Source organism: Pteronotus mesoamericanus, unplaced genomic scaffold, assembly GCF_021234165.1.
Source record: "Pteronotus mesoamericanus isolate MK-2021 breed Mesoamerican mustached bat unplaced genomic scaffold, CSHL_Meso_final contig_134, whole genome shotgun sequence".
Taxonomy (NCBI): Eukaryota; Metazoa; Chordata; class Mammalia; order Chiroptera; family Mormoopidae; genus Pteronotus; species Pteronotus mesoamericanus.
Genome location: NW_026555061.1, coordinates 1,310,361 through 1,448,067, shown reverse-complemented (window position 1 = coordinate 1,448,067; position 137,707 = coordinate 1,310,361). Strand labels below are relative to the sequence as shown.

General features: G+C 62.3%; 3 protein-coding genes across 3 annotated transcripts in view; all 3 read right to left on the bottom strand.

Moving 5' to 3' along the window:
- Positions 1-11,215, bottom strand: part of SFT2D1 (SFT2 domain containing 1) — a 13,564-nt gene extending 2,349 nt beyond the window's left edge. The window contains exons 1-6 of the mRNA XM_054595077.1: positions 11,071-11,215; positions 4,835-4,921; positions 4,076-4,158; positions 3,140-3,221; positions 1,675-1,710; positions 422-480 (exon numbers count right to left, since the gene is read on the bottom strand). Coding sequence (XP_054451052.1) covers positions 422-480; positions 1,675-1,710; positions 3,140-3,221; positions 4,076-4,158; positions 4,835-4,921; positions 11,071-11,133 — 410 coding nt within the window. The 5' untranslated portion in view covers positions 11,134-11,215. The remainder of the gene's footprint in view (positions 1-421; positions 481-1,674; positions 1,711-3,139; positions 3,222-4,075; positions 4,159-4,834; positions 4,922-11,070) is intronic.
- Positions 11,216-18,682: 7,467 nt separating this feature from the next.
- On the bottom strand, positions 18,683-26,735 carry MPC1 (mitochondrial pyruvate carrier 1). The gene is made up of 5 exons (XM_054595312.1): positions 26,551-26,735; positions 22,077-22,080; positions 20,209-20,305; positions 19,507-19,639; positions 18,683-19,195 (listed from the first exon to the last, which is right to left on the bottom strand). Exons 1-5 carry the CDS (start codon positions 26,619-26,621, stop codon positions 19,171-19,173), a joined length of 330 nt encoding a protein of 109 aa, XP_054451287.1. The 5' UTR covers positions 26,622-26,735; the 3' UTR covers positions 18,683-19,170.
- Positions 26,736-36,419: 9,684 nt separating this feature from the next.
- Positions 36,420-112,443, bottom strand: RPS6KA2 (ribosomal protein S6 kinase A2). Its single transcript, XM_054595299.1, has 21 exons — positions 112,227-112,443; positions 80,447-80,563; positions 77,469-77,550; positions 68,066-68,146; positions 65,824-65,903; positions 64,290-64,396; positions 62,802-62,839; positions 61,459-61,601; positions 60,179-60,249; positions 58,904-58,992; positions 58,369-58,433; positions 56,179-56,281; positions 53,928-54,058; positions 52,970-53,095; positions 47,179-47,268; positions 45,405-45,563; positions 43,644-43,805; positions 42,600-42,676; positions 41,132-41,249; positions 38,535-38,672; positions 36,420-37,068 (listed from the first exon to the last, which is right to left on the bottom strand). The coding sequence occupies exons 1-21, from the start codon at positions 112,323-112,325 to the stop codon at positions 36,943-36,945; spliced, it is 2,202 nt and encodes a 733-aa protein (XP_054451274.1). The 5' UTR covers positions 112,326-112,443; the 3' UTR covers positions 36,420-36,942.
- Between the last annotated feature and the right edge of the window lie 25,264 nt (positions 112,444-137,707).

The window sequence follows — 137,707 nt, the reverse complement described above, 5'->3', positions numbered from 1 at the left end:
GAGCGGCCCCGGCCCGGGTCAACCTGGCAGGGAGGGTTCTCACTACAGGAGGGGACACAAGGCTCAGCTCTGAGGACGAGGGGACACGGACGTGTTCCCGTGCGGGGCCAGGCTCCGGTGCGACCGGGCAGCGTGTGCGGAGGGCACGCGCGGGCCGGCTGGGGCAGCTGGACCGCACGGGGCCCACGGCGCGTGAACGGTGCGGGCGGGCGGGCGGGCTGCCCCACGACAGGAGCCCGCGTGGCGCCAGCTGGGCACTCGGGGCCTCGCTCTGCGGACCCATACGGCGTCGCCCGCCCGCCGGCACCCGGGGTCCTGGTTACGTCCCACGGGACCCGCCGCCCCACGAGTGCCGACGGCTCGCCCGGGCCCACAGGCTCAGGCCGAGGTACCCGTCGCCGCGCCATCGCACAGGACTTACCAGGTCATCGACAGGAACTGCAATATGCAGAACAGCAAGGCCAGCCCCTTCTTGTGCCACTGGCAGCAGTGAGAGACAGAAAGGGTGAGTGGCAGGGTTTCCAAACACTTGGCACAACCGCGTCTAACTCTCCCCTTTAAAAGGCGAGGTGGCCGCTCCACTCCATTAAAATTTAGCAGATAGGAAACTTAACTAGCCACAGAGTACAATCCTTCCTAAAATTCTGTCCCCACTACGTGAAATACTGCCCAACAGGCGGCATTACGTGAATGTTACTGACTAGCTGGGCTCGGCTGAACGTGTTAAAATTCTGTCATGCCAGGGCCTTTCGGTCGATGATAACGTTTCTAAAATCGACATGGAAACCTCAGTTGTTAAATCTACGTTCTATGTAGAATGCACAGATTTTACTCATTTTCACTTGCTCCTTTTATTTTTTGAAAGAAACTATTTTATTGTGATCTTATGGAATAATGTAAAACAAACAGTTTCTAAGACTTTCTAAGGGACCTATTTTTAGAATTCCTCGCCCGTTTCAAATTTTCACTTTTTTATTTAATCTACTGCTTCCAGATAAACAGGCTGCCAGCCCATTCCAAAATCAGAAACCTATTTTCCACAAGGATATGCAAAAATTCTTGAGACCATTCCTTTAACTTATCACTGGGAACGAGTGGAAGTCGATTCTCATAGAACCGAAGTTCAGTCCTCACACTTTCCACGTGAAGAGGAAAATCAGAGGCTTCTGGACAGAGCACTCCTGCCACACGACATACCACGCTCGCTCTACAACGCGCGGCCCGCCGGGCGGCTCGCGGAGCAGGCGGGGCGGCGCCGCCCAGGAAGCAGCGCCGGGGAAGCCGTCGCCCGGTCCCGGGGCCAGGCCGACCCAAGTGCTCCCCTCGGTTTTGCCCGCTGGCGGGGGCGGGGCTTCTGGCCCTGTCCACGAGCTGGCTCTGGGGACGGCCCCCCACCCCGGGCCTCCCCAGCGGCTGCCCCGCACCCCAGTCGGAGCCCCGCACAGCGCAGCCCAGCCCAGCCCGGGAGCGACACAGGCGCCGCCTGACCCAGGGGGAGGACACCTCACTCCGCCCGCGTCAGACACGCCATCGACAGCAAGTCTGGCCCCCGACGAGGTGTCCGCATACGCAACTCTAGGGACGCCAGTTCAGGGGGGGCTTGAAGAAGCCAGGCCCTGAGCGCCTCTGAAGTTGACGCACAGTCAGGGGCGCGGGCCCGGCCAGCGTACTCACCCAGAGCGCCGCACACAGGGTGAACACGAAGCACAGCTGCAGGAGGAGAGAGGCCGGTGAGTGGCCGTGCTGGCGGCGCTCGGCACCCGCACAGACAGCCCCGCACCCCGCACGGCCAGTCGCTGCGCCTGCCGAGGGTGTCATTTCAAATCTACGGGCGTCCCGGGCTCAGCCAGCCAGTTCTGTGGCCCCGTCCCCTCGCTCTGGAAAGAGGGCTGCGGCCTCCTACCAGCCCGAGAGGGCCACGCCGGGCGAATCCGCGGGAATCCGCACACACCCACCTGGCGCTGGCCCCGGGCGGGGCCGACCCTCCCGTCCTTCGCCCTCAGGCAGAACCCTCCGTCCGCAGCCACGGAGACGCCGCACGACATGTCACCGCCAAAGTGCTGTCGCGTGAACGAGAGCAGCCTCCTTGGGGAACGAGCGTGTGTTCCTGCGTCGGCCCCGGGGCCGCGGGAGGCGGAGGGCGTGGCTGCGGTACCGAGGCGGGTCGGGGCGTGCTGATGGGAACGCCGCCACATGGCAGCTCCGTGAAACCTAAGCTTGCCCAGCCTAAGTGTCAGACAGCCCCTCAGTAACGGGGACAGTTAAAAGTTGACACAGATGTTGCTATACAGGCTAATATGGAAAATTCAAAATAACTGGAAATAGCTGTAAATGGCAATAAACATGAAGTTGAATAATGACATAAGTGAAAAATCAGGCTAACAAGTTTTTTCCTCAGTTGCGGAGGAGAGAGAAGACACACGTTACAGTTGAAACATTTCCAAGGTAAACCTACCCAGATCAGTTGTGCTTAGAAAGCGAATAAACAGTTAAAAAGGACAAACTAGCGAGGCTAACATTTCAATTCAAACACATGCTTTCAGGCAAAAGAACTCTGCAAGGGAGGCCGAAGCAGCCCGCCGGGACGAGAGGCTGGCTGGCTGCAGGCGGCGGGGCCCCGTGCCCCACAGCCCTGCTCAGCGAGAGCGGGAAGCCCGCGTGTGGGAGACGCGGCCTGGCGGCCAGGGCTGAGCCGCCGAGGGACAGAGGGCACGGGCGGCTCTGGTAGGAGGCCCTGCTGGGCGCCGTGTCTGCCCGCGGGTCGTGCGCGAGAGGCGGAGCCGGGAACAGGCTGCTTAAACTGAAGCCAACCCTCTTCTAGCGCCACCCCCAGACAGGGCGCACAGCGGTCCCTTAAACACCCCCGCGGGGGGCTCGACCGTGAGCCCCAGCCAGCTCCGCCTGCCACCATACACACACGGATCTGTAGCGTTAGACACGCAATGCAAGGGAGGACCCCCGCCCGTCACGGAAGTGCCATGTGTAACGCAAGGCGTTAGCCCACAGCCCGAAGGCCGCTGTTATCACATGCAGCTCGAGGAACCGTGACAAAGTGCTTACAGAAAACGGGCATTTATTCCTAACATAAAAATGCAAAACACACCCCAGAAGAGCTGTTTCAGATTCCCCATTTACTTACGATCATAACAACTGTTGCCAGCCACCGTGTGGTTTCAAACATTTTCTTCAGCTGCTTCATGGGCCCCATCAGGAAGCACGTGCTGTGGGGACAAATGCGGAGCTGAGGGCGGGCGGCGGCCCTGCCTGGTCAGGGCGCTTCCCGGAGCAGAAGCCCCGTCAGTCTGCCCAACGGCCGCCACTCCCCTCGCCCCTCAGCGGTTCCCTACCGCTGACACCAGCGCCACCTCTCGAGCGACCCGGCACCATCACACAGCTCCCAGCTGACGGAAGCGCCGCAGCGCCCCCAACGGGCCAGTGCGACCGCCGCTGCCTCCTCCGAGCACAGCCCGCGGCCTCCGCCGGCCTTGGCTCACGCACGCTCACCGGACACGGTCTCCGATCCAGCGAACGCCTCAGGAGACAGGCGGCCGCCTCCGAACGCTGGGTGTGCGCAGGGTCTGCGCGCACCCACCTGGCGACCAGTCCACAGCACCATCGCACCCAGAAATGCACCCGCTGCCCTCAAAGAGGGGCCCCAAGGCCCGGCCCCTGCATGTCCACGTCGCTGCCCTGACCTCCCGCGCAGCCCCGTGGCCACCGCACCCTCTGACCGGCTCCCGCCTTGGGACGCAGGCCCCACAGAGCGGGGCCGGGGCTCCGGAGGCCTGGCTGGTGGGAAGCCCGCCCCTCGCCCCCCGTCGGACGGGGAGGGCGGTGCCCACCGCCCAGGCTGGGCCGAGGGCCCTTGCAGGGAGTGCGCGCCCCGTGCTGGCTGCCCCACCCCGAAGCCGCACTGCGGGGTCCACGCCTGCGGACCCGACGAACAGGGGTTTGGGGGCTGAACTCACCACGTGTCGGAGCTACAGAAACACGTCCTATTGGGAGAGCGCTGACGAGGAGGGGCAGTTTGGTAGCGACGGCAGATCGACCGTTTTGAGGGGCCGCCTGCACGTACCTGGCCAGCGCAGCGATGTTTCCAAAGGTGTAGAACACGGCGAAGAGCTTTATGCCCCCTGGAAGCCACAGCAGCCCGGTCCCCTGGGGGAAGACACGCGTGTGACGCACTCTGCCCCGTGACGGCTTCCGGTGGGACGGGCGGCGCGGCCGCGCGGGCTTTGCGGGGGAGCGCGCTCCTGCAGGGGCCGGCCGGCCTGAGGGTCGTTGGTTGGTAGCGCGGTAACATGGGTACAACGATTTATACTTGTGATCTGAACGTTTCACCTAAAACGCCGTATGTGTGCTTGAGTGTGATGTTGTTATGTTACAGAACGACATGCCTGTGATTTTGGGATAAAGCGGAGGCCTTATCTGTGCCAGACCCCTGCATACAACCTCTAATTACATCATTTTGAAAAGATAATTTTCAAGGTTATTGGAGAACGTGAATCTTGTGTCTACTTGCACCTAAGTGTGTATGAAGGAGCCATAACACAGCTTCCTTTATACGTGCGAGCAAATCGCACTCGACTTAAACGTTCTTTCTCAGTGGCAAGTTAAGAAAGGTGGTTCCCGTCTCAATTCCCGGCTCCGCAGCTCTTTTCATTTCTCTGGAGTAGCACTGTCCTAACGACCTAGCGTCACTCTCGTCGGCACTGCCTGGCACTGACCTCCCGCCCTCGGTCCCGGCGGCTCCCTGGGTCCCGATGGGGCGGGCTGCTCGCTGGCCGGGACCAGGGCACCAGACATGGCCACACGGCACAAAGGCGGGACTCACCAGGATGGAGAAGAAAATGCCGCTCACGAAGCAGATGGCGAACCACTTCAGCCTGGTGTTGAAGCTCAGGGAGGCGCCGTCCAGCACCTGGAGGGGGGACGCGCGTCCTTATAGGGAGGCCGGGCCGGACTCCCCGGCCCCACACCGGTGCACCGTGTTCCCCACGCCCAGTGGCGCCCTCTGAGGACGCCACGCCCCCGCCTGCGCAGGAGGCAGGAACATGGTCTGGGTACCAGGCGCCCTGAGGAAACACCGCTGCTGTCCGCAGGCGGGGCCACAGGACTGTGTTTAAAAGCCCTTACCTGCTGGGGCAGTGCAGACGCTCTCACGTGCACGGAAAGACACGATATGTGAGCCGTATTATAAAGTGACGGATGAGTAAAACGTGGAGAAAAGAGGCAAGACGACGGGAAATGCCGCCCGACACTGCGGCCAGCCGCCCCGCGGGGGCCGGGGGGCACCCTGTGCGGTTCGCAGGGCAGCGCGGCCCGGCACGCACAGCCGGCAGACGCGCTCAGGCGGCCGGGCGCACCGCTGGCTCCCGGGTTCCCCGCAGGGCGGCGACAGTGTCAGGGCGAGGGCGAGGGGGAGGAGGGACGCGCAGGAAGGACTCCCGCCCCGGAACGTGCGTTGCTGACTTACACTGCCACACACTTACAAATAAGGCTGCATGCTTATCGTGGGCTTTCAAGAATAATGAAATAAAAACAGAGTTTTATATGCAAAAGCTCAAAATATCTTTGGCTGCATCCTTACCTGAGTCGATCAATCTGTGAATCCTTATGTAGCATGAAAAGTAGGTAGAAATAAATACACTGTCAAAGTAACATACATCACTCTTTAACAGACTTTAAGTGTTTTTACCATTTTTGTTTAATTCCGACATTCTTATTTCCAGCAGTGCCATCTGTTTACAGCACAACTGACCACCGCATTTTACACTAAGAACGAGCATGCCAACAGACACACCTGAACGCCGCTCCCTTGGACAAGGAACACCACCGTCTGGCGGCTTTAACTGCGGGGACAAAACACGCCCCCAGACCCGCACGGCACACGGGAGCTACTGCCTGCGCCCCGAGCAACGGGCGCGCCCCGGGAGTGATCTCTCAGTGGCCGGTGCCGGTCCAAGGCGGCGTGAGGAGGGCGGGACAAGAGAGGACAAAGCGCCCATCTGTGCCTCCCCCCAAGGGTACGCCGCCCCGCTGTGAGCGAGTGCGATGGCCGGCCTGCAGCGGCCAGCCTGTGCTCGCCTCCGCACAACCCTGTCTCAGAGCAGGCGTTCCTCCCTCATCCGTCTTCCCCAGGCCGACCTTTGAAACGAAACTGATACCGCAGGCCTTAGACGTGAGCAGAGGGAAGGACAGGCAGGGACAGAAGGTCATGGGCAGAAAGCCCCAGATGCCCAGCAAAACTGGGAAAATGAGTATTGTCGGGAAGGCCCCAGGGTGACCTCCCTCCCAGCGCGCCCCAGGCACGGGCCGGCCCCGCCCCGCCCTCCCTCCCCAGGCCCTCGCCCCGCGGGCCTGTGGGCCCCTGGAGGCGGGACAAGGAGGCCGGAGATCAGGCTCTCCTGGCCCCGCAGCAGCCCTGCCCGGCCGCTGCCTCGGGCACCGGGCCCTCAGCGCCACGGGGCCCTGGCCCACATCCTGTGCCTCAGCTCTGCTGGCCACACAGACGGCGTCCTGGGCGCAGGATTCTGACGACATCAGGGCCTCGGTGGTGCTTCGGCGCCAGGCCCAGGAAAGCAGCAAAACCAGGCTAAATGCCAGGCCAACCTCAGCACCAGCTGCGCCGACTGGTGACCCCCAGCTAGGGCACCGACCGTCGGCAGAGACGCTGGAAGGACACTCCTGAAAAGCTGCTAACTAGGCACTGAGACTCTCCCCGAGACTGCCCCTAAAACCCCCACCTGTGAAAAACAGACAGAACCCCTAAGACAAAGGACCCAGCCCGCCCCCCGCCCCTTCCCCCTCTTCCTTCGAGGCCAGCGCCTTTGCTTCCTCTCTCCCGAGCTCCGAGGGCCCTCCTGCCTCCGCCCCGGGTTCCTGAGCCCCCGTGGCCCGGCTGGCTGGCCCCCCTGCCTCTGTGAGTCTAAATAAACCTCCGCTTGTATCTGCGCTCTTGACTCTCAATGCCTTCTTAGCTGAGCTCAAGGACCAGGCCCAGCTTCGCAGGCAACGTCTGGTGGCGGTCGTTGCCAACAAAACACGTGACAAATTATTTCCATTCGTGAATGTGGAAATCAATCTACAAACAAATGACTTGTCTCAAGCCTCAATGCAGAAACAAAGCACAGGCTTCCCAGCTCCAAACTGGGAAAATCACACAAAGCCTCGCGGTGAGACAACAGGCACGGCCTGCTCCGGGAGGGACCAGCAGGGACGCGGAGGCCCCCGCCTTCCCCGCCGCATGTGCCTCTGGGTGCCACCTTCCTGCCCAGCCAGCCGGGATCAGCAACGGCCCCATCAGAACTAGCAAATGTGCTGATTTCTTAAATGCAGCCCCAGAAAATACACACGACACTGCCACCGCCCGCTTTGTCATGGAAAAAGGAGGAAGCAAAGAGAAACCCCGGGAGCGGAAGGCGCTGCTGTCCTCCGGGCCCTTCCCAGGGCAGTGAGCAGCAGCAGCACCGCATGCCTGGGGCGGACACGCACCCGGGGCCCGGCGGACACGGCCGCCCCCCTGCAGGGTCCCCTGCGAGGACAGAGGAGCCTGGAGGCGGCACTGCCAGCACAGAGGGCGCAGCTGCGGAGGCCCGGCCTGCGCCCGGCTCCTGCCACTCGAACCCCGGGAGCGCGGGCGGCCTTCGGCTAATGACGGCGCTGGCCCGCCTTTGCCGCGCTTCCCCTCTGACAAGGACAGCGCGGCACCACAGGTACCGGCGAGCACGCGCAGGCCCTCGCAGGGGGTCCTCGCCGCCCCGAGGCGCCCTGCTCCGTGCTGGGTGCCCTCCCCTCACGCCAAGGCTCGCACGGGACGGCCACCCCGCTGCCCCATGGCCGTCGCCTGCTGCCCTCCCTGCCATTCTCTCCCGCTCAGCACCTCTGATCGCGGGTCCCTACCCAAGATCCCAGAGTCCTGGCTGATGTCAACATCGACGTGGACAGCTTGTCCCCTTTGACCACCACTTCAGGTGGCGACCCTGGGCACTCTTAGTGCCCAAATTACTCCCTCTCCAAACTTCGAGCCACTGCTCTCCAGCGCGCACGCCCACGCGGGGCGCGCCGCTCCGGCCTCGGCCGCCCTGCCGCCTCTGGGCCCTCACCCAGCCCACCAACCCCCAGCCCCAGGAGAAGTTACAGGGCACCCAGTGTCATTGAGACATTCAAAATGGCCTTTCTGCTGCACCATCCGAAAGCCCCAGCAGGACTCAAGCTGCCTTTCCGCCCACCCCCCCGCCAGTGGGGTCACACGTAAGGACAGGGGCCGCACAAGCCCCCCCCCGCCCCCAGTTCCTGAAGGGCAGCTTCCTCTCTCCCATCGCAGACCCTCCCCCAGCCTCAGCCCCCAGCTCAGCCCGGCTGCCGCCGCGCTCACTGACAGCTCCCGGACCCGCGACGAAGACAGGTCCCCCGGCGGGGCTGCGGGCTGTCCCCACACCAGCAAGGCCCTCAGGAAGACGCTCTCTTCCCGTCCCGGTCCCTGCCCAGGAGCTGAGGCCCGCGGTCCCCCTGCCTGAGATCCCAACCCCTCTGCCGCCCGCAGGGAACTTACAGGAGCCCCTCCGGCTCGCCCCGCCCCAAGAGCGAACCCCACTCTCCCAAGCCCGGCCCCGCTGCCCTGCAGGCATGCTTCAGCGTCTCCCGCCCTAAACCAGAAGACCCCCTCCTCGATGGCACCTCAGCCCCTGCTGGGGGCCCGCTCACCCCACGCGCATCCACCCCTCCGTCCGGCTGCGCCTCGGGGCCTGCTCCAAGGGCTGGGGGGTCCGGCCCCCGGGTAAAAGGGGCTCGGGCCGCCTGCCCACCGCGTGCCCGCATCCCAGCCCCACGCCCCGTTCCTGGCCTCTCCGTCTGAGGCCCTGGGCAGGCGGAGCCCCTGTTCCCCTGTGGCCTCCTCCCGGAAGACACTCGCTCCTCCTGCAGGTGCACTCACAGTCCTCCCCTCCCTCCCCTGACCTCGGGGTTCCCAGCACCGCCTGAGACTCTGTGTCACTCGGGGCTCCCTCCCTCAGCAGTGGGGGGACCCCAGGTCTGCACAGACCTCCCTCGACCCTGACCAGGGCCCGCTGCGTGGGAGAAACGGAAGCAGGGGAGTGGGCGCTCCTCCAGGGCCGGCCTCTTGCCGTCACTGTCGCCGACCAAACTCCAGGCCGCGTCAGTCCTCCCGTTTCTGGCTTGTTGCTTCCACTGGCTCCTCACACACCTGAGGGCCCAGGTTTGCCTCCCAACTCCACTGCGCTCCTGACACTGGGAAACATGACAGGGGACACGACAAAGCCGCCGGCCTCGAACACGCCAACGCCCGAGTGCTGAGCACCAGAAGCAGCGGCACAGTCAAGAGCAGCTCAGCGGGAGAAAGGGTGGAGGGCGAGGGACGGCGGCGTCACTCAGAGGGGACAGGGGACACTCTTGCCGGAGGCCTTTCTGGGAAGTGACAGGAAGGAGATACGGGACGCACGTCGGAGGGAGAGCCTCCTCCCAGGCCCAGGCCCAGGCCCAGGCCCTCCGCTCAGGCTCCAGGAGCGGGCGCTGGTCACCGGCGCCACGTCCTGGCTTCCCCAGAGTCGCCCCGGGCAGGGCCGCGGGCACACCTGGTGGCTCGGGCCAGGGCGCCCTCCTTGCCCGGCCAGGCTCCACCCCTCGCCCCTCCCGGGCTAGAGCCCTCCAGGAACGAACGCAGCGGCCCGTCCTTCATCCCAAAGAGGATGAGGACCCCACCTCCCCTCCCCACCCGCCCTCACTGACACCCCATCACCCCACCCTCCACCGCTGCCCCCCTGTCGCCCAGGGGCTCCCCCCGCGTCTCCCCCGCGTCCGCCTGCACGTCTCCCCCAGCCGGCTCCCCGTCCCCCAGGGAGCAGAGGACGCGGGGGAGGTGCCTGCGTCCCCTTCTCCCCCGGAGACCGTGGCCTCCGCCACAGTGGCACCACCACCTCCCCATCCCCGGGGCTCCGAGCACGAGGGCCCCACAGCACTTAACACGACACAAGGTCCCACTCGCGTCCTGTCCTGGCAGCAGCCACCACACGCGTGCCTACAGAGCCCGGGAGGCATGGCCGGTCTAACCAGGAGGGAACTGTAAGATGCATTTCACTGTATTAAGACAAGTGTATTAAGACAAGCAGCCTCGTGCGGCTGCGGCTAGCGCTGCGGAGCAGAGGCCCAGCACGCGAGCCCGGGCACAAAGCGGCGGCCAAAGGACGAGGAGCGGGCGGACCCGTCCAGGCCCTGCAGACGACACTCGTCACCTGACTGTTCACGGTTCTGGTATCACCGTCACGCTGTGCAAACCGCTCAGAGCTCCCTGCGCGCAGGCGCGCGTCCTCCAGTCCGACCCTCCCCGGCTCGTCCGGGGCCCTGCCCACGAGGGGCGCTGAACGGGCGCGAGGAGCAGCGGAGTGAGGACACGGAAGGAGGCAGATAAACCACCCCGACACCGCCCTGTCCGATTTTAAACGGCTGCCAGTTCTGTGACAGGCCAGCAAGAATTTGTCAGCGTGCAAGTGACAAAAATGCTCACCAAGCGGTTTCAGTCACGCCTCCGAATGCTCTCAAAAGAGGAAGTAACCGATCATCAGGGCTCGGCACCTCAACAGGCAACTTTACTTCAGTTTTAGTTCACTTCTCGATTACTTGGGGCTTTACCCCCGGCCCCTGCCCCCTTCTTCCAAAAGGCACGCTCCACCCCGCACCGCACCGCGTTTATCTCGAGGGGCAAAGGGAGGCACGGTACCTGGGGACCCGCGCTCCCCGCAGCTCGCAGGGCGAGGGCGGCGCCCACCGGGCCGCACGGCCCCGCGCCGCGCGCCGGGAACCAGGCGGAGGCTGCGGCAGGCAGCGCGGGGCAGACGGGGTCCCTCAGTCCGAGAGCCCAGCGGAGCGCCGGGGGGCAGTTCCCTCGGCGAGGATCCGCGGACTCTGCGGAAACCTGGGACGACCCCAAATTGCTCCCGGGAGCAGGTGGAGCCCCCGCATCGACAGTGCAGGCAGAGCCAGCCCCACCCCAGCCCCCGGCCGCCCCTCGGCCCCTCGCCGCCGTGGTCCCAGGGACGGACGCGGGGACCCTACCTGCGAGGTCAGGCCCTGCTCCTCGTCGTCCTGGCCGCTCAGGACCCGCCGCAGCTTCTCCATGGTCCCGCTCCCCGGCAGCCGCGGCGGACGCTCCCGGGTCACCGGCTCACGCCCACCGAGGAACCCGGAACGCGAAAGCTCCCCCGCCGCCCGGAAATCCGGCTCCCCCGCATCCGGAGCGTCGGCGCGGCTGTGCGGCTGCCGTCGCAGCGCGCGCATGCGTCCCGCAGCCCCGCCGCCGGCTACTAGCTCTCCTGCCAACTGTCGGAGGGGGCGCAAAGGTCGCGTCCGGCGGGCGGGCTGGGGGGCCGTGGTCGCGCGGGAACGCGGACGAGGGCGAGTCGCCGTGCTCGGGTTCCCGCAGTCGCTGCGGCGGGCCCCGGCGCGCGCGGCCAGGGCTCGAGGGAACGAACGCATTCGGGACGCTGGGTCCTCGGACCGTGGTCCAGGCCGCGCGCTGGGACGTGGAGGTTGTATCCAACCTTAGCCAGGTGGAAACAGGTGCCAGGAGGCCCCTGGAAAAGCAGGTCCTACACGTCCTCCCACAAAAATGCAATACTAAGCATTTGCTCGCAGAAAACACTTGTATTTGGCCTGTTTATACTGCAGTGTGAGAACTTACGCTTTTGTTCTCAACTGGAAAGATCAGAAAATAGATGATAAACATCTGCTGTATAACAATGAATCTCTATGTTTCTGTGTAATAGAACAGGGTACACCTGAAAGCTCTTTAAGGATTTTCCTTTCCAAGTATAGTAACTTAAGTGTTCCATGTGCAAGGAGATGAGGTAAATCGATAACTCTAAAAATGGAGAGAATTTCCAAGGACATACGAGGCTGAACCACGTGAAATTGCCCATGTCCAGCTGGTTCATCCTGTACTTGGGTATAAGAACTCTTGTTATTTCCCAAGGTTTAAGAATTGTTGGGGGTGCGGGGGATGACTTCTCTTGAAAAAGAAAATGAACTGAGCCCAGTTTCCTGAAAAAACGCTGCATGGAGCTCACTGAAGGCAGAGTCCTTGTGGAGACAGTGCCGTGATCCGTGTCTCAGCTCCAGTCTTCCTGCTGACAGTGGGGTCCTGGCTCCCCACTCTGTAGCTGTGGAGGCCGGGTAAGGCAACACAGACTTCTCTTCTACGTTCTCAAACGTGAAACGAAGGTGGTAAAAGTCCCTACCTTGAGTTCTTATGGGGATCAAGTAAGATAATAAATACTACATGGACCTCCATTATTCACGGGTTCTGTATTTCTAAATTCACTGACTTGCCCACATTTATTTGTAGCCCCAAAAGCAATACTTGCAGGCCCTTCTGCCATCGCTTGACACTCCCTCCCACGCACAGAACAGTGAAAAATGTGACTTGTCCGAGGCACGCGGTCCCGGCTGCGGTGACCAAGGGGGGGGGCTCCGCCTCCCTGGCCTCACTCCAGCGGTAAACAAGGACCCTTTACTTGGTCTGTCGAGTGCCGTGTTCTGCATTTTTGTGCTTTTTCTTGTTTTTGGTGACTTCACTGTTAAAACGACCCCCGAGCCTACTGCTGAGGTTCTGCCCAGTGTTCCTAAGAGCAAGGAGGCCATGGAGAAAATGTGTGTTAAGGAAACTTCTTCCGGGCCTGAATTATGTGCTGTTGGCCAGGAATTCAATGCTAACGAATCAACAACAATCTCTAAACAGGGCGTTTTTAGACACAGGAAACAAGCTTCAGGGCTGATGGGTGGCAGACCCTACCCGGCATTCCCCCAGGAGCTGTGCTTCAGCAACTAAGGCAGCGTCTGCCCGACCTGATGGGACAGAACTACCGTGAGGGACGAGGAGTGACTGTGCAGGCAGACACGTGAGGCTGGGCCTGCCATCGGCCGAGTGCTGAGTGAGGCTGGTTTTCTGACACAATATTGACTCTTGTTTCATTGTGCATTTCTGCTCTGGATCCCTGTCCTCCTTCCCAACAGTTGGTACCTCTGGCCCATAAACCTAGAAAAACACCTAGTAGCTCCCTTCTTCCTCTTCCTGCTTCTCAGCTCTGGAGCTTTCCAGAGCCGATGGCCTCGCAGACACAAAGTGGGAGGCCGTGCCCAGTGGCGGGAGGCAGGCCGCCCGGGACGCTGTCTCGCGGAGCCCTGCGCTGGGCGCCGAGCTGCCATGCCGCTCCCCTCAGGCCCGCCACGGGGAGTCCGCCGCGCGTCGCCTGTACCGCTGAGGCCAGCCCTCCTGCACCCACCTGCCTGCGGGAAGGCAGGGCGAGCCCAGGACAAGTTCAGAGCCAGGAGCCGGTCAGCAAGGCGGAGGCGGCCCTGCCGGGGCAGTGGGCTACGGGAGCTGGCAGCGTGGTCCTCTCTGCAGCCAAGCCCACCCCCGGGAGTGGCCAACACTCCCTCCCGCGCCAGGGGCTCTGCCCCCAGGGACCTCACGCCCCTAACCCAGCCCCCACACCAGCTGACTTGGGGGCCAGGGGCTCGGTCCCAGCGGGTTTCTTAGGAAACGACCATCACAAAGGTGCTGGGGACCTCTCCCCAAGGGCAACATTTTAAGCATTTTGAAAGAAGACGATAGAGAACCTTTTAAATTTCCCATCTCTAAGATGGAAATGTTGAATGTGGCAAACTCTCTCAAGTGACAATGACGCTAAAATTGAGCTCCTGTGTGATTAGCAGTACCCCAGCGGGTAGAACCCACGAGGGCGGGGTTGATGTAGGAATATTCAATCATTGGTGGTTTATTGTCTCATCAGCTAGTCTCAATCACTTCTCTGGACAGGATAGCAAATCTTGGTACAAAAAGTAACACAATGGCTGTTCTTTCTTAAGGACTGAGGCCCCAGAATGCTTTGTGAATGAACAAGCCGGTTGCCTATGAGCGGCCTGTCACCATAGTAACCGAAGTCTACACCGGTGAAGGAGCGGAGGAAGCAGGTGCACCCGGCAGGACTGGTTGTCAAGTGTGGGCGGGGAAAGAAGAAATTAGGGGTCGTTGCTTGGCGGGAATACGACATGAAAAGAGAGAGACAGGCCTTTAGAAAGACACTGCCTTAGGTCTAACTACGCTTCTCATTTTCCAAAGGGACCCTCACTCCTGTCTGTGGCGTCCAGGGTTTCCGCGCCAGCCGTCTCCCGGAGAAACACGCGCGTGGCTCTGACGGCCGTGATGGCCACGGGAGGGTGCTCCTCTCTCGCGCTCCCCCCCGCACCAGCCCACCCGGCGGCGGCCGCCGTGTGGTAGCGGCCAGCGTGTGCTCCGGCTGAGCCGGCCGGTCGGGCCCCACTCACGGCCACCCTGCACTCGCGGCTGTGGCGGTCGCTTTAACTCTGTTCCTCTCCTCGCTCGACCACCCTCCCAGACGCCCCGGTTTACTCAAAAGAACGGCGCGGTTGCCCACGACCCGGCCCGGCCCTCGCCTCCAGCCTCGTGTACCACCTGCTCGCTTTCCGCATCAGCTGCGCACGTGCAGGCGCCTGTTAGCAGATGGTGGGTGTGCCGCCGCGGAGACTGTGCTTTGAGAAGCGCTGTTACGTTCCGGGCAACAACATTGGTGAACGCGGATGGCAACCTGCCACTCCCGACCGCGGCGTCGGAACGCGGGGGCCGCCAGGTGGCGCGGTTCAGCCTCTGGTGGCCTCGGTCCCGGGCGGGGCCTGAGGGAGCCGGCAGCGGGGGGGCGGGGCCTGCGGACCCCGTGAGTCGCTGGAGGGCCGCTTGCTCAGGGAGGCCCTGGGACCTGCCCGGCCCGGTGCCCGCGTCCCCAGGAGACCGCTGTTACCCCTGCTCACTGAACACAGGCAGCTGAAGTCATCCCTACACTGGACACGTGCTTACGTAACGGAGAGTAAAAGATTAAGTGAACTTGGAACTACTACAGGGAACTTTTGACACTGAAGTGGGCAAGAGGCGGCGTCGCTGTAGCAGCAAGAGTGGCCAAAAGCCCGCAGGTTGGTGCCAGGGACTCCCCAGCAAGTGGCCGCAGCTGGGGGCACGGCAGGCAGGGTGGGCTGGAGGCCACTTGCGGGTGCCAGGACACACGGATGCCCCTCAACGGTTGGTGGGGTCCTGCCAAAAGGGCACCTGCCAGGGGCTCCCAGCAGCCAAAGCAATGACGCGCGGGCCAAAAGAACTATAATCGTAGCTGATAAAAACACACTGAGTCTATACAAATTCTAGTCTGTTATCCTGCTCAGAAGAGGAAAAGCCAGAAAGAAATTCAGAACAGTTACAACTGAAATGCAAATGGAACCCATTCCTTACTTTCAAAATTGGGCAGAAAAGGAAAGAACTGAGCGTGTATGCCGCCTTCTCAGCAGGGCCCGGGGCCGGTGTGCGTGGACAATCTTAGTTAACACAGGAGGCTCCACCCCAGAAGGCTCCCTGGGGACAGGCCTCCTCGCTGAGTGTCCAGGTCAGGTGTGGCTGAAACATCGGCTCACCTGGCTCCCAAGGGCCTCGCAGGCACCTGAGGGCAGAGCTGGCTCGTGAGGAAAGGGACGCAGCGCGCGTTTTCGAACGCTTGGCTCAGCACCTGGTAGGCGGGCCAGGTCTGTGCCCTGAGACCAGCTTCCGTGAGAAAGTCGGGGGGCAGCCAACCTCATGGGCTTTTCTGTGGTTCCCGTTCCATCGTCGGTCAACAGCACCGCCCTGGCGCCTGCGGCCGGCATGGCTCAGGCCTGCCTGGGGCTGCCCATCGGGGCACCGCGCACCACGACGGCGACTCCACGCAGGGCTCTGGGGGCGGGGCTTCAGTGCCAGGTCACTCCAGTTTTGCTTTTCAAGATGCGGGTTTGATGGTCGCTTCCCTCCTAGACCTTAAAAAGGCAATTCTGAGACCACAGATGACTTCGGAGGAGCCTGACACCGTGTCAGGGAGGCAGGGCTTCCCATGTTACGCTGACGGCTGCCTCCTTTCTCACCGCAGGCTGCAACCCTCCATGCCCACGAGTCTGAGAAAACAGCTGAGAAACCTGAAGCGCAAATGCAGAAAAGACAAGAGCAACTGAACGCAGCCGGAGGTGCGAACACAGAGCTGGGTTCCTGCCAGGGCTGAGCGGGAAGAGGACAGGGAGGGACCAGGGCCAACTCCCCTGCGGCCAAAGCAAAGGGGAATTGTGAGACAAAAGGCCCCCGACTTTGCCAGGATTTCCTGCCATTGGCACTCCTGGCCCGCAGCCCGGGGCTCCGCTCTGCGCCAGGACTCCCGCGCGGCCGGCCAGCTCCAGCTGTGCGGGAAGTGCTTTGCCATTGTCACCTCTGCCCGGGACTCTATGGTAACAAAGACACCAGCATGGCACTGGAGTGCTGACATTTGGCGTCATCTACATCTTGGAAATTAGTCGCGGCTCGCTTGTATCTTTGAGTTCTTGCTCCCTTTTATTATTTGAAATGAAAACTGTGTTGAGCCTCTGAGTATTTTTGGAGGCATGTCCCATGGGACAGTTTAAAAACATGAGTGTGTACAACAGCTTTGAAAGGGACCAGAGTTTGCTTCCGCCCAGCCAGCGTTCACGTGTTCCTCCCGCAGCCGTTCCTCTACACGCCGACCGCCCCGACAGCGCCGCTGACTTCCGCTGCCAGCTGTGGCTGCGCTCACCGGCCCCGCATCCCACGGTCGGCCGCCCTGACTCAGCGGAGGACCGGGCTGGCCCGCGTGCGCCGCCATCGGGGCGGCCCTAACACTCATGCGTTCGGTGCTGGATACTGCCTGAGTCTCTACAAGGCCGAGCTCTGCAAACCGCAGACGAAGGGAGGAGGAGGAGCCCACTGGCGCCTCCCACCGCCCCTGCCAGAGCCGGTCGGTCCTCTGTGCACCAGGCCACCGCCGACCCGCTGGACGCCCAGCTGTCCTCAGCACCCTTTCGTTAGTGACACAGCGGATGTGGTCATTTTACAGCAACCGAGCTTCAGAAAGAAGAAGAAAAGAAAACCAGCGCTGCTCTGGGAGAGCTGCTCTCGGTGCCGTGGGCAACGCAGAACCAGGCTGGCCGTTCCAGCCCCTCCGCCGCTCCTGACCTCTGCGGTCTCCGTGCCTGCGTCCTTGCTGGCACCGGGGCTCAGCTGGAAGGCCCCAGACCCCGTCCCGGAGCAGGAACAAGCTCAGTCCATTTGTCTTGGCTCCTTCCTCTTCTTCACGTGGGAAGGTCAATGTTAGGACCTCCCAGGGCCCTGCACACGACCCCTGCGTGGGACACTTACATCACAAGCGTCTCTGCTCGCTCGCAGGCTCTGTCCCACGGCAAGAGGCAGGAGTGACCTTGCTGGGCTTGCTCACCAGGCGCGTGCGGGAAGCTCGTCAGCAGGCGCGTGCGGGAAGCTCATCATCAGCCGTGTGCAGGAAGCGTGTCAGCAGCCATGAGGGAGGCTAATCAGCAGGCTCTTGAGGAAAGCTCATCACCCGGCGTGAGGGAAGCTTGCAGGATTTTGTCAGGGCCTGTCCTGGTCCTGGGGCGCCTGGCTTCCAGTGGGGTGACAGCGACAGGCTGGCCCTTTGGGGATCGAGGTACCCTCTCTGGTGGAGATGGGAGAACCCCTGGCTGCTCATACAGCCCCAAAGACAGGCAGGACGAGACTTTCCCACGGCGATAAAAGGAGAAAGATCCCAACCCACAGAACGAGCGGAGGCTGGAGCCACAGGGAGGGAAGGGCACAGGTTCCAGCCGCTGCTTTAGGAGCCCATGGGCAGGGTGGCGCTTCCGTGGGCAGTGTCACTTTCGCGGTACGGAAAGCAGGGCGTGGCTTTACCTTCACTAACACGCCCTAGGCTCCTATCTGCTGCCCCAGCGCCAGTGCAACCAGAGGGCTGAGCCCAAGCGAGCCCTGGACGGTGCAGCCCGGGCGGCGAGGGCCCAGGGACCAGCAGGAGAGAGACTGGAGGGGCGGGGAGAGGAGGGGGACCCTGGTCCCGTCACCAGGTGTCTCGCAGCTTCTTGCCCTGTTCCCTGCCTGACAAGATGGAAGAGAGCCCGGCCTGCTTGCCTCCCGGGGCTGTGGCACTGGAAGGAACGTAGGGGACAGCTTTGTCAACTGTCTAGCAGGCCAAGAGAGAAACAGACATTAGAGGAGCTGTGCAGAGGGCGCCCCGAGCGGGGAGGCTCAGGTGCCGGTTTGTCTGGGCCCCTCGTCCCCCGCCACCACGGGGGGGAGAGGCTGCTGCTGGTACCCCCGGGGAAGTTCCACACCCTGACGTGACGACACGCCGTGACAGTCCTAACCCAGCGCAGCCTGTGTCCTCAGGACACAGAGTTGCTCCGCTCAACTCCAGGAGGAGCTCCAGCCCGTCCCCCGAGGTTGCGTCCTCACGTGGTGCCTCGCGCAGTGCCCGCGCCGCACCCTGTGGGGTCGGGGACGGTGACGCCGGCGGCCCGCGGCCAGCTCTGACCAGCGCTTCGAGGCACGGAGGCCAGCGCGCCTCCAGGGCCGGCCGGTGACTGCGGGGCATCGTCGGGGGCGGCATTTGGGCGCGTTTCCTCCCGTCTGCCCACGAGAACGGCGGGGACGAGGGCTGCCCCCAGGACGGCCCCGCAGCCCCCGCCCCCCGCCGTCTCCCGGGAGTTCCGTCTCACACCCCTGACTGTCTTGCAGGAATAGGTTTGCGGTTCCTCAAGAACATGGCAAGATACTCTGTCATTCGCATTTGACAAATATTTAAATTGTTTATTGCCATTAAGTTACAGCATTTCAGAATACACACTGCATGGAAACGGACACTCTTCAAACCCTGGATAAGAGATTTTTTGTTTTTGGCCAGTGGTCAGCGGTCTCATGGTCATTAAAGAAAAAGTCAAGAATTCTGAATATGCAGTTACAAATTTTGTTCTCTTCAGTTTTCCGCTAATAAACCTGATAGATAAGGCGCACGTTCCTGTGATAAAACCATCACCAGGAAGCACTATAGCGATCGCATGCCAGGGCTGCGCTTTTGGAGGGGGCGAGTGCGCAGTCCTCGGAGGGCGGCGGGTGCTGGCGCGGGGCTCCGCTGCCTCTGGGGGGTCCTCGGGTTAGTACAAAGAGCTTTCTGCGCGCGTCCCTCGCAGGGGCACTCCTGGCAGGGGACTCTGTGACTCAGCAGCGGGCGATGCTGCCCCGTCAGAGCGCCAGCTGCTGCCTTTCCGTCGTCACGCAGTTGCCTTTTTAGTCATCCTGCGAAGAGACCCAAGGGAAAAGCTGAGGAGACGCAGCTTCGCCGCCCGCTGCAAAGGCCTGGAAGGCCTTTGGGAAGAGACTTTACCTGACATTTGTCTCAACTCACAATTGTATGAGAACACAAACATCCAAGTCACGCCACAGTGAGTCGGCACCGCACTGTGTACAGCGCCCGACCGCTGCTTCCGGCTCAGCAGCACTTTGCTCAGGATCAGGCCGCACACACCCCGCCCCCGCCAACGCCTCTCACCGCGAGGCCGGCCTGCCCTCCCCCGGCCCCCACAGGCACGGCCGCCCTCGCCGCTTACTTGTGTTTGATGAGCCGCGTCCCCTGCACGAGCTGGGCCACCTCGTTTGTGGCGTGGCAGGCGAACAGGAGCCAGTTGCGCGGCTGCACCTTGTAGGCGAATCTCATGAACGTCAGGGAGTAACAGCAGAGAGCTGCAAGGACAGCGCGGCGGAGGGGAGTGAGCGCCCAGCCTAGGAGACTCGGGGTGGGAGAGACCCCAAGCCCGCAGCTCGGCCGCCTCAATCCAAAGAGGAGGCTCTTCCGCGAACGCCTGCCCAATAGAGGGCAGGCTGCTGCCTACAGGCACCACACATGGGAAGCTCGCCAGGCACCCGAGAAGGCAGGCGTCCCGGGGACATCAGTTCCAGCCCGTCCCTGTCCCCTACAGTTGTTTATATCCCTCACCCGAGGGAACTGCTGCAGAAGCCCCGCAACAGTTTTACGGTCACATGTCAGGGGTCCAAGCAAACTTAAGAATGCGCTTCCCAAATGCTGTGCAGTTCAAGAGAACGCACGCTTCGGTGGGCGCGGTGAGGGAATCTGACGGCCACCAGGGCCTAAATTCCCCGGGGAAGTACTTCAGGATCCCCGTGTTCTCCTCACTGTGGAGGGCGGACCCTCCGGCATGTCGTGTTGTCACTGTCTAACCGTGACTGTCCTGTCTGGAGCTGCTACACCCATGCGGGTGAGAGTCCTCCCGGTGCTCCAAGCTGCAGCTTACCAAACGTCATCCGCCCACTGATAATCTCTGGAGACTTTTGCATGTCATTGATGGCGGCGATGGGGAGACCCCAGTTGGCTACTGGGCCCCAGAAGTGCTATAAAAAGGAGAAGGAAAGGGAGAGGGGACAGGTTAGGGCGGAGCTGTGAACGGCTGCGATTTCTGACTTCCCGCGGGCTCCCGGGTTAGCTGTCCCCATGCCTGCTCGTGACTCAGCAGTTCCTGCGAGGTGAGCCCCACGCCACCGCGGATGTGGCAGCGTTCCAAGGTGCCAGCCCTCTCTCAGCTTACAATTGAGTAACCTCTGACTGTCCCATGTAGAGAATTTTGAAATGAGATTACCTTCTCACACAACTCCCTCTTGCCGTAACTTAAAGCTTGTGATAACTGTTCTCCATAATTTAATGCTTGAATATATCAAAACTTCTTTTTTCAAATTTTCCTTAAGATATTTGACAACATCTCTTTAAACGCAGAGCCTAAACGGGACACTTTTTCTGAAGAAGGGAACCTGATTTAACAAGGGAAAAGCTGCTTTCAGGTCACAGGAGCTGTTTTCAGATCTGAGAACCTGGAAATCTATGCTCAGAACCCCTGCTGTCAGGCAATGCAGGGTGGAAAAGACTTTCCAAGTAACAGCCACAACTTGTATTTCAGAAATGGACCGACAGTTTCTCACTGCACAGCTGCACAGCCGTCCCAGGAGCCAGAGTTGAGTTGTCCATGTTTAACAGCAACATCCCACTTTAGTGAGTTTCTGAGGCTAGAATAAACACAGTAGCTTTTTCTATTAAATTAAAAATTGTTTTATTAATGCAAAATTTGCCAATACTTTAAAATGGGAAAGAAACCATCTGCTTTTGGCTGAACACCCTTTTTAGGTAGCAGACCATTCCACAGCACTCGGCATCTGCCTGGCAGCAGCCGAGATAAATTCAGACTGCAGCATACATTTTTAGACCTTGTGTTTTTTAACACTAACCAGTAATAGCGTCCAAAACTTCCACAAGGAGTGGGAAGCCAAGGGAAACAAGAAAAACCCACCACGAGGCAGGACCGCCGGAGCCCCGCCAAGGCCGGCCCGGGGTCCGGGGCTCCCGAGCCCCCTGACCTCAGGCTGGAAGGACCAGCCTGGGGCCCTGCTGCTGTGGGGACAGCTCCCGCAGCGCCCCCACTGCCCCGCCCCCTGCTCTGGGTCTCTGGGGGCACCGTGGCGCCCGCCCCGCCCACACCCTTCCCTCCTCCCCGTCCTTCCCGGGGCTCACTCCGTTTTCACTCTTGTTGCTTGGGAGAGAGCTTCCTCTCCTCCTCTTTGACCGGCCCTTTCTCCACTAGGGTCTATTTTCACTTTTCCCCTGTAACCGCCTCCCCCTGTTCGGCCTGCACGCTGCGCCTGGGGCCGACTTTACAGGCACAAATCCAGGGCTGCCGCAGGCCTGAGGAGCCGCTCCAAGAGGGGCTCAAGGCGCCTCCTCTCACAGTGGGACCAAGTGGCAGAGGCCACGCATCATGTGAGGGGAGTGGCGCGCACCGTGACCACGACAGGGAGCCGTGCGCAGCAAGGACTGGATGGGCGCTGTGACCGTGAGCGACGGTTCACGCAGGTTTCTCTAACGGCACATAAAGGGGGAAAACCATGTGAACACTAGTTTACTAAGATACTCATTTACTCGGACAGTCAGAGGCACCCTCCACACCTCATACAAGGTTCTCGGCCCCTCACTCCTTCTCCAAAGTGCGTGTGGTCTGCGCTCCCCCGGCCGCAGGGCGCCCGGCCCGGGGTCTCAGGCCGGGGGCCAGGCCTGCGCCTGTCACTGTGTTAAAGCCGAGAGCCGCAAAGGCCCGGAATGGAGGAGAAACAGTCTTACCGTGCTGTTTTGTGAGAAATCGCCAAGGTCCAGGCAGGGGAAACATGAAAAAGAAAAGGAAGAAAAGATGAGCCGTTTTCAAAGGGTTGGGCTCTCTCAGGTCACTTCAGTGCCACGCGCGCGAGTCTCGGCGCCAGAACTGCGATGTGAGCAGCACGGGCTCTTCCCGCCCCAAGAAGGTCCAGCGACCTTTCCAGTAACAACTTGGACCTGATGATATTAAGCCTTAGTTCTATTTAAAAAAATAAGCTTAATCCTTAGAGTGCTCCAATAGAAATATAACCCAAACTGGAGCCCCATTTATAATTTTAAAATTTCTAAAAGAAAAACCAGAAGTTAATTTTATTAATTTATTCCAACATATCAAAAGCATTTTAATTTGAGCACATGACCAGTGAAAGCTGGTTAACGAGGCATCTTACAGTCCCCGCTGTCCCCGGCCTCAGGGGCCGCTGTGCGCTGGCACTCCCGGTGCCTCTCCATCGGACCATTTCCAGCGCTCGGCCGCGTCGGCGGCTTCTGTCTCAGACTACAGAACGGGCTTAAAGGGGCCACTTCCTTGAAAATGCCAAGCTGGTGAGGAGCACAACGATGCGGAATTCTGTAACAATAAGCTTTCCATTTTCCTTTACAGCCACTGTAGTTGCTCTCCTCAAAACACCTTGGTTCCAGATCTGAACACAGGCTATTCCTGAACTATATATTAGCAACAGTCCTTTTTTCCCCTACAAAAATATTTTAAGGATGCAGTAGGTTAAATCTAAGACGTTACCTTGGAGATCATTTAGTTTCAATTCAGTCCTTTCTCCTCGAATTATATAACAGTTCAAATTATATAAAGGGATGTGAAAAAAGAAAATTTCTGCCTTCTTCTGCTGCTCGATCCAAAAGTCCTATGTGCAAATGATCACAAAAATGTTGATCACTTCACTAATAGTGATTTAGTGACTGTAAAACAGTCCGACAATCAAGTCATTTTCTAAGCATCCCTGGATTGCTCGACAGCCCTAAATTCTCCATCAGAGACGTCCAACACGTAGATCGGGTACTCAGGCAAAAAATCTAAAAATTGTGGAGAGTCAGCGTAGGAGGAAAGAAAGCTTAAGCTTCTTGGTCTGTATGAACAGCTGTCCCAAAGAAAGCGAAGGTCACAAGCAACACGCAAACGCAACGTGCGGGCAGTCATGTGAAGCTGAGTAAAGAAGGCCTTGACTCTCTGGTATGCTGCTTTTATTTTATTTCAGTGAAGGTTAAAAACCAAAGTAAAACCCCAAAATGTATAGGTAAAGGTTTTCCCGGGTTCACCCGTGACCCTGACCTTTCATGAAGCAGAAACTCTCTCTGGGTGCGAAGGCAGGATGGCGGTGAGAAGGGAGGCGGCTGCCACTGAATAGGCTTTATCTTGTTTTCCCCTCAATTTGGAATCGCGATCAGCTGGTTTTTTCTGAGCTCAGTTTTATTTTCCGAAGCCTCCTGGCCACGCTCAGGTTCCTATCTCCCTGCGATCACAGCCAGTAACTGCTGGCTTCCTCCAAAAGGGCTGTGAGTGACCTGCGGAACGACGGGCGGCGCGTGCCTGCAGCACCAAAACGCTCCCCTGGCCCCTGGCTCTGCCTGTTCCCAGCAGGACGCCCCATGGGGCTGGGCTTTGCCACAGCAGACGCCACCGCAGGCTGAGGGTGTTCACCTGAACGTCCTTTGTTCTCATCAGCTGTTACTTGATGTTCTAGTTCAAGAGCGAGCGTTCTAACCATTGGAATGCGTGATACTCAGCTGTACTTACAAGGCCGAACTAAACTGGATGACAGGAAAGAGGCGCTCATGGCAACTTCTGCTTCACCGCTCGCAGCTCTGCCTGTGAAGCTCAGACCCACCGCCCGGAGAAGGGAGACGCAGGTGGGGACAGACACGCACAGAGAGCACCTAACACCTGCTTCTCGCAAAGCCACCCTTGCAGCTGCTCTTCCCCTTAAGTTCTTTAGCTTCATGAGGGCGGGGCCTGGAGGCCTGAGCTTCCTGCGTGGCGTGGACACCAGTCTTCTCATGTGGCAAGTGGAGGGTTGAACTACCTACTTTTGAAGGTCTGTTCCAACTCTAACATTTTTAACTTGAGAAAGATTCCCTGTTATTCCACTGGTACGTCTCACCTGGTTCATAAGTATAAGTCCTTAAAGCTCCCCTGGAAACGTGTAAGTTAAAATTAGCAGAATAAAATATCTTGTTAACCAGAGAATATTCATTGCAAACACCCTACTAACTTCGGATTTATAAGCATGCTAATAATTAACTGACTTCCGTGTACTCTATGACCTAAGTTCTCCTTAGGTAACAGTCTTTGCACATGTATCCAAACACACACATGCAAACACATGCCCCTCCCCATCTCAGGAAGGGCGCTCAGCTTCTAGCGTCTGTCCACCTGCACAGCAGGGACGGACCCAGCCACTGACAGGGCGTCCTTCCCAAAACTGGCCGCCCATTCCCACTTCTTCTTGCCCAAAATTCGGGAGGGAGATGATGGGAGAGGAACAGACATCTCCTTTTACTCCATCGTAAGATACCCGAGGAAATCGTTTCTCTAAAACTATGAACTGAGAACCAGGAAGTTCTTGACCCAAGATCTCCAATAAGACAAGGAAGGAGGAACTGGTGAGAAGGGGCAGAAGGCACCAGAAATGGTGGTGCCAGAAACCCAGGGGGTTAAACCCGCATCAATAGCAACAAAAGTAAATTGTTGAGCACGACGCTGTGCGGTGAAACAGCCATCGAAGCGCACAGCTCAGCGACGAGTCCAGGACGACGCGGCTGGTCGGCGAAGGGCCGGGACCCCGCAAACCCACCCCGGGGCTGGCGGTGCCAGTGCGGGGAGCAGGGCCGCCTCTCTCCCCTGGACGCACCCTGACAAACCCTCCCCCTGCAGCGGACCTCAGGTGTCGTCAGCACAGTCCTCCCTGGACGTGGCGCAAAAGCTTTGTGCTCAAGGACACCTGCCCACGTTCTCCTCAGCCGACCTGATCACCGGGGCACGTCACACAAGGGGAATGCAGGCGGGACCCCCCGGGACGTCCACAGCCAGGGGACACAGCACCGCGGCGTGAGGCAGGGCCTGCCCCCACCTCTGCGCTCGGATCTCCGGAAGGTTCACCCGACCCGCGGCTCGCGCCACGGCCTAGCCACGTCCTCGTCCTGGTCTCGTTTAACACAAACTTCTTTCTCTGGAAAGTCAGGAATGGAGCTCTCCTTCCCAACTCACTCTACCACCAGGCAGACTGAGTTGTTTTTCTTGCCCTACTGCCCTGTGCAATTAGAAGTAAACAGCATTTGCAATGAAATTCAGGATTAAAAACTATTCCTCCCTCCATTGGTAGAAGCCGGTTGCCTCAGGCTGTGCCCTTGGCCGGTCCCGCCAGGCCGGCTCCTCCTTGGCTGCGATCCCTTCGCGGCGCGGCGCCCCATGGAAAAACCACGCGGCCCTACACTTACTAGGTGTTGCAATCCCACGCAGAAAACTAACCATCCCACTCCCAAACAAACGATTAAAACTGCTTCAAAGCTATATTCAATATTTTGAAATTAAAGCAAACATCTGGGCCCGCGCCAGGCGCTCAGCGGGTTGGGGCAGCGACCCAGAGCCAAGGTCAAGGTCCGACCCCGGTCAGGGCTCAGGCAGGCGTCAACCACGGATGCTTCGACAAGGGCAACAACAAATTCTCTCTGTTTCTCTCTCTCTCCCAAATCTGTAAATTAAGAAAACTTTTTTTAAAGCCAGCATCTGAAGATCAGAGGTGACATAAAATACAGAGAGTATGTCTTTAAGCCGTGAGCGCCCTTTGTTTCGAACTGGAAGGGCAGGGTGAGTGGCACACACGGAAACGACGTCCTTGCGACACGTTCGTTTCCATCGGTTGGCAGAATACCCGCACTGGAGCACACTCCGGGTCGGACGCCCTCCTCCGCGCAGACTCGGCGTTCGTAAAGTGAGAACGTCGGCGGGCGGCCTCGGCGCGGCGCGGCCGCTACCGCAGCCGCCGCAGCCCCGGGGCAGCGGGGGTTCACCTTCAGGAGCGCGGGCTGCTCGGCGCAGGGGACGCGCGCGCTCGCCCCGCACCTCCCGGGGCCATTCCCCCGCACAGCCGGCGCACACCCGGCCGCTCGGGCAGCGCGGCCAAACTCCCGCCCCCTGCCCACGAACTGTCCCCGCGGCGCCCGGGCCCCCAGTCTCGCTGCCCCGGAGCCAGTCCACCGCGCTACCCGGGACCCCGCCCCAGATCCCACCCAGCTGCCCCGGGCACCCGTCCGGCTCCTTCTCTGCCCCCCATGCTGTCCGGAGCCCCCGTCGCCCTGCCCCGCAGCCCCCCTCGCCGCTGTCCGGGGCCCACTGCGCCGCCGGCCCTCGCCCCGTGCCCCTCATCTCGGGAGGGTGGGCCCCGGCCTCCAGGATCCCTCAGGGGTTCCAGACCGAGGAACTCGTCACCTCATGAGGTAGTCCCGGAAGTCCTTGCTCCGGACATAGTCCGCCGCCTTCCGCACCAGTGCGCCCGCCATGGCCGCGCCGGACCCCAGGCCGTTCTTGGTGCCCTCGCAGCCGCTCCTCCGGGCCCAACTACAGCCCGCAGAGCGCACAGTGCAGTCACTGCACCCGCCAGCGGGCCCGCGTCACGGCAGCTCGGCCCCGCCTTACGGCCGCGGCTCTTGGCCTATGGGAGGGCTCGGGGCAGGAGGCAACCAGCGGATTGGCTCGCGCGCGCCGCACACCTTTTCCCCGCCCCACGGCGGCGCGCGGGGCGGGGCCTTGCCGTCACGGGGCCGGGCCCGGCGATTGGCTGGCGGTTGCTAGGCGGTGGCACTCCCGGGCTTGGCGTCCCCGCAAGGGCAGCGCGGCCCGGCTCTCCGCTTCCGCCCAAACCAGCAGCTTCTGGTCTGAGAAGTGGTCGGAGGGCGGGGCGCAGGAGGGCGATCCGGCCCGCGGTCCAGGGAGAAAGGTCACCTAAACCCTCCGGCGCGTGTGGGTGCACCGAGTCACAGAGAGAACAGCGAGGTTTCCGTTGTCCGGGGTTTGTTTTTGTTTTTAGTTTTTTTATGCTGGCCCCACACGTGGATGATTTCAGTCATTTAAGATGCCTTCGGTGAAGGTATCGGGACAGGGACTCGCGGACATTGCAAACGTAAATTAGAACATGACCATCTTTAGCGGGCGATGGCGGAGAACTTGTTTACATTAGTGATGCACCCCCCCACCCCCCGTCCCCGCCTGCGGCCCAGCAAGTCCCTTTCTAGAGATCCATCCCAAGATAGACTAGCAGGTTCGTGCAGTTTCGCAAGCGCAGCGATGTCTTTAATATGGGAGGTTCAGAAACCATTTGCGTCCAACCCTAGGGAGCGTGAAGGAGATCACGCACCATCCCTTCCGATGAATGCCATATCGCAGTTAGAAAGAATAAGGAGCCTCTGTGCTGATGCAGAAAGATCTTTAACATTCACAAGGAAAACACCAAGGTGCAGAATTGTGTGTAAAGCTACTCACTTGTGCCTAGGGACAACGGAAATAAAACTTCATGTTTCCAGGACGCCGCAGAAATGTTATCAGGGACAGCCTCTAAGGCTGGTTAAGGCAGCCAGGGATGGAGGGGGACATTTCACTGTATTCCCTTGCTCCTTTTGAAGTGTGTAGAACGAATATAGGCTATCTATTCAAGATATGTGACATTAAAGAAGAGGAAGTGCTTTGAGAATTAAAATAGGAAGGCTCTGATTAAATCAGATTCCTTTGCTGCTGAAATCCCATGGGGTCATACAGGCCTTGACCTTCTGTGAGTGGATCTCAGTGCACAATACTGCAGTCTCACAGCAGCGCTGGGAAGGCTGGTGTATGCCTGCGGCACTTCGGGCCCGAGGAGGGAATGTATGACCCAAAGAGAAGCAAAGACGTTTCGATGATTAATAACGGTAATAGCTGCCTTTTTTGACTGCTGGGCACTGGTACATTATTTCTCCTCGTATCAACCAAGAAGGTGAGTGTAAGGAAACCGAATGGCCTCTTGAATGAAAACCAAGTTGTTCCTGCAGGATGAGAGAGGAGATGTGTCCCTCCTGGCCTGGCCCCCTCCCCGCCCCCGAAGTAGGTGTGAGAGCAGACTTCTGCATCTCGCCGCGTTGTCTGATGCTCTAGTCTTTTCTTTCTCTCGTGAACAGTGGTTCCGAAATGTCAGCTGTCAGAAGAATCACCTGCAGATTCTTAAGCGCCTCCCGCCCCCCGCCCCACTCCGCCCCTCATGCACAACCTCAGAGTCACAAGGCTGGAGGGGCCCCTGGGAAGAGGTCCTGAGCTGGCTAGGCACCCGCAACTCCTGGAGACGCGCTGACGAGGGCACCTGCCCCAGTCACTGCCGTCACCGTGAGGTCCACCTCCAAAGAGCCTGCTTCCACCTCTGCCTCTCTTGGACCTTTGAGCCTTGTGCTTCGGTTTCCCCTGCCGAGCTGCAGTATTTAAGCAAAGGGATGTGCGCACGCAGAGGGAATAAAGCCTTGCCGAGTGCCTAACCCGGGATCCGAGTCCGGTGCCCTTGCAGCCTCACAGCCGTGGCCCCCACTGTCTCACGCTGCCGCGAAGGGGAGGGCTTCTTTCCTGTGACCCTGCACCTTTGCTCCTGGAAATGTGGAGCAGGCGATCTGGTCGAATGGGTAAGAGAACATCAGAGGAGACACGGAACCTAGCTACGTTATTTCATACAAATTTTGGGAGGCCCAACCCTGTGCTGCTCCATGAGGCGTTTCCCAGGCTTCCGTAAACACGAGCCCTGCAGAGGAGTGTTCCGTGGAGCTGGCCATCCAGGCTCCCAGTGGCCGAGTGCCCATCCCGGACGCCAGCACCCTCTGAGCCACGGTGTGCGGCAGGAGACTTCGGCCCTCCCAGGCCGCCCTTCCGGGGCTGGCCACACGGCACGCCTCTAAGCCTCCCTAGGCCTCAGCTTCTTAATCTGGAAAACTGAAACTGTAAAAAATAATATAGAAGCCATGTTCTGTCCCACATAAGAGGGAAGGGAAGTGGTTTTCTTAGGTGCCTAAGGTCCCAGCTGACCCACAAAGAGCCCCAGGGCAGAGAAAGATTTGATATCTTGCTCCTTTGAGGACACTCGTCTTCCCAGGGTCTTGAGGATTCCCATGTGGGGTCCACAGGCCTCGGCGACCATCCAGGTGTTGAGCAACCATTTGCTGAGGGGTTTGTGAAGAGCAAAACTTTCAATAATAACAAAAATATGACCCATGATGTAGGTTTAAGTATGATGTTTCATGTCGAGTTACATTTCCAGGCAGCAATTAAGTGAAAGGCCCACACAGTGTGCGATCCCACGCGGGTGGAGCGTCCACACACACAGTAATTGGCTATACACCTGAAGGGGCGAATTGTGCACTATGTGAATTATATCCCAATAAAGTTACTTTTAGAAAGAGCAGTAAAAAAGAAAAGCCCAAAGTGATGCATAGAAAAGCCAATGAAACAAATCCCCCGAGACTCTCTGCCACAGCAGCGCCCTGACTCCCGGGAACTGCAAAGGGAGAACAGTGACCTGCACGTACTACCTCAGGTGGCCTGGTATCGAAGGGAATGTCTTCTTTTCAGGATACGTCCGTGAATACATAAGAAGCAGAGGTAGAATTAGTAGCACGCCTGTTTGATCTCCCTTTGAAGTGACTGATCACCACAGACAGAAACCATCAAGGCGTGGCCCAAACTGTGGGGTGTGTGGGTGGGGCTGGGAGCCCGCGGGGCGGCGGAGGCCTGCCAGGGATGGCTGTAAATTTAGAGTAGGGATCCGCTCCTGGACCTGGCGGGGCCTCCCGCATCAAGGCCACATCGGGTGAGCGGCACACGGACCTCCCGCCCCGTGTCTTGGACCTGCATCCAACTGAGCTTGCCGCTCCGCCTCCAGGCCCCATGGAACGAAAGGGTCAGAGGAACGAGTCGCAGAATCAGATGTGTGTGGCGAGTGAAACGTGCAAGGACAGCAGGTGGACTGAACCCGGCCGGTCTACACACCCCGGTGGCCAGGGAGCTCCGTGCAGGGCGTTAGATTTTTAGTGGTCACATTAAAAGGTAAAAAGAAACAGGTGGAATTAATTTGAGTCATCTATTTAGCCCAATACATCCAAGATGTTATTTCAATATGTAATTGACATAAAAATTAATACTGAGCCCTGGCTGGTGTGGGTCAGAAGATCAAGTGCCAACCTGCGAACCAGAGTCACCGGTTCGATTCCCAGTCAGGGGACAGGCCAGGGTTCCACGCCAGGTCCCCAGTTGGCGGCACATGAGAGGCAACCACACATTGATGTTTCCCTCCCTCTCTTTCTCCTTCCCTTTCCCTCTCTCTCTAAAAATAAATGAAATCTTAAAAAATCATTATTGAAATATCTTATGTTCTTCCTTTCATACCAAGTCTTCAAAATCTGGTGTGAAGTCTTGACTCACAGTTCACCTCAATTCAGACACCAAATTTTCACTGGCAACGTTTGATCTCTCAACGTGATAGAAGCTACAGAGGTTAGAGTGGACGGCTGAATCATGGCCTATTTGGCATGGATATGATAACCTCATGGCAGTGGGCATGATACTGTCACCCAGGTTAGTCAGAAACATTAAAGCACAGAATAGGGTCAGCGCGTTCCCTGAGAAACCCTTCCCCCGCAGAGTGGGTTACAGTTTGACCGGGTGCCGTTTCCTTACTTGACCTCAAAGCAGCTTCCCCAGGCGCCCGGCCGCGAGGACCTGCGCGGCCGTCCCGAGCACCGCATCTGAAAGCTAATATTTGGTTTGTCCCATCCACCAACTTTGGCCTACTACACTTCAGCCAACGTGACGCAACTCCACAAAATCTGTGCTGATCAAGCCAACTCTGGTGTCCTTGGATTGTTCGCCTGCAGGGGACAGGGGCTCAAATGGCAATAAAAGTGACCCTGGAGTTTTCCACTGAGAGCGAGCGGGAAGCGGAGTGGCTGGCCGCCGGCGCTCCGTCCACGCCCACGCCCGACCCCCCCACCCCCGCAGGAAGGAGCAGCACACCCACACTTGTCCCACAGCCAGGGCCCGGAAGCCCCGAGACCATGGTCCCCACACAGCCCCTAGGGGCCGGAGCTGGACTGTGGACCAGCAGCGTGACTCTAGCTGCCAAGCCACGGTGCTTTCTGCTTTCAGGCACTGCTCGGACGGTGTGTCAAAATTCCGTTTCCCAGGGACTCGTGGGGGGGGTGGGGGTCAGGGAGAAGGGGAGGTTTCCTAACAAGGGGAAGCAGCTCGGGGCTGCGCGTGGGCTCCACCCTTGTCTCTGCGCTGCGGTCCCTCCCTCAGGCAGTGCCGAGTGGCCACAGGGCCAGGCCGGGCACTGGACCCGGGCTCAGGCAAACAGCAGGTGAGGCCCCTGCCGCCGCCGCCGGTGGCAGCGGGGCCCCTGCGTGCGGGAGGCGGTGGAGTGGTAAGATTTGTCCGTGGGGCCAGGTGCAAGATCAAAGGAGTCCCCTGGGTTCTCAGTGCCCCATCTCCGCCCACCCCTCTGTGGAAAAGCCCATTTTTGCCTTCATCAGGGCCGGAAATAGGCCCAGGAAGCTGTCTCGTGCCGCGCTGAGGCCGGTGCGGTCAGCCTTTCTCACTGTCCGGCTGGCTCGGCTTCTTTTTCTGGCTGCGCTTGGGCTGGGGCTGTGTTTGGGTCTGTGCGGCCGCCAGGCTGCAGGCAGCTGCTGGCCCCACATGGCAGCCGAGGGGGGAACGCACGACCGAGCGGGGCGAGCACGCGGTACCGGGCGGGGGAGAGGAGCGGCGGCGTCGTTGTGAGGCTCAGGTTATACTCTCTTGGGCTTGGCATGAACCAGGTGCTTTTTTTGGAGTAACCGATCAACTTCCCAAGCTTTGGCGGGCTGCTGGTGGGTCCGCGTCCCACCCAATCCATTGCCTGCATCTTCCGGGGCTGGGTCTCTTATCCAATCCAACCCCTTCCCCAGGCTAGACTGACCGGCCTCTACGGTGGCCACGTTGGCTCCTGCTGCGTATGTGCAGAACGCCCCTTTATTGTTCCACCCCTCCCCCCAGGGATCTGTGGGGGACAGACCGGGGCTTCCCTGAGGAGTGCATGAAGTCCTATCGTCCTAGCACGGCAAGCAGGTGTAAGCGGCCTAGTGTATCATGCTTCTAAATGCCTGATTCCCTTTGCTCCCTTCCTTTATTAAATCCAGCTGCCCACACTGGTGCCATGATCACAGTCCGACTGGAGAAACAGGCAGAGAGAGAGACCGGATCAACGCCAGGTGATGCTGAGCGCCAGGAGGGAGACACGCCGGCTGGGGAGACAGAGCAGAGCTTCACAGGGCGGGCGGCGGCTCTTTGGGGGGATCCCCTCCTTTCTGAGGAGGGAGCCCTCCCTTACCCAGAGCCAGCCCCAACGAGGCTGGGGCAGGGCATCCCGGGCGGAGGCTGCCGCAGAGCCGAGCAGGGCTCCCCACGCACGACGAGGAGCAGCTGGGAGTCCGCGGGAGGGGCCGGCTGGCCCCCATGAGCCCTCCCTGTGGCCTTGGGGGTGTTCTCCCCGACGAGCTGACACAAGGCTCCCGGGGCTCCTGCGGGCAGTCCCAGCAGGGGGCCGCCCCAAAGCCGTGCTGATGTCCTAACCTCATGGCACTGTTTCTGAGCACGGAGCTCAGAGCTCAGGAGGCACAACGGGCTGAATGTTGTGTCCCCTCAAGTTCATTGGTTCAGTCCTGACCCCCACCCCCCCGCCGTGTGATGGCATCTGGAGGGGGGCCTTTGGGAGGCGAGTCGTTTAGGTGAGGTCAGGACGGCGGGTCCCTTATAAGAACAGATCAGAGCCGTCTGTGGGTCTATGAACCGGGAAGCAGGTCCCCGCCAGATGCCGAACCTGCCGGCACCCCGACCTTGGACTTCCAGCCTCAGAACCGTCAGAAAGAACCACCTGTAGTTTGGGCCCCGCACTGAGGTTACGTGGCCTGATTGATGAAGCTGAGCCAGACAGGAAGGAAGGGACTCAGATTTTACTGTTAAAGTCCTGCAGCTTAGATAGTATAATAGGGTATAAATAGTGCTTCCCCAGGAGAGCTGATCCCGGGACCTCAGGGACACTTAAATATGCAGATGGCCCCCTCACCGGCGTGGCTCAGGCGAGTTGGGCGTCGTCTCGCAAAGCCAAAGGTCGCCGGTTCGATTCCTAGTCAGGGCGCCTGCCTGGGCTGCAGGTTCAGTCCCTGGTCGGGGCTGCGAATGGTGACCGATCCACATCAATGTTTCTCCTTCTCCCCCCCCCCGCCTTCTCCTCTCCCTAAAAACAAACAAACAAACAAACAAACAGCTGGATTCCAAACCTAACGTCTGAGAGTCTCCTGAGCAGTTATCTGAGCAGCTGATGCACAACCATTTTCACCATGAAAACCCTTTTTAAATCCAGTTTTTCCTTGAAGACCTGTCATATGAAGGATTTTGTCCAATAAAGGGATGTGTTAGGTGACTTTTCTGTCCCTTGTGAAGTGGAGTCTTAAAGAAGACATTTAAAACTTCCTTCTGCCCTGGTTGTGGCTCAGTGGATTGGGCGCCGGCCTGCGAACCAAAAGGTTGAGGGTTCGATTCCCTGGGTTCGATGCCTGGGTTGCACGCCAGGTTCCCAGCAGGGGGCACGCGAAAGGCAACCACACAGGGATGCTTCTTTCCCTTTCTATTTCCCTCCATTCCCCTCTTTCTAAAAATAAACAAACTCTTAAAAAAAAAAACAAAACCCACCAGAACCTTTCCTTCCTCTCTGTGTGTGAGGGAACCAGTGTTACCGTAAAACGAACAAAAACTCAAAGTTGATCATCGCCCTCTAGTGGCGGCCGTGCCAAGTGCAAGCCCGCGACAGCACTTCGCACAGGAACCCTGTGGCCGAGCCCCGGGCCCGGGCCCGCCTCGCCGCCGCCCGCCCCGCCCCAGCACAGCGGGGCCCCGGTGAGACGCTCAGGGTCTGCAGGCGTCGCGCTGGCGACGTGGGCTCGGAGCCCCCGGGCAGAACTCACCGCCCGTCACTCCCAGGAGCCCGCTGCGCTGCCCGGGCGCCCCCGCCGCTGGGGACGGAAGCCGGAGGCGGCCCCGGGCAGGGCCCTCTCTGGCGGGGCAGGCGGGCGGGCGCTCCCGAGCCAGCCCCGCTTCAGTGTCCGCCTCGCCGAGTACCCGGCGGCGTGGGAGCCGGGGCAGCGCAAGGGTTGGTGGTGACAGCGCCTGAGCTGGGTGACAAGGCTGCGGACTCGGTCCGCTGCACAGCGCCGGACAGTTTTAAGGAACTCGCGCGGCCAGAACTGCCCTCCCTGCCTGCCCAGCGGCCCCGCGCGGGCCCAGTGGAGCCGCCTGTGACCCGTCCGAGTGGCCCCCCGACGCGCTCGCCACGTCCCCGCGTCCCCGCGCTCTCTGGCTGGGCTCTGCGTGCAGTGCGCCTACCCGCGTGCCCACGGGTACACACGCGCGCCGCACCCCGGGACGCCCCGGGCCGCAGGGCGGAGGGGGCAGCGATGGCCCGCCTGCCCCGTGAGGCCCGTCCCACAGCGGCGCAGGCGACAGCAGCCCACGGGCCGCGGGCGGGGACTCGCCTGCAGAGCGTTAGGGGAACAAGGCAGAAAACCCAAGACGCAGGCGAGAAAAGCTTTACACGTCATAAAACCATGTTTATTTAAAAAATCTATTCAGAAAGTCTGGAAAGCGTAATAAATACCTGTACAGTGGCCGCCCCTCCATCACACACCGAAAGCGCGGGCGGGAGAAGGGCCCGGGAACGCGAGCGCGGCCTGTAAACACAGTGCGGGGCGGGGGAAGCGGCTCGGCGCCCGCGGCCGCCGCCCGGCCAGGGCGCCCCCTCCGCCGGCTCCCTGAGCAGGAGGCCGCCCCGCAGCCCCGTCTTCTCCTCCCCGCTCCGGGCGCCTTCGTTTCCAGAGTCTCTGTCGCCCTCAGGTGAAGGGCGGGGACGTGGGCGCACAGTGCAGTGGGTCACCCCGGGCCGCAGGGGCCCAGCGAACCGCCCGGGGCCGCGGCCGCGGGGCGCCGTTTAGAGGACAACACTGGCCGCACGGAGGACGGTCGTCACTCAGAAAGCGAACGGCCTTCCACACACGGACACACACGGGAAGCCAGTCCCCAGCCACGGCGGCCGGGCCGCAGGGCAGAGGGGCGCCCCGCGCCCACCGCCGGGGGCCGCACGGGCGAAGGCCCCCTCGCCGAGGGGCGGGCCAGGCTTCTCTCAAACGGAGGGCCGCGCCTCTCGGAGGAGCCCTGTGCTTGGCCGGCCGGGGCCGGCGCAGGGCAGCGCGGGGCGAGGTCGGCCTCCGGGTCCCTTGGGAGCCCAGCGCTCGGGGCCAGGCCGCACGCACGGGGTAGCAGAGACGACGGCGCGGGGCCGCCACAGCGGGGATGGTCCCCCCTCGGGCTCTCGGCGCTGGGTCCCTGCGCCAGAGCTCGGGGACAAACGTCGCGCAGGCAGGCCGGGCCGCGGGCCCAGGCGGCAGGCCCGAGACGCGGAGGCTTTGGTCGCTCTCTGGGGGGACCCTGAGGCCGGCGCGCGCTCCAGCGCCTCCCGCTCCCAGCCAGCGAGGTCGCCAGCCTAAGCGGAGCTGAGGGCCGACGCCGTCGGGGCCTCGGGAAGCATCTTCTACGGAGAAAACGGGAAACGCCCAACGGGGCTTTGCGGGAACACAGGGGCCCAACTCTGTCCCCGCCTTCCGTGCCTCGGGGCGCTCTGAGGACAAATGCCGCGCGGAAGTAATTCAGTTCCCGCTCTGAGGTCCGAACACCGGGGAGGAGCTGAGGAGCGATTTCCAGAAGGCGGCGCACGCGCGCGTGTCTGCGTTAGCGAGCGGAGGGTGAGGGGCCGCAGAAACAATGAAACACTGTCTTTTCAGTGAAAACCTGGCCGTGACCGACGGGCGCTCCCGCAGCCCCGCCTGAGCAGAGGGCCAGGCGGACCGAGTGGCGCGTGGGGTCCTCCGCGGCCTGGCCTGCGGCCGCTGGCTGGGGACGGGCCGCGAGGAGGCCGAAGGACGCGGACGCGCACGCGCTCTCCTCCAGACCCGGGCCGGGGGCGGGGCCTGTCGCGGCCTTTCTGAACAGGAGCGCGCAGCTGGCTGCGGGCCTGCGCGCGCGCCCAGGGACACACGACGGCCGTGGGACGCCCGTGAAGACGGGTCCGTGCGACAGGGACACACGACAATGCAGCGCGGTGTCCGCACACCGCGCCGCCACTCTGCTGGCCGAGCTCCGGCCCCCCGCCGTCCCCTCCCGCCCCAGTGGGGCGACAGAGGGGACTGAGCCAGGGTTCGGATGGGCAGTTTTCCGTGGAGGGGGAGTGGAGCAAGGCGAGCAAGCCCTGCTGGCCGGGCCCTCAGGCAGCGGACGCCCGGCGCCGGGGGCAGCAAAACAAGACAAGGCTCTTTGGGTCGTCTTCGGGGGACGGGCTCTGCTGCAGTGCCTGGTGCCCACTCCGACGTTCTCCAGCTGCGGGTACGGGACCTCGAGGCCCCCTCCCGCCTACAGGTAACCAGGACCGGCATCGCGGGCCTGAGCAGGCAGCCAGCTTCCTCGCCGGAAAGTGTCTGTCCGCACCGGCAGGAGCAGCGGTGGTGAACAGCGCCGGGAGGAGCCGCCGGGCTCGGCGTGGGGGCTGCGGTGCCCGAGTCCACGTGGCTTGCGGGGTAGGCGGCGGCCAGGCTGGCAGGGCGAGGCGTCGGGAAGAGGCGGCCCAGACCCTCTGGGGCTGAACGAGGACAGCGGGAGGAGCGAGGGCGGCCGCGGCGGCTCCAGCAACGCCTGCGATGCGGCGCCCGGGGGCCGAGGATGTCGCCGGCCCTTCCGCTACAACCGTGTGGACGTGAGTCTCTTCATGCCTCTGCGCTGGGCCAGGCTGGACGAGAGCACGGGCTCCAGCCGTGGGGCCTGAGGCGTCCTGTTGAGAGCAAAGTAGGTGGCAGCCATCGCGCCCTGCAAGACAAGGGAGAGGGCTGGTAACCGCGACGCCACCGCTCCTGCTACGAGCAGGCGGCCGCGGCCTCCGGGGTTGGCCTCCCCCAGGTCCGGGGGAGGGGGTGAGGCCCCTGCGGGTCACCACTGTGCCTGCCCACTGCCCCACCGGCCTCGACCTGGGCCCCAGGCGGAGGCCAGCACCCGCCCCCCCAACCCCCCCTCCGCTTCCGGCCAGGCCGGGTCTGCTCTGGGCCTGCCGGGTCCTCAGAGGCGCTTGCCCCACCTGGCCCCGGCCACGGGCACCTCCCTGGTCCTGTTTGAGGAGCTGGACCGCCCTGCTGGGGCAACCCCCGCTGCTCTGGGGAGGGCTCCCCCAAACAGGGCCCGCGAGATGCCGCTGCTCCGTGGAGGCCAAGGTGTGCTTCCTGCGGATTCCAGAGGGCGGGCCGGGGCGGGGTCTTGCCCGAGGTGGCGAGGGCCTCAGGCAGGTCCTGACAGCGGGGCCAAGGGAAGGGGGCGCCCCTGGAAGGCTGTGAGGGGCTGGGGGGCGGCCCAGGCCTCAGGGCGTCCAGCTGGCGCCTGCGGTGGGTGGGCGACCTGCACCCCGCCCCCTGCTGTGACCCTGAGGCCCTGCGGGAGTGTGGCCTGGGTCCTTCTCCAGGCCCAGGGGCGGCCACTGGCCGGGGCCGGGGCCTGGGCCTACTGGTGCTGCAATGCAGTCCCCAGTCCCTGCGTGTCCGTCTGTCCATCCGTCTGGTGTGCGCAAGCAGGTGCTGCTGTACCACGATGGACGTGACCGGAAGCCACTGCGCCGCTAAGTTCGTTCGAGGACCCAGGACTGCAGGGACTGAGAGGTAATAGCTGGGCCCCCCGGTCAGGAAAGCCAAGCGTGGTGGTCCGGCGGCAAGCCCGCCACAGCACGTGGCTGGAAGGGGCAGCTCCCCGTGGGTGGAAGGCCCAGGGTCCCTGAGAGTGGGGCGACCCCCCACGCTCAGGCGGTAGCCTGCGCCTCTCTCACAGTCCCTAGGGCCCAGGTCACGCCCACTTAGGAGGCAGAGCCCGACGCCGAGTCCGTGAGACACAGGCGTCTGGCTCAGAAAGCCTCCGACATCTACCGCCTGTGCCGCCGGAGACACTGGCAGAGCTTTGGTCTAGAACGGAGGGAGGTGGGACCGGGAGGGGGCGCAGCCACAAGACCCTCCCTCCACCTCTCCCGGACCCTGTGTCTTCCTTTCTGGCTTTGTCTCCCTCCCTGTCTCTCTGTCACACACACGCACACGCACGTGCACGGAAGCTGTCGGCTGCGCACAGACGCCGTGACGGACCAGAGGGCCGTGGGCGCTTGCACTCATGTGGGGAGACGCGGAAGTGCTGTCCGCACACCTGGGACCCCTTTCTGCGATTCTTTAGGTGGGTGCGGAGGCTCACGGACCCTCTTCTGGGCCCCCCACCCCCTCTTTTGCTCTGCTGACCCTCGTAAGTACCTTCACCAGGTGGACGTCCTGCCTGCTGAGCTGGTTTTGGGACAGGTACTCTCGGTTCACGATCCATGGGTGTTTCAGGACCTGAACTGCTGTCAGGCGCTGGTGAGGGTCCACGTGGAGCATTTTGGAGACCACGTCCTGTGGGAAGGTTGGGACGGGGGCGGGGTGGTCGGGCTGCTCGCAAACCCCCTGAGCGGGCTCTGTTCTCCCTCAGCCCGTCCTCAGGCGAGTCTACGCATTTGGGGTCGGGTATTTATTTTCAGGTTTATACGTATGCGGCTACTTTTTAAGTTTTAATCCTTGGAGGTTTACACTGTGTTAAGTATTTTATGTCTAAAGAGAAATTACATGTGGAGGCATTAAATGCCGCATGTGAGTTACTGAAATACTATTAAGACGATATCCCTCCAAAGGGAGAACTAATGAATATCCCACAGATAATAAGCCAGTTCTCAGTAACGCATGCGACCACATTTTTGTCAGGATTACCCACAAATATTTGCTGCAAATAATCACCAACCACGGAACGGACAATCTGTAAACGTCCCATACACCTTGTGGCTCCTGTCTGACAGACGGCGTTTGATTATTTGATTGCAAAATAATAACGACGACTATGAAAACTGGTCAAACACAGAGCTCCACGTTACACGTACATGTTGCATTACATGCACACACACGTGCCATTAGAACCGTGGCTTGTGTTGACACAGCATTCATGCACCTGTTCTCGTGGGTCACCAGCACCGTCCTTGGGGGGAGGGGTGGTGGCTGCTACTCCCCCCGTTTTGCAGATGGGGATATGGAAGCTGACAGTGGGGACCCGGGCTTGTCCGTGAGCCTGCGTCCCGCCGCACTTCGGAATGGAATAAGCGAGTGGCGTGCACGCACGTAACGGACAGTTGAATTCCTCAGCAGAATTTCGGGTCATAAACCGCACCAGAGAGATGCTACGAAATACCCTTTTGTCCCCAGAGAAACCTGATGCCTTTTAATATCTGGTAACGTTAACCTGGGTACCTTCTTGAAACAAACACCTCCTGGAAGTACTTGCTCTCGCACCCACTCGTGAGGAGGTGGACCCAGAGGCCTGTACTGACCGGCGCCAGGTCTCGTCCTCGTAACCCCGATGCGGAGGAGGTGAAACAGCGGGCGCGCGGGCTGGGGAGCAGGTTGCAGGGTGCGCAGGGCCCCGGGGAAGGCACCAGGGGCTTGGCGGGGGAGGACGTGGCCGTGGCGGGGCAGGACGGAGGTGGCTAGGTCCTGCGGGGCAGGGAAGCCTCCACGGCTGGATCTCGGGCCTGCGCCCCGGACTCGACTCCTGTCCCAGCACCGCCCCCAGCCCCGAGCCCGCTTCAGAGACCACGGCCCCGAGACGCCCCCCGCGCCTGGGCCCTGCTCACTAAGAGAGCCCCACGCTCACGGAGACAGAGCGGATGGGAGGGAGCACGGGGGTGGGGGGGCCAGCGTCCCTAAACGCCAGGTGCCGTTGCCTCTGCCATCGCCTCCTCCATCCCCTCCACCGTCCCCCTGTCTCTCCACCGCCTCCTCCACCGCCTCCTCCATCCCCCCGGTATCTCCACCGCCTCCTCCATCCTCCTAATATCTCCATCACCTCTTCATCTCCCCCGCCCCCCCACCGCATGAGGTCACGCAGTGACGGGGACAGCAGAGCGGGACTCTGGACCCCAGGTCTTCTACTCTCCTTGCAGCCACTTTATGGCAGCACAGGAAACAGACTATTCACGCCGCTTCTTACTGGCGGCTGGATTCTAATTTACTATTTGATTAGAGAGAAGGTTGAGGAGGTCAGCTGAAACAGGCCGAGCCTGATGAACAAAAGAATCGGGGCGGGGGGGGGGGGGCTGGTCTCCTACAGGGCGGCTGCGGAGGCGCCCAGACGCAACGCGCCTGCAGATGGCAGCGGTGCGCCCTCGGACGGGGCGCCGCTGGCCAGCCTGCGATCACACGGGGCAGGCATTTGGCAACGTCACCAGTGTGTGATGGGTAACTCTGCGTGTCGGCTCGGTTAGGCGGTGCCACCCGTGTTTGGCCCAGCACCAGCCTAGAAATTTCCGTGTTGCTAGAGGTGTTTCGTAGATGAGATGAGCACTGACACCGGTCGAGCCTGAGTGGAGCAGGTCGCCTCCATAGCGGGTGGGCCTCGTCCGATCAGTGGACGGTGTTAAGAGGAAAAAGCCCGAGCTCCCCGGAAGCCGGGGCCCCGGCCGGCGGGCGGCCCTGGGCTGGGCTGCAGCATCGCCGCCCCGAGCCCGCAGCCTGCCGCCGGCCGTGCCGGTTTTGGGCTCACCAGCCTCCACAGTGATGGGGACCAATTTCTTAAAAATAAACCCCTCTCTCCGTCTCTGTTTATGCACCTGCATCTTACTGGCTCTGATACAGCAAAATTGTACAAAATGTGAAAAGCGCCATAAAATATTTGTGCTGATTTTTTTCCAGCTGAGCAGCTTTAAAAGAAACCTATGGGGCTAAAATATCTATATTGTTTATTTGAAAGGCGTCTTCTAGCCTGGTCACGGGTAAAGAGGCTACCAAGGGCTCCCACACCCACGAGAGCACCTGGGCAGCGAGCTCACCTTGGCCGCGTCGGAGATGAAGTCCCAGTTCCCGCCGGACAGGGCGTACTTCCCGCTGCCGATCCGCGCCAGGATCTCCTCGGGAGTGTCGTCGGGGCCGTTTGCGAACGGGGTGAACCTGCGCGAGGAGAGGGCTGATGGTCCTGCGCCTCCCTCTGGGAATCTCAGAGAAATCTCACAACGGAATGCTGCCACTCGATCGTTAAAAATAGCTTTTTGGTCCCCATTATGCTCCAAATCCAGGATTCACGGGAAAGCCAACCTACGCCTTCCTGCTACATCCGCTGTCCTCACTTGGTCAAGGCCGGGGGTCGACAGCGCCAAGTGAGGGCAGTGCTGCGAGCCCAGGGCAAGCTTTCCAGGCCCGCGCCGGGCTTCCCAGCGGCAGCGTGTTCGGGCGGTTGGCCTGGCGGCTCGGTCTCCACGGTGAGAGCGCAACGGGAGGGATGAGAGTCTGAGACTGGAAGTCTCAGCGGCTCCTGGCTGATCTGTTACCAACTCTGGGCTCTTTGACAAATGGATTTTTGAGCTTCAGTTGCAAAATGGGTGGAAGCCTGTGCTCACAGGGACCTTAGCGGGGACACGCACCAACACGTAGGAGGTGCGTGTGCAGTGCCTGACGCGTGCAGAGGGCGTGAGTGATGTGTATTCAGTCGCCCCCGAGTGTGAACCAGGCACGTCGGCACGTCGGCACACGCTTCCCTAGAATGGAGTTTGTGGTTCTGACTGCGCCGCTGTGATCCCAGTTTAGCGAAGAGGCACCATGAGCATCGAAGAGCCACACGGTGACCCGGCCGTGTGACGCCAGGACGCCACGGCCACTCTCCTTGCGCCATTGGCACCGATTACTGACTCTTTAGGAAATACCCGTTTGGGCCGCGGAAGGCGTGGGCCATGCCCATCCAGCCTCGCGAGGGCGTCTGGGCCAAGCTGCTCCAGGCGGCCATGCTGGACGGCCGCTCCCCTCGAGCACGTAACGGACTGAAAGACGGTGGGGGGCGGGGGCGGCCGGGGGCGGGGGGTTTAAAGTTCTCGGCCTTCACGCCGCGTCTCCTCTCATTCCCAGGGAGGGGGGCGGGGCCCGTGGAGCTCAGGGTCAGCCGGGGGCAGAGCCCACGATGGAGACACGACCCGCTTCCTCCAGTGCCAGGCGCCTCATCCCAGGAAACTGGGCCACGCACTTCTGAGGGCCACAGCGCCACGAGTGGCTGGGTTCTTCAAGATGCTGTTTGACCATGGCCTTTCCTGGGCGCATCTTGGCTCAGGAGGGTGATTTTAAGGAGCGGGTGTCTTGGCCGTCTCGGGGAGCTCTGGGGGTGCCCTCTCAAGGAGGCGCACAGCGAAGGCCCCACCCTGCTCCCCAGGTGGCCCGAGAGGGCTGAGGAGGACTGTGGGCTGGCCCACACCTGGCCCCGAGGGGACAAGCGACCCGCGCCGAGGGGACCGCCCGCGGGAGGGCCCGCGTTACCCCGCCAGCATGGTGTACAGCAGGATCCCCAGGCTCCAGATGTCACACGCTGCGTCGTAGCCCTGCCGCTTCAGGACCTGGAACGGGAAATAGGGGACAGGTGGGCGCGCGGCGAAGAAAGTTCAAGTTCACAGCTCGTCGTTCTGGTGGGACGGCGGCCCCGGCAGGGTGGGCGACAGGGGCAGGGCCAGCCCTGGGGGAGCCAAGGCCCCTGCCGGATGCAGGACGGAAGGACTGGGGAGGGAGCCTTTCATTTTAACGGCAGGAGAATTTTTTATTATGGGGAAATAGACATAAAATTGACCCTCTTAACCATTAAATTCTTTTTTTTTTTAATTGATTACAGAGAGAGAAGGGAAGAGGGAGAGACAGAGGCGTTGATTTGTTGCTCCTCTTGTCGACGCCTTCACTGGCGGACCCTCCCATGGGCCCGGACCCGGACCACACCCACGTGCTCGGCGTGGCCGGACGGCGCTGACCCACGGGGCTGCCGGCCAGGGCTCTCCGCCTGCACGGTGGCATCGAGCCCCGTCACACCGCTGCGCGGCCGTCCCCGCCGTCCTCCCCAGAGCTCCCTCACCTCCCCGCGCTCACCCCGGGCCCCACTGGGCACTGCGGCGCCGCCCCTGCCCAGCCCCAGGGGCCCCCTCTGCTCTGCCTGTGTGACTCTGGCTGCTCCGGGTCTCAGGCAGCACCCGTCCTTCTGGGTCTGGCTGGTCTCCCTTCCCTAGCGTCTCCCGGGCCCCTCCGCAGCTCGGGACGGGGCCGCCCTCCTTTTGGAGGCCGAGTGACACCCGATAAACCGCACCTCGCTCCCCCATTCGGCCACCAGCGCACACGTGGGTGGCTTCCGCCTCCTGGGCATTGTGAATAATGCTGCTGTGAACGTGGCGGGCAGATACCAGATAAAAGGGTAGAACGGGCTGTGCCGGAGCAGGGTCCGCGGCTGAGCCTTCCCCGCGCCTTTCCATTCTCTAAAGTTGCCGCGGACCTGAGCCGCGGCTCCGCCAGGCAGCGCCTCCGGTGGCGCGGGGCCCCTCTTACCTCTGGGGCGACGAAGTTGGCCGTGTAGCACGGCGTCATCAGCAGCCCGTTTTCGGCGCGCAGCTGCTTGGCGAAGCCGAAGTCGCAGATCCGGATGGATTCCGGGTTCCCAGACTCGTCCACGTACAGGATGTTGCTCGGCTTCAGGTCTCGGTGCACAACCTGCGAAGGGGGAGGAGCCCGCCTGACCTGGGGGCGCGGGCAGAGGGGCGGAGGGGCGGAGGGACGGAGCGGGAGGGCACGGGGAGAGCGGGCACGCTCGGGAGGGTGGCGTTTGTGTGGGAATTGTTCTCTGGAGCAGATCCTGCAGCAGAACCAAGTCAGCCTGGGGGCTCTACTCAGCGGGCGCCTTACACTTGACGCGCAGGTCCGTCCGAGGAGCCGGGCCAGCCCCTCAGACGTGAGCGAGCATTTGAATGAATAAGTAACCAGGCAGCTCCGTGAGGCGAGGGAGCGGCTTAGGGGCAAGTAGACAAACGGGGTGAGTTCAGGTCCCAGGAACAAGATCTCTGCAGACGAGCATGTGCCTCGGGCCGGCCAGGGCCGCGGGGCTGGCTGGGTTAGGTGCCGGCCCCCGGGAAGGACTCGGCGACAAGCCGCGCGGACGCCCCGGAGCAGGGCCTGAGCTGAGGGAAGGCCAGCGACAGCTGGGCTGGAGGCAGGGCAGCCACATCTCAAAGCAAAGCGGCTGTTTGGGGGGCAGGGCGACGTCTCCTAGTGGGGACCGAGGCTGGTGGCCAGGACACGCGCGGGGCCCCGGGGGAGCTCGGAACCTGAGTGGCTCGTCTCCTGTGAAAGCCCAGGGAGAGGACCTGGGCAGGGAGTTAAAGGGATGCACACGGGCAGCCGGCTGGGTTCGCAGAGGCCCCGGAGGCGGGGGCCAGAGAGCCTGCGTCCAGTTCCAGGACCTGCTCCCCTTAACCCCAGCCAGTCCGCAAAAACCTCCAGGCCGCGCTGCTTGCTATTCCCAGAGCGCGGCAACCACACAGGGGGACCCCTGGGGGTCCTGCGAGAGCCGCCTCCTGCTCAGAGGGGACTGGCCACACGCACACAGCTGGCCGAGGGAGGGCGCCTGCCTCCGGAGATGCGGAGGTGCGCCCGGATGGGGGGCGGGCGAGGCGGCGGGGACCGGGCCCCGGGGCGGCCCCATCTGGGGGAGCCGCCGTCCCTCGCTCGTGTGGCTGGAGGCGAATGTCTAAGCTGCCTGTGCTCGGGTGCCCTGTCTGTGACATGGGGCTCCCGGAGGCTGGGACTGCAGAAAGGGGCGCCGAGGGCAGCCCTGGACCCCCGTGAGGGCCGTGAGGACCTCAGCGTTACCCCCACTTTACGTAAAATGACTGTGCTTATTTTTTTTTAGAGAGAGAGGAAGGGAGGAAGAGAAACATCGATGTGAGACTCTCGAACGCAGAGCACCTGGGGACCGAACCCACAACCCAGGCAGGTGCCCTGACCGGGAGCCAACCTGCGACGTGTCACTCTGCAGGACAACACCCATCCCGCTGAGCCACACCGGTAGGTGCGCCTCGTCACTTTTACCCACAGTGCGACTCTGCGTTGGTGAAAGAATTCAAGTTTGAATAGGGCGCGTGAGGGAAGTGCTCACATCCCCCTTTGAGGAGCCCACATTTTTGCTGCGAGCCACCCGGTGGACAGAGTCTCCCTCCGGCCCCTGGGCACCCGGCACGGCCGGGACGTCTGACACGGAGGGGCCGGGAGGCAGGAGGCGGCCCTGGGTGCGCGGCGCCCGCCCCGCCGGCTCACCCCCTGCGAGTGCAGGTAGTCCATGGTCCTGCTGATGGTGCACAGCACGTCGCTGGCCTCCCGCTCCGAGAAGCACCTCTGCCTCAGGATGCGGTCCAGCAGCTCCCCGCCGCGCATCAGCTCAGTCACCAGGTACACGAACTTCCCGTCGTCGTAGACCTGGGTGCGGCAGGAGGCGCGCACGTGTCAGTGCCGCGCGGTCCCCGACGCCGCCCGGCCCGCCGCCCGCCGCCCGCCACCGTGGGGAGAGGAGCAGCTGCAGAGGGCGCCCTCCCAGGAAGCAAAAGGAAGACGTGTGCACAGCAGAAATGGGTGAGTGGCCAGTCCAATCCCACAGACATGGCTCGTACGGCAAAACCGGCCTAAAGCGCCCGCAGCCGGTCAGAGACTCCGGCTGCGAGGCCGCAAGCTCACACCTGCCCCACTGAGGGTCCAGCTGAGAGGAACCCTGGCCCTGCCCACTGCCGGAGACAGACACCTGGAGACTGAAGCGTGGGCGTCTGCGCAACGCCTGGGGCAGCGGGTGCAGACCCTCGGCGCGCCAGGTCCCGGGGCCTGGGCAGGGGTTGGCTCCGACCCGCGGGGCCGGGCGGGGGCGGGCGGAGCCTCGCCCTGCGTTTCTGACGCGCCCACGGCCGCTGGGCCCGGACAAGACTGGGAGCGGCCAGGCCCCGGGGCCAGACCCGGGGGTCGGGGGGCCAGAGCCAACTTGGCTCGTGGGGTGGAGCGTGGATCTCAGAGGAGCGACAGAAAAGGGGGCTCTCGCCACGCTGGCTGCAACGCCCGGCTCGTCCCACGTCACACCGTGGGCGTGACAGCCGTGAGAGCCGGCTGCCGGGAGGAGAGCCCGGTGGGAACCGCCAGACCCTGAACACGGCTCGGCCTTGGCTCCCAGGCCCGTGCGTCCTCCAAACACAGCACCGGAGCACCGTGCCCCGCTCCGGACGCAGCGGAAGCTGTCCAGTGGACGGGCTGTGTCTGTCTCCGAGTCTGTGAACGCTAACGCTCTGCTCTTGAGAACGCTCACCGGTGCCATTCGCAACAAGAGCGGTTTGAAACGCACAGGGGCTTCCGGTGGGTCGGGCTGGGTTTGCAGGGACCTCGACGGCAAAGTGAGATGGGGCGAGGGCCGGAGGCGGCCAGGCCCACCCCCGACAGCGCCAGGCTTCCCGTTCAGCTTTGCTGACCAGGCGCTTGCTCCCCGGTTCCCTCGGAAGTGAACAGGCAGTCGGAGGTCCTCTTACTCCGGGAGTTTATGGGGCCCGAAGGGAAATTGAGGTGGCCCCACCGTCCTGGGGTGTGGGGTTCATGATGCTGGAGTCACCCTGGAGCGTGCGGTGGGGCGGAGGGAGCTCTGCCGCGTGGCCCCCCACACCGCAGCCCGGGGCCCTTTATGGACTGCTGGGGACGCCCCTCCCCACCCCCGCTCAAAGGCGGCTGGTTGCTGCCCGCTTTCTGCCCGGGCTGCGGGGCCGCCAGTCCCGGGCAGGGAAGGGAGAGGGAGCTGAGCTTGGGCCTGGCCCACCAGGCCCTCTCCGCTGGTCGCGTGAGGAAGGGTGACGGGATGTGCACCCCTGGGCTGGAATCCACACCGGCTCTCCTTCCCCCTTTACGTTCTGTGATTTGGGGGGGCGGGACGGGGGTGTGAGTAAATGATCCGGCAGGTCAGGCTGCCAGCCGCTGCGCACTGCGAAGTGCGAGCCCTGCGCAGACGCCGCGTGGGCGGGAGGCCTGCTGCTGCTGCTGCTGCGGCTGCTGCTGCGGGGCCACTTACGTCCTTGAGGGTGATGATGTTCGGGTGCTGGCCGTACCGCAGCAGGATCTCTATCTCTTCCGAGGGGTCTCGCTTACTCTTATCGATGATCTGAAACAGACGGAGCACCGGCAGGCGTGGGCCTCTCAGACGGCGGTGCCTGGGCCCTTCCTGCCCCTGCTCCCGCCCGCCTGCCCTCCCCACGGCGGCTCTCGACCGTCCAGAAATTCAGGGCAGCCCGTTCTTTCCCGGCTGGTACAGAGCAACACGTGCAAAAGCACGTTCGTCCTGCGGCGTTACAGGTTTGGCCGCACAAGGCTGGACGCGGGGGCTCCCGGGACGGCAGGCCCTGGGCGGGGGGCCTGTGCACGTTGCTGCGTCCGAAACGAGCCCCCAGCTGCCGCATCTCCGGCTGCACACCTGCCACACCGTGTGATCAAGTGTGGCGCCCTCGCCCGGAGCGGCAGGGCTGGCGCCTGCGGGACCCCCCGTGGCTGAGACCCCGGACCCTCGTGCATCTGGCTGCCCCCTCCACCTCTGGCGCTGTGCCCGTGGCAGGGGACAGACACGGCCCTCGCGCCTGTGGACGGGCCGTGGCTGTCCCCTCCGTGCACTCAAGGCGGGGGCAGGCCCGTGTGCGGGAGCTGCTCTCGGGGCGGAGGAGCAGGGGAGCTGCTCCCCACGTCGGTCCCACCCGACTCAGAGGCACCGGCTGATCGGGGGAGGTGCCGCCTTGTTACGCAGAGTGTGAGGGAGCTCCGCCTTCTCCGTGGGTCCAAGAGCCTAAGGGACCCTTCGCGTAAAACTCCGTCTCCTTAGTTTGAGAGGCACCTTACTTTGAGAGTCGTGTTGTTTTAAAAGCTCTCTGGTTACAACAAGAGGCGGGAGGAATCCTCCGCTGACAAGCTCCTGGTCACCGTCCCCTCTCTGCCTCTTTGTGCCCAAATAATAATGGCGACTGCCGGGAAGGAGGCGGAGGACGAGGACCAGTCTGTCCCTCGTCCTCATTCCGTCCCCCTCTTTCCGTGAACAAAGTGCGCGGGCAGCATCGGCCCGCGCTGGGCACCTGCCCCTCACCTGCCCTCCCCGCCTGTCACTGACAGGAGGAGTCCCCACGGCGACAGCCCTTCTCTCCCAGCTCGCGGGCAGCCCACCGCCGAGCCGCGGTGACGTCGGCGCCCAGGACTGTGGCACAAGGACACGCGTGACAGGCAAGGGACACCCTGCCATTCCCCTCTTGCTGCATTTCCTTCCACCGAGGTCCCAGCGGGGGACCCAGGCTGTTATTGAAACCGGCCAGCAGGGGGCGCATCGCTCCCAGGGATGGGTCTCCTAGGGCTCGCCCGGTGGGGAGGGCCTCCTTGCCACCCGGCAGCCCTGCCGCCTAAGGCCGGCGCTTGCCCAGGCTGGCACGCCGGCCGGGGGGTCCTAGGGCTGCCTCCGCCCCGGTTTCCTGCCGGCCTCCCAGTCTTCCCGGGCTGGGATCTTCTCTTTGTAATTCGAAGTTAAAAATACAGGGTCCGGCACAAATAACGCCCCCTTTTTATTACAAAATCAGGAGCATGTCATTCTGTAACATTACACTATCCCAGTCAAGCGCACCCCATGACGTTTTAGGTGAAATGTTCAAATTAGAACTATAAATCATTACACCCATATTACCCTACCAACCACACGCAAGCAGGCATTACTTCTGCCGGACCCTGTATATTAGTGGATTTCTAAAAGTTAGTAGATTTTTTTCCCCTAATAAAATTTCATGATGGAAGAAAGGTTTTCTTAATCTGTTGTGTCGCCCTCAGAGTGGATGACGAAGGAGGAGGAAGCTCTTCCTCCGCGGCCAGCGGCCGGGGCAGGATGGGCAGCAGCTGGACCCGAGGGTGTGGCCGTGGTGGTGGGGGGCACGGGGCACCCCGCAGGAGCCGGGCCGCACCGCCCCCGCCCTCCTGGCCGCCACCGGCCCCTGGCCTGCTCGCCAGCGCGGTCGCGGGTCTGACGCACACACGGGTGCCACTCCGGCCCAGGATTAGGTCCTGAGTCCTGCCGGCAGGTGCTGGCTGTGTGTCTCTGCAGACCTGTCTTGCTTTTTGTTTTGCTTGTGTGTGTTCTGCACGGAGGGAGAGCTCTTCGTGAAAGGTAAGGGGGAGAGTCCTAGCCGGGACCCCGAGCGGTGAGACGCGGTCACTGGCCCCCGGGCGTGAAGCCGCAGCCTGTGCGGGGACGGCAGAGCCCAGACGGCGGTTTAAGCGTGCTGTTCAGACACACCAAGGAGGAATTTCTCCTCTGCGGGGTCAGCTCCTTGGGACTGCTGGTGTTCGACTTGCCTCTAGTGCAAGCGCCAGTGGGCCAGGCGCCTGAGTTTGAGAGTCGTGTTGTTTTAAAAGCTCTCTGGTTACAACAAGAGGCGGGAGGAATCCTCCGCTGACAAGCTCCTGGTCACCGTCCCCTCTCTGCCTCTTTGTGCCCAAATAATAATGGCGAATAAATTCCCCTGCCGGGAAGGAGGCGGAGGACGAGGACCAGTCTGTCCCTCGTCCTCATCTGGCAATGGCCACAGAGAGCTGGCCGCTGGCCGCTGCTCGGCGCTCAGCAGCCCCCGCCGGCGAACAGCCTTCCCGGCGCTGGCCTCACACCAGCGGCGCCGTGTGTCCGCCTTTCGGAGAGGCGTGCAGCCGGGATACCCACGGAGCGCGTCCCGCCTCGCCAGCGGACGCCCGGCCACAGCGGCTGTCCTGGGGGGCGACTCAGGGGCCGACGTCACACTCTCACCCGTGGTGGCTGCGGGGGGGGGGGACGGCCCGGCGCAGGCTTCACCGGCATCGCGACGCCTCTTCCCTTCCCTTCGGTCTCGCATTTCTCTGTCTTCCCCTGTGTCCTCCCCTCGCCAGCGCAGCGCCCCCTGCTGGGCTCCGCACACCTGGGCGGGGAGGGCTTTGTGCTGGGACTTGATCACGACGACGTGGCTGAACCCACTGGCTTGTGAAAAGCACCCCCCCTCACCCCGGCCAGGCAGCGCCTGGTATTTCCGCTGACTCATCAAAGGATCAATATCTCACCGGAAACAAGGCTGGCAGAGTGTGCTATCGTTTGTAGAATTTAACAGACGCCCTCCCTGCACAACTGATTTAAACACATGACACACAGAAACAAGGCCAAGGTCTTCTGCCTGGAAAAAATGAGCATTTCCACACCCATCGGTTTCCCTTCTAAAAATAAGCCCCATCCGCGTCAAGCCGCTGCCTTCATTCCCCCGCTTTTTCGGATGACACGTTCCGCGCACAGCACGGAAACGAGCGCAGGAACGCTGATGCTGCTGGGAAGGGTCTGCCGTGAGTGCAGGCCGGGGCCCCTCCTGGGGAGAGACTTCCCGGCCCGGCGTGTCGGCCGCACACGTGACCAGCATCAAGAACTGGGTGACAGGCGCCGGCACGCGGTCAGGCTCTCACGCGTTTTCAGCCGATTCTAAGGTAATTTCAATGCATAAAGACAACAGGCTGCTGGAAAGAGGCGTGTGCTTTCCTCGGGGGGCCTGGCCCCGCGGGCGCCGTGTGCACCCCACCCGCCGCGCTCGCTGCGCAGGACGCAGGTCAGGCCACAGACAACAAAGGAGCCGCCTCCCAGGGGCCTGCGCACCAAGGTGCCTGCGCCTGCAGCTGGGAGGGTGGAGCAGCTGCAGGAGGGGCCAGCAGGAAGGCCCGCGGGGCTCCGGGCTCCTCGGGTCTGACCCACATCGTCCCAGGGAGGAGGCGGCGGCGGAGGACATCCCGGAGCGTTCCGCCAGCTCAGGCGTCCGGGGCCTCAAAGCCGCCGCCCGGAGGCAGGGAGACCGGCTCTGCCTGGAGCAGCAGCCTCGGCCGCGGCAGCCGGCTCTCCGCCCCGGGGGCCATTGCTGCCATCCCCAGAAGTTCCCATCGGGTCTGGCCTCCGCCCGGTTCCTGGGGACCACGGGGTGGCCGTTTGCCGAAGCTGGACCCAGACGGCGTGTTCCTGAGCGCCGGATGCGGGCACTCCAGGGAGTCACAGCGCCGCCTCTGCCACAGGGGCCCCGCAGGAGGCCCCGCGGGGGCTGGCCCGGCTCCCCGCCCCTGCTCGGAGCGGGGCGTGGCGGTCGCGGCGCTGGCCCAACGACAGCCCCCCTCCTTCGCGCTCCCTGCGGGTGGCGATGGCTTCTGCTGGTCGCTGATAAACTGACGGGATTCTGGGAGAAACGACCGAAGCGGGAGGAAAGTCCCAGAAGCCCAGGCACGCCCGTGTGGAACACATAGCAAAGCGGGCACGCCCCGTCTGCGGCCGAGGCAGGTCCAGCCCGCGCGAGGGTGCGCGGGACACCGCCCTGCTCCCGCCCGGAGCCTGCCGAGGCGGCAGCCCCTTGCCGGCCGCCGGTGACCCAGGCGGGCTTTCCCCACCGCCTGACGTTCTCACACGACAGGATGTCCTCCCCGGAACTGAATTAAATTCATGCGGAATTTCCTTCCCGCAACCGCTCCTTAATGCGCTGAAGGCGCTGGTCAGGCTGGACACGGGACTTCATAGGCGGAAATCACAAATTAATTGTCCTCCATGTTCAACCAGGCTTTTTTTGGTTTGAGAAATTCAAGATAAGTTTGTCAAGGGAATTCCCCACCCAAACCGGACCGAGGAGCCGGGTTTTCTGGGCTGGCGCCTGCCAGGGCCAAGCACTTTCTCGGTGTCCGTGCCGGGGACGCACACGCCATTCTTGGGGACACGCCTTTTGGAAAAGCCTGTTGCCACAAACGGCAGGTGTGCTGGGATGGGTGGGGCCCTCGCACCGAGTCACCGTTCCGAACAAGTGTTTCAGAGCGCGGACAATCCCAGGGTGGGGGGGCAGCCGCCCCGCCCCCGCTGCTGCCTGCCAGGCAGGCCCTGTGTTTCCCCTGCTGCCCTTCGAAAGCCACGGCACCGCCACAGCCACACTGGGATGAGCCGGGTGGGGCCGGCTACGATGGCCCCCAGGCTGGGCTGGCTCCTCACGGTCCAGTTCGGGCCGTGGCCGGGCAGCTCGGCCGGTTAGCGCGTCGCCCCCGTGCAGAGGGGGAGGGCTGACGGCCCAGCAGGCACACACACGAATCGACCGGGACGCACGAACGGGCAGGCAACAATCTCCACCTCTCTCTTTCTCTAAAATCAACTGAAAACAGAAAAGAGTCCAGTTCGGTTCAGTGGGCAGGTCATGGAATCGAGCGTCGCGTACAGAGAACGTCCAACTTACGCTTTTCCGGATTAGGATACAACCTGTAGGAAGTTTTAGCTGTGATCCACAGTCCACATTTCACCAGCCAGAAAACTCAAGAAACTGGTATTCTGTGTGTCCAGATCACAAATAGAATCTAGCAACAACCCCAGAAGCTAACCCTACTATGTAGAGAGTGACAGATTGGATTACACACAATTGTTACTATTTACTGTTCTTGATGATTGAAATGCCACCAACTTAAGCCTTTGCAAACAGTCTCCGTTTGTGCGTGTCTTTGTTCCTTTGACTGGGTGACTGTCTCCACCTCCCCTTCCCTCCCCCCGCCCCTTCCTTTGCTGATCGCTGTGCTTGGCCGCGACTCCATTTTCCAAACCACGGAGCGCCCCAGGCTGGCAGCCAGTGCGGATCACCTGTAAGGCCGCCTCCGGGGGCCGGGGCCTGTATGTTGAATGGAACTCAACATACAGTCGTGATATGCAAAATAACGCTCCCAAGGGCGACCCCCTGTCACAGTGAGCGGAAGGCCGCCGTGCGGGGCGCGGGCGCAGGTGGGGGGCGGGGCAGGGGAGCGAGCCCGCGGCCGGGCGACGGCCTTACCTTCACGGCGTACTCCGTGTCGGTGGCTTTGTGCACGCACCGCTTGCACACGGAGTAGGAGCCCACCCCGATGTCCTCCTTGACCTCGTAGCCGTCGGTGAAGTGGACGTTGTTCCCATGCAGCTGCTGCAGAGAGACCGGGCAGAGCGCATCAGAGTCCTGGGCGTGGCGCCGCGCAGACGCCGACGGAGCCCCGACGGCGGCCGGAGGGCGCGAGGTCCCCTGACCTGAAGGCGGCTCCGGTCTGAACGCCCCCTGCCCCACCTCTCGGGCAGCGCAGCCCGGGAGCCCACGGGCCACGGAACCCCCGCGCCCCGGGGCTGGGAAGCTGGAGGCAAAGGGGCAGAGCCTGTGGGGACCAGGGCGCGTGGCTCTGGTGCCCTGTCTCAAGCCCTGCCTGCAAGTCAACGGCCAGTTGGGAATCCGACCCCCGCTGACCCGGTGGCCGCCGGCCTCTGCCCGAGCGCAAACCCTCCAACCTGCCGCTTGGAGAGCAGGCAGGACGCTGCTGCCGCCGCCGCCCCTGTCCCCGCCCCCGCCCAGGGCCACTGCGGACACGCGTGCTGTTCCAAACGGACGTGGGGACAGAAACCGGAAATTCAGTGCCACCCAACCTACCCTGCCTGGGTGTTTAAATAAAATGGAATTGTGACTTCCCCTGAGAGTTCTCCACGTCTGGTTCTATTTATAAGGTGGAAAACTCCGTAAAAAACGTCGCCTCCACTCACCCCCACGGGTACCTCTCGGGACAGGGAAATGCTGCCCGCAAACGGGCTGCCCCCGGGGTCCTGGCCCGACCGCCCACGCGAAGCGCCGCGTGGGGCGGCTGTGGGCTCCGACGGCCCCGCCACCGCGGGGGACCGTGCGACCTTCTCCTCAGCACTCTCCCCTCCCAGGGCGCGGGTGACGCAGGGGGAAGCCCCGGCGCGGGAGGCCGTCCGCGGGGGCCCCCGGTTACCTGCACGATGGGGTGGACGGCGGCTCTGTGCAGGTCCTGCTGCGGGGGCTCCTGGACCAGGCCCGAGGCCACGAAGCTGAAGCCCCTGAACAGGTGGTGAGCGTTGGCGCTGGGGGGGACACCCGGCGAGTCTGCGGGAAGGGGCGGGGTCAGGGCTCTGCGGCGTGCGGAGTGCGCGCGTACGTGCTGTGTGTGGTGTATGTCGTTTGCGCGTGCGTGGGGTGGGAGTCACCTGTGCGCGCAATGCAGAGTGCGCGTCGGAGACGAGGATAAGACAGGGTTAGACACGTGGAAACACATGGGCCCGCGTCTGTTTTGGGCGGTGCCGGCGGTTTGTCCTCCACATGGCAACACCACCCAGCGCAACAACTGTCCGAGAACCGCTGACCGTGACTGACTGTGGGCTGCCTGCAGACGGGGGCGGAAGGCCCCCAGGGACCTGGAGCTGGGGGCTCACGCGGCCCTGCCCCCGGAGCCAGTTCTGAATTTGCGCCGCCCGCCCCAGCCCGCAGGGGCCGTGTTCCGCGCACGGCACTGTCCCTGGCAAGGGATGTCCCGCAGAGGCGCCCCGTCCACGGCGGCAGGGGCGGGAGGGAGCGACTCCCTTCGGCCCTGACTTCTCAGGCGATGCACGATTTGTGGCACAGCCTGGCAGCTGTGAGGCTGGTGCTGGTTCAGATTAATCACGCAGTGAAACGGAAGGACAGGTCCCCGCGGGGAGACACATGCGCACCCCGTGGCAGGCGGGGGGCTCGGCGCACTCCCCTGTCAGGAGCCCCCACCGGCCGACCAGACAAGAGCCAAGCGCCCGGGGGACAAATGGGGAGCAGGCAGAATAGCGACCGCTCCCCTGCGTAAGGGCGGGAGCCCAGGCTGGACGCAGGGCCCACGTGCGCTTCCCTGGCACGGCACTCGGGCCGGCGAACAAGCGGAGAGGAAAGCGGCCGCCACCCCCGCGGCTGGGAGACACTCGCGCGGTGGCGGGGGCACGGCGGGTACTCGGTGAAGGGCACCTGGACACACTGGACCGCGCCCTGCAGAGCCACCTGCCGAAGTGCCCCGAGGTACACGAGGACCCGCTCATGTCCGCAGTGTCTAACAGCGGGAGGGACTGGCGACAAGGCGCACACTCAGCAGTAAGGCGGTGGCTGGCGTCACCTCTCACAGTGCCCCCGCCGGGAGCTGTCCCCGGTCTGTGAGTGCCAGTGACTCCAATAAGCGGGAAGGGACGGTGGCGTGGACTGACACGGGCGCTGCCCCAACAGCGAGTCAGGTGAAGCAGAGACAGCAAGCGGTGGCACCCACGTGAGGAGAAGGGGAGCGCGCAGCGTGGTAACGTACTGCATGTTACGACGAGGCCACGTGTCACAAAGTAATCGTGAATGTGAATCTACAATTACATGCATTCACACTTTTCTTGTAAGCGCATAAACCAACACATTTAGACACGTTTCACGAAAACGCCTGGCGAGCGGATGGAAGGGCCGCAGGGGTGGCTTCACTCTTCCCCCTTTTACCCCGTTACTTTGCTTTGATACTTCGCTTTGACGAGGCAGCCGCACGTGGCAGGGTGGAGTTATCCCTCACGGAGGAGCAGGGCCGTGGGGGGTGGGGCGGCCGCCGCAGGGAGGGAACGTGGGCTTTACGCCCCAGCATTTACTTTGGGGACGACGGTGCTGAGGCTGCTCCTTGTGGCCCGGGGGCCGAGCCGTGCACTGTGGGCCCTCCCTGCATTGAGTGACGCCTGCCCACACGCTGTCTCAGGGAGACCTCGCTCGGTGACCGGGGGCGCCAGTGGCGGCCTCGTTGCCAACATCGTGGGCCGCCAGGGGCTGGCTCGGTCTCCGCCTTCACCGCTGTCCTCGCAGGCACCCTCCCGGTCACCGCTAGGGACCGCGATTAGAGTGGGCGGTGCTTGGGGACGAACTGGAAGGCACTGGACTAGAGACGCGTCGTGAGCACCAGAAAGCTCGGCTGAGCAGTGACATGTGACCCGTGTGCCCGATGGACCAGAGGCAGGCGGCGTAAGCAGCACTAACAGAGCTCCGCGATCATCGGGGCTGCTGGCTTTTGGCGCAGCTCTTTCAGGACAGCAACCACAGCAGCGGGTCGCGGGCGGCCCCCGGCCCTCCGGGAAAGCACCCTTCACCCCGGACGCGCCGGTGCCTACGCCGCTGTCCCCGCGGGTCAAGGCCGGAGGACGCGCCGCGGGCAAGAGCCCCAGGTCACACCCCCTCGCCGCGGTACACACCTGTGGGCGTCCGGGCTGTGAACTCGGGGTCAAAGTGGAAGGTGTCCTCGGGCCTGCCCACCGCGGGCTTGAAGGGCGGCTTGATCTCCTTCCTGTACAGCTTCTGCAGCGAGAGCGAGACAGGGCTGAGGGCCGCCGGCTCACAGCCGTCCCGTCTCCTCGACGACAGTGCCCCGCACGCTCGGACGTGCGTGTGAACGTACATCAAATTCCACATCCCATCCAAATAAAGGATGTCCCAGTTCACGGCGTAAGGGTTTGGGGACACGCTCTGTGTTCCTCATTTTGGGGCCATGTTTCAACCTGTGGGGCCTAAGTTACTGGCCGTAGACTTGAAGTAAAATCTGACGGGACAGAACGTCTTGCCGCCGCCCCAGGTGACCGAGGGGAGAGTCCGGCGCCTGGGCGCCCCCTCCCGCCCTGGTGACCTCGGCCTGCCCCTCAGAGCCCGCTGGCCCGGCAGGTTGGGGAAACGAGCACAGGGACTCGCTGAAATCTGCTCAGAAACTCCCAGTGACGCTGAAAAACAGATGTTATCGATCACTCTGATTTTACTGACGAGAAGAGTCAGGCTGAGGCAGGTTAGGTAACCTGTCAGGGTCAAGCGCGGCTGAGGGGTAGGCGGGAGGGGGAAGGGGGCCGGGGTCTCCTGCCTCCCGCAGTTACAGCCGCGCCGGGATGCAGGCGCCGCCCGGGAGGGCCCCAGTTCCGACCGAGGACCGCTCCTCGGCCGGGGAGGGAGCCCAGCCTTGCCCTCAGGGCCGTCCGAGGAGGGAGCACGAGAGAGTTTGGCCTGAAGTCCTCGGCTGCATCTGGCCTGGGGCGCAGGGACGTCACTGGGGACTGAGTCGCCCCTTCGGCCCTCTCCAGACACAGCACCACGCTGCCTGCCGCACGGCGGCGGGCAGGGGGCGGGCGGGGTGGGGGGGGGGGCGGCGGGGACTCCCCAGTCCGGCGCGGGGCAGAGGCAGCCTCCGAGGCGGCCACAGGCTCCTGGCCTGATTAGGACGCTCGTCAGGCACGGCCCTCAGGCGGCACCAGAGCTGGGCAGTGACGGGAACGTCTGCCTCTCCCGGCTCAGCCACAGCGCCCCCTTCCTGACATCTGCGGGGACACGGGGAGGACCGAGGGGAAGGCACACAGACTCTACCCTGAGCTGTGAAGGACGTTTTAGTTGGCTTTTTTTGGACACGCCATTAAAGTGCCCTGAGGCGACTGTCAGGTCAGGAGAACACAATGCCCAAAGCCACCGTGGCGCTAACCTAGAGGAGGGGGCAGGGGACTGACCTCGAAGGAGGCCGGCCTGCCTCCTGGGACGAGGGGGGGCCCCGCCCGGGGAGCCGCACCGAGGGGCTGGCACGACGGGTCGGGGGGGGCGTGGGCAGAACGCCCTGGCGCCCGGCTCCGCGCACACGGCAGCGCCCCTGCTCGGGGCGCCGGGGCTGGAGGCCGCGGCCCTAACCCTCGGAGGGCCCCCGTTACTCCCCAGCGAGGAGCGCGGGCTTCCCCGGGACCGCGGGCCCCGGCCCTCACCTCTGCACGGTCGGTTTCAGCGAGCGCTACGTCGGTTTTGCCAGCCGCCCTCCCTCACACCCGGTCACCTCCACGGCTGAGCGAGCTCCTTGTGCCCGACCCCCAGGGGCCATCGGGCCTGGCCGGCCCGCAGCCAGAACCCGCTCGCCCTGGCTCTGTACCCCCGGCCCCCACCTGCTCCCTGGCTCGAACCCCACTTGTGTGCCCGTGTTCGGGTGGAGCCCCACCTCTCTCCCCGACTGGGACACGCGTGCCCGTCTCCGCGGCCCCTGAAGAGTCTTCCGTGCGTCTTTAACACACGTCATGGGTAACTGCACCCTCAACGGTCTGCGTCCCATTTTTCTTTGACACCTTCCACAAGAGCGCGGTGTGCGCCGGGAGGTGGGAAGCGCAGGCCCCGGGGCACGGGCTGCCACCCCGCCCCGCGCCCTTCCCCCGCGTGCCCCAGGCTCCTGCTGGCTGAGGGGCCCTGCTCTGTCCTCGGCGGTGGCTCACAGCGGCCAGGCCCAGGCCCGGAGCTCTGCCCGCGCAGCGCCAGCCCACTCGGGGGACAGCGCCCCACCCAGGCGCTGGCCTCTGGTCTGTACCAGGCGGTCGGGGTGCCCCCCTCCCCCCTCCCTGTCCTCGTGGGCAGTGGGGACCGCGACGGCCACTTACATTCCAGTCTATGGTCACAAAGAAAGGGTGACGCTTGATCTCCTCCACTCCGTCACTGCCAGCACCTGTCACAGGACGAGGCAGAGGCAGCGTCAGGGCCGAGCGCCGGCCGGTGTCGGTGGTGGACGCTCTGCCTGTGCGGCGGCCCTGGGCGCCCCGCGCTGACCGGCAGCTGTGGGCCCTTCTCAAGGCATCTTTACGGACGTGAACCCGCCCTCGTTCACCCCCTCGTAAACCTCAGTTCTAATGTACGCTGAGTTTTTGGAGTGGTTTTTCTCTTTTTCTTTTCCGCACTGAGAGGGACTAAACCAGAAGCAGCCTCCCAGGTGCGCAGCCCCTGGTGTGTGGAGTCCAAAGGCAAGGAGGCGAGCCCCGAGAGGGCCGCGCGGGCGCGTCTGGACTCGGGCGAGTCCTCACGTCCTCGCGACGCGGGCGAGCACCCCCCACCCCGCACCAGTGGCCTCGGGAGCCGGGGAGCCGGGGCGGGGCTGGGGGGCGGGGGCAGGGCCCGTGGGCCCCTCCTCGGGGCTCTTACCCAGCCGGTTGCAGGGGTTGCGCTTGAAGAGGGCGCGCAGCAGGCTCTGGGCCTCCGGGCTGAGGAACTGGGGCATGCCCAGCTTGGCCCTGCAAGGCAGAGTCGGCTCAGGGGGCGGCCAGGGACCCCCGGCGGCAGCGCCCTGGCCTTTTGGCCTTGAGCCCCCTTCCACGTTGAGGTTAGGGAGGCACTGACGATGTCAGCCGTATTAGAAATTAAACCTGAGAAAATTTTAACTAAAAAAATAAAGTCACTAAAAGACCCCTAACGATCCCATGGACAGAAGTCGCTGTGAATGGGAGTGAACTGTGACCCCCAAGCAGCCCCACGAGGGCCGCGGCGGGGACAGCAGCGACGTCCGGCCCTGGGAACCCCCCCACGGTGGCTGGGAGCCCGCCGGCTCGCGCCTGGGCCTTCACTGCCGCGAGGGTGCCTGGGAGAGGGGCCTCGCTCGCCCCGGGAGCTGGGGCCACAGCTGGGAGCTGCCCCCCTGAAATGCTGTTGCCCCCAGGGGGCCGTCACGAGCCGTCCCGGGGTTTGCGGGAGGGAGCTCTTCCGGCTTCAGGAACGTAAAGTCTTGCTTCCCCTTAAAACGGAAAGGCACTGAGGTGTCGCTAGAAAAACAAGGGACCGGGCCACACGTTGTCGTCCAGGAGGAAACGGCGAGGAAAGCCTCTCTCGGGGGACCCCCACCCGGCCCCCTGCCAGGCACACCACGGTGTCGCCTACAGACACCGCAGCTTCGTGGGGGCTCGGGGCCTGATGAGTGTCCCCTTGCAGGGCCCAGGGGGCTGATGGGGGGCACTGCCTCAGGGCCTCCTGCCGCTCACCCAAGCCCCTCCCCGGGGGCACTGCTGGTGCCCCTCCTAGAACCCCCTCAACCCCGCGTCCCGCTCGGACGGCCCCTGCTCGCCCCACGGATGCCTGGGCAGGGCGGACGCTGCGGCCGGCCTTCTCCCAGTGGCCCCGAGGGCCCGGCCCGTTTGCAGGGGGAGTGACTCCGCGCGAGACGGCGAGGAAGCCCACGCCCTGTTCCCGCTGGGCCCGGGCCCTGCCCTCGAGGCTTCCGGCAGCCACACCCTGAAACGCGGCCCCTGGACGGCATGGCGGCTCGTCCGGACGGAAAACCTGGCCCGGGTGCAGGGCCTCCAGAGCCCCCGGGGCCCCGCGCGGCCGGCCACGCCCTCCGTCCGCGACGTCACCCTTATCGCCAGGCCTGCTCCGTCATAAACCTGCACGTCCGAAGGCGCTGGCGGGCGCTGGGGGCCCACTCACTTGAGGATGAGGGCCATGGTCTCCTTCCTGTCCTTCCCCTGGAACGGCAGGGACCCCGTGAGCATCTCGAACTGCAGGGACACAGCGCAGGGAGGGCGCGTTCAGACCGGCAGACGTGGCAGCAGAACGGCCCCGAGGGGCCGAACGCTGCCGGGGCCCCCATCCGCTCGGAGCCCCGATCGGCGCCGGTCGGCGCTGCAGCGCGGGGAGCCTCGGTGGCTGTTTGACGGAGTGGCCTTCTCATCATAATTTGGCTTTCCTTGCGGGTGGAGGACGGGGGCGGGAACACGCTGACCCGGAAGCAGGATCAGTCCACCACTGAGACACGGGCGCCGCTCCGTGTGGCTCAGGCGTGGGCGCCACTCCCTGAGTGGCTTCCCGTGCGTCTGCCCAGCTGAGGGAGGGCAGCGGTGCGGGCCGACAGCCCGCCGGCCAGCACTGCCAGACCCCGGAGACCGAGGGCCACACCTAGAGACCAAGTGACCGGCGCCTGTGCGACCTCCCGGGGACCAGCTTCCTCTGGCCCAGGGGGACCGCGGCCCCGCGGCTCCGCAGGCAGGGCACGGGCGTGTGCGTGGGGGAGGGGCTGGGAAGGTGCACGGCTGAGCCTCGTGCCCACTGACGAGCCCCGTCAATGCACTCAGGCTCTGTCACCTCCGTTTCCTCCTCAGCTCAATGCCCGGGATGCAGGCGGGCGGGCAGGGCCACTGTCACCCACGGCAGGTCCCACCGCGCCAGAGGCCGGCCTGGGCAGAGCGCTCGGTGCCGGCGGGGAGAACGGGCCGCGAGAGGGGGCGAGGGAGGAGGGCAGGAAGGCCAGCTGGGGGTGGGGACGGGGAGCCAAGCCCGTTTCTAGCAGGACGGTAGAATGCCAGTCTAGACAGTGTCTGGTGACGTGCTACCTGTGAACACGTGACCTAAAGAAAATTCAAGTTTCTAGATGCACATGTGAAAATGTTCAACTCCATGTGTGTATTGGCTCATGTTAATATAAGAGTCAGTGGAAGGATTTTTGTGCTGGAAATAAGAAAACTATGTTTAATATGGAAATCACTGCATCCCTTAAAAATCCTCAGGGCCTAATCCTTAGGTTTTAATCCTAAAACCCTAAGAACATTAGTTAAGCATAGGCGCGTGACTTTTAGGACCTGTGTCCCTTATCTGGATCCCAGTTCTGACTCCGAGGGTGGAATCTGGGGCGGGAGCAGGAGGCGGCCAGGAAACGCCGGGGCGGGCCCGGGCCGGGGGCGGGCGGCGCGGACGCGCGGGGCGGCCCTTACCATGAGCACGCCGAAGGACCACCAGTCGGCGCTCTGCGTGTGTCCCCGCCGGTTCACCACCTCGGGCGCCATGTACTCGATCGTCCCGCAGAACGAATAGGCCCTCTTGTCGTGGTCGATGGCCTCCTTGCTCAGCCCGAAATCTGGAGGGGAAACGGCCCGCGGCCCTTTCAGCCCCTGAGGGGCAGAGCCGGGGGCTCCAGGGTCTCGCCTGTGGACGCTGCCGCACGGGGCTTCACGCCCCCACTCGCTCTGTCTGGCCAGCCTGACGCCGGCAGGGCCCGGGCGCCTCAGTGCCCGCACGTGCCGAGCCGAGCCTGGCCACTCCCCAGGCCACGTCCTCGGGGAATCGACCGATTCAAGAGCGCCTTGAGAAGACACCGGGGAACTGCATTTCTCAGCAGCTGGGGAATTCCCGGGCGACCGACCCTTAACAGGACCCCAGGATGGCAGCCAGGCCCGAGGCGCCTGGGGCCACGGAGGGGCGGGAGGAGGCGCTGACCGGTTGGCGGGGGCGGCCTCCCCGCCTCACCTGTGCGACCACGCGCCTCGGGGCGGAGGACCCAGTGGCCACGCGGGTCTCAGGGGACAGCACCCTCAGCCTCCTCGCCTACGGAGATAAGGAGCCTTCCCCGCACCGGGGCCGCACACGGGAGCGAGACCCCCGGCGCCCGGCGGCGTGCTTACTCCCCGCGTGAGTGACTGGCTTTGCACCTGAGCGTCTGGGGGCTGTTGGCAGTCTGTGCCCGGCCAGGGGACCTGGTGGCTCCTAGAGGCTGGAGCGGGTGAGGAAACGGATGCCCCCCCAGCCCAGAGGCTTCAGGAAGGACCCCGCCCTGGGGACGCCTGGCTCGCAGCCCCAGGAGACCCACTTCGGACTCCCGGCCTCCAGAAGGGCAAGGTGGCGCGCCTGCATTGCTCTGAGCGGCCACGTCTGCGGTGGTTCGCGGCGGCATCAAGAGGAAGTTAACGCAGACGGGTGTCATGGGACTGCAGGGTGCAGTTGGACTGAACTTGGCCTGGACAGGGGAGACGGGGCCCCCAGAAATGAAGCCGGGAAGGGGCCGGGGGCCGGGACTCTGCGGCAGCGAGACTAGGAACATTTGTCCTCATCTGTCCTCAAATCCGAGCGGTCACTGATTCCTGAACCGAATGCCCAGTGATGCTCGGCCTGCGGGAAGGCGCTGGAAGGGCCTCAGGTCAGGAGAGAAGGGGAGGAGGGACCCCGGGACGCGTGAGCCGTCGGGACACGCCCGGCCGCTCGGCCGCCCCACGGCCATGGCACCCGGCCGGCAGGTGCGGCAGGAGAGGAGGTCCCCGAGGGGGCGGCGTCCTTTATGTACCTGTGATCTTAATGTGTCCCTCTTCGTCCAGGAGGATGCTGAAAGGTGGGGGAGAGCAGAGGCGTTGTCAGTGACCGGCACGCGGGGGCGCGGCGGCCTCAGGGGGCCCGGGGACGCGCGGGGCGCCGTCTCCTAGATGCGGGGTGGCCTGCCGTCCAGTATGTGACTGAGACGACAATTTACATGTTGTTCTCTTTGCTTTTCAGTGACACTCCACCTCTGCCCAGAAACGAGCAGCTGCCAAGGTTAATTCCTTCTAATTCTAACCGACGACGTCTTTTTGCCCCCAGCCCTGCAACTGCGTCTCATCAGTTTTGACGAGGAAGATCCCGTTGACCTGCGGAGAGCGAGCCGGTGGCTCGGGGCGGGCAGCCCGAGAGCACGGGGGGTGGGGGGCCTCCCAGCTCGCGCTCGCTGGCGGTGGCGGCGGCAGCCTGGTCCCCGGGACGCTGTCCCCTCTGCGGGGACATCAGGCGGGGCCTTTATGGTTATGTGGCCATTTACCTACACGTGCAGCGGGTGACGTTCTACCATACAGGCAGTGCCGTCATGGCACCGTGGCCCTGGGTCACGGGCAGAGGCTCCGTGCTGCCGCCCAGCACAGAGGGTGCCCAGCTCGGGGGCCACGCCCGAGACGTCCCGGGAGTGTCCGCAGGCCGGGAGGCTGCTCGGGGAGGGCCGCACTCTGGGTAACGCAGCAGGAGGAGGGGGGCGGAGGAGGGGCCTGAAGCCCCGCGAGGACACCCTTCCCGTGGCGGCCTCAGCTCGCCGCCCGTCCAGGGCGCCCGTGCCCGAAGCTGTGGCTCCCAGCAGGCAGGTGTGGGCACACGGGACAGTGACCAGGGACTGAAACCAGCGACCTCACCTTGGAGGTGACTGTTGGGTCAGAAACTGGAGCTACTATAGCTCCCCTTCCTCTCCCCGCTTCACGGGGTTCACTCCTAATTTGTGTGTCAGCTCTACACGGAAAATATCAGACAAGACGGGAGATGGAACCTCCGCGGCTTTGGCGGGATTGTCACCATAACTGAGACTGGATTGGCAAGCTGTCCCCGAAAGGACATCCCGGGGGTCACCGCCAAACACGCACGGGTCCCCCTGGAACCTGGGCCTGGGGATCGGATGCCACTGTCTGTGAGAAAAGCTCCAGGGAAACCCATATGACTTGTCACCGAGGAGTGTGGCTGCTGAAGCGGCTGACAGGGCGTCCTGAAGCCCGAGGTGGCCCCTGTGAGGTGGCCCCAGGACAGGAGGGGTCACCTCGGGAGGGCGGCGCCTCGGGGCAGGAAGGGGTGGGGTGGGGGCCGGGGGGGCGGCCCCCTGCCCGGCCAGACCTGGGAGCGGGGCCGGGCCTCCGCCGGGGCCAGGTCGCGCCGGCCCGCACCGTCCGGACGATTCGGCAGAAGCCGCGCTTGTGTCTGGGCCCCTTTCTGGGTGGCCTCCCGTGGAGCAGGGGTGCGGCTGGCGGGCAGGGGTGCGCTCACTCACTTCTCGGGTTTCAGGTCCCTGTAGATGATCCCCAGGCCGTGGAGGTGGTCCAAAGCCAAGGCCAGCTCAGCCAGGTAGAACTTGACGTCCTCCTCCGTGAACATGACCTAGCGAGGGAGAGAGCAGCTGCCTGCGGCCGGTCTGTTTCAGGGGGGCGGCAAGGAGGCCGCGACGCAGCCCTCAGAGCGCGGCGTGGGCGGCCCCGCTCTGCCCGCTCCACCCGCCGCGCGCGGTGCTCTTCTGGCTCCTGCGGCGGGGACAGGAGCTCCGGCCAGGGCCACCGCTCTGGGGTCCGTGAGGGCACGAGGGCGCCTCCTACAGCGATGGCGTCATCGGCCTCGTGAGGGGCGCTCGGGGCCCCCTGTCCTCTGTCCCCCGGGCCCTGCAGGCCGCCCAGTTTGGGGGTTTCTCTGGGTTTACAGCTTAACTCGAGTGCGTCTGAGGTGCATTTGTAAGATTCTATCCAGGACTAAGCGACAGCCCGGTGAGGAACTATGAAAAAGGCGTCGGAACTCACTCTCCCCCCTCTCACCGGACACCTTCCCCTGGGTTTACGCACACAGGTAGGCTGCTGTCTGCTCCTGGGGGCAGGGGGTCTACCAAAGATGACACACACGAGGTGCCAAGTGTGTGGGGCGCCCGGGGACAGTGGGCAGGGGACACGTGGGTGGCAGGGCCGCAAGTCAGGGCACCGCGGTTCAGGCCAGAGGTTCACACGCAACCTCCAGGCCGTCGTCTTGGAAGGGCGCCTCCCTGTCCCCGCAGCAGCCAGAGCAGCACACCCTTCCTGTGGTCGCTCTGAGGAGGCCAGGCCGCTATCCAAGACCGTTTTCACGTTCACCACGAGAACCCAGTCAACGCAACGGCCAGAAGCCCACAGCCCTCTCGGAAGGCAGGCGTGCGAGCCGGCCCGAGGCCGCCTGTTAGGCATGAGCTTGGCACAAGGGCCGGGGCTGTGCCAGGCTCTCACAGACGGAGCGATCCGTCCCACAAGAGGGTGCGTCCCAGTGGGGCAGGGACCCAGGGCCCGCGGCCCACAGTCCCGGCCGTGGCGTCTGGCTGCGGCCACTCCTCCCTCCGGTCTCTGGAATCCCTGTTCCACCTTCCACGGTCAGCCGGCGCCTTTCCTGGTTGGCTGTTTCTTTTCTAAACGGTTAGCACAGCCGCGGGCTTCCTGGTGCCAGCCCCGCCGGCCGCCGCGCTCCCCTTCACCTGACTCGACGCCGAAGAGCCGCAGCTGGGCCTGCAGCTGAGTGCGCGGGGCCGGCGGGTTTCCCTCCCAGGCCGGCTCTCAGGGCGCACGTCCGCGCAGACCGGCAGGGACCCGGCGCCTGCCCCGGGAGAGGCCAGGCGCCTGGTCCAGAAAGGATCAAAACACACACGTGCACGCTCTCCGCACACAGAACACGCTCATGCACCGCCCCCCCCCCCGCACGCACAGGAGCACACATGTGTGCACCCCCCAGGCCTGCCCGCCCCCTGCCCCCGCCCCGGCCTCCCACACAGAGTGGCAGCTGCGCCCCGAGGCCCTCACCTCCTTGGAGAGCCTGGTGAAGAGGTCCCCTCCCCGCAGGAAGTCCAGGATCAGGTAGAGCTTCCCCTCCGTCTGAAAGGCTGTGGGCGGAGAGAGAGCCAGCGGTCAGCGGTGCCCGGCAGCGGGCGTTTCCTGGTGCAGCCTCTTGAGCTCAGGTGCTACGGAGCGGCCTGTGACGCTGGGTCGCTCCGGACATGGGGCTGGGGCAGGCTGGACACAGCCACGGGGAGCGGGCCTTAGGGAAAGGACCCGATGTTAACGAGTTCTGCCTGTTTCTGACACTTTTGTTTTTAAAGATTTTTATTTACTTACTTTTAGACAAGGAAAGGGGGAGAGGAAGAGGGGGAGAGAAACATCAATGTGTTGTACCTGTCGTGCGCCCCCCGCTGGGGACCTGGCCCGCAACCCAGGAACGTGCATTATACTGGGAATTGAACCCGCAACCCCTTGGTTCGCAGGCCGGCGCTCAGTCCACTGGGCCGCACGCGCCAGGGCTGTTTCTGACACTTTTAAGGGTCTTGAGACTTCTTCCCTTTTCCTTCCCTCCTCCCTTCCTTTTCTAACCCCAGAGGGGACGGACAGACGCAGGCCCTACGAGCTGCCGCTGTCTCCACCGTCGGTGTCGGGCTTCGGGCACCACCGGGCTCGCTCCGGTCCCTCTGGGGGAGGCGTCTGGCAGGGGCAACGGCCCCGGCCCCCGCCGGCCCGGCCTCTGTCCCCCGCGGGGGACTGCGTTCTCCACACCTGTCGTCGGCCCGTGCCCTGACGGCCGCCTTGGGGACCCGCGGCGGCGCCCCCGTTCAGACCTGATCGCAGCGCCACAGTCAGGGGCTCGCGCTCCTGCTTCAGGCCACAGACGGGGCTCTCGTCCCCCACCCCCCAGGCGGGGTGAACCCCAGCCCAACGGGGCTGGCCGCCAACCCGAGGGTCCGGAGCGACCAGCGCGGTTACTGCTGGGTGGTCAGTTCAGGGCCACTGTCGCCGTCGCTTGCCGTCTGTTTACGCTTCCAGGCGGCACGCGGGGTGGGGGGGTCCTGCCGCCTGAGTGCACCTCAACACTCTCCGTTTCCTACAGGTCAGCGCTGGGGCACCCCGGACGCTGGGTGTCAGAGACACGGGGCCTCTCGCTGGACAGCCCTCCGTCAGAGGGTGACCCCCGCAGCGCGGGGCGGACGCTCCGTGCCCGGCGTGGCGGGCGGAGGGAGAACCAGCGCCAGTCGACCGGCCGGCCGGAGCGTGGAGGACGCGTGGGAAAATCTCTGTAAGACGCCCGGTTCCTACCTTCCTCAGAAGCCCCCGGGCGCCAATTCAGAGGGCTCAGGGTGGCGGCTCTGGGCCAACGAACCAGCAGGGGCGCGGCGGCACTGTGACAGGGAGGCCAGCCTCTCGGGGCGTGACCTTAGGGAGGCTGCCAACAGGCCGCGGGGGCACAGCCGCTGGGCTTCTCCCGCAAGTCCACACCTGTATTCGCCCTTATTACTCCTGGGGACACGCCGCGGGATTGCCGAACAAGACTGAGGAGTGTCTAGAGGTCTGCACCCCCGACCCGGGGCCCTTCGCTCCCGATCTGGGCGAACGTCCCCCTCCCCCAACGTCGCCCTCGCCGGCCTCTGAACCCAGCAAGGGGCGTGCGTTGCTCCTGCCGAATGCGCTCCGTCAGCGGCTCGGCCGGGCCCTGAGCTTGGACGCAGCCAGGCCGCTCCATCCCCATTTTTCCCGTTTTCGAGTCGGGAGCTCTCGCCTACTGCCTCTCTGAGCAGGTGAAAGGGCAGAAAGGCGACTGAGGAGCAGCGCCCTGCAGGCTTGGGCCGGCGGCTTGACTGGAGCCTCAGCGCTGTCCCCCGGGGCCATGGGGATCTCGGCCGCTTTCAAGGCGGGGCGGGCAGCTGCCCCTTTAGCTGCTCGGGGCGCGGCAGCCACCTGCCACGCGGGGGGCGTCCCCGTTTGCGCTTCACAGAAATGACCGCGTCACAAATGTGTCCTTCACTCCGGTCTAGGCCAAGAGTCAATGCCAGCAATGAAAGAGCAATAATGCTACTAAAGTGTAGCCGCTCACGTGTGGTTTTCAAGGCAAGGACAAGGCCTCCCGCTCCTTCAAGGGCGCTGAGTGAGAGATGGGACCCGGGGGGGGGGGAGTGATGGGCGGGGGGGCCCCCTCCTGACCGACGGCTCGGCGTCGACGTCGCTGCCCCGGGGCCCCGCCAAAGTGGGCTCCTTTGTTTTAGTTTTGAACCGTATTTACCATAATGAAGCTTCACAATGAAAGGGTGATTCACTTCTGCCAGGATGTCTCTCTCCATCTTCGACCTGACGCGGTCCCGAACTGCCGGAGACAAAAACAAAGGCTTTCAGGAGGCAGGACGCAGGGTCCACAGACCCCGGGTTTAAGACACTGACGGCAAGAGTTCCCCCGACTGCTTGTTGCAGAATTTCTAGCCGCGTACAGAAGTTAACACAGCGGACCGTGGTCACCCCTCAAGCCTTTCGTCGCTTCAGCAATTGCTGGTGTTTGCATGCAGTCTACACACACACACACACACACACACGGGACGCACACACGTGCGCGCGCACACTTAGCCAGCAATCTGACACGAAGCGGTCGGCCCTGTGACGCCTGACCCTTGGGGAGCACCCCGAGAATAGGGACCGCCTCCCAGGCGAGCAACAGGACGGCGGCCCCCGAGGACGTCGGCTGCCGGTCGGCACTATCCCCCGCCGCCCACCCCAACGCAAACCCCGCCCCACGTCACTGGTCACTGATAGCTGTTCGGTCCCCACCCGAGGACCCCGTCTCGGCCCCGCCTTCTATTTTTAATTCTGTCCGTTTCCGGCTAGAAGAGCCCCCCCCCTCTGGCCCGCGCTTCCTGGCGAGCCCAGGCCGGGCTCCCTGCGGACCCCCGGTCCCGGCTGGGACTGAGGAGCGGTCACGCGCTCTGGCCCCTGCTCCCCTGCAGGCCGAGGGGACGTCCGGGGGCTTGAGGAGAGAGGCGGCACGTTTCACAGGAGCGCCTCCCGGGCGAGGCCGTGGGCCGGACGCAGGGGGCCGGTGAGGCCGCCGCCCTCCGGCCGAGCGATGCTGAACTCAGCGAGAGGCTCGGGCAGCAGGTCCGCGGCCCCTCAGCCTAAGGTCCCTGCACCCTGCTGGCCCCAGTGCGCCACCTGCGGGCGATGCTGCGGCACTGAGCAACTTGTGGGGTCCCTAATGACCCCGCGTTCAGCAGTGTCAGCTCATATCTACAGTCCTCGCATGAACCATAAGGGTCACGAAGCGGCCATTTTCTCACTTCCAACGGCACTAGAAATCCACAGAAAGTTTCCTTCTCTCTCTCCCTGAGCATTAATAACTACGGACTATGGATTTTTTAAAAAGTTTAGTTTGTTACAACCAATTACAATATCACCCTTTTGGGTCGTGACATTGTCCCAAGTTTAGCCATCTTGGAACACAGCTGGAATCTGAAGCAAAAAGAAACAAACGAACAAAAAAGATCACCCCTTGAGAATCAGAACAACTGCAAGGTTCCCAGAAGCAAATAGGGTGCACCCGGCGCCATGCCCACGTGACCTCACACGGCCCCACGTGGGGGACGGCAGGACGCGTCCTCAGACGGGGGCCGCGTCCTGCCTCGCTGGGCCGGGACGCCTGGCCTCGGCGTGGGCTCTCGGTTCGCCGGGAGCAGCGCCCCCAAGTGTGGCTGTGGCAAAACAATAGCCGCGCGCTCTGGAGCGGCCGCGGGGGCGGGGACCCCCAGCCTGGCCGGCGGGGGCAGAGGAGGGAGCAGCCGCTCTGCAGGGCAGTTGGGCGGTTCCGGAAAGAAGTGAACCGGACCCCGTTATATTTTTAGGCGCTGCTTTCTCTAAGTTTCCTCAGGCGATTTAGGAACAATCTTTCCAAATAAGTGGATATGTTGAATTAAAATAATGCTTACCCTGTCCTTTAAAGTGGTTCTCTAAGACCGCGTACTATAAATACACTGACCTAGTTTAAGTTGTTTGTGCCTCCAAAGGTAATGGAGTTTCAGTAAAAATAAACTTTAGTTGAAATTGTACTTTCTCTTACTTTTAGTTTTATTGTCTCAAATCCACGGCGAAAGAATATGTTACTGAAATAACGTGCATTCTAGAATGTGAAGATACGTACTTTTCATTTCAAGCTGTGGATGACAAACATCCCCAAGAATTACTTTGTCCCCAGCCGCACTCCAGTGAAAAGCAAGCTCACTTGCTGGGTTTTTTTTTTTAAAGTTAAACTTGTACCCCAGGATGACCCAGGAATTCCACTCCAAGGTATACGTCCAGGAGATTTAAAAACAGCGTCTAGCAGACGGGTGCGCACGCGCGTTCCCGGCAGCGTCCTTCACACCGGCCCGAAGGCGGAAGCGCCCGGGGGCCCAGCCGCGGGCACCCGGTAAAGAACACGGCCCATCCCGGCAACGGAGCATAACTCCGCCTTCGGGGGAGCGCAACGGTGGCCCGCGCTGCAACACGGCAGGGGACCGGGGGCAGACGCGGCGTGAACAACCCAGACGCAGAAGACGCGCGCGTGACTCCGCGGCCGGAGGGGCCCTGGGAGCCGGGTGCCCGACGGGAAGGAGGAGGAGCGGGCGGGGCGGGGGGTGGGCGTGGTGTTTGTGGGGACAGAGCTTCTGCTCAGGGCGAAGAAACCTCTGGGAACAGATGGCAGCGGCGGTCCCCCAGCCCTGTGAACGTGCACTATTCCATGCCGCTTACAGCTGGCTAAGGAGCCGCCGTTCCGTGGCCCACCCCTCACCACAGGTAAAGGAAAGGCTGTCCTTCCTGCTCCCGGATCACGAGGACGGCCGCCTCGTTTTGCTCTGGGGACGTGGTGTTGTTGTCTTCTGCGTTCAGGTGCTCGTTCGTGGGGTCCACGATGGCGCTGTGGCCTGTCTGTGGCAGACGTGCCACCTGGGAGCGCACAGGGCGTTCGCTGCGTGTCTGCGTCACCGCCTCAGGACGCTCTGCCACACACGCGCGTTCCTGGTGGGGGGCGGGGGACATGCCGCAGGCCCCTGAGCGGCTCTCGCACCCGCTGCGCTAGGGCTGCAGCTGAGGTGACGGGCCCAGGACCCAGGCAGGTCACGGGCCAGCGCAGGGGACTGACTCTCCATGGCCGGCCTGTCACGGGCTCCAGCGGCCACCAGCCGGGGACACCACAGAGCGGGCGTCAGGGGAGAACAGAAGCAACAGCTGAAATCCGTTCGCTCGATAACAGACGCAGGGGAGGCCTGGACAGCCGGCCGCAGGCCCATGGGGATGAAGGGACAGTGCGCGCAGGACTGTCCCTTCCAACACCGTGAGGCCAGCGAGCCGCTGTGGACGCAGGGCCTGGCCACGCCCCGGGGCCTCCTCCGGGCGACAGCCTCACCGAGTGCACGCTGCCGCCTCCCTGATCTCCAAACAGCAGCCCAGGGGGACAGGGCCTGTGGGCGGCCCGCCTTCTGCCACCCGAGGCGGGTCCCCCTGGGGAGAAGTCCCTGTCCGCCTGCCTGTCCAGCCCTCACTCCCCGGCCCCAGCACGTGACCCGGGGGAGCCGGGGGCAGAGGCAGGGGCCCCGGGTTCCTGCGCCCGTCCTGCCGTCTCCGTGCGGAGCTCCGTGCCAGCCCTCGGGGCTGGCGTTATTGTCATCGAGTTGGGATCTACGTGGGATGTGACACACTGTTTCGTCACACCTGATTGGTAAGGGGAACCCAAGGCCATAATAAACCTGGTGCAAAAATTGGAAAAAAATCTCACGTTCAGATTTTCAGGGGCTGTCTCGTCATGGTGGAAAAATAAATGTCTATTTCCACCCTGCATTTCACACAAAACAATAAATCCCAGAGCTATTAAAGAGCTAAATGTTAAAGAGAATCAAGCCCTACAAACGGTAACACAGGTAACACCTGTCTGAGAGTCTCTGTTTATCGAAGGCAGTGGAAGGATAAACAGGGGGCAGAGTGACAGACCGCGCGACAGACTGGCCATCAGAAGCGATCGCAACACTGCAAGCAAACAGAAAAGGAGAGATCACCTGCGACCAACACAGAGAGGGCCGGGAGCCTCACAAACGCGCCATCTAAAGCCTCTTATTATGTCGGAGACAATAGAGAAAGAAACCGCGGCTCCAGCCGGGCACTGAACAGAAGGTGGCACAGATCAGACACGCGGGTCCCAGAAGGCACCCACAGACGGGCTTTGTAGGCCTGACTCTGGGCGCGCGGGGGGCCAGGCCCGAGCAGAGATGGGGCCCGGGGCGGCAGCGAGTGGGAAGGGCTGCCCTCACGCCAGGACGGCCTGTCGCTCCCTACGGCGGGCCCCGTGCCGGCCCTGCCTGCCTCCCACAGACCTGCTCAGGGCAACAGGAGCAGACAGTCGCCACGCCAGGCGACGCCCCTCGGAGACGAAGCTGCGCACGTGCGGCCAGCTCTCCAGAGGTGAGAGCGGCAGAGCCCCTCGCTGGCTGAGCCATTGCCCCCTCTCCGTGGCCTTGGTGACTCACGGGCCAGATCCACAGACAGGGTGATGGGGCTGGACCCGTGGCCCTGCCCCTTGACCGGCACGGACGGCCCTTCCCCCAGAAGGAAACAGCACGGAGCGCAGACTTGCCGTCTTCTGAGGCTGAGCAGGTTCACGCTGCCTCTCGGGCAGCCAAGCGGTCCCGGGGGTGGACCCCGAAGAGCGAGATGCGTAGAAAAGCCCAGGGGACGGTCCCCTCCCCGCCGCGGTTACTGGGTCGATGAGCCGTTACAGAGGCCGAGGCGCACGGCAGCCCTCGCTGCCCGCGGGTGGTCCCAGCCAGCGCTGTGGGCGGCCCCCCAGACCCCCCGGAGCCTGCCCTCTCGTGTTCACATGGGAGCCTGGAATCGAGTGGGCTGGCTACGGTGGATGCAGAAAGAAAAGCGTTCCAGGCTGTTCTGGGATTCACCGCAGGTGCTGGGCGTGAAATAAACCAGTGTGCACTTCAAGCCAACCCCGTGGCCCACGCGCAATGCGGAGGGTCCAGGAGAGGCAGTTCCACGGTGTGCCTCGCTCCGTGGGCCCCGCGGTGACCTCCCCGCGCCCTTCGGCTCCGGCGAAGGCGGGGACGCCTGGCACTCGCCTTCCCGGCGGGGTGCGGCCCCTCCCAGCACATGGGCAGCGGGCGCACTGGGACGCTACCCCGGCGGACACGACACTCAGCAAGCCCAGAGCGGCTTCCGAAAGCCCCAGCCCCGGGGAGCCCGCCCCTTGGCGCTCACGAGGAGCTTTGGGTTCTGGACTCTGCCCCCTTGACTCTGTTTCTTCGGCCCAGGGGCCTGTTCTGGGTTTTTATGGGTTAAAACGCTGGCCCCTTTCATCCCTAACAAAGTATCTCAACAGCCACAGTCCCTGGGGACTTAGCCAGTGGGGGACCACATGCGAGTGGTCTTTTGCCAGGTGGCTCCCGTGACGTGGACACGAAGCCAAGCAGCCCTGCCCGGGGCTGCCTCGCCGAGGGCCTGAGACATCACAGGTACGGGGTGTGGGGGGGGGGGCGGTCATTTCATTTTGTTTTTCCTCTTGGACCTGCTACTGAGAAAGCAAGCCCCTCAGGGGCAGAGCCCCCAGCACAACCAGCCAGAGTGACGGGAAGGGGCTCAGGGTCTGACGCGTGCCCTCCAGCCGCGGGGCTCTGAGCGGCTCCGCTGCCTTCTGCCTCAGCTTCCTGCTGTGACAGGCAGGTGATAACGCCGACGGGGGCAGGGGAAGGCACAGCTGGGACCGGCTTCCCCGCTGCTCGCCCGCCCCCTAGGAATCTGCAATCATCCAAATGCAAATCAAACGGCAAGTGAATTAGCATAGAAATGAAATGTGTTCGCACGGAGGCGCCGCCGGAAGCTGATTTCCGAGTCGGTTTTTCCAGGCAGCGGGTCAAGCAGCGGCTCCGGGACGGGGACCCCCGGCCGCCCTGGCTCTCCACCTCTCCCTTCACCGCGGTCCCCCGTGCGGACCGCGCCTGTCCTCCCAGCTCCCGCGGCCCCTGAGCTCCCGCGGCCCTTCCACAGGCTTCAGGGTCAGCCCGGCTGACAGACCGAGGGGAGGTGATGATGGAAAATGAGTTACAGAATATTCATGCGTTTATGGAATATCTGAACGAGTCAGGCTAATGATGCAGAGGCGTTGGGGCCAAACCAAATTCAAAGGATTCTCCGAGCCACGCCCCCCACCAGTGAGGGGAAGAGACCTGGGCCGGCCAGGGCTCCGTACAAGTCCTGCCCAGTGAAAAGGAACGTTTTTTATTTTCTTAAGAAAATAGCTTCCAACCGCGTTTCTGGAACAGAACCACCTATGCTGTAGGGACGGACCGCCCTGAGAAGCTGGAACACTTGAGGGCGTAAAACGGGCTCGCTGTCGGGGCAGCGCAGGGGACGGCACGGCCTGCCCGCCTGGGCGCACAAGGCGCAGGCGACCTCACGCAGCCCAGCGTGCCTGCCGGGACGAGTCACAAACGACCTCGCCTTAGAAGCAGCCGGGCGTTTTCTTTTTATCACACACTCGGACCGTGGGGTATAGGGAAGAAAATGAAAGCAATCGCCGTGCGCCCGCTCAGCCAGCACCTTCCGCCAGCGCGGCGCCGTCAGCATCTGCGCGCGCACGTCTGCGCATTGAGCAGAGTTACGATCGGGCGGCGCGCACACCGTCTCCTGCCTCATCTGGGCCACCCTCCACCTGGGCGCTGCCTGGGGGACGCCGGGCCGGGTTATATACAAACGTAGGGCGCCCGCGTGCGCGGAGGCGAACGCGCCCAGCAGTGCTCTGCACCGGCGCCGAGGCCAAGGGTAGTGCAGACGGACTGCAGGCTCAGCCGCAGGCTGAACAAAGACCCCACTCCAGCCCCCGGCCTTTATTTCATCCCCCAGCGGCGAGGGCGGCCACAGTTTCCCTTTCAGCGGCAGGAGGCGGGCGGGGGGGGGCGGGGGGGCGGAGGTGAGCGAGGGCGAGAAGGAGCCGCTGTGACTGACGGAGAAAAGGAACCATTCGCGGTCTGGTGCCTGCGCTGGGAGGTCACAGCGGCGCCGGCTGGCAGTCCGATGGGTGCGTCATCTCCAGAGCAACGTGGCCGTTCGGATGAATGTCGCACCTCCCCGCTTCCACCTGCCCTTGTCTCAGACAATGGCACCTGCCCCTCGGTGCCTGGGTGGGTCCACCCCGATGATCTGGGGGTGACGGGGGGGGGGGGCGGTTTTAGAAATCCCCGTTCTTTAGCAGCTGCTGGATTTTAAAATGACAGCTTTACTGAGAGACAACTTGTATACCATTCAGTTCGCTTATTTAAAGCGCACAAGTCAGTGGTTTTTAGAATAGCCACGGAATTCTCCACCTCTCCCCACAGTCGGTTTTAACGCAGTTCCGTCACCCAAACCTCGTGGCTATTATTGGTCTTTCCCTCCCGGCGCGTCCCCCCGCCCCCGCGCCCCCCGCCCCGCGCCCCGACCAGGGTGCACTCGTGGTCCACCTGCCTGCCTCTGCCCGGCTTCCCTCGACAGGGACCCCACCACGCTGGGAAGCCGGTGACTGGCTTCCTTCGCTTCTGTGTGATGTTGGCAAGATTCGTCCACGTTGTAGCAGGAATCAGCATCTCACGTCTTTATTGCTGAATAGATTCCATCGCGTGGCTGTGCTGCATTTGATTTATCCTCCCGCTGAGGGACTTTTGGGTTTTTCCCACTTTTGGGGGTCGTGAACCAGCCGGCGGGGCTACGCACCCGGCACGAGCTTTTGTGTGGATGCACGTTTTCACGGCACCTGCGAGTGGTCGGGTCACCGTGGCTCCGTGCTACACCCTCCGAGCCGGCGCCGGAGTGGCCATTCCCCGTTACCGACATTCTGACGCCCCTGAACTAACAAAGGCCTGACTTAACGTTCCATTTCTACGGGACTCCTGCTAAGTAAAGAGATTATTGGATTAAAATTTGGGACTAGAAAGACAAGAGCTTTTTTTGTTTCCTATATGCTTTCCTATATACTTTTGTTTCCTACACACATCAAGGCTGTATAGGGCATAACAAAAAAACCATTTCTTTAAAATTATGTTCTTATCAGAATCCTGGAATATTTGGCCAAGTTCAGTCGACAGTTTTACAAACATAATCGCAGCTGCAATAAACAACATCCATGATAAAGAGCGCAGCCTCGCTGATGTTGCTACTGATAGCCCTGTGCTACACACTCGGGCGTCTGTGACAACGCAGGTGCCGAGGGCAAGGACCCAGAGCTCCGTGTGCACAAAACCACAGGGACAGTGGGTTAACGAGGCCCAGTTCTCGGTGCTGCCCCGAGGGACTCGGATTTGGCAGGCCAGGAGCGGGCCCAGGAGCCTGTTTAGCAATTTTCCCTCCTGACACATGCAGGCGATTCTCTGGCGGCCTCTGCCTCGACAGAGGGGTGCTCTTGGCCAGGCTGCCGCGGTGCCCCAACTCCTGACTTCCCGTCAGCACCCTCCAGACTGGAGCCCCCCAACCCCTGTGTGCCCTCATTTGGAGGAGCTCATTTCCTCCTCCGAACACTAACGGTTTCGTTGCTACACGTTTGGTCTATGCATTTGTTGCCCTATATTGTTGGGTACATGCAATTCAAAATGTGTCCCACCTACCAGCTAGACAGCAAGCACCTTGCAGGTACTTGCCCAGGCCCCTCTGGGGTCTAAGAGAAGCCCTTTCAGGTTTCAGGCCCCAGAGGCCTAGCCTGCGTCCGCTCCCTTCACAGAGGTCCTCCCTCACCCAGACACAGAGGCTCCCCCGCCGGCCGGCCCCCCAACAGGCTGGGCCGGCTGCGCCCATCTAGTCTTCCCCTCTCAGGCTGCAGCTCCCTGCTGCCCAGCATCCTCCAAACCACTTCGGGGGCCACCCCACCTTCTTGCTCCCATGAAGCCAGCCCCCCACCGCCTACTCTGTTGAGAGCGCAGCTGAGCGGCCCAGGTGGCGCCGTGCCCTCCTGCCCGGGGACGGGGTGAGAGCGCATGTGATAACCGCTCTGCGTCCCACCGCCCGGGCCCGATGGCGCCTGTGGCCGCCTCGCGCTGGGTAGCGCCTGGACCCTCTTTCACCAGCGGCGTAGAGGCCGCGATCCCACCCCACGCAGGCGGCCTCGGGCCTGCGTGCTATCGGCCAGGCGCCTGTAAGTGCGCAGCAGCTCTCAGAAGAGCGCTTTGTTTTGACCCGCGTTTGGAGCAGGGGCTTTGCTGGAGGGGAGGGCGCCCAACCACGTGTTGGCCTCTGTTTCTAAAGCGCAGTCCCCGGGACAACGCAGGAAGGGAAACAGCCTGCGTCCCGTCCTGTTTCAAACCGAACCCTGCAGGCGGAAGGACCCGGGCTGCTCAGCCGGACGCATGCGCCCGACCACCTGCTCGCCCCCCATGCCCCACCCCCAGGCTCCTTCTACCAAGTGGCGGGCAGGAGCGCAGCGCTTGCGGGTTAGGGCGGGACGTGTGCAACATGTCATTTCTCTCTGGCAGTTGTGGGACGGGTGCAGCGACATGTGAAACACTCGTGGAAAGGTTTACACGGTTTATTTCCAATTAGCGAGGAGCGCGCCAGATACCCTCCCGCAGGGAGCGCTCCCGCCGCCAGGCGGCGCTGCACAGGCGTGGCCTCTGCGGCTGCGCGCGGCTCCTCGGGGACCTCACCTTTCAGGGTCGCCTTCTTCAGGACCTTCATGGCGTACAGCTGTCCCGCGTCGGGCCCCGCGATCTTACGCACCAGGAACACCTGCGGGGAGAGCACGCGACCTGTGAAACCCACGGGATGACACACGTTTCCCCTCATTTCATTGGATAAGGGGACACACGGGGGGGTTGCAAAATTCCCAATAAAATGAACACGCCCTGGGAAAATTTACGACTTTCTCTTACCTCCGGGCTGTCGGCCCCGGTTCCTGTCACCCTCCGTAATGACATCACGACGCATTCGGGGGGAGGGATCATGGTTTGTGTCTGGTGCCATTCGCTCTCTGTTAAGCCTTTTACGTCGGGAGTGATACCACCCTCCCTTCCTTTTTTTTTTTTTAACTATTTTTATTTTTATTTTTGTAATTTATTGTTTATGCTATTACAGTTGCCCCACTGTTTCTCCCTTCGTCTGCCGCCACCTATACCCTCCTTAAAAAAAACAAAAACATAACAACCAACCAGCCATACTCACAAGTTTGAAGGGAGGGTGCCCGGTTCACCGCAAATGTGCCTGTGAACCCCCCGGAGAGCCCCCCTGAGCCCCTTCTGATCGCATGCAGCAGGCTCTCCTCCTCAAGAGAAACTCACTTCTCTTCCTTCGCGCTTTCTTCGCCCAGATTCTACCTTTGAGTGGCTTAAGTTTACACAACAGACTGGTTTCTAAACGGCTGTGACGCAGGCTCACGCGGACACTTAAAGCGACTTTCTGAAACTCTCTTGGGGTCTTTCGAGGGAAACCACACAGAACAGACCACCGTTCCAGAGAGGCCGAGCCTCACGTCGCCGCAGTGGCTGTCGAACAAAATTTGCACCAATGGAACAAAACCAAACCAGCAAACGCACCCGGGGGACCCTTCCTGAGAACAGGAACAACAAACCCGCCCTGCGCGCGCAGGGAAATCCAGCGCCGGACCTCCCGACAGCAGCTGCCATCCCCGCGGCCGTGGCCGTCCCCGGGGGGTGAGGTGCGCGCCCGGACAGCGGGGTGCTGCCCCCGCGGTGTGTCGGGAGGCGTGTGGGCGAGCCCTCCCCTGTCCCCGGGCCCCGAGGACCGGCCAGCACAAAGGCTCAGGATGCCAGCTGCAGGGACCGGGCCACTCCGAGTGGAGCTGGTGGAAGTGGCTGCGGCTTCCGCGCCACACGCGTGACAGATAACAGCACGTGGAGTGTGTTCCTGGCTCCCGCTGTGGCCTGTGGCCTGTGTGGAGTGTGGCCTGGCTGACGGCGGGCACCACCTCCTGCCTGTGGCCACACTCCCCCCGCCCGTGGAGAACACGTGTGGACATGCGCATGCACCCGTGTGTGTCCCGGGGGTTCTTCCCCTTGGCTGGACAAACGGGCCTCGGGCTGGGGGGTCTGGGGCCGGCTGCTCCCTCCCCGGCACAGACGTGCGGGGTGCAGACACCAGCCCTTCGTCTCCGCCCCTCAGTTGCCGGGTCACTGCAGAGCAACAGCATCTCCGTGACGCTGCTGATCCTCATTGGGTCCCCGCAGCGGCCAATCGCGGGGTGACCACGGGGCCCAACGGGGATCAGCAGCGTCAGAGAGAAACTGTAAAACACGGCAAAAGCCAATTTCAGAACGAACTCAGCCCGGGAGACTGGCTTCCTCGGCCGCAGGGAGTCGCACGCGGCCCTGACCTGCGTCTCTCTCCCCACCGCGGTCCCGCAGGGTGGCAGGCACGGGCTATGATGTCACGGAACAGCTGCCCGGGCAGCTCCGACAGTTTCGCCAAACCCAGCCGCTGCTGCTTGAACGTTTACCCGGCGCCACTGTGGCAGCCCCGCCTGTGGCCTGGGAGGACGCACGGGGGGCAGGTGAGGTGTCTTTCTCAATCACCCCAAACCCCACGTGTCCCCGGAATCAGCAAAACATGAGCCGACTCCACGCAGAATGCTCCGCAATACCTCCGATCAGGACCATCGATTGGCATCCATGTCCCCAACACACGAGCCGACTAGATGTCAGGTGACAACGTCCCCCCGGAAGGAAGACATGGACAGCCAACCAACTACGTGACAGGGAAGAGGGACAGTTTGGGAGTTTGGTGCCATCTCTTCTCAGAACGCGAGCACCGTAATCTGCACACTGCCCCCCAGGACGTTTAGGGAAAACGCCTCCACCCGCCCGGTCGGTGGTGGCCGGTGAGGGAGCGAGGGCCGGCGGTGAGCGGGGCACGGCCAGCCTCGGGGCCGCGGGGCCGCACGGAGCCAAGTGCCCCGCTGCCGGAGCGCTTGGCTGCCGTCGGCACTGAGCCCCCGCAGCTCCCTCGCCGCCACGCCTGCCCCAAGGGCCCTGAGTCAGGGCGGTCTGAACGGGCTCCGAAGGAGCAAGACGGGGCTCCTGTCATCGCATGGAGCCCCGTGGAGGAAGCGCATAAAGTGGTTTGTGTCACCCCTGTGGTACAGGCGGGAATAGCGGGTTGAAAGAGGCAAATCAACAGGGCAGGCGACACGCAGGTAAGAGGGAGCCAGGCGCCGGTCCCAGCCTCCCTGGCCCTGAGCCACCCTCAAAGGGCGCTCCCCGTGTTCTTTGTTTCTTGTTCTCTTATTTTTCCTTTCTTTAGGAAAATTGAGGATGCATTTTCGAGGATGTGTGGGCTCAAGCGCTACAGCCTGCTCAGCGCAGTGAAAAAGTAAAACTCCGGGGGAGCTTGCAGGAGAGGGACATGCGTGTGAGGTTCTCGGGGGTACAGCCCCCACTTGGCACAGCTCTGTGGGGGTGAAATTCGAGCTTGCAAAGCTGAGGGGCGTGCGGGACCTGCCCGGCAAGAGCTGCTATGAATTTCATTCCTCCAGCTGCGGGGCACGCGCCCACGTGTTCAGGGGCACCTCCACCATGTCCCCGTCACCAGACCACTGAGCGCCCCACCCTGAGACAGGGCGCCAGCCGCAGGGGAACAATACGCCCGCAGCGGGAAGCACAGATGGACTCACCTTCCCGTAGGACCCTTGCCCCAGGACCTTCAGCAGCTCGAACTGGGAGGGGTCGGCCTTTTCGAACCCGTCCTTCGCATGGTGGCTGATGTCGATCTCCTTGACGATGCCTTCTTCCTGCAAGACAGCGGTGACACCGGTGAACACACAGACCTACCGCGTCCTCCGAACGCGCCGCGGTTCTATCCTGCACTGAGGCTGCGGCTTCCGCAGCTCAGCGGCGTGTGCCCGAGATGCCACCTGCCGGCCCGGGAGCCTCCGCTTTTCCCCACAGACTCTGCCCTGGGCCCCCCACCCCCAGGACCACGAGGCAACGGCGGGGACTCGCTGTGCAACACCTCCTGCTTCCGAACACGTTGGGCACCGGCTGGGACAGGGACGGACCCGGAGGCTAAGGGACAGGAGGGCCCTGACGACCCATTCCACTGTCCCCCCTGCCGCCCAGGAGGGCCGCCCACGGGTCCAGCGCGCGGGAGCAGGCTGTGACGCCCGGTCCGTCCCTCCGTCCCCGGCACACTGACCCGGACGTCCTGCCGCCGGGCCTACAGGGGACGTTTCGCTGCCGTCCCAGAGAGCACGTCTCAGAGGCAGGGTCTCAGGCAGCCCAGGGGCAAGCTTTCCCAGTAGGAAAAAAGCCCCTGGTCTGTACGTGAAAACACTGGCAGAAGTCGCTGGACATCGTCCCCAGAAAACTGCCGGCCCCCACAGGTGTTTCGCTTCGCTTAGTAAAGGGCTGTGCTGCCTGCCCCACCGGCCACCGGAAGCCGGAATGCTGGGCGGACAGACAGTGGCTGCCGGGCATGACAGCCTCGCGGCTCCCTGAGGTCCTGTCTGTGCGTCTCTGACGTTTCCCCTCAAGCCGCACGTCCACCGAGCCTTCACCCCCGTCAGAATGGGTTGGCAGAAAAGCCCTAAGATATCTAAAAATAGCGACACGCGCTTGCGTGCATATTGTGCTCCGGGCACTCGGGACTTTGCATACGTTATTTCTTTTCCTCCTTAAAACGCCCACAGGGCGATGTTTCACCCCGACAGCAGCCACATGGCTGGGTGGGGCGGAGCGGGGTCTCCAGCCAAGGGCACAGGTCCCCCCGTATTTCGGTCTACAAGCAAACGCTTCGAACGCAGTCGTGACGGCGATACTCCGCATCACAGCGGTCTCTCAAATGCCTGCGTGCGCTCGCTTCCCCGAAATGGGAAGTCTTACTATTTTATCTCCCTGTGATCCATCGCACGCCCTTCAGAGGAGAGGAAGGTCGCACCTGCTGGCAAAGCCCCTTGGCGGGTCGGGGGCCTTGGCCGCTCCCTTTGCGTTTTTAAAATCCCAGTAACTAGAGAGGACACTTTGAGGGCCTCACTTCAAGGTTTAGCATTTTCGTAAAAACAGCGGTTTTCTATCCGTGAACACAGACAGGGAATACAGCCCCGGTGGATTCTCTTCAGCGAGTCGGGGAGGCTGAACGAGCACCGAAGACAACTGACTGCTCTGGGCGCTCTATTTAGGTCCACGTTCTGGGGGCGGGGGGTCACGCTCCGGACCCTCAGCTCCTACGCACGGCTTTCTGGGCCCACGGGGACCCCTTTAGCCACAGGAAACTGGGCAGCCTTTGGAAGGAAACCTCTCCATTTGTAACAGGGAGAGACAGAGGACAGCGGACCGTCCGGGTGCACCGCGTCCCCTTGTTTTCCGCAAGAGAACTGCCCCCGGTGTGGCTGCTGCAGGCTGGGCTTGCCACTTAGAAAACAAGGCCGAAAGCTGCCCTTCAAAACGCTCGCCAAGTCCCACAGATGCGCGCACGACCGCTCTATCTCCCCTTGACACACCCATTGAAGAAAGAAATGGAAGGCTGTTTGTCAGTCGAATCAGAGCAATATGCCCTTTGCCTGTTAATAAAGCATTGCCCTGGCAACGCGCCCGGCCGCCCCCCGCCTGCAGCCTCGCACCGAGTCCTCCCGCGCCCCAGCCTCCTTCTGAGGCAGCTCCAGTCACGCAGCGGTAACGCGACACCCACGTTAGGAAAAACGTAGTAAGTCACGCGATCACACCTCCCTGTGCCTTGTTCTGGGAACGTGAGCCTGTTCTCAGTCACACTGCTGAACAGAAGGTGGAATTCCACCCCGAAAGGCACGGGTGGGAGGGAGGACGTGCCCTCAACAAAACGGCCCTGGAGGCAGGGGGCGCGGGGCGCGGGCTCGTCCCCCGCTGGCCTCTCCCTTGGACACGTTCTGTAGCACGTGAGTGTGTTCCCCAAAGACTGCCACATCGTCTATATCTTTTGGCTGCTCGTTTTGGGGGCCAGCGCCCCAGAACTGGGGTAACGAGGTCCCTCGACCTGCTGGGACACCAGAGGCCCCCCACCCCGCCATGAACCTGCCATCAGACGGGTGCGCCTGGCTCCGGCGGGCGCGCTCTTCCTGCGGGAGCCTGCGGTGCCCCGCGCCCCACCCAGGGCCCCGGGCCTCCCCAGCACCGCCCTGCCGGGCTCCGACCTCGGGCGCCTTTCTAAGAACATCGGGGCCCGCGCCCCTCTGCCTCATCCACCCCCCCGCCCGACCCCCAACTCCATGTCAGTGTTTCACTTTCTTGAACCACGGCCTTAATATTTCACATCAGAGGTTTGGACACGAATCTGTCAACATTTCACGTTGCGTGTAGATTCTCGCTGTCACTATTCAGAGCAAATGTGCCCAAAGCACACACTGAATTTCATCTCCAGGAACAGCATTACTCGTCAGGGGATTTCCCAGACAACACTGCAATGCAGTTGATTTCTCATTTACTTTATATATTTTAAAAATACTTTATTTATTTATTTTTAGAGAGCAGGGAAGGGAGGGGGAAAGAGCGAGAGAGAGAGACGTCGACGTGTGAGAAAGCAGCATGGGCTGGCTGCCCCCGACTCCGGCCCGCCGGGGAAGCAGCCCTCCACCCGGCGTGCGCCTGGCCAGGAGTCAGGCCGCTGACCTTTCGCTTTCCAGGACGAAGCCCAGCCCACTGAGCCACAGGGGTCAGGCCTCATTTCTCGTTTAGATCAATAAGGTCTTTAAGAGCAAAGAATCTCAACTATCCATCAAAAAAACCCAAGAGCGTCACATTTTGGACTGTAGAGCTCTGCATTCATAGTGACATTTTGACTTGAACTTGCCTGAGGATACTTTGTTCTTCTCTTTCTCAAGAAAAGAAAGGGTGGGGGGCGGGGGAGAAAGGGAGAAAGAGAGAAAAAGAGAAAGGGAGAAAAGAAAAGAAAGGCCGCCTGGAATCCCCGCTGGCCACGGGGGCCTCGGCGCCAGAAGGCCCCCGGGAGGCGGTGGGGGTGCCCGGCTCGCCCGCGTCCGCCCACGTCCGCCTGCGTCCCCCGCTTCCACCAGGCCGCCCTGTCCTCGGGATCCCGCCGTAATCGCGGCACGACAGGGCAATCAGAAATGGAATGCCACCCGTGCCTCGTTTTGAAAGAAATGGCTTTTGTGCTTTACAGAGCAGGGCATTTTATCCAGACCTCTGTGGATTTTAATGCCATTCTCTTAAGAAAACACACTCTGTCCCTAACACCTCTACGGAGCGCGCTCACCATTTGGTTTCTAGCGTACCTCCTGTCCGTGGGATTTTCTCTGGAAAGAGCGGGAAATTTGGGGGGGAGGCCAGTACCGCAGTCGGGGGCTTGCTTCACAAGCAAGGACTGCAAAAACGTTCTACTGCTAGAGGTAAAAACTGAAGAAATGAGTTGCTTCAATGGCACACACACGGGATAAAATAATTTGTGACGACGGGTTTTTAAATCCGGTTGCACGGCCGGAAGTCCTGACTGGCAGCAGGGATTGCCCGGCAGGAGAGCGGCGGTCGACAGCGGCTGCTGAGCGGCCGAGAGGGGCCACCCTGGGCCGGGGGCGGAGCACAGGCGTGCGCTCCTGTCTGCGCCGACGTCCCCTCCGGTCGCACCTCCGTTCTGGGAATGCCTGTTCTCGTGTCACGGAAAGGGGACTGTTCATGAAAAGTAAGTGTAAATGAAAAGTTAGGAAACATTAGTGACGCAGATGCAGAAAATAAAAAATGGCCACGTTAGCCTTAGCTCTAAAAAGGGGGAGAGGCCACCCTAGAAATCACCGACTCCGCACAGGATGTCACTGTCCAGAAGACCGTGGGGACCGGAAGGGGCCCGGGGACAGGCGGCCTCCCGAGGTCTCCTCCCACACAGGCGGGCGGGCGGTCCAGCAGGGGCAGCCGGGATTTGTCGCCTGTGCCCTGTGAGGCTACGAGCTCACCGACCCTGAGGCCACCAGCTTTGTCACCTGCCCCCAGGACAAAGTCAGCTCCGACTGTCCTCTCCTTGGCCTCTTGCTCTGACACCGGCCTTGGTCTCTCAGCATTTGCTGCCAACTTCCCAACTTACTCATGCATTAAAACACTGGGAAAAGGCTATTTCATCCAGTACTTTTTTTTTTCCTTTTTTTTTTTTTATTAGCAAGAAGGCTCGCCACGCCTAGTGCAGGGCATCTGGAAACGAAAGCTCAGGAGCCTTTGCCGAGCGGACGGAAGGGGCTCCAAGCAGCCCCTGTGGCCCCTGGGAGGGGCGGGCAGGGGCCGCCCCCAGACCCCCCGGGGAGGAAGCACCGCCCGTCCCCGGCGCCCCGCCGCCACCCGGCTCCACGCTGCTCTCAGGGGCGGCTCTTTGTTACCAGGGTAGCTGCGCCACCGAAGGGCACGCGCTGTGCACACACGGTCCAGAGCGGGTGCTGTCTGGCACGTGTGACTCACGTAAGGAAAGAATCGCTAGGCACCTGAACCACAGGCTCCAGGACCAGGGAGGGACCTCCTCCTTTCAGACAGGCTGGCGGGTCCAGCCAGGGAACCGGGCGGCCGAGCCACGGCCTGCCCCGCCGTCCGGACACCGGGCCCAGGCTCGGCAGCACGCGGAGCTGGCCACAGGGGGGTCTGCGGAAGCAGCGGCCGTGACTTCCAGCGTCTGCTCTGCTCGATAAATCGCCCTTGATGCATCTCGGCAAACGTGTCTGCTCCCATGGCTGTGAGCCGATCACGGGGGTGGGCCGATGGGAAATGAGGTCACAGGACCGGCTGCTCTTGTCCACCCATCGCCCCGGAACCTGGGTCTGCAGAAGGTTTCTCTCCGCCTCTAAGGGGCTAAATGTGGCCGAGCCGCTTCGGACAGGCCACTCCCGACGAGTGTCCGTCCGGCTGCGTTCACGGGCACTTGGGAGCCTGGACAAGACAAGGTAGCTTTATTTAAGAATGAGTGCTCCACAAAGTCAGGACTCAGGCGAGCAGGAAGGACGAGGGTGGGAGGGGAAGAGGGAAAAGCTGGGGCGGCAGCCCGACCCCGGGAGCGTGGCCCGCTCCGCCCCGCGAGGCCGGTGTCCCACGCCGGAGAGGGCTGTGGCTCAAACTGCGACACATTTGACGTGACCCCCAGCCGCAGAGGCTCCGGAGGAAATGTCTCGTGGGTCCAGAAATACTGTTTTCTCTCTTTCTTCCCAAAGAAAGTGACCCAGCAGCCCGCAGCTGTCAGCGATAGGCTCGTACAGCGGCCGTCAGCGCGGTGGCCGGGCGGTGGAAGCGGCTTCCATCCGCGGAAGTATCGGCTCGGCTGCTCAGGGCGGCCACCGGCGGGGGGGCCGGGCCCTGCTCGGCTCCTTGGGTGGCGGCAGTGTGGGGCGCACGCAACAGGCAAGTCCCCGCATTTGGTGGGGGAGAGAGAGAAACAACGTCGTGAGAGAAAGACAGCGATGAGTTGCCTCTCGTACCTGCCTTGGCTGGGACTGAACCTGCCGCCTTTCAGTGGGCGGGACGATGCTCCAGCCGCCCGGCCGCCCGGCCGGGGACGCTCACTCTTCTCACTAATACGCTGGCATGGCTCACTGCAGGAGTGTTTTAAATAGAACATACAAGGGCGAGAGTAAAATGGAAATAGGAACATACAAACAATTACAGGAAGCCCATGTTAACTCCTCAGGAGGCTTTAAAAGCAGGACTTTCTGATGCAGTAAAATATCTGCATAATGGACTTTTATAAAAATAAACCTTTTATGACCTTAAAATAAAACAGTCTTATTAAGATGCTGAGAACAACCAGGAAAAGCTCCACGGGAACCCTATTTTCTTCCACAGATAAGAGTGGTTTTATAACAACAAATCAAGATGGAGCAAACACTCCAGAAAGGCCCCGCGCACCTGCTGCTTGCACACTAAGCGCCTCTGACTCTGCCACCGATGCGGCATCGCCGCGGCCACCGCGCTCCCGGGTCGCGCTGGGCTCCAGACCGCGGCTTCCGCTGCTGCGGGCAGAACCAACCCTTCAGAGCACATCGCGGGGAAGAGATTTAAAAGACACAAATGCTGAAGTTGAACTGGGAACACCTGTCACGGTTTCTGTCTTCTTTTGTCTTTGCTTTATAAAGTCGGAAGCGCGCCCGGCCGCGTCGGTCTGGCCCGACGGGGGCGGGGCTCGGCGCGCCCTGCGGGCGATCTCCGCGTCTCACGGTCTCCGCGGCTCCCCGTCTCAGGGCGGCTGCGGCCGCGAGTCCCTGCTGCTGAGCAGGGCAGCCCCCTTCGGGCCGACAAGGAAGCAGTAAGGCAAGGTTGCTCGTTTTCCACTTTGTTTATCGTGAGATAAACAAACTAGATTTCCGGAGGAAAAAAAGTCAATTTCTGTTTTAAATAATAACGCACTGATGAGCCCAGGAGTTTAGTGTTGTTTTTGTTTATTCTCTCTGCATCTGGAAATAACATTCTGACATCACGGAAGTGGACTGTCTTTCCCACGAACTTTCAAAATTAAACAGTTTATATGAGAGTTAAGAGCTCAGAACAACGTCTGCCTCCAGAGGAACCCCCAAAAGTGCCGGGCCCACCGCCTCTCGGTCCGCGAGTTCACCGTCTCCCTCTGGAAGCTGCAGTCCTGCCGGCGAGCGGGAAGGATGAGGCTTTCGGGTGGCGGGGTGGGGCGGGGGGGGGGGGGAGGGAAGTCGACGGCCGTGTCCGGTGAGGGATGGGCGCGAGGGCAGGAATGAGCGGCTGACGGGACCGCCAGGACGAGGTGGCCGGGGAAGCCCGGGCTCCGACCCCAGCCCTCCACTGGGCGCGCTGGGACGGACCTCGGGCTGGCCTTGCGAGCTGCCACCGGGGCCAGGCCACTGCTGTGCGGACCGCTGGTCCGGGGACCACACGGACACAGGCACAGCAGGGTGACAAACGGGCAAGGCCACTGCCGAGACTCTGCCTTTAAAATCCAACCCTGACCGGCCCTGCTGGGTGCGGCCCCGTCGGTCGGGTCCCGGAAGCCAGCGGCTGCGGGTTTGATCCCCGGCCGGGCGCACCCAGGAAGCGACCAATCGGTGCTTCTCTCTTGCATCCGTTTTCTCTCGTTCTCTTCCTGTCTCTTGAAAAGCAATGAGAAAATGTCCTCGAGTGAGAGGAAAAAATCCACACTTGACTCAAGGGCCTTCAGAGAGACACAAAACGCTCTGCACGTCGGTCACCTTCCGCATTTAGTGGGAAAGCCCAGGCAGAAGGGACCAGCTGCCCCAGGGGAGACTACAGGCTACGTGAGGTCACAGGCATGTGGGACAAGGGCAGACGAGAGGAGCCGGGGAGTTGCGCAGCCGGGCCCTGGGCTTGGCCGCTTCCACGAAGGGTCTGTTTACATAGCTCCGCAAACTGTGGATAGCTGTGTTCTGTGTTCTGGGTCAGCCTCTTTTTTCCGTAAAATGATAAAACCCAGGTTGCAATGAGCCCTGTATACGACCCCTACTTTCTGTACAGGAAGGGAAGCCCAGCCTGGCAGAGGAGGCCGGTAATCTGCTGCCCTACAGCGTGCCGACCCTCGGAAAAGAGGGGGCAGAGGAGACGGGGGTGGGCAGCGTTCTGCCCGGGCTCGGTGGTGGCTGTGCTACCGAGAATGTGAAAGTACACTATCGTGGCAATGCTCGCTCCCCGGAGGCTGTGCTTCAGGCGATCTGGACATATTACTACACAGAGAGGACCCTAAAGAGTCCACCAAAAAACTATTAGAAGTGATAAATGAATTCAGTAAAGTAGCAGGGTACAAAATTAATATTCAGAATTGGTTGCATTTTTATACACCAATAACGAACTATAAGAAAAAGAAATTAAGAAAACATTCCCATTTACAATGCATCAAAAAAGTTAAAATACCTAGGAATAAATTTGACCAGAGAGCTTGTAAAAAACCTGTGCTTAGAAAATTATAAGACATTGAAGAAAGAAACTAAGAAAATAAAATCTTATACGTAAGATTTGTCCCATAAAATCCCTAGAAGATGAGTACCCAGCACATGATTTTAGGCAACATTTTTGTTATGAAAAGCCTGATTTTTTTGTTTGTTTCGGCATGGATAAACCAACCTCTTGACCAGTAACTTTAAGAAGTTAAAAAATTCCTAGAAGAAAACATGGGCCGTGGGTTCTCTGAAATTGCTCTCAGCACTGTTTTTTTCTGGTACCTCCTCTCAGGCAAGGGGAACAAGAGAAAAACGAACGGGACTGCATCAGACTCGAAGGAAGCCATCAACAAACGCAGACACTCTTCTGACAGGGAGGGACTCCTTGCCAACGAGACGTCCTACAGGAGTTCCACATCTAAAATTTACAAAGACTCATACAGCTTACTACGCCCGAACCTGAAACAGTCCAATTTAAAAACGGGCAGAGGCCCTGAATAGACATTTCTCCACGAGGAGGTACAGGTGGCTAAAGACGCAGGAAAAGATGCTCAGTGTCAGATGAGAATTAGGATCCGTTCTACTTTTAATATTATTTAGTTTTCTCACGACCAACTTTTCTACAGGGACAGGTGCCAGTACCTTGGACAGGGCACCAAGCCCTCCTGGGGTGCCCGGCCCCCTGGCCTCCTGCCCTCCTGCCCGGTGCTCAGCCTCCTGGCCTCCTGCTGGGTCCCCGTGGCCCCTCGGCCCCCTCCCCCCAGCCTGGGCCCCGCCCACACCCACCTGCACTCCGGCTTCCCCTGGCCCCCAGGATGCCCCTCCCCCAGGTCTATCCGCCAGGGCGGCCGTGTCCCTGCAAACCCAGGGGGGAACACCGGCAGAAGTCAGGCCGCAGGCCGGAGGTCGGCTCCTGGCCGTGGGGCAGCTGCCCCCTTTGCTGGGAACGTTTCCTCCACATCGCCTTTCAGCCTGAGTGATGCACCCTTGAGACGCAGATGGGTTCAGATCTGCAAGGCCCCGAGGAACGGTCACCTGAGCCTGGGCTGAGCAGGCGTGGCCAGAGCAGGAGGGGCCGCGAGCAGGGCGCAGGGGAAGGCAGGGCGCTGCCCGTCCAGCTGCTGCGCTGTCGGGGGCTGCGGGGTCCCACGGCTGGCTGCTCGGGGCGCGAGCTTTCTGAAATAAAGCCTTTTAATTTGAATGGGGCATGTCTGACAAAGCCAGACTTCTAGGGAAAGTAAAAGATGTTTTTAAAAAGATGTTTGTTTATTTATTTTTGGAGAGAGGAGGTGGAGAGGGAAAGAAAGGAGGAGAAACACGGGCGTGAGAGGGGAACATTGATTGGTTGCCTCTTGCACACACCCCACTAGGGATCTAACCGGCGGCCGAGGCCTGTGCCCCACCCGGGAATCAAACCGGCGACCTTCCACTCTGTGGGTCAATGGCCAGCCCGCTGAGCCGCACCGGTCAGGGCGGGAAAGCGAAAGATTTTTGAATCGCCGCCTCCTAAGCCACCGCGAGGACGTTCACGGCCGCTGGTGCCGAGGCCGTCAGGAGCCGGGCGCAAGCGCAGGCCACGCTCGCAAGCTGAGGGCGCCGCCGGGGGTCCGCGGGAGTTATTTTTTGTCCCAAGTCTTATAGCATGACACCAAGTTTTATGAAATTCCTCGCATAACATAAACACGCATAAAATTTAATACGCATTAATTTTCTCTACGGAAAAGTGCCAGAATGCAAGCAGACAGTAATAAAATCTCTATTATTGAAAATGTTAGCTGTGATCTCCACCTTAATTGAGAAAATAGCAAATTTTGAAAGAACTTTTTTGGGGCCCTCCGCGAGGACTGCCATCACCCCTCCAGTTCGCCGGGTTGGGAAACACCTCTCGGGCCCTAAAAGGTGTAACATACGGCAGCGTAATAAAGAGCTGGTTTTAGAACTTCAATATTTTTGTAACTTGCTGTGGATAAGAATTGGGAGGTTTAGGAAAAAATACCTCGCTATATTTTTATCCTTTCTGCTACTTTGAAATTCACTCAACTTCACTTAATTTGATTGCTGACATCTTTTATTCATAAAAATTCACTTGGGGAAAACAGAATTAAGGCATATACACATTAAAATTAGAAAAACAACGCTACTTTCAACATCAGTTCTACTTAAGCAATTTGATAGGTTTTCATCTAAATTTGCATATTTTCAAGGGATTATATTACACATAAACCAGTTCCTGGAAATAACCAAATTGCTCTTTGTGAGCAAAACGCCCGAAACGGTGCGGATGAGCGAGCACAGGGGCCTCAGGTGTGGGCCGCGGCCGGCAGGCCCCAGGCAGGCCCGCATCCCCAGCAGCCGTGACCCATGGAAACGGCCCTGCCCACTTTGCCCGCCCCGTGTGACAGCGACTGGAACGCTCCTGAGGCACTCGCACCGCCTCAGAGGACGCAGGTGGTGCCAGCTGCCCGGAAGGCCGGGCAGGACGGGCTCGCGTGGGCGGCAGGCTCTCCGTAGCTGCGGTGGGGACGCGTGGGACCGGCCTTCCGCTGCCCAGATGTGACCCAAGGGGCGCCCCTGAGAGAGGCGTGCGTGTGGCAGCATGGCCCAGCGAACTAAAGCGGAGTGCGGCAGGCTCCCTGGGTGCCTCCCGAGAGCTTGGAACTCGAGCGGTGACAGCGTCACACGCCCCTGGCTGCTGCGCGCTGAGGTTGGGGGTGTCGCCCCCGAGTCCCTTTGCCCTCCCTCCTGGAGGCACCGAGCAAACAGAAGAGCGCGGCTGTTCAAGAAGAAACGCGCACAGTTGCTGGCTCTACTTTTCTACAGCGTTTTACTTCCATAAATGTATCACAGGTACTATCCAATGGTGACTTAGAGTGAACAACCAGCACATTTATTTATAGTGACTTCATAAGCTCACCCAGCGCACAGAGAGACACTTTAATTAAATGCCAATAAAAACGTACATCTTACAATCTGCTTTATGGCCAGGAAATGCCGTGAAATCGCTATGCCATCAAATACCATCATAAACAAAAATGCACAGGCGTCCCGGGTACACACACCCTCAGGACGGAGCAAAAACGCCGACGTGGTGCCCCAATTCCCTGTGTATGGGGATGTACTTGTCGCTCTTTGCCACCTTATTTTCTAGCAGTCCCCGACTGGAAGTCCCAAAGAGGCTAAGAGGCGACGCTGGCCTGCCCCGTGTTCAGTAAACACACCCTTCGGAGAGCTGCGCGCAGAAACCCCTTCCGGGGCCGTGGAGCGGACGCGTTCGGCGGAGCCCAGGGTGTCCATGCACAGCAGCGACTAAGGACTCAGCAGGGCATGGAAGGTCCTCGAGGGACACACATCAGCGTGTCTCAACAGCACGGCGGAGTCTGCCGCGCGGGCGACCATGGGAACCGGCCGCTTCTTGGCCGCCCCGCCCCGCGGAGCGCCGCGCACGCGTCTCCAAGGATGTGGGCCCCAGAAGACCTGCTAGAGATTTTCCTTTCCACCCAGGGCGCCCTGCCACAGGTGAGGGGACCCGGCCCAGCCCGTGGCTGCGGTCTCTTCGCGATGACATTTTCCCTTGGGAAATGAGGAAGTAAAGGTCGCTCCCTGTCGGCATTGATTAGTTCCCATTCCCCTTATGCGCACCTGTCAATCTAAGCATACAACCTAATTTTAGAATTTCTTTATAACCCTGTGCAATTGCCCAGACTGGTTTTGTTTTTAGCATTAAAGAGAAAAACTCAAACATGATATTCAAAGTTTTTAATAAGGCCTTTGCACTAGTCCATAGAATCACCAAGCTTTATTCTTATGACAGATCCAGTGTAAATCAGTTACACTTGAAGTCAAATTCGTCATCATCACTGTGAGCGCAAGTCCACCTTAGAGGGGCTGTACTGAGGGACTCCCAGCTGGGACTACATTTCCCAGCCCTCGTTACGGGCCGGTTTGGTCACGTGACTCATTCCGGCCAATGGAACGGGAGTGGGTGATTCCCCCTTTTCAGTCTCTCCCTCTGTGCCGAACGCAGAGCCCTTCCAGGCCCTGGGCAGTGGAATAATAAGGTGTAAGAACTTAGTGCCCCAACTGACCCCCTGACCAGGAACACGGGAATCTCATGACCGATCCTTGAGCAAGAAATGAGCTCCTCTTAACTCACTGCCGTGTCTTCTATGGCACCGACCCAAGTCCAGAGCCCCGGCTGACTCCGCAGGCCGCTGTGCCGGGTCAGCCTGACAGCCGAGCCCGCCCGCTGCGTGGGCGCCGGGCAAGCGGGGGGAAGCCGACACAGCCGGGGCCTGGGCTGGCTCCTGCGAGGGCAGCGCGCAGTCAACACCCATGCCGATGACGTCACTAACCGTGTGACCTCCGGGAGCGCCGCGGTCTCTCCTGACCTTTGTTCCCTCCCCCATAGAACGGGCCAAATGGGGCAGCCCTCCCTAAATTGGTTATTGTGAGAAATAGATGAGCTATCGCGTGTAACCGCTCAGGTGACAAGTTCATCCCCCTCCCCATGGTCGCCATGTGGATCAAATGCGCCTTCGCTCCGTTCGCCCTCCCCACTGGTCACCGCGGGAACCTTGAGTGAAGGGAGTAAACTCCCGGAATGTGAACTTCCTCACTGGGGCCCTGTACATGAGAATATCTACAGGAAGAGGGTTTCGAGGATCGGATTTTAAAAACTGAGGTGTTAAATATGGAGAGCAGTGTTTACAAGGCTTGCCACGTGGTAGCTCTTCAAGAGACACACTGCTCTTTCTAGGTGAGGAAAGAGGAAGTCAGCCCTCCTTTGGGGGGAACTGAACCACCCAGGCGCTGGTGCCCCTGGGGCCTGTCGCTCCTGCGCTGCTGCGGGCGGCCGGGGACTGCCCCTCCCCGGTGGCACCGAGGCCCCAGTGCCCCGCCCACAGAGGCCCCCCCGGCTGAGACGCTTTAGCTCTGGGGCAGCTCTGTGTGTGCCCCTCCCCGGGCCAGGATGAGGGTCTCAGATGGGAGCAGTTTCCCGTCTGGTGACTTGGAGCCGCACGTGTATGTGACTCACAGACCCACAGAAAAGCAACAAAGGCCCAGGGGTCCTGTGGCTCCGACCCCGCAACCGCCAGGCTGGACGCTGGTGGCTGAGGAGGACCCCCGCCTGTGGCTTCCGGAGCAGCCCCGGACATGCACACCGGGCTGCCCGAGGCCCAGCGCCCTGCAGAGCCGGCCCGGGCGGGACGCAGCCCCTGCCCCCCTCGCCACGCCTGCTGGGGGCCACCCACGGGCCAGGCGCCGCGGCGCGCCCGTGAGCAAGTCACCGGAGAGGACGGCCGCTCCGTCAGGGCTCAGTCCTCGCGGGACAAGGAGGAGTGGGCGCGCGAGGGGCTCTCGGAGGTGGGAGGCCGGGGCGTGGGCCCTTCGCAGAACAGGAGGAAGAGCTCTAAGCTCCCGATGCGTCTCAGCGGAGCTGGCAGCGTGCCGCCCGAGGACATCAGTTGCCACCACTCTGTCATAAGGGAGGTGCTTTAAAAAGAGCCCAGCTTTCTGGAAACAGATGGCCATGTTGACAGGAAAACGCTGGCCACGGGGCCGGTCGCCTCCAGCCACCAGCAAAAGCCAAACGTCCCTTGGTTCAACAGCCAGCGTGGAAAAAGTGAGCACGGGACGGAGGGGGCCCAGGGCCCCCCCCCACGTGCCTTGCCCGTTTTCACGTGAAGAAAGCACAGCAACGGGCAGGTTTGTCAGCAGCACGACTCGCCGGAGCGGAGCTGGGCGAACACGCGCTCTAGGCGCCGCCGACCGCCCTGTGCACGCCGGCCGGGCCGTCAGACGGCCCGACTCGCTGGCGCGGGGCCAGCCTCCGCCGCTGGCGTCTCCTCCCTTCCTGACACCCGGGGCTGTGCCCGTGGGCTGGGGCTGCACTGAAGGGCTACATGTCTTGTGGAAAAGCTGCTTCAACGGTGCGCCCCGCCCGCGGGCCTTTGGTTTTACCCGTACGGTTTTTAGCCGCGGATGATGAGTGCCCGGAGCGGCATCCGCAGCTGTCCCGCTGGCTCCAACGCCGACTTGAGCAGAAACTTAGGGAAAAGCAGGGCTCTGCACACCCCTCACGCGTGTCCCCAACGTCTCTCCCTTAAAAACAGTGCTTTGTATACGTCCCGCAAAAGACGTTCACGAAGGGTTTATGCCCACACAGGTTGTGTTTGTTAGAAACATTTCCAAAATTTCTAACTCTCTTACTTTGTGACAAGATAAACTAAACTCTTGTAATGTGAACAGAACGAAGTTGCACCTGACTGGGGGAGAAGACTTTACGTCCCCAACACAGACACCGGTCGTGGACGCGCACCGTGACATGCATGGGCGCTGCGAGCAGGGGGGTGGGGGGGGGGGGGGGGGGGCGCTGGGGACAGGCTGCTTCCCAGAGGAGGCGGGGCCCCTTGCGGGGACAGAGACTGTGGCAGGGACAGGGCCTGCAGGGTGAGACAGTCGGCTCGAGTGAGACAGGGACTGGAGGAGGCGGCGGCTTTGAACAGCGAAGACCGAGCCTGCCTGATGAGGCCAGGCTTCTGTTCTGTGTTGTTTTGTTTTCGCTTTCTGCTGAAAACTTGGAAACAGTGGGACATACGATCCGAATAGGGAGTTCCTAGTTCCCGCACTGGGAACTGGGTTCGAGCAGCAAGGCCCTCCCAGGAACGGGCGGGACCGAGAGCCGCGAGGGTCCGGCACATACCATGTCAGTGTCAGGCCAAGGGACGGGCTCCCGGCTGTGACCGCGCGTCCCCCTCAGGCCCAGGAGACAGGCGGTCCTGCTTCAGGGCACGGAGCAGCTGGCGCGGATGGACGGCTTTAATCTTTAGTAGACGGAGGAATGCAAGGAGAGCCCACGTCCAGGGCTCGCAAAGGCACCAGCCGGCCCTCTTCTCCCAGAAGGCGCCCGGGGCCCACCTGAGCGGCGTCAGCCACGGAGCAAAGCCAAGAGCCCTCCAACGGGGAGGCCTGTGCGGTGGCGGCGGAATGTGTTGAGGCTGGCCGTGGTGGCCCCGCTTCCGTTGGAATGGTAACCGCCATGCGCTGGGGTTGAGGGTGTCCCCCAAGAAACATGGTGGCGTCCTAGCCCCCACTCCCTGAGAGTGTGACCTTCTTCGGCACAGCCGTTGCCAATGTAATTGGCTGAGACGAGCGCGCGCCGTGGGGGTGGGGGCGGCTAAGCCAGCCTGCCCGGAGCCCCGGGGAGAGGGAGGAAGCACACGCCGAGGAGAGCCCCGGATGCCAGGCAGGGCCTGGGGTGACGCTCCCACAGCCCGGGAGCGCCGGGCGCCCCCGGAAGCGGGGGGAGGCGAGGCTAGGGGAGGCTTGGGGGAGAGTGAGCCCCGCCGAGGACGCTGCGTCCCACGCTTCCGGCCTCCCGAGCAGGGAGGGCGCACCTCGCTGCTGCTTAAGCCCTCGGGGGGCGGCGGTCACGACGGCCACAGGGAGCTGATCCGGCGGGCAGCAACGCGGACTCCGACTAAGACAGCACCGGGGGCCCGCCCTCCCCCAAGGACGCTCACGGCCGCTCTCGGCGGTCTATACGGTGCAGTTTGTACCGCAACGTGTAACACAACAAACACAAGCCCACGCGCCTTCCAGACCTTTAAGGGAAAGAGAGCGCCTTTGACAAAGATCGCTCGGCGCTCACAGGACTAGAAAAGGAGGGAAGATGACGTGATAAAGAGGTAAGCTCGCTGGACCGGCGGCCAGGCCGCAGCCATGGGCCAGACCGTTGGCAGAACTCGCGGCGGGCGGGGGAGAGGAGGACAGACAGGGACGCCGGCCAGCACGCTGACGTCTCGGGCAGCAGCAGCAGCAGGAGAAGCGCTGCCCAGAGGGCCCACGGGAGGGTGAAGGACGACGCACAGGCCTGCGACGGCGCCAGGACAGCTGATGGGCAAGCGCGTTGGGGCAGCTGGCCAGCGCGGAGAGCGGCGGCCGCACGTGGCGTCCGGCCCCAGCCCGGCTCTCGGTGCGCAGGGCTGCGCTGGCTGGCCCGCGAGCGGGGGCAGAAGGGCGGGCTTCTCTTCTACCGGAAAACATGGGGAGGCGGGGAAGGCTGACCTGCAAAGATATTAGGTACCAAAGGGAAAGTTAGGTTAAAATGTCAGTGACTTTAGAAAAACGAGGCGAAGATCTGGTAGCCGATAGTGCACCAGATAATAGCTCTAATAGTATACGCAAAACCAAAATTTTCACGAGGTTTTCTCTGGATTTAACCCGTGGCGCCGGTTCTCCTGAGCCGGGCGGGCGGGCAGCAAGGTCCCGTGTGCCGGGCCCTGCTCTCTGGGGACGCCGGCCTGCCGCACACAGGCCTGTCCTTGGCTGCGTCACCCGCTCCTGATGCTGTATTTGGAGTCCTGTCCCCAGAATGGGACCACCGAGACCAGGCAGCGGACAGGGCGTTGGGGCGGACGGTGTCTGACTTCCCGCGAACATGGTCCACGCCGTTCCCGTCTGACTGGGTCTCAGCGACATCTCCAGTCACGCCGGGCGCCGCCTGCTCCCACAGGAGGGCCTGACAATCACGTGACGCCGTCAGTCCCCCACGGCTCACCTCTCAGGCAGGAAGTAAACAAGGCCCTTCTCCGGAGGGAGGACGAGGGGCACTGCGGGGCCCTGCTGCGGGCTCACCGCGCCCCCCGCCCCCGCCGCCGCCCGCCGGCCGCCCTGCAGGAGGCAGCCCGCGCAGCTTTCCCGTTTCCCACAGGCGTTTCCGCTCCTACCGGGAGGATTCGGAGGGGCCCATGGACGGATGAAGACGTTTGCAAACCCCAGACCGGGTTCCCAACCACGGAGCTGGGCAGGGGACCGCGAAGCGCTGAGAAGTCAGGCTGCCTTCGGTCCCGTCTCACAGCCGCTCTGCGTGGAGAAGCTGGGGTCAGACGATCCTCTGAACATCAAGATATTTGGTGAAACATCCTGGGATGCGCTCACCATGAACTCAGTCACGAGTGGTTTGTGTGGGTAAAGCTGTAAACATTTGGGTCCTAAGTGTCTTTGTTTGTCCGACAGTCTTTCCTCCGTGTCGGGGGAAGGAAGCCTGTTTTCTCTGGGCGAAGGCGGGCGGGGGGAGGAACAGGTCAGCAAACAAAGCACTTTGTGTCTGAGCACTGGCGATTCTCATTCCTGCCTCCATCTATCTTCCCTCCGTCCTCTGCTCCTTCCCTGCTGATGGGGACTCAGCCCCCGGGGGACACCGGCCCAGGTCAGCTGGGGCGTGGCAAGCGCCCAGCAGGCTTGTCCCAGTGTCACAGCCTGGCCTTGAGGACCCACTCCTGGTGGCTTCTGAGGAGGCCGAAGTGCCACCGAGGGCAGGCCAAGGCTTTGAGGGCGGCGGGCGGTCCCGTGACCCACGGACCAGGCAACAAGAGTGGGGCTGAGCACACGCTGGGCCGACCGGAATCCGGGCCGGGGCGGCCAGGGCGGCCAGGGCGGCAGGAAGAGGGAGGAGACCAAGGCCCTGGCTCCTTCGTGAGGCTCCCGGGCGGGGAGGAGGGGCGGCCCCGGCTTCGGGAAGGGGCTTCATTGGGTTTTCCCAGGGCCCCCAAGTCAGAGGAGGCGGCAGCTCCTGGTGGCGTCATCGCGGCCTGAGCCCACCCGAGGGAGGCGACTGACCGATCGTGCCAGCCAGGATGGGGGTCTCCCTGGATGGTGGGGGGCAGGAGCTGCTGAGGCTGAAGGGACAGTTCACATGCTGGGTGGCAGAACGCATCGCTCTAAAAACGCCGGCAGACTACAAGGTTGGCTCTAACAAAGACAACCGAAACTACACAGATAAACATGAGGCCTTACTCGTGTTAAACAGAAAATGAACGAGGAGCGGGACGCAGCCGCCAGACGCACAACGGGCGACCAGCAGCCCAGCGAGGTCCAGGGCGTGGCCGTGACGATGCGGGGGAGGTGGGAGACGGCTGGGCGCCGCGCGGCCTGCTCCGGGCGGGTCCCCCAGGCGCACGCCCGCGGCTCTGGCCGTGCTGGTCGCACGGGCCCCTCCTCCCACCCAGTTGCGCCCACTGACCCGCAACGCCTTGGCTACGGCTCGTAGCGAACGCTCCCTCCTCCACGACAGTGTCCCAGCCACCATTAGATCAGACCCCTCCGTCGGGGGCGTGGGGCACCGTCCCCCCTGCTCTGTCCACTCGCGGCTGTGCCAGCGCCGTCAAGGTCTGCCCTCCCGCTCAGATGCGGCTCCGGGCAGAGCCGGCCTCTGCCTCATCCTGGGGTCTGTCTCGGGGCAGCTCCTGGCACGTGGTGGACCCCGACAGAGACGAGCCGCTCCGGTCGGGGTGCGTTCCCGCCCTGCACCGGCCGCCGTGGGAATGCGGCCGTCTCTCTCCCTTGGCGCCTCTCGGGCCCATGAGGGCTGCTCTCCGAGCCGGCGCCTCCGGGAACGCCAAGCGCACAGCCTGGCCGGGAAAGTGAATGGGAGCTCAAAACGACGATTCTTTCAATGGAAGAGTTGCTGTTCTTACCCCGTTGTCAGGACTGAAGAATGAAGCCGCATGCGGGCCATGTAAGCGAGATGGAATTTGAAATGTGCAGAAATTGGCAGGAAAAGAAGCTCTTTCTTTCAAAAAGTGACTAGAAATAGCAAATGGAATGTGTGTGCTTTTGAAAATGGTCTTATCAGAATCAGGAGGAAATTAAACTTCACACCTGAAGTCATTTTTTCATATTATTCCTATTCCTACTGAAACCTGCCTTGCTTTTGCCTGTTGGACATAAGGAGCAATTTATTGAAATAGCTTGTGTATCCAGTACTTCTTTTTTAAAAAAGAAAAATCTCTTGCCCTCACCTCAAAAGGATGGCGATAAAGGAAAAAAGAGTTAAAGTATTAAAAAGAAAACTAAACAAAAACAACTAACTAGTCTACCTGAGTGTGACTAACTGGCCATTCAGAAAGAGGAATAAAAATCAAGCCATATTTCTTTACTTGTAAGCAAATTGTATGCTAGCAGGTACATAGAATATAGAAAATGGTCTCAAATCCATATGAATCACAATGTTTTCATGATGTGAGTATCCACAACTTAAATCGACATAGCTCTACACTGCTTATAAAAACACTTTCACATAAAACTTTTGCAGTGAGCGTGTGGAAAACTGGAAAAAAAAGAAAAGGAAACAAGCCAGAGGCAGATAAAGGCAGATGAACCCCACGTTTAACATCATCCAGGGTGGCCCTCGGCCTGCCGGCCGGGGAGCTGAAACCACTGTGAGCTCACTCAGCTGGCGTGTTCGAGACCAGACTCGCCATGGAGGGTGGGAGGCGCGGGCGTGGGGGAGAGCCAGCCGGGGGCCCCTGGGCCCTCCAGTCACCGGCGCCCACAGGTGCCCGCGCCGTCCCACGCGCCAGGCGGGTCGGTGCAGGTGCTCCCATGAGGGGGCGGCGGGGGCGGGACGGGCGCCTGCGGATGCGGCGCATGCAGCCCCCGGGGCTCTGGGGGCCCCCTCACACTCTTCAGCCGCGAAGCTCTGCTCCCGGCACGAGGAGGCCGCTGGCCCCTCCCTGGCTCAGGGCTCCTCACTGGGAGCCCCTCCCGCTTCCCAGTTCAGCGCCCGGTTCGCGCCGGCCACGCAGAGACCAGCTCCGTCAGACTTTCTCCAAAGGTTCTGGCCCGAGAGAAGCTGCAAGTCACAACCAAGTCACCAAGTCACCTGCCTTTGGGTCCCGGTTCCTAAGGCCCGGGGTCAGGGGACGCGTGTTCACTGCACCCACGAGGCCTGGCGCCCTCCGAGACCCTCCCTCCTCCCGGAGCGCGTCGCCTCCCTGCGGGCTTTCCGACAGCAGAGACCCACCGCGGTCTGTGCCTTCGCTCAAACACGGAGCCGCGCAGCGCTCACGGTGACCTCGTGAACGTCGCTCTCGTCTCTTGATTAGATCACAAGTGCCTTCGGAGGTAATTCTGGGAAGGCACAGCCTCAAAGATGCGGTTGCTCTGGGGCCCTAAAGTTCCGGCTTCACCCGACTAGAGTACGCTAACTTACGCCTGCGGGTCTCTAGTGGCTATTCCTCTTTCTGCTTTAAGGTGCAACGCTGTCTATCTAAGCACTTAAATTTGCTGTGACTTTAGAGCCAAACACTAGCACGCAGCCCACGGTCCCCGCTGCCGGGGCGCTGTGGAGGCGGCTCCTTAGATAGAAGCGCAGGCAGGGACGCCCACGCACGCCCCTTTGTGCATTCAGCGAGATGTTTGAAAGCGGCATAAAAACAAAAATGGCCCAGAAATTTCATGGAAAGGAGCAAGCCTGAAGATTGATTGCGCTCTGAGATAGTGAGACCTGAAGTGAAAATGTGACAAACCACAGAGATGGAAGGGCCTCGTCCTGCCCAATGCATTCGGCCCAAGGCACAAACTGCCGCCGCCCGGGCCCCTGGCCCCCGCGTCCCAAGTGGGGTCAGCGCCTGGACCAGCCCTGCAGGAAAGGCAGGCCAGCCCTCGGCACCCCGACGGGCGGGGTCGCCCCCCGACGGATGCCTCAAAGCCGTTTGCCACCACGGCAGCTGCACAGTGATCACTGTGCAGGCGACTCCGGCCGCCCGCAGCCGGTCTCTTTGGAGACCCACAGACCTGGGCGCTTGTCGGGTTAGAATCGGTTCCTTAGAAATACGCCTACCGGCGGGCTCACGGCGGAGGAACCAAGCTAGAGACCCCACGCTCCACAGCACGTCATGGCACGTGTGCCTCAAACACGTCATCGCGAGTGAAAACACAACCCACAAAATGAAGGGAACTGTTTACAAGCAGGATATGAGGCTAGGGACTCGTATCCAGAACACACAACTAACGCTTGCAACTCAACCTAAAAAACCACCTCAGTTTTAAAAACGGCCAGATTGCAAGCACTTCTCCAAGGAAGCCACGGCCAACAGTCAGGAAGAGCTGCCCAGCACCGCCGGCCGCTGGAGGAACACACCAAACCGCGCGGCGCAGCCTGCGCACCTGCCGGGACGGCTGCCACCGAGGGCGAACACGGCCACGCGGCTGCGCCTGGGGGGGCGCGCGCTGCGGCCCCTCGGGGAGCCGGTCTGGATGGTGCCCCCGGCCGGAACAGTCACCACGGGCCCCCGTTCCAGGGCCGGGGTCCCACCCGGAGGAGTGAAAGCAGGCTCCCAGGCAGAGCTTGTCACCGGCTTTCAGAGCGGCACCGGTCACAGCAGCCAGTGAGTGGGAACGACCCACAGGCCCCCCGGCCGACTGCCGGGTAAATAACGGGCGTTGTAGCCACAACGCGGAACAGCTGCCGCAGTGGGCGGCGCCTCACGAGCGTCGCGAATGGCCAAGGGCGCCAGTCCCGGGACCTGTTTTCAGATGCCGTTTCTGTGAGCTGCCCAGAGCGGGCCCCCACAGAGATGTAACAGTGCGTGACTAGTCGGTCCCTCCGCGGTTGGAGGGGCCGTGGAGTGTCCCAGCGAATGGGTACGGGGGTTCTGGGGAGGGAGCCCAAAACGTAGGGGGTGGTGATGGCTGTACAGCTCTGCGAAATTACTAAAAAGTATGGAATTATACACTTTAGGTGGGTGGATTGTATGGTGCATGAATTAGATTGCATAACACTGACGGTGGGGGAAACAGGCCGTGGCCTTCCGGGGCATGCAGGACAAAATGACCCCTGAGCGACCCAAAGAGGAGGCTTTCCTACGGCAGAGCGCGTGCTCCTCACGTGCCCAACTTTGCCTCGGAGTCACTTCTCAGGAAAAGCTGGGAGTTGCTCGGATGCCCAGAAGGCACTGGCTGTGTGCGTGAGGGGCCACGACCGTGGGCATCTGCTCAAGGCGGTAAGGGTGTGGGGTGGACCGTCACCCTCGTGGGATGCGGACCCCCGCGGTAGGACCACAGCCGCGTGTGAAGCAGCCCTCGGCTGAGAAGTTGGGCAACTTCACGTGTGTGCTGGTAACAGGCGTCTCCGCAGCCACGTCCACTCTGTCCGACGGGGCGCCGCAAATATAGCAACGCGGGGCTCAAAATCCTCTCCTCTGACGTCACCATCCACGGTGCGGGGAGGCAACCCCCGCCCCCAGCATTCCAGTTACGGCCGCGGGGCCCCGTCGCCTGGGAGGGAGGGGGCTCCGGAGGGGCTCCGACGTCTCACGGAGCACGTAACCTCTGACTCCTATTTGGATCTTAAAGGCGTTGCAGCAAACGCCCCTGCGGCCACACGGCCGAGGCCACGCCTCGGAGCTGGGGAAGCCGTGAGGGCGGCTCTCCCAGGGGCCCGGCCCCCCCCCCCCCCGTTCTCCCGCTCTCTGTCGCCCTCGGCCTGGCCCTCGCAGATGCGGGACCGTCCTCGGGACGCTGATTCCATCTCTCCCACAGGCAATGCACACTGGCACACGAAGTCACGTTTATCCCAAGCCCAAGCACCCGGGAAGCTACGCGTGTCTTCTAAAAATAGGACTTTCATGAAAGAGAAACAAGAACTAAGCACGAGTAACTAAACAGTGTAAGGCTGGGGGTTCATTTATTGGAAGCTACGCTTCCGGAGAACAGGAGAACAGACTAGGGTCGGTCCCTCTGCCGTGGGACGAGGGCTGGGGGTGCTGAAGATAAGGAGGCTGTTGTTCAGCGCCTCCCCTTGGGTGAATGCCGGTCTAGACTGGCGGCTTTCAGACTGGGGTCCTCTGGGACCCTGGGGTCCTGTGGCCTGGCCAGGGGCGGAGGGGAGGCACAGGAAGATCGGGCCCTCCCAACCCACACAGCAGAGTGTGGCTCTCCTTCCAAACGTGCCGCGTGCACTGCGGCTCTGCGCAAGATGTGTGAGAACGGGGTCCCCGAGTGTGAGGCGAGATGTTAAGGCCTTGATCTGAGTTTGCCCGCCAGGTTATTACGGCAGGGACTGCCGGCCGCTCAGCGGGGAACCACAGCTGGTCCGCCCTTCTCCCTGAGATCACGCGGGTACAGCGCAGCGGCGGGCTGACTGCAGGTTTGATATTCATGCCGAGGGCCTGGGAACATCGAAACACCGTGAGGCACGGTTTGAGTTATGAAAGGCTTAATTTTATTCAGAAATAGTTTAGTGTCAAGTGTATTTTATTAACCTGTGATTACTTGAAAATGGGGAATTCACCAACTGGAAGAGTCAGACCATCAGATGGTACCCTTGTACATTCATACCGAGATAAAGAGGATTTATTAGCTGTGAATCATATAGCCTTGTTCTCTTTTATATATTTTTATAATCATTCTTTCACCTCCCTCCCTCCCTTTCTGTAACAGGTAAAAACCTGGCTTCCTGGGGCTAGACTCGGACAGCGATTTGCTTTAGCATCTGGATCACTCACGTGACAAAGCGACAGCCAGGAGCACTGTTTTTTTCGTGTTTTGATTTTTTTCCTCCCCTCCTGTCTCCTCGTTACACCTCTTGCTATTGATTTCAACACAATCTCCTTTGCTGCCCAGGAGCTTGCTAGGAACAGCCACGCTCAATGGTACGTGTCCCGCGGAAAGGTGTCCGGGAACGGAAGCACGCGGGGCGCTGCGGCGGCGAGGCGCACACAGCCCTCAGACGCCGCGGGAGAAGCAGGCCCCTCTTGCCACACTCAAGCTGCACAACAGCACCGTGGCGTACGGGCACGCGGCTGTCTCTCCCATGAGCCGAAGGCGGTCCGACCAGCACATGCAGCGGTGGCAGAGGACGCACAGGGGACTAGTGTGAATTTCCTGAGTCCTGAGAGAACTGGCCATGCGGCACCTCTAAGCGAAAGCCGAGGACACAGTTCAAAGACAAGCGCTCGTGACGGCTGATATGGCAAATGTGCCCTGAGGTCACACGTGTCAGGAGGCCAAACGCTGACAAATGCATTTCGTATAAAGTCTACGGATGCTTCCAGGGCAGGAAAGGCCTCCTACTCGCGAGCCCTGTGTGTCACAGTTTTGTGTGTCGTCTTACGCGGCAAACTCGTGCGAGGCTGAGGGTCCGCGCCACGGGCCGGGGAGCAGGACGGCTCCTCTCTCCCAGCCGCCGGCCGCCCTGCTCCCTGTGTGACCGCAGACGAAGCAGGAGCGAGGACCCAACGCGCGCTGAGAGCAAGCGCTCTCTCTGCTCCGCTCGCCTGGCTTTCATGCCTTCCTTTACCTTCACAGTGGACCAGACAGAGTCCCTTTCGCAAGCCCAGGACACCAGCATCTGCCGCGGCGCCTTGGGCACGCGTCTGCCCTGTGGGTGGGGCCTCCTGCACAGGGTCCCTCTGGCCTGGCGCCGGGGGTCGGTGGCCGGCGGTGTGCACAGCCGAGTGAACGGGCGCCTGGGGCGCCCTGAGGGGCCGTGCAGCCCGGGGCCCCGCAGCGCCCGCAGCCCCCGCGGCCCCTCCCGGCCCCTCCCGGCCCCTCCCGCAGATGCCGCCCTGTGGCTTCTCCACGCCCCCGGGTTACCCACGGTTCACAGTGGGCGGCCTCCCTACTTTTTCACCCTCACAGAGACGCCGTCCACGCTAGACTCCAGCTGTCAAAGTGCATTTGGGTGTTAATATTCTTCCAACCTTAGTTCTGCAAAGTGTGCAATTAATGGGTCAAAAGTGATAAAATCGGGACCTGAATGAGCAGTTTCCCCCATAACCATTCTAAAAACTGCCCGTCTTTCCCCCCGTACATCCGGCCGCCCCTTTTAACGAGGAAGAGCTGGAAGCCCGTGGGCCTTGGGCAGGACAGCGCGGCTGGGATGCCTCGCTGCAGAGACTCCCTGCTCACGCCGGCCACACAGACGCAGCAGAGCAGGTCCCCGCCTTGCGCCCTGGCTCGTGCCCACCCCACAAGCCCACGACGGCGACCGTGAGGCGGACGGATCGTTCTCGGGGAGCTTGTCTGCCGGAGCTCGCCCATCTTGTTGAGAACCTCTTTTTTTCTGGCAACTGGAGGACACACGCAGACCAAGAGGCTAAATGCTCACTCTCCGTGTCATTTTTTCAAACTTTACTAATTTCACATAGGAGTGTAGACCAACCAAAAGAAAAAGACGCCTTTTCTGTAAAACGCCAGAACCGATCATTTCCACCAGCTCCCCGGCTCGCCCAGCTCTGGGCTGCGGGCCGAGGCCGGGGCCGCGGGGGCGCCTCCGCTTCCCGAGAGCCGCTGTTCCCACGAATTACGTTTACGCGGACAGCCAGGCAGATTAAACCCGCCTCTCGGGACCCTTCCAGAGTCACGGCCCAGGCAGCGCGGCTGCGCGCGGACACGCTGACCCGCAGCACGTGCGCTCAGAAGGCGCGGGGAGCGGCGGCTGGCAGGAGAGGAAGGCCTTTTTTCCCATAAAGCGGTGCAGAGCCCGCTGCAGAGAGGGCGCGGCCAACGCCGGCGTGCGGGACCCCACGGAGGGCCAGGTGCGGACACTTCCCTGACAGGCGCGTGTCACCGGGCAGGCACTCAGTAACTGGAGGTTGGCATCACGGCACGGGGACCCCGCGTCAGAGGGATTCAAAGGGCCGAAGGGGCCAGGCGAGGCCCCAGCAGGACAGAGAGCGTGGGGGCCCGGACAAGGGCGGCCAGCGAGGCGGGCAGTCCCGGGCAGGCAGCGGGGCCCCGCGCTCCCCGCGCGGCGTCAGGGCACCGGGACGCCGACCGCGGGCCCTCGGACCGCACCGGCCCGCGCCCTGGGGGAGGAGCGGCCGCCGCGCCTGTGGCGGGACTCGAGCGGGCCCTGCCCGGTCGGCGTGTCCTGACCGCCCTTCGCGGCTCCAAGGAGCGTGTGCAAACCGCCCGTGCGGACGGCTGTCCCGACACTCGCTGAGGATGCGAGGACGGCTGTATTCGGGGGGCCCCGCCGTGGGGGCCGCGCACCGGGCGGGGACTGAGCCCGGCTCCAGGACGATGGGGGAGGTGGGGACGGATGGCCGGGGCGGCGGGCGGCGGCCGAGAACGCACGCGGGGGCCAGGCTGCAGCCCTCTAAACTGACCGGCCAGGGTCCCTGCTGAAGGCAGGCCAGGGCCTTGGACAGCACGGCGGGGCGGGGGGGTGGGGGGTGCCGTGGGACGAGGCAGGAGATCAGATACTGAGGGCGATCAGATATCAAGGGTGGGGGCCTCTCCAAATCAGCTCAGCAGGATTCTTGCTACGACTGGGCGGGGCGGCCCCCAGGGGCCCCAGGGAAGCCTGGGTGGGGCAGAGGGCTGGGGCGCTCAGCACAGCCTCTGCCAGCGCGCCCCGGGGGCTCCCAGACGCTGGCTCCTGCCGGCGCCACGTGCAGCTGGAGGTCCTGCCACTCACCCGCCGCGCCCCGGTGGGTGGGGGGTGGGGGGAGCCCTCGTGTTTAGCCCAGCGGCCCCGCCGCGCGTCTCCTCAGCTACCCCGTCGGCGGGGGGGCGGGGGGCTTCCGACACAGCTGCCAACCCCACACGGGGAACGCTGTTTGGTGCTGAATATATTTGCCTCTGACCCATTTGCTTGATTCAGTCACATGTAGCTTAACAGAGTATTTGGCGAGAATTCCTACTTGACTTTAATTTCCTAGCTTTTACCCGCGTAAATGTGTCAGCAAACATAGAATGCTGGGGAAAAATCCAACGCAACCTCGTCCAGCGTCGTCAGAAATAACAGCCGAGCACCAGAGGGGACACCGGCCTCTCCTGGCGCCGGCCCGGCCTTGCGGGTCTAGCAAGCGAGGCCCTCAAGGGGCTCAGAGCGCTGCTTCCGCCTTGGGGACCAGTGGCCACGTCACACGGAGGGAGCCCACAGGTGGCCACCCCACACTGCAGAGGAGCCCTTTCCGGAGCGCCGCGAGCGTGCCCAACGGTCGGCGCGGCGCGGCCAGCCTGCCCCCTGCCCCTGCGCACGGCCAGGGTCTCTGTCCCCGCCCCTCCCAGCCCCGAGAGCCCGGACAGCTGTCTCCTGCCCCTCGGCCACTGGTCACAGCCAAGCGATGGTTTCCCAGGCAGTCAGGGGGTCGGACGGCGTGGGCGAAGAGTCCACTTTCATGTGGGGACCTTTCCTGTCACTCCTCCTGAACGCGTGGGAAACATACTCGGCGAGTCTCGCGGCGCCGAGCGGGGTGGCGGACCGCGGCGGGCGCGCGGGTTTGCTGACAGAAGGGGGCGGGAGGTGCAGGGGGAGAAGGCGTGAAATCACAGCATGTTGGGGTCTTGTCACATATTTTTGAGCAAGCCACAATACTTGGGGAAGTTTTCTGGGAGGTCAGGAAAGCATGTAATGAAGTTGGTAGAGAGGGCACAGCACAGGAACAATGACCAGAAATAAGAAACTAGGTTTAGTGTCTTTAAACTAGAATGAAGCATAGGTAAGCAAGATGATAAGCAAATTAAGCATTCACTGACATGGACCAGTCACTGCGGTGTCCTCTGATGTTTTGTTGCTGGGGTCTGACAGCTCAATAAAATCAAGATTAACATAGAATTTCTTTGGGTGCATTTCTTGAAAGTCCCTGATTGATTTTAATTAAAAATGGTTTTCCTGGAAAGCACCCAAAAACTAAAAGAGTTTACCTATCCAGCACCAAGAACACGCCGGAATGTTCCACTTTCCAGGAAGTTTGCTTTTTTCCACGACTGGAGCCAGCATGGAAAAAAGGACTCCCTTAACTTGACTTTACTAGAGGCCACCAAATTTCTCTCAAAAACGGGGCACATGGCTCAAATGTAGCCACCTGCGCACGCGGGTGAGGCTTGGTAGCCTTCGACCGTGAGAAACGGGAAGAACTGAGGACGTGGTGCGGCCGTTCAGTGCCGACGGCGCCAGCAGGCTCACGGCCGCAGGAGCCTCGCGGGGAGGCTGCATTTACGTGTCTGCCGCTCTCACCGGGTGCTCAGGTCTCGGGGGCGACTCTTCCGCCCAGCGACTCGGCCCAGCGCCCATGGCGCATGCTCAACGCGCTTCGAGTGTGTAACAACGGTGGAAAAAATAAATGAAATTCTTCGCCCACTATCAGCTGACCACGGTCGACGTCCCAGTTAAAATCTGTCATTTTGTTCTCCTTACGCATCCCCAACTGTCCTTCAGTACAAATGTCAAAGACAGTTCCAGTTCAGCGATCGAAGCCCTCTGGCCGGGGTCACCCCAAACTGAGGGAACTCACTCTGAGTGCTGATACCTCTAGGAAATCGGTAGATAAATCTTACCTGAGTAACTGGCATCACTTTTCATTAACGTAAAACCTGTAAACCTTCCCAGCCACGACCCGCCCCCCCTGCCGGCCCTGTCCCAGCCCCGTCAGGCTCCGGGGCTTGCAGGCCCGGCTCTGGGGGCCGCCTGGGAGCCCCGAGGGTCGGGGAGGGGAGGGCTCTTACCCGGGCTCCACGCGGTCGGGGCCCTGGCGCTGGGCGCTTCCTGCCTCTAGAAGCCGCCTTAGCTGGCGGGGCCCCAGCAAGGGCACACGTGCGCACGTGTGCCGGGAACGCGTTCTCGGGTCAGGGCGGCTGACACACGGGGACGCTGGACAAGGAACAGGAGCGCTGTCATCGCAGCAAATGCGTCGTCAATGCCCGCAGCTCACAGTGCCGACGGGTGTTTTTATCACCCACGCGCCAGGGTAAGTCTCTACGTACGGTGGCTCATAATCACATTAACCCCGTGAGGCAGGTCCGCTATCGCCCCCACGCCCACGGAAGGAAAGTGAGGCCCAGGGAGTTTAAGAAACCGCCCCGCTCGCGAACGGTGGGGAGTGAGAGCCCAGCTCGAGTGTGTCTGATGCAAAGCCCCGGTCCCCGGGACCTTTCTAACTTCCGGAAAAGGCTCTGCGGAATGGCTCCAGGTGACGGAACACACTCCGGAACCTGCCACAGAGTGATTTCCTTTCAAAAGTTCAAGTTGCCCTTCTTGCTGCCGCATCCACTACATGGTAAACTCCAATGGCCACACAACCAAGACGCCTAAAATTAATAACGGACAGCTCTTACAGGAAGAGCTTCCTTCTCAACATTTTCGAAGCAGGAGCACACGCAAGTTTTTCACTTCCCTGGGACCCATTTCTCGTCTGTAAAATGGGCTGAAGAACAAGCTGGTGCTGCCGTTCTCGGACAACATCGCCAGCGCCCTGAAATCGGGGCTTCTGAGGGGTCAGGGGCTGGCACACACTGAGCTCCGATACCTTCCAGGACGCCGCATAGGAGTCTGTGCAAGATATCTGGTTTCCCCCTAGAGAGCTCGAAGTTGTCCTTGCCGGAGCGAAGTACGCAGCCCTCTCAGGTGGCGCGGGGCTGACACGCTGCAAAAGGATCTGCCCTGCAGTTCAGAGCTGTTCGCCGGCCTGAGGAAGCAGCCCTGCTCCGCTACTGGGTAGCGTTTACCCAGCATTGGGTCCTGGATGTGAAGCCTGAAGGCATCCAGTCTCCCCGAGGGCCTTCTTAATAAAGACAATGTTGTTTCAAACTTAAAGTAACCATTAATTTCCCGCTGGTGTCACTAGATTTTGAATTTCAAAAAGCAAAATGTTTCAGTCTCCAGGAATATTTTGAAGTATCAATTTCACAGAGGCCATAAAACCCCATTTTTACAAACTGTGTTATCTTTTTCATTAGTGCAAAGGCAGGAAGCATGCAACTAAGTGTCCCTTTTCTCAACCTCACACTATTGACAGCCCTCCCTGCAAAACGTTACATTTTTTGATGAGTGCCTCTTAGCTTACAGCCGGCAGTGAACATAAAAACAAAGAGGCAGGCCTCTCCGGAAAAAGCTGGAGAGGCAGCTGGGCGGGAAGTGGAATTTACTGGGTGAAAGCCACTGATCGGATCCCCGACTAGTGGAGGCTCCATGAGGAGAGGACTTCTGGGTCCTGATTTTTCAGAGCCACACAGCCCGGGAGAAAGATGGGCACCGTGCAGGCTCTCCCCGAACGCTTGCACAGTGAATCAGCTGGCTGGCTCCCAACAGGGCCCCGCTTTGTGGGGCCTTTACACCTAGCAACAGGATGGGGTGGCGTTGTAACCCCCAAATCCAGACGTCCCGATGGGAGCGGGTGGACGGTGGGCAGAGGATGGAGCCTCGGGCCGGCGCTGCATGGCTGTGACTTATCACCAGCGCCCGGCCCGGTGTCGGGCAGACAAACGCTCGCTGACGCCTTGCCAACAGACCCCATCTCCTCCTAGTCGGTTAGACCTTCTGCACATCTGATGCTTTATTAATGGCTTTTAGAAATGCAATTTCCGCACTGAAGAGATTTCATTCAGCCCCCTCCCACCCTGGGTTCCATGGCGCACTCCTTCGAGGCCCTTCGCCACACAGCTCTCTGTGCCGGGCCAACGCGGAGGGGCGCGTGCCCTGCCGCCCCCCACGGGCTCACACCGGCGCCTCCCCTTGGAAAGGACAATAAAGGAAAGGTGCCGTGTGAGAAACTTCGTGTTTCGATGAATACAAACTCATCAGGTACAAAGGCAAATGCTGTTTTGAGTTTCTGGCTCTGTCAGCTCCAGCTTTTCAAAGTGCCTAAGTCCCAGGACACTGACTTATCTCGGTGAGCTTGTGCCTCACTCTGTCAGCGTGCGGGTGAAAGCAAGCCCTCCTCCATCATCTGATTAATAAGTTGTGTTTGTTGGAAAGGACGTTTGCCGTCAGAAACCAGCCACAGAGGTCCTTTCCAGGACTTTAAATTCTGATGCAGTGATACCATAACGGAAACTTTTTAATCGAGTAATCCGTTGCTTTCACGCCTATTCCTGAGCTTTGCTTAAAGACCTTAAGGGCTGTATGGAACATCATGGCAGCTCGAACAAAGGAGCCAAGATGAAAAATGGGACATTGTTCCAACTGGTTTGACACCAGGAGAAACAGCCAAGCCGAAGCCTCAGTCGGCGCCAGGCCCGTGCCAAAGGCAAAAGGGCAATGTCAACGGAGATCTCCACCTTGTGGTACGCGCCGCCCCCCAACCCCATCCCAACGTCTCTTCTTCACTGGAACGAATTTCACCATTTTGTCATCTATAGATTCAACAATGCAGTTTGGGCGCCGGGAAGAAGGGAATGAGGTCTGACTGCTGAAATGCAAAGCACATCAGAGAGCCGTCCGCGGGCGGCTTTGGAAACCCGCAGATGGCACGATGAGGAGGGACGGGCGGGCGAAAGGACCTGCGGCCCCGGGCCCTTCGGGTGTCCGGGCGAACGGGGCGGACCGGGGCTGCGGGGGGCACTGCATCGGCGTCCTTCAGGCCGGCAGGAGCGCATCGTGCTGCTCTGTGTGTTCATTCCTTTGGGCGAATCCTGCGCCGATTCAAACCCACCAACGACCTGCACCAGCAGGCAGCACTGGCGCGGCTCGCGGCGGCTGTGCGACAAGCCCATCGCGCGCGAGCAGGGGAGGGCTGGGGAGTCCTGTGCTCGGGGCGCCCGGCCGGCCAGCCCCTCGCCCGACGCGCCCCGTGACGCCCCGACCCTGCCCAGACCGTGGCACGAAATGAGTTAGGAATTCGCAGGGGCAGAGTTTACGCAGCTCCCGCCGACGACCGAGGGCCGGTCCCCTATTACTAAGTCCCACCAGGAACAGCGGACAGCGCCCCAGTCACGCTCGCTGCTCGCCAGGCGCCCGCGGACGCCGTGCCTGTGACGCCGGGCAGGGCTCGGACGGCGGACCCCGCAGCATCCTCTGGGGCGCGGCGCGGCCCCGGGAGGCTGCGCGCGCAGGGGCAGGGGCAGGGGCAGTTACCTCGCGCCGACCTAGGCTGGAGCTCTTGGAGCGCGACTTCTTGCGCAGGTACACGGAGAAGAACCTGCGCACGGTGAACTTCCTCATGCTCAGCTCCATCGCCCCGCGCCCAGCCGGGAGCAGCCGCAGGGCCGCAGGACGCGCATCCCCGGCGCATCCCAGGCGCGGAGGTTAGGTCCGCGGGCGGGCGCGCGTGGCCGGGGAGCCCGGCGGGGCGGCCATCCGCGCGGGGCGCAGGCTGCGGGCACAAAGGGCAGGCCGAGCCGGCCCCGGCGGCCGGGCCCCAGCGATCCCTCCTTCTCCTCCTCCTCCGGCGGCTGCTGCCCGGCGAGGACCAGGCAGCCCCGCCCGCCTCCACTGCCGCCAATCAACACCCGTCGCCCCAGGCGCTCCCTCCTCTTTTTCCCCGTCCCGCACAGACCAGCCCCGAGCAACCCCGCCCCTCTCGGCCCCGCCCCTCCTACTACCGCCAGTCAGCGCCCGCCGCCACGCCCAGCCACACCCATCTCCTTGTTCTTCTCCACTACCACCAATCAGAGCCCGCCGCTCCACCGCCCCAGGAGCTCACCCCTCCTCCTCCCCCCTCCCTCCGAGTAGTACTCAGTCGGTGCAGCCCCGCCCCGCCTCCGCTCCGCCCACCGCTCCCACCGCCAATCAGCGCCCGCCCCGGCGCATGCCTAATGAGCCCCGCCGAGGGCCGCTGTGCTGCGCGACGCTGGGCCAGCGGTGCGGCCGGTCAGCTGTGCCCGCCGCTGGTTCTCCGTTCTGCTCCGATGGCCTGCGGGGTTTTTTCTAGCTTAAGGGGTGTCATTATGTTTTCTTTCCTTAAAGCATACATTTACACACTTTGGCACAATGCTCTTCTGTGCCGAACAAAAACTTTAACTGTTGATTAACAAACACTTCTAGAAAATGGAGCAAAACCCGGGGTGGGGGATGAGGGTGGGGACGGGAACTCTGGGCCCCACGCAGGCCGGCCCACGACTCCTTCTCCTCCTCGGCCCTGCAGCCCGGGAGCCCAGACCCCGGGGGGCCGCCCGCCACTCCCCGGCCGTGAAAGGGTGCCCACGTGGTCGGGGACAGGGCAGCGGCTGGTGAAGCCGCCCTTGGCAGCGGTTGCAGAACAAAGGCGCATCCGTCCTCCCTGACCTCCGACTCCATATATAGAAAACCATCCGGACGCATGACCCATGGGGCCTGCACGGAGCGCGTGCAGAGGCAGGGCTCTCTGAGACCAGCTGCTGATTGTAGGGCAGCAAGGGATTTGCCTTAAAGGGAAACATACTTTTTTTTCCCCTACAAATGCTCGCTGGAGGGCTGTAGGCAGTCGCAGATCTGTGAGCAGGGATCTGTGCAGCCTCGCTTGTTTCCCTCCCGTGCAATGCCCACGTGGTGCGTTTGTGTTTGAGACAGGGTCCAACGACCGCATTAGCATACTGCTCGGCCCCTGAAAAGTCCCCAGGCGGGTAGGCCGGCCGGCCGGCTGTGAAAACCCACGACTCATGCCACCCCCGTGGCAGAAGCAGGCGGGGCCTTAATGCCTGTGACGGGCTGGCTGTGCTGGAGGGAGCGAACAGGGCAGATGACCCAGGGAGAGCTGGCAGGTCCGTGCTGCTTCGGGTCACAGGACTGGTGAGGCAGCTCTGCGCGCCGGCCGCCGCAGCAAGCGCAGGGAGTGCAGGGCCAGGGTGTGGGCGCTGCCGCGGCCCTGGGTGGTGACCCTGAGCTCCCTGGCATGGCTCCTGTTCCCACTGTGCGTCCCTAAGGTGGTCCCTGCTTCCCGCGAGGGTCCTGTTGGAGGGCGACTATTCCTGCTCTGGGAAGCGACATCTTCCCTGCGACCGCCAGCCCCACCCGCAGCACCTAGGGGTCCAGCTCTAAGCGAATGCAAAGACAGGTGCAGGCTCTACCATGTTCCCCTGGCAAAGGGAGCAGTAGACAGACACTGGGCACCAGTGGGTCACCAGCTCCAGGACAAGGGAAGGGCCCCCCCAGCTGCTCCGGGGGAGCAGGTACAGCTAACTGGGCAGAAGCCGGAGGGCGGTTCGCCACTGCCAGCTCTGGGGGCGTGGCGGGGCCGGGAAGGAGACGTGGTCCTTCGGCACGTTCACAACGCCCCTACATTTGAATGCAACACACTGTTCTATTGAACTTGGAGAACTCGAGACCAAAGAAAAGGAAAAGCTTTCCTAGTTCAAGTCTGAAATTCACTTCGTGACCAGGGCAAACCCGTTCACGCTTGCATAGCTCCCCCGGTCAGCGGGCAGGGCGCAGCCTGCGGGCCCGGCGGGCCCCTCGCTTCGGCCTCTGCCCCGCGCTGTCCCCCGGGATGCAGCCGTGCCCCCATGCCGCGCTCCCAGCGTCCACTATGCCGTGTGTGCCACGGTCGCTGCCTGGCTCGTCCTGGCTGCCCCCCAGCATCCACCTGCTGGCCGCGCCTCTTTCCCGTGATCCCCACAACCCTGCACGGTGCCTGCAGGAGTCTGGGGACACTGCTCCTTCACAGGCTGTGCCAGGGGTCCTCCCCCGGGGCCCCGGGGCCCGTGTCACCCTGGGTTAACACTCCTGGCTTCTCTGCCTCCCCACCAACGCGGCGATGGGCGGGGGCCCCTGTGGGCCGCGCTCTGTTTAAAGGGGTTTTACGATGATTACTGTCCGAGGCTGCTGCTTGCGAAGAGCCCGGCCCACACTGTTATTTCCTCCTGGTAACACGGTTGTGAAGCCTACGAAACAAACACAAGGAGCCCCATCCGGAGGTGAGGCCCCGGGAGGCGAACCGACCGCCACCTCTTACGCCACAGGAAGGAAAGGGTTCAGACCAGGTTGGGTGTCAGCGAGTCTGCAGACTCTCAATGTGTCAAGCACTACGCGCCAGCGTCTGCGAAAAGCAATCACAGGGGGGAGGAGCAATCCAGAGGCCGACCGGCCGGGGTCCTCGCTTCCCTAGACAACTGCACATGCTCAGGACAGCCCACGCGGCACGGATCCCCGGCCAGAGCACCTCCCCGGCACAGCCTGGGCGGCGGTCCCCCCGGCCCTCAGGGCCCTGGGCGCGGGCGCAGCCGCGCTCCGGCAGCAGGACCCTGGGCTCCGGGTTGCCGGGTGGCTACATTTTCTGGTTCAAGATTAGTGCGCTTCCGACACAGCGGAGGGACACCAAAGGGGTCCGTCACAGGCCACGGCGCTGAGCGGAAAGGATGCCCGCGTGGTGCCCTGAGGGGAAGGCACATGCAAACATTTGATGAAAATGCTGTGACTTGCCTGGTCTTTTCTGGAAATTATTTTTTATAGAGGGGGAGGGGCAAAGAGCCATTCTTGCCGTGGGACGTGGCAGCCTCTGTAGCGTTACTACCGCTCACACCGGGTTGGGTGTGGGGTCGTGTTCCCCGCCCCCCCAGGAGGAGGCCTGTCGAGGTGCTGACCCCCAGGGCCTCAGGAGCTGACCTCACGTGGGCGGCGGGCGGCTGCAGATGGAACTGGCTGAGGTGATGCCGGCCTGGGTGGAGCGGGGGGCCCCACCCAACACGACTGGTGCCCCAATCACAGGCACAGCGACCAGGACCGCGTGACAACCACGGCAGAGGCCAGAGCGGGGCCGCCGCAGGCCAGGGGGCGTCACGGCCACCACAGGAGCCGGAGGCGGCCTGGGAGAGCCCCGGACCCCGCGGGCTCAGCGCAGCGCGGCCCTGCCCGCGCCTTGAGGTCAGCCTCCCGGCCTCCGGAACCGTGGGACCAACGTCCCTGTCGTTGGAAGCCCCCGGTCCGCGGGGCTCTGGCACGGCCACCAAGGAGACGCACAAACACTGCTGAGCGCACGAGTGTCACAGGGAAGCTCTGCGACCGCAGCGTCGGTGAGGAGGCTCCTGTTGAGCAGAGCGTCTGCTCGCACAGCGTGCGAGGAAGCTCAGTGGGAACGGAGAAGCGAGGGGCTCCTCAGGCTCCGGCCGGGCCTCCCCGCACATTAGGGAGGCGCTTTAAAAGGGGGGCAGCTACAGGAAAGAGGAAACAGGTGAAACTATGGCAGGAAGGCTTTGTGCTACTTAAAAAGGAGAAATAAAATCCCCATCATAGGAAAGCCTCTCAAGACCTGGAATGGGTACAAAGGAGAATATCCGTGCCGGAAGGCTTTTGTTTGTTTGTTTTGTTTTGTTTTTAGCAAGAAGGGTTCATCTTTTTAAAAATGTTTCATAGACCTTGACGGCCCTTCCGGCACGAGATGCTTCTGTTTGAGATGGGAACCAGCAGGCCACACAGAGGACAGGCTCAGGGTCCCGGGCGCGGCGGGGCTTCGGCTGCGACCGGGTGCTGGTCCGCCCCCTTCCCCATGGTGGGGGGCTCTGTTCACGCAGCCCCGGGACTGCGCGCGTGGACGGAGGTTTCCTCACACACACGAAAAGGCCGGTGAAAATGAGGGTGGAGTCCCCAACTTTTCAAAGCTTGACCGACCCAATAGGAAGTGGGGGAAAAGGAATTTAGGCCAAAAAACGAGGCCAGGAGGGAACTCCCCGATGCTGCGCGCAGCAGTTGCCCGGGAGCCTGTGTCGGCCCCTGGAACCCGGAGCGCAGGTTGCAATGGGGTCTGGGGAACAGGGCGGGGCGGGGGGGGGCTGGACAAGGCGGCCCGCAGGGCGGGAGGGGAGGCCAGAGCCCCCGGCGGAAGCCAGGCCCCGCGCGGAGCCAACTGTAGGGGGGGCTGGGGACCCCCCTCCCTCCGCAGCAGGACAGGAGCTTCTTCCCTGTGAGCCCAGAGGGGCTGAGGGAGGGGACTCTCCCCCGCAGGTGTCCGCAGCTCAGGTCGGCCAGGGCGAGGCCGAGTCGCGCTCCCAGGGCGGCCTGGAAACCGCCTGGCCAAATTCACTTCTTAGAGGGCCCGGACCGAGCACCCCAAGCGCCAGGCAGAGGCCACTGTGGGTCCCCTGAGGCTCGCCTTAGGCGCGGCCGAAGCTCAGGCGTGGAGGAATTCAAGGGGCCCAAGCCACAGCCGTGAAGTGCGGCCTCCGCCGGGGGAGAGGCTCCCGGGAGCGGGCGTCGAAGTCGGCAGACACAACAAATCGCGGAGCCAGGTTTGTAAGGACAGCAGAGGCCGACCATTTGATCTAAATAGCATGATGTGTCTGCTTAATATGTTTAAAAAACAATGAGGGGGATGGGCAGCGTTCCAAAGAAATGGGATTATAAACCCATCAAGCAGATTTGTAAATGATAGTAAAACTCTTAAAATTAAACTGTAAATTTTAAATTGAAACACAATAGAGAGAATAAACAGCAGCTTAGACCAAGTCCAAGGAAACGCTAATAAAGGAAAGCTGATGGAGTGCAAACCAGGAAGTCACAGAGACAGGAAGTAAGGAAGGCAGGGCAAGAGGTTGGCGGTGAGAGGGCCACCCCGTCTGGGCGCCGGCAGGACAGAGGGCACAGCGGGTGGGCGGGCCTCGCAGGGGGCGGGCCAGAGCGGAGAGCTGCTCAGGCTGTGACGGTTCACCGATCCTCGTATTTAATCTTGAGAATCAAATAAAAATAAACGTACACCTAAGTACCTCAGAGTAAATCTGCAGGATGCCAAGAACAGGAAAAAACCTCTCCAAAGCAACCAGAAGAAAAGACAGGCGTTCTATGAACAAAAGTCGGCCTGCCAGCTCACATCTCCCCGGAAGCCAAACGGGAGCGCTAAGAGAAAACAGTTTCAACCTCAAGCTCTCTTGCAAAGCATCGTTCGAGAACAAGAGCAAAAGAAGACACTTCCAGATCAGCAACCTGAGAGCGTTGACTTCCGATGAAAGTGTACAGGTGAGCTAAGCCTTCCTGGAGTGCAGAAAGAGAAGAAGTATCGCGTACTCTGTGGCCTTCAACAAAAACTTGATCTTAAAAGCACCAGCTACAGAAGGGGGCGAGCAGAGTTACAATCGTCTAACTCAGCGGGTGTCCACCCTGTCGCCTCTCGGCACAGAGAAACCAATTGCCGGGCGCGCTGCACCCGCGCTCCGATGCCAGCCCTCGGGGACACGCTCCTGGGCCCCCAGGAGCGGCCAGCGCCCAGGTGGGGGCTCTGCAGGGAACAGGGGTCCTCGGCCCCCAGGTGCGCGGAGATCTTGGCTCCCGCTGGACGGGAGACTCTGTGAGGGCAGGCGTTGAGTCTGTTTTTCCAGCTGCTACATGCGGTGCGTGCTGCACGCACAGTAGAGAGATGCCGAGCGGAGAGGTGGCAGGCCAGGTGGCTTTCCCACGAGGGCCCCGGTGCCACAGGACGGAGTGCAGAACGCAGGCTGCGCGGACAGGCCAGCACCATCTCCCAGCCCAGGATGGGCACGTCACCTATGTTCACTGAGGGGACAAGTTGGCGACCCTAAATAATGTAATGCTTTTAGGTTTGCTAGGGACACATGACAGAGACCATGTACAAAAGAGATTGTTTAGTAGGGCGCAGATGGAAGGTCCCCAGGGGACATCCTGAAGGTCAACGCCACAGGCAGCCCACCTGTCTGAGCCAGTGTCCCGTGCCAGGTCCCCGGTCAGCGACATCACCCCTCCTAGTTCCTGGGATCGGACTTCCTTCCCGGGACCGAGGGCTGGCGCGTCGGGCGACAGCTCGGGAAGTCTGAGCCTCCAATCCTGTCACCACCGCCGGGAGACACGCGCTGCATGGCTGACGCCCCCTCCCCCGCCTCCCTTCATGCCACGGAGAAATCAGATGGAAGCTCCGGGCACGAAAGCATCTTGCAAAAGCTTTTGAGCTTGGAAGTATTTTAAGTAACAGCTTAGAAATATGAAAACTCCAAAAAAGAAACTGAGGCCTGAAAAGCCTCCCTTCGCGTGCTGTGTGAACGGGGCTGGTGGCGTGGCCTGTGTCCCCCACAAGGTTGCATCCAAGTCCCAGCCCGCACGCCCGCCAACGGGGCCTTCTTCGCAAAGAGAGCCTCGGCGAACGCCATCCAGCGGGATTCGGGGGGCCCTCACCTCAGCAGGTCTGGTGTCCTTATAAGAAGACACCTGCGGGGGACGCCCCGCGAGGACGGACAGGTAGGGGGAGGCGCCCGGGGCCTGGCAGGAGCGGAGAGGCCCCTGCAGATTCCGGCCTCGCAGAGCGGGCCCCGCCCACACTTTGATTTGAAGTCGGGCAGGAGGAGAGTCCCCTGAGAGTGGGGTTGGGGCGGGGCTTATGGGGGCGCCTTCCGTGGGGTGCGCGCTGTGGGGAGAAGCCCCCGTACAAAGAGCTGGGGTCCCCCAGAGCTGCACTGTGTCCCAGGAGCTCCCGCCCGCGGGGAGCGCTCGGCCTGGTGCTGGGAGGGCCCGTGGGGTGGGACGGGGCAGCGAGCCCCAGCCCGGGGACAGAGGGTCCCGGCACCGCGGGCGCCAGGGGCGGATTCAGCCCCGCCCTGCCCTGGGTCTTCCTCCGGCCTCCCCCAGGGCTTGTTGGCTTGGCCTCTTCCTCGGCTGGCTACAGCGCTCCCCCCGGGGGAGGTCGTTGGTTGGTGTTTTGTTTCCCTTTTGGGGCCTCTTCAGAGGAGCGGGGCTGGGATGACCCGTGCTGCAGGCCAGGGCGTCGGCCTCGCTCTCCCTCCCGTCCGCAGCCCAGGCGCCCAGGCGTGGGCCTGGTCCCCGCAGGAGAGGGGCGCACTGCCCCGGGGTGTGTCCCTGCGGGGCCGGGGCCGTCTCAGGGGTGTGGCGAGGGCTTCTGAGCAGAGACCCGGCTACGGCGTTGCCGCCTCGGCAGCTGTGGCGGGAAGGGCACCGCGTAGCCTCTCCACGCCGCCGTTTGGGTGGGTGCGCACCACTCGAGCTGGCGTAGCCCTGCTTTCCCCGGGACTTCAGCGACGCCCCTTCCTTTTCAAGGTAAAGTCAAGGCCCTAGGAGCCCCACGAGGTCCCCACGTGTCCCTCCGTGCTGCTCACGCCCAGGCGCTCGTCGCGAAGCTGTGCTGACTCACTTTCAGTCACTCTGACCTAGTGTGAATGGTGTTTTCTTATTTTTTAAATAGCAGCTTCATTTAACCAATTTCTTCACCTCCCTCGAAACTTCATTCAAGAGCCGTCTCCTCCGGGAAACTGCACACGCACACACGCTCATACACGCGTGCGCGCCCACTGACACACACATCCCCAGCTCCTTCCCTGCAGCGTCAGCACACACCTCCGCCACAGCCTTCCGTCGCCGAAGTGGTTCATTTGCCTTTGTACCTGCGACTGGACAAAGAGCCGCCCGAGGGCAGAAGCCGCGTCTCGTCTGACAAGCAGGGAACTGGACTGGGGGAGACACGCCGTGCTTCTTGCCTGAGCAAATGGGTGACCCAAGTCTTCCTGCACCAGCACCGGCCAGGCCGGGCTGCTGCTCGGGCGCCCTCACGCGTCACCTGCACAGCGCGCGTCCACGTCCGCGTCTCCAGCCCCACGGCGCCCGCGAGCTCAGGCCCCGTGTCCGCCGCGGCCCGCGGGGGCCTCCGTCCGGCGGCGCTGTGCTCTGCGACCTTCGCTCCGACACCCACAGCCTGGCCGAGCGCCTCGCCTCCGCGATGTCCCCGCCTGTCCCCTGACCAGGAGCCCTGTCCCAGGAGGCCTCTCTGCCCAGCCCTCCTCACCGCCCCCAGGCCTCCCTTCCGTGGCAGGTCCTGTGGGGTTCACCGGGCAAAGCCTCGTGGGCTCGGCTCCCCCTGGAGGCGCTCGGCCCAGGGCTGTGCTCCCGGCCAAGCCCTTCCTTCGACCTTGTACAGGCAACAGCGCTCACGGATTTGCGCCTCTTCCCGGCAGCCCTCGACCTCCTGCGCCACCGGAGCTAAGTCAACTCAGGCCGCCACTCAGAACAGCCGCCGCGGTCCCTGCCGCCCTCCAGCGGTCTCTCTGCGGCCCAGCCGGACGGGGCGGCCATCCCGTCCTGCCCTGGCTCCCCCCTCCCCCAGCCCGTCTCGCCCGCAGGCCTCCATCTCTAAGGTGACACTCAAACAGGACCTTTCAGTTCTGGGTCCCTTTCCCGGAGGCGACTTCCTTCCAGGAAACCTGTGGCGCTTTGTGGCAGGTATATGGACGACCGTCTCTTCCCTGCATTCTAGGTGTTTGTGCTGTCGTCCTCCCTGTGAACCCACACGGTGCTCACGGGTGGGTTTCCCTTACCCCTCCACGCAGCCTCCGCTCCTGGACAGTGTCTGGCATGCGGTGGGTTCTCAGGAAGGGACTGTGGAACCGGGCTGGATGGTAGACGCTGTGCTGGGCTGAGGAGGAAAAACCTGGCGCTGGGGGGCTTCTCAAACTTCCCCAGGAACGGGAGCCTGTGTGCAGGGAGGGCGGGGCCCCCGTGAGTTTTGGGAGCGTGCACAGCGCCCCCCAGTGTGAACACACAGGACTGCAGGGCGTGGGGAGCCCGTCTGCTGCTGTCCTAACCCAGGGCTCAGCGGCCCGGACTTCAGCGCGGGGTGCCAGATCTTAGGGGCACGCGGAGGGGGGGACGATGGCGGCCTTCCATCGATTCTTATTTAAAACACCCTTGTCGCCCCTAGAAAAGCACTGGGCTGCAGGCTGAAGTGCGAGCTGGGGTAGTGCGGTACCTCTCAGTCCTGAAGGCGACAGAGGTGGTCTGCCGCGAGGAGGGCGCCCGCAGCTTCGCGCCCCTCCATCTTGTTCAGCATTAGGGCCGTTTACCGCCCCCCCACCCCCGCCGGCTGCTCAGCAAGGCCCCCGCCTGCCTCTGTGGGGCGAGGAGGCGCCTCACCTGCAGTTTCTTTTGGGGTCCCCCCAGGACTCTCCTGTCACCACATTCTCCCTCATAGACTTGGAAGCAGAGCGGCACCCCCGCTGCAGCCCTCGAGAGCTGGGACAAGGACGCGAGGGGCCTCTCCGGCTGCCCAGGGTCACGGGGGACGGGGGGTCACCTTTCCTTGTCTCCTTACTGCCATCACTGGAGGGTCAAGGAAGGATTTCTTTTCCAGCCTGGGCCCAGCAGCCACGACGGCTCATCTCAGACACGAAGTCCAGCGGCGGCCTTGCCTTCACGTTGTGCGTGAAGGTAAACAGACTCACACAGGTGCACCTAGGCGACATCCCACGGGCTCAGGACCGCTCCATTGGATGACTCCACACGCATACGACTCCTCCCCCTGCTGCGTCCCCACTGAAGTTCGCAATGATTTCCACTGTCGGAGCGACAGGCCGGGCGGCTTCCCGGGACCGTGGACGAGACTGCGGGGCGCGGCCGCATCTGCACCGCTTAGTGGGATGTGGGCGGGTGCGTCGGCTGCGGAGCCTCAGGGCGGCCTGGGCCGATGCCTGGACGGGCCACCTGTCTGTTTCAGCACCTGTCATTACAGCCCGTGGACAGCTCCGCGCCGAGGCCCCTGCCTGCTGGACACGCGCTTGCTGTGACCACGTCACGCACGCTCGTCCGGCCCCTCGCTCTGGCGCTGCGGACGCCGTCCCCCAGCGAAGGCAGGCGCCCTGCCCCGGGGCCCGCTCAGGCCCGGGCCGGCTCTCTGGGGGCCGCATCACTACCTTTTCTACTTTGTCTTGAAGCTACATTTAATTTTTCTTTTTTCCTTTGGGAAAAGCAGAACTCATCTTTCACTTCTAATTGACCATCTGCAACCATTTGCACAACTCAGCAAGTACAGAGAAGTGTTATATCATGTGGGCAGCAATTCAACGATTTTTTTATCCGATTATGCAAGTATCTCGACGCGCTGCATTATGTAAGTGTACCTGAAACCAGGTTCTTACAAAGAGTAACACCAGAGACTCGGAGCTGATTCACTGCGTCCGTGTTTCTAAAGTTTGCAGAGGACTTGTGACACCGCTAGGCTATATTTGTACTTAGTTTAGCCTGTTAACAGGGGTGGACAATTCTTCGCCGAAAGACAAAGGGAACGCAAGGAACGCTCTGAAAGCGGGGGTCTTAGGAGAGGGAGAAGGAACTCCTGTGAAGCGCTCTGTGCTGTCGCTTTGTAATTTTGGTGACAGTGACGAAATACACCCCCAGTTACTAACCTGGCTTAGAACCCGTAGAGGTGGCACCAGCCCTCAGGCAGGAGCCTTAACTACTACATGTGGCCGGCCAGTTCGTGATGACGGACGTGTGCATAGTGACACGCAGCAGACGACGGGTCACATGACGTGCTGTTGGCGACGGTCTGGTTTAAGATGGAGCAGGAGCTCCTCCCTGCGTCCACTGGGAAAGTGGCACCGCGTCAAGCCCCGGCCCGCGCGGCTCCGCGGGTCAGCCCTCAGCCCGCAAACCCAAAGGTCGCCGGCTGGATTCCTGATCGGGGCACACGCCTGGGTTGCAGGTTCGATCCCCAGTCAGGGCACATACAGGAGACAACGGGTTGATGTTTCTCTCTCACACCAACGTTTCTCTCCTTCTCCTTCTCCCTCCCTTCCCCTCTCTCTAAAATCAAGAAAATTAAAAAAAAAAAATTAGATTAAAAAATGGAAGACAGTGACTCCGCCCCCGGGAGTCACATGCACGCTGCCGCCCTGCGCAACGTCGGGCGTGCACGGCGCCGCGAGCCCCGTCCCGCCCCCCGGGGGCCGCGGCGCGCCCTGCGGCGGCAGGACGCCCGGCCGCTCAGGGCGGGTTCTGTGCCACGTCCCTGCCACCGACCCCTTTGTTCTTGCTCTTGGGTCTCACAGACATGGCTGCCAGAAGAGTTCAGAGCGTCGAAGAACGTGAAAACGGAGGCTGCGTGAGGATCGCGCGCCCGAACGTCGTCGCTGTGGGAAAAGCAGAAGTCGGAGGGCGGGGCCGGGCGCGGGCTCAGGGGCAGGTCGCCGGCCGCGTGGCCACACCATGGGGGGGCCCTCCATCTCCATTAACTAGCATTTAAAAAACGGACCCCACTGGGAGCTCAACGCCACGTTTTCACTCCGACCTTCCGCGCTGGCGTCACTGGAACGCTGGTTGAAAATGCTTTGTCCTCAGAGCAAAAGCAAGGAGCCCACCTTCCTCTGTGATTCCCGCGCGGTCGACCGGGAGCCCCTGAGGAGCCGAGCAAAGGCCCACGCAGGTCGCCCCACAGCACGCAGCCTCGAGCCCGCCGCCGCGTTCGCCCTCACCAGGGCATCGCCTGTTTTTCTCACCGACAGCCACCGCGCACACGTGGCGGGGGGGACGCCATCCTGGGCGCACTCACACCTCATTGCTGACACCCCCGAGGCGTCCGCTGGGGCCTCCGTGTCAGGGGTGTCAAGGGCCCTAATCTCGGGTGGGTGACACGGCTTGAAGACCCGTTGGTCCCTGGGAGTGGTACTGAGGGGTTCCTGCCTGGTCTCCATCAATGCAGAGGAATGGAACCTTCTTTAACTAAATGCAGGAGCAGCGTCCTTAAACCGCCCGCGTCGCCAGCTCCCCGAGAGCACACGGCAGCGCACCTTGCCCCCGTCCTGGCTGGCCCGGCCCCCACGCTCAGCTCTGCGCGGGCTGGACACGGGGCTGCCGATGTCCTGCGGTCCCGGGCAGCCCTGGACGCCACTGGCTCGCTCCTTCTCCCGCCTTTTAGTCCATGTCCTCTGTGAGGGTGCAACTGACCTCCACGGCCACGGAGAACAAGCTGGGCCCCTTGGGGTCGGGAATCGGACACGGGCAGGCCGACTCTCCCCCGTCATCAGCGGTTAGAAGGCTGGGAAGGCCTGGATCGGCCCTTCCCATCCCTTCCCAGGAGGGCACCGGCGCGTCCCCAGATTCCTCCTTTAGCGACACGGGCGCAGAGGGTGCAGCAGCGGACACTGCGCAGGTTTGTGTTGCTCTCTGCAAACAGCCGAGGCGGGGAAACGAGGAAGGGCCGATAAAGCCCTAGGCCCAAGACGCCCCGCCCCTCCTGCCAGGGGCTTCCCAGGCTCTGGGCGACCAGGAGCAGACGGAGATGCATCCAGGAACACGGGGAAGGCGAAACGAACTCAGAGTTCACCTGCTTCGCAAAACGCCAATAAACATGTCCGGTCCCTATGTTTTATTTAAAACATATATTTGCACATGTGTACTATTGTGGATTATCCCACTTTGCAAAAATCATGAATATTCTTAGCTCCTGCAGAGAGCTGCCATTTATCAGGAAACCAGGGAAGGCCAACGAGATCTAAAAGCAGGTTGCATTTTTATCTAAGTGGAATGATTCTTCAACCGTATTTCGAAGACACTTGCGCATACTTCAGGGCACACGACTCTTCCTGTCCTCTAACGTAACCAGTGTTTGCCTCCAAACGATGCAAAGGAGAAAGGTCTCCATCTAACGATCGAGAAGGATGCGCCCAGAGCTCCACGCTGTGCTCGGAAAACCATGCACTTCCCGGTGGGCAGTACAGACTCACAGCGAAGCTCATCAGAATGTTCCCATCGGGGGCTGAACCAGCCGCCCCCCGGGGACACTCGGTGTGACAGGGTGTGGGTCCCGGCCCGCGATCACAGTGCCTGCGGGGGCGGCGGCGGGAGAGGCGCTGGGGGCAGAGAGGCCGGGTGGGGACGGGGTCGGGGCCCGCGACCGCGCCAGGGGCTGTGGGCTCAGGCAGAGGCCGGGCCGCTCGGCCCGCGGTCAGCGCGCCTGCCGGCACAGCCTCACAGAGGGTTCCATACACGTTATGGTCAGAGCGTCATTTCCTCCAGCAAGAGGAAACCCCCTGGGATTGGTGACGTGGGGTTCCACAGGAAGCCCCCGTCGGCCCTGAGGCGTTGGCTCCCCGAGTTCCCCCGGGCCACTCGGCCGAGGCAGGGCGGGAAGCCACCGCTGAGACCGCCAGCCAGGAGGCGCGCAGGACCCCGTGCCTGGGGACTCACAGTGCCATGGGACACGCTCCGCCTCCCGCTTTCTCTCCAGCGGCCGTGTGGCTTTGAGGAGCTGTCAGACCAAGGAACGAGAGGGGGCCAAGTCCCTCTGTGGCCGCCGGCCCACCAGGGCAACTGAGCTCAGGCCGAAGGGGGCCCCCGGGGGGACCTGGAGAACCCGTGGGGTTGCTGTTTTCCGCCATCAGCACGAGTGACCAGCGTTTAGCTGAGAAGTGAGACCTCGCCCCATCACGGAACCCACCTGTCACCGCGTGGGAGGTGCTCCCCGCCTAGGACGCATCCCATTTTCGGAGGAGTAACGTAAAAAAGTGTGCATCTCAGCATCAGCAGGCTGCGGGGAACGCAGCCCTGACGTCATCGGGCTCGATCGGCTCCCAGACCCGCAGCGCTGAGGCGGCGTCAGGTTCAATGAGCTGCTGCCTGTCGCCGGCAGCGGGGCTCGGGGGCCGGCCGCGCGCCCGCTCCGGGCCGGGGCGAGAGGGGGCACTGGGCGAGGCCGCCTCCCGGAAAAGGGGGGCCGATGCCGAGAGGCCACTGGGGCGTCCAGCACCCCGCCTCTCAGGGGTCCATGCTCGAAGTGGAAGAGGGGGGACCCTTTAAGTCAACTTCACAAGCCCCCCAGGGCGGGCCCCCTCCCGGCAGCCATACCTCCGCCCCCCAGAGTGTTCACGCCCACGCGGCCACCTTCTCAACAGCAGCCTCTCCCGTGCCCGCGCCTGCCCATGATTTCCTACGCATCCCGCTCCCCTCCAGAGAGCCGCTCCCTTCCCTCCTACCACGGAGTGAATAGAAGGCAGCCCCTTACCTGATGAGCCTCAGGTAACACTGGTGCAGTGCACCCCTGTTTACGTTTGACCGAGAGAAAACACGCCGCCCACTCCAGGCGGCCGCACTCACTGTGAGGTGCACTCTGATTTCGGTGACAATATTTGCGCCTCGAGTCAGTGGTACGGGATGCCAGTCCACAAAGCACTACAGACGCAGACTTGGAAACCAACACAGGGCTCCTGGAGCCTTGCAGCTTCGCCGGCAGGCTCTCAGCCCCCTGGCCCGCCGGAGGGCCCCACCCTGGCTGCGGCCGCGCGGCTGGGCGCGGGGTGCACGCCCGGCCGGGGGGCTGAAGGCCCTCCCCGGGAGAGCTAAGACCCGTTTCCCTTTCTTGTGACAATCTGAAGTCTCTCGCTCCCGTGAAATCCTGCCTCCTCTGAGAGGTTCACAGCCGCGTGGACCAGCCAGGATGCTCACGCCGGCCGGGGAGACCGCGAGCGGGTGCGAGCTGTTTGGAAACCAGTGAGGCCGGCAGGTGAGGCTGGAGGTGCGCGCGCCCGCTCGGGGCTCCCTCCTGTGTGGGCCGTGCAGACGCGCAGCCGGGGGTGCTCCGGGGCCCCCTGGGAGACGGCCTCAGCTGGGAACACACTGCTCGCCCGGGGTGGGGGGGACAGAGCGCTGAGCACCAACGCTCTCCGCCGGCGGGAACAGGCCAGCAGCAGCTGCGCACAGCGGTGGCGCGGGTGACTCTCCAAATGAGGGGGCGGGGCCACGAGAAGGGGAGACGCAGACGAAAGCGCTCAACGGGTGCCGCCTCCCCAGACCTCGGAGTCACACAGCCCTGCACGGGCTCCGCGGCGGACCACGCCCGCGGTCATCCGCCTGGAAGCCAGGGCCCTGCGACCCCCTGGAGGCTGGGGGCCTGGCAGCTCCGTTTCTTACGCGCCTGTCTCCCTGGGAACCCCCTGTTGGCAGCCCCTGCGTCCTGCAGGCGCCCCTCCGAGGCTGTGTCCAGCCAACAGGACGCGCTCTTCACCCCGGCCCCGCCCAGGGCGCCCCCGCGTGGCCACAGGTGCGTAGGGGCTCACCAGGCCGCTGACCCGGTCCTGCCGTAGCAGGCACGACAGGGACTGTGCTTCCTGGGACTGCGAGGCCCTGGAACCACGAGGCCCTGGAACCGTGCCGTCGCAGATGGGCTGGTCCTGGCAAACGTGTGCTGAGTGGCACGAAACAGAGCAGTTCGATGAGCCTTCCGTTGCACTTGCTAACCCCCTCCACGGGCTCTGTGCCCCCAGGGAGTGAGGACACAGACGGCGCGGCTCCCGCTTTTAAGAACTCCTTGTTCAGGTGGCAGGGAGCGGGCAACGTGCACCCTGCCAGCCCTGGGAGGAAGCAGCAGCTCGGGTGGTCACCGGGAGCAACAGGCAGGGAACAGCCCTGACCCAGAGCAGAGGCCAGAATGTTCCAGATCCTCTCAACCCCTTTATCCAGGAGGACCCCGCTTCTCCAGGGCTGCTGACCGGCTACGCAATGGTGCAGGCAAACCCACAACGCTCCATATTCAGAGCTGCCCCTGCCAGTGTTGGGGTTTTCAGAGACATCGTCTGGCTGAGAAAAAGAGGCCAGGGCGGCGGCTCTGTTCTTGGGGCCCCGGGACCAGAATGTCAGCCACTAACTTGCTCCGCAGCCTTCAGCCAGACGCTTAGGCTCTCCAGGTTTCGGCTTCCTCGCCTACAGAACGGGAATGGCATCCGGCAGGGCGCGGCGCTGAGCCACGAGGCGGCAGAGGGAAGGCGGGCCCAAGGCTGTAGCGCAGCGCCTGGGCGTGCAGGGCGTCACGGGCCTGGGCCCGGGGCCACAGGGCGAAGTCAGGACGTCACCAGCGCTGCGAAACCTGCCCCACTCCAGTTTGCAAGTGCCCAGAACAAAAATCAAGCAACAGGACAAGCGTCCTCACGCAGCATACATGTTAGATGATAGACAGGTCGTTGTCCTGCTCTCGCTGATATTCTTTTTTAAAAAAACCTCAAGGGACGCTTCCATGAAACACGAGGGGAGAAAACGGAGGGCTCAGCCACCCGAGGGCAGCACAGAGGAGGCCCCCACACGCTCACCACTCATATCGCTCAGGTCCTGTGACGAACGACAGAATGCGGGGCAGTGACTGCAGGAAATTCCGCAGAGCGGCCAGCGCACGGCCACCGGGACAGGACCACAGAGCCACGCGTGCAAATGTGCGTGAGGGGTCTCAGGACAGACCCCCGCCCCCGTCCCCGCTGCTGGGGCCGCAGCTCCGCTCCAAGGCCAGCCGGCACGGGCTGGCGCTTCGGAGGCGAGGCCCGATTTCCAACTCCCGCGTCACTGTGACAGGGGACGGCATCAGGCCCGTGCCCGGACACTCGCGGCGTCGACGCCCGCCTCTGAGCTCTGAGAGCTCGCGCGGGTCCTCCGGTCCCCCAGCGGCCGGCGCGCAGGTGCCAGAGGCCCGCAGAGCCGAGGCTGCGGACCGCAGGGGGTCCCATTAGGTGCCAGCGCCACGGTCTGCCTGCGACATTTTGCAGCCCATCCCTTCACGTGGACTCAGCGACAGGTCAGCACCTGCAGGTCAGAGGTCCCTTGGAAGTGTGCTGAGGGGTCTTCAGCTGATGAGGCCTAACTACTTAATGAAAGCCACCGTCAGCCGGAGGGGGAGCCCAGACAGAGCCACCCCAGGGCCAGGGGTGGCCAGGAACCTGCCACGCAGCTCCGAGCGCCGCGCCTTCACGCAGGCCGCGCTGACCTCCCCTGTCGCAGGGGCTCACTGAGCTACCGGCGCCCCGAGCACCTCGCAGCCTCCACCCTTCCGTGTCCCTCAACACCCGCAGAGAGGATGCTAGCGGACGGGCTGGTGTCTAGGGCTTGTCCTTCGGGGCTGGAGGGGACAAACCCTGACCTCCTGCCACCTTGGGGACAGCTCAGGGGGTGGGTTCTTGGGGTGGAGGGAGCCACTCGAGGTGGAGAACTGGGGACAGTGGCATCCAGGGGAGCCGACTCAGCCCTGCTAAAGGTCAGCCTGAGTCCTCTGCTTCCCGCGGCTGTGTGTGAGCCCCAGGTGTCAGCTGTGACGGAGCGCTCAGGGCCAAGAGAGGGACACGCCCGGACACGCCTGGAGTCCCAACACGCAGCGCGGCTCTCGGCTGAACGGCTCGGTGCCGTGGAACAGAGATGTCCAAAGGCTCCCCTTGACGTGTATCTGGACGCTGCGTCCCTTCCGGGATTCTACGCGATTCTGCGGTAAGTGGACACCCCGCCTTCCCATGACTCGTCCACTCTCCGTTCCCGCCCCCGCTGCACGTGACCACAAAGCAATTTAACTTGTCAAAGGCCTTTTGTGGCACTACTATGGGGACCACAGAGTCGTCAGCTGAAGAGGGACAGATGTACCCAATGAAGCGCTAATGAGGCAGGAAGAAAAACAAGTCCAATATGGGAAATACATTGAGACAGAAAGTCCCACGTCCCCATGTCAGCCTATTAATTAAAATTATGTAGGGTCACTTATTAAGTCTTCACTGTAAACACAAGCTGACAAAACTAATTGCGCGACGGCCCTCCCGTGCTGTTCCCTGCGGCCTCGGGGCTGGAAGGACGCCCGGAGACGGTGGCAGCACAGCGGGTGCGAGCTGCCCGCATCCGCGGGAGGCCTCGCGCCCCGCACCCCGGCCATCAGCAGGAGGGCAGGGCTTTCCTTCTCTATGTGGAAACAAAGTGTTCGCTTCTAAATGTTGATTTTCTTCTTTCCTAAACAGACTGGAGGCACACACCAGCATTTTATGAAAGGTCCAGTCTGCACGAGCGAGGCAGGTTCCTGACTCCAGGGATGCAGGGAGGGTGGTCCAGGGCGCCGGTCCCGGAGGCGGTGGTGGGAGAGCGCTGGGGTGAGTGTCCGCGCTGGGGGTCCCCGCGCTCCAGCCGCGTCCATCTGCCCCCCGGCTCCTGCGCCGACGGCGTGAGCAGGGGCAGCGTGGTCCTCTTGGACCGCAGGCCCTCGTGGGGAAGCAGGAGAGTCCCGGCCGTGCCTCACTGCGCGAATCAGAGGATCCACAGAAGCCGAGGGCGTTCGGGCACGGCTCCCGCAGAGCAGAGCGTGCTGGCCGAGTGCTCGCGCTGACGCTCGCCCTTGGGAGCACTGAGGACGTTTAAACCCGCTTTCATTTCGTTACAGGGCTAACGATGGATAGTTGTTTCATACCTCAGATGCACGCCTGCCGCTTCTCAAAGCAGAGAATCTTCCTTATGCAGGCGGCACTGCTATTCTGGTTTGTGCTCTTGTGCGTCGTGTCGTCAGCCTGCAGCTGTCAGAGGGAGGGAGGTCACCGAGCGGAGGTCTGCGGACTGAGCGCCCGCGAGTGCGCACGCTGGGAGTCGCCTCCTGGGGCCAGCGGGCGCCGGTCCTGCCGCCCGGCATCTGCTCCTGCGAACACAAACGCTCACGCGGCTGGTGGCTCGTCACAGAAAGGACACCGGGACGCACACCTGGCTGACAGGAGCGCGCGTGACAGCCGGCGCCGTGGGGCGGGACTCGGCCCCTCGTGCCGGCCCGGTTTCTCCCTCGCGTTGGATGCCAGGCATGTCCACATGTGCTGACGGTCGCGTGATAGCCTCCCGTTGTGGGCGACGTCATTGGACCGTTCCTCGTTTATTTTTAAGTAAAAAGCAGCATTGCAAGGAGCACTTGTGCACCTCAGTCACTAATTAAGGTCTTCTTGTGTCCTTAGAACACCTTCGTACAAATTGAAATGCTGAGTTAGAAGTCACAAAAATTTTGAGGTTAACAATGCATGTTGTTTTCCAAAAGCTGGAGTTGACTCACGGTCCCGGTAGCGCTGAGGCGCGCGGCGCACGCAGGGCCACCCCCTCCGCCCCCCGCAAGCTCAGTTCGCGCCAGTTCGGTCCTTAGCGGCGCTTCCCAACGTCTGGGGCCTGTGTGTGCTCTCTTTCTATTTTGTAAGTTATGCCCGTGCCTTTGGCCCGTTTTGTTTTTGGGTAGTTGGAATGTTGCTTATTGTTTTCTAAGAGCTGTTTATAGTTTATGGAACTAGCCCTTTACTAAAGCTTATATATACACGTTTTTCCCTCTATTTATTTCCTTATCATTTCATTGATAAATTTCGACATGTAAACAGTTTTCCATTTTTTAGTAAGTTAAATTGAATGATCTGTTTTGTGCAACGTTTTCTCTCCTTTGCGCATATGCTTCGAAAGTTCTTTCCCACTTGGAGAGCAGTTAAATATTCAACCATAATTTCTTTCTTTTTTCAAATTTTGGTTGTTTTTAGTTAAGTCTGATCCGCATGGAGTCTTTGGTGAGCACGGCACTGAGCGAGGGGCTCCTCTGCACACTCAGTCTTCCAGCATTGTATGTGGACTCACATCTCTCTCCCCAACTCTTGATGCTTTGTAATATGCTAAGTATTAAAGAGCTGTTTTAGGGCGCTTTTCTGCCTCATAACAAATTCTTAATGGTCTGGAGGGAAGCCTTGCCTTCTCACTGCGTGATGGGGCTGCAAAGTAAGTGTGTGAGGATAGGTGTTCTTTATCCTCATATGAATATTTCTTTATTTCTCACTATGTGACATCTTAGATGTGGTCTTAGAATTTATGTTACATTTTTTTCTCTTAAGATTTCCACAGATGTAGAGTTTGCTGCCTCCCGTGAATTTAACATGCGGGACCTCCAGTTTCGGGGATACTGCCATCCTAAGATTCGCTGTGGTTGTGGGGGCAGGTTCTGGGGCGTTAACGTAGCTGCGTGCTGCCAGGCGCGGGACCGTGTGGGGCGGGTGGTGGGGGAGGGTGAGCCCCGGGCGTACGGAGCCGTCCAGGCTCCGAGCTACAGGGGACTCCTAGCAGGTGCCTGCCTTCCGGGCCTTAAGACCGCGTCTGCCTGCCAGCCCACCGCTTGGCACGGCAACGTGTGTTCATACCTGGGATGAGTCACTTAGCCCTGCGCAGTTCGGTTATGTGCCAACACCAGCCTGCGAGCACCAGCCCCAGGACGTGGGGTACGGCGGGAAAGACAGGAAGGCTCCCTCACTTCAGCACAGCAGATAAACGATGTTTGATCTGGAGCCAGCCTGGCCTTAGGCAGAGCTGCCTGCGCCTCCCGGGCCCTCGGCCCTTGGTGCACGTGTGCAGCCACGTGAAAAATGCGCTGACCACGACGACGCAGGGTCATGCATGTGAGTGGATTTGGGCACCGTGTCGGCATCACTGAGCCTGGGGCAGCGTCCCCCAGGGCACTCTGGTTCGGCTGAGAATCCAACAATCCATTACAACCCATAAAGCAAATCAACTGTGCGGCTGGCTGCGCGGGGCCCCGCCTCCAGCCCGCGCGTGCAGCCCAGCCCCTCAGAGGTGGCTGTGTTTGGGGGCGCTGTACAGAGGTGATTACGGCAAAACGAGGCGGCCAGGCTGGGTCCTGATCTGGCAGGAGTCCCTGGGAGCAGGGGTGACAGGGACACACGGAGACAACGGGGTGGCTGCACCCACAGGACAGGCCACGCGGCGAGGGGCAAGAAGGCGGCCGCCTACACCCTCGGCCGGGGCGCTCCCGGGAGCCAGACCTGCCCGCGTGGCTCCAGTGCCTCCGGGCGCGGCAGCCAACCGAGGGGTCCGGAAACAGCACAGGGACCGTCCCCGCCCTCCTGTGTGCGCTGTTTGACCACTAAGCTACTACAGCCACCCCTGCCTTCCTCATCCTCAGGGCGGGCGTTCCCAGTCCCCCTCTGGGTGCCTGGAGCCGGGGATAGTACCGGGCTCTCCGAATGCTGTACTTGTCCCTGGACAGGCCTCGCTTTTCCCTCACAGGACGCACGTTGCGGCGTCTCCCTGCGTAGCTGGAAGGCCAGCGCCCCGCGCCCGTGCGCCAGGCTGATGGGAAGTAAAGGGGGGGGCGCTTGAGCGCACAGCGCAGCGTGGAGGCCGTCGGCCTGGTCGCCGAGGCCGCTGCCGAGCGACTGGCGGGTGCGGAGGGCGCGACGCTGGAGACGCTGGGCGAGGGTGCGAGGCACGGTGCGGGCGGAGCCAGGCGGCCGAGGGGCGGCCGAGGGGCCGCCGCACCACTCAGGGCGGCGCGCGAGGCCAGCTTCCTGACTTGTTTACTTCTGGAGTTTTCCATTTCGTACGTTCGGACCGTGGCGGGCCGCTGGTGACTGAAACCAGGGAAGGCAAAGCCGCGGGCGCGGAGGGTCCACCGTCCGAGGCAGAAACGTCCCACATCGTTGCCTCGGTTCCGTGCGGGCAGAGGCTGCGGGGGCCGACCTCCCTTGATGTGCAGACAATGATTCCAGGTTTTTTTCCCCCCCAGATTTCATTTCAGAATAATAAAAACTGCTTGCTCCTTTAAAAGACCGGTTGCGATTCTGGCCGTAGCGTTCATTTCGTGGAGAAAACCTGACGCATCTTGCGGGGCACTGGGAGACGGACGTCCTGGGGTGTCGGCTCGCCAGACACCCCAGTGTCCAGGCGACGCGCCCCTTCCTCCACCCCCCCCCGCCCCCGTCAGTCCCGGGAAGCCCGCGGGCTCCCCGCTCGAGGGGCAGGAAGTCCTGGCCTCTCTAGAGGAAGCCGTCCTCTCGGTGAGAGGGAAGCGGGAGCCGGCTCCCACGGCCTCCCGGGCCCCTGGCTTCGGGGGCGCTGAGAGGCACCGGAGGGGTTGCCGGGCGGGACTGCGCCTGGCGGGCGCCCCAGCCTCGCTCCCGCCTTCTCCCAGCTGCCTCCCCTCCCCGCCTGGCTGCCCCCCACCGCTCACGGGCTTACCAAGGCCAGTGCCAACCGCAGTGGCCTGCGGAGCTGGTCCCGTGGGCCCGAGCGCCTGTTTGCAGGGTGACACGGGCGCCTTCTCGGCACCCCACGTGCTCATCGCCCGCTTCCAGGGTGGCCGCTCTTGGGGTCTGAGAGTCTCCGTGGAGCTGGGACCCTGGGAACAGGCTGTGGGACCTGGTCCTGGGTGCAGAGCGGCCTCACCACCCACGGTTTACACCCAACCAAAGTGAGCGGGGAGGGGGCGCCCGGCGGGGTGGGCGGCTCTGTCTCCGGAGGCCCCAGCGGGCTCAGGAGGCACACCGGAGGGGACGGCAGAAAAGAGATCGCAAGCCCTAAACGAAGCTTGTCACGGACGCCCTGAGGCGCTCACAGTTTCCTTGCCACTTACAGCTAAAGAGCGGCTCAACGGGTCACCAGACGCCCGTGCCTGCTCTTGTGACAAGTTCCCGTTGCAAAAATGCGCCCACCTGCTTGCGAGGCCGCCCGGGCTCCCAGCAGCTCCTCCTGGCGGAGGCCCGGGCGAAGTGGCCCTCCCTCCGTCCGACAGGGGGCGGTGCCAGCCCCGCCGCTGTGCGGAGCGGCAGCGGAAGGGCGGAGTTCCTCCCAGCACAATCGCCCGGGCCCGCGGCAACCAAGATTATCTTTGAAAGGAAAGCAGCACGAAGCGCTCAGGAAGGGGTCTGTGGGAAGCAGGAAGGCTCTAATTTGAAAAAGCGTTCGGCTTCGAGGACGGCCGGGGGCTGTCGTGCAGGAGCCAGGACCCACGGGCACGCGGGGCAGCAGGGGCCGCGCGCCAGGCCTGGAGGGGGCCGCTCGGGGGCGCGGGCCCACGTGCTGCCGCACTGAGTCTGAGGGGCCAGCGGGCACCCAGGACGGGGCCTGGTGCCGGGCCGGGAGGCGGGGGCGCGGGGAAGCGCGGCGGGAAGCCCAGGGCCGCGTGCGCGCCGGTGACTCCCGGAGACCACCGGCCTCCTGCCTGCGCGAGGCGGGACCTGAACCGGAAACCAGCACGGGGACCTGAGGGCTTCCGGCTTAGACTTGACCTGGCAAAACATCCCGGACGCAGATGCAGAGGCTCGGCAAGTGACGTTCGGTGGGCAGATGAGCCAGGCCCGCGGGTCTCGAGCCCCTCCCGCCTGTCCCCACAGCCACGCGCGGCCCCCGCCCTCGCTGAGAAGCACCGAGGGCCAGTGTCGGCCCCGCCCTCCGCTCCAGGAGGAAGCAGGGCACCGCAGCCGAGAGCCTCCGGCAGCCACGTTTGGCCGTGCCTCCGCCCCCCCTTCCCAGCAGGCGAGGGCCTTGCGGACCCTACCCGACCCGTCACTCCCCGTCCCTTGCGGGCTCCTGCCCCTGTTCCTGCCCCGACGCCACCTGACTTTCTTCTCTTTGTTCCTGGTTGACCTTTAAGAACACTCACAGCAGGCCGACACGCAAAAGGTCACCGGCTTAACGAAACAGGCAGGCTGGGGACACATTGCACGTCTCGGTGGCAGCCCTCTGACTGCGCCTGCCAGGGACACGCGTCCCCTCAGACTCTCAGGGAGCAGAGCACAAAAATGCACACAGTGTGAAGACAACGTGCCCCGACCGGAGCGGACAAACTGAGGGCACCGGGCGGGCGGGGGCCCCGAGCCGGCGGAGGGCCCAGGACAGGCTGCGAAACCGCTCGCACCCTGGGGGGCCTGTCAGAAGCCTGTGCACTTAAGTAGATTCCTCACTACGTATCGGCAAACATCCGCCAGTCTGGACAAAACCATGGTGCGCAGCGCAGGGTGCGGGCCGGGCATGTGGACAGTTCGCTGGGACAGCAGCGGCCCCCTGCTCCGCAGGCCGGCAGCCCCGTCCGCACGCCTCCCCAGCCTCCAGGCTGACCGACAGGCGCCGCTGCGCCCGCCAGCCCTAGGAGCCCCTGGCGCTGCTGGCGGGAACCAGGAGCTGGCCCGTGAGGGGACAGTCCGTGTGAGGGAGGGGTGGGGAGAGGGTGAAGCCTGGACCCTGCACGTCTGCCACGTGGATGTGACGGTCCCAGGTCACACTCTCCAGTCCTCGGTCATCAGCGCCCCCTGCTGGAGCCGCAGAGACCTCCCTCCTGGGGCTCCACGTGAGCGGCTCCCGCGGGATGACGCGTGGGGTCCTTCCACCCAGCGGGCCTGTGGGGGCCGTGGCCATCCTTCCGCTTCACAGACGCTGGCCCTGGGCACAGCGCCCCTCGCTTCGCGCTGACGCGGAAACACGGACATGCCAGCTCAGACGCCAGGCACCGATGGCCTCCGCGGCGAGGACCCTGTCTGATGGCCCAAGCACCTTGCCCCCTGGGGCGACCACAGCCCTGCATCCCCGAGAGGGTGGCCGGCACGGTGATGCGTCTCCTGGGCTCTGCTGTCCTTGCCTGTGGGTGGGACGTGCGTCCACTCCCTGGGCAGGACGGCGTGGGGAGGCTGCGCCGCAGGAAACCCTCCCGGATGGCCCCCAGTCTCACTGCCGAATGTCCGAGTAACTGAGCAAGCCGTCCGCTGGGAGAGCCCTGTTTCCTCACCCACAAAACGGGCAGAAACGTGCCGCTGAGCCAACAGCGCGGCGAGCGCTAGAGGCCACGTCTTTCGGGCTTATGCACCGCGAGTGCCCACTGAAGCGCATGGGCTGGCCTCTGGCCACAGACGGGGGTTCGTGGAGTGTGCCGTGGGGCACGCACTTCTCTACGGCAACGGGTTATAAGGAAAACACTGAATAAGCAACCGGGTGAATTGGCCACACAGAGGATACAGCATCTACGGTACCGACAGCAGGCCATTGTGCAATATATTATCGTCGGCTTTAAAATAGAATAATAGAAGTAAAAATTACAAATGCTTCAGGTTCCAGAAGGTTCAGGCATCGACAATTTGTCCTGGGAAACCTGAGCTCTTTGTGATGTTGCATTTCTTCCTTCGGACATGGCTGTGACATGTGACGTATGGAAATTATGGAAAAGGACACTGGCCTGGGAGGCCACCTCGCTCCCTGGCCCTCAGGACGTGACCTCGGCGGCCCTCTGGGCGCCTCGCCGCTGCGCCCGGCCGGCCTGCTCCGCCTGCTGACCTCCCGATGCCAACAACCTCCTGCGAGAGCTCCTGGTTTCAGTTTCTGCCCCTGTAATCTGGCGTGAGCGCGGC

Bases quoted from the DNA above. Each gene is read 5' to 3' on its own strand.
- MPC1 (XM_054595312.1), bottom strand. From the start codon at position 26,621: ATGGCGGGCGCACTGGTGCGGAAGGCGGCGGACTATGTCCGGAGCAAG. The intron at 19,640-20,208 runs GTAAGCTGCAGC...CTGTCCTTGCAG, and splicing joins CAGTGGGCGGATGACGTTTG to CTCTCTGCTGTTACTCCCTG. The intron at 19,196-19,506 runs GTAAGCGGCGAG...GTCTCTTCGCAG, and splicing joins ACGCGGCTCATCAAACACAA to GATGACTAAAAAGGCAACTG.
- RPS6KA2 (XM_054595299.1), bottom strand. From the start codon at position 112,325: ATGGAGCTGAGCATGAGGAAGTTCACCGTGCGCAGGTTCTTCTCCGTG. The intron at 64,397-65,823 runs GTGAGGGCCTCG...CTCCCTCGCTAG, and splicing joins TCACCAGGCTCTCCAAGGAG to GTCATGTTCACGGAGGAGGA. The intron at 47,269-52,969 runs GTAAGGCCGTCG...CGTCTGTTTCAG, and splicing joins ACACGGAGTACGCCGTGAAG to ATCATCGATAAGAGTAAGCG.